The sequence below is a fragment of the Pempheris klunzingeri genome, chromosome 2 (assembly GCF_042242105.1).
Source record: "Pempheris klunzingeri isolate RE-2024b chromosome 2, fPemKlu1.hap1, whole genome shotgun sequence".
NCBI classification, from domain to species: domain Eukaryota; kingdom Metazoa; phylum Chordata; class Actinopteri; order Acropomatiformes; family Pempheridae; genus Pempheris; species Pempheris klunzingeri.
In genome coordinates, this window is record NC_092013.1 from 28,866,704 (window position 1) to 29,010,882 (window position 144,179).

At 41.6% G+C, this 144,179-nt stretch overlaps 2 protein-coding genes across 2 annotated transcripts; both read right to left on the reverse strand.

Annotated features, from left to right (window-relative positions):
• Nucleotides 1–7,429: 7,429 nt before the first annotated feature.
• epha8 (eph receptor A8) lies at nt 7,430–100,826 on the reverse strand. Its single transcript, XM_070837326.1, has 21 exons — nt 100,739–100,826; nt 75,790–75,854; nt 58,785–58,838; nt 56,576–56,719; nt 55,854–56,003; nt 52,197–52,512; nt 25,558–25,713; nt 24,919–25,338; nt 23,658–23,782; nt 21,508–21,522; nt 20,484–20,646; nt 19,060–19,192; nt 17,013–17,080; nt 16,564–16,689; nt 15,791–15,976; nt 14,443–14,504; nt 13,478–13,705; nt 10,329–10,478; nt 10,048–10,238; nt 9,002–9,160; nt 7,430–7,544 (listed from the first exon to the last, which is right to left on the reverse strand). Exons 1-21 carry the CDS (start codon nt 100,824–100,826, stop codon nt 7,430–7,432), a joined length of 3,114 nt encoding a protein of 1,037 aa, XP_070693427.1.
• Nucleotides 100,827–141,599: 40,773 nt separating this feature from the next.
• On the reverse strand, nt 141,600–142,334 carry LOC139209607 (uncharacterized). Its single transcript, XM_070839386.1, has one exon. The coding sequence runs from the start codon at nt 142,332–142,334 to the stop codon at nt 141,600–141,602; it is 735 nt and encodes a 244-aa protein (XP_070695487.1).
• Nucleotides 142,335–144,179: the final 1,845 nt, after the last annotated feature.

Sequence of the window (144,179 nt, forward strand, 5' to 3'; positions counted from 1 at the left end):
TTGTTTTTAGTCGCTTATCAATTTAACTGTAATCTTAGCTTGCAGTACCTATTGCCAAGTGTGTTTTCTTTTCTCAGTTATTCAGTGTCCTTCTCTCTGACTGCAAAGACTCAAAATATGTCCGTGTTGATGGAAATTGTTAGAACTTACAGATCTGAAGTTTGCTTCTCTGCAACGCCTGAATCCACCCTGGATGGAAACAAGTTCTTGCCTCTCCAAGCTAAAGACTATTTTGTGATATTACTAACAAGTGTTAGAACAGTGGAGCACAGAACCGACAAGTAGATTGTTGCAGTGACTTATGTCTGATGTATTTTGTAAGTTGTGCTGTTGCTGTAAGTAGGAGAGCTTTAATGAAAAGCTGATCTTCATTGGTAGAAACCTGAATTGATTACTATGAAGTTGCAAGGTCCTTGTACAGTATGCTCTATACGTTCATCACAACTAACCATCCATCTCACATTACACAGTCAATAGATCTATTGTTGATGAGATGAAATGTAATTAGTGCAGCTTTATATTTTGCCTCAGTGTAGCTTCTACATTGTGACTACCATAGCAGCAACTGCCCTTCTCAAGTCTACTAAAGAGCTTTTGATGCACGCAGGTCTTCACATCTTGTTACTGCTACATGGCATTAGTGCAACCCAAGCTACTCAGCAGGCTTCTCTTTTCTTTTTCAGCCATTTAGAAATTAGGCTAATTTCTCTGGGACTGTCAAGAGTTTACTCTCTGTGTTAAGGATTCTGTTTCTTCAGTTTTATTGATTATCTGCATTGACCGGTGTTCATTTAAATTTGAAGGCAATTAGAGCAAAATAAATACTGTACATTAACAGACAGACAGACAGACAGATAGTGATATTGATTGGAGTCAAACACATCTGATATGTAGGACGACAAACTTGACGTCACTTTAATGACTTAATGATTCACTCCTAAAAGGTGCCCTATAGTTGAACTTGTGTTTCGGCCTGAAACTGCCGGGCAAACATGTAGTGTTTATTCAGAGAGAGAAATACTGTCCAGCAGCAAAGTCCGATTAAAATCTTTATGTCAATATAATGACTTAATGCAATTCATTCTGAACAAACATGATTAATTGGACTTGTGCAGCTTTAAATCTGTTAGCACATGACAAACATTTACACAGTGATTACTTTTCCTACGTCGGCATACATACGTTATTTGGTAAACACTTATGCTGACACTTAGAGCTGCCAGCCGAATACAGTGCTGTTCAAAGCTGCTTTTCTGTGTAAAGAAAAGCTGTTGTGGCTGTGAACAACAGATTCTTCTCTTTCTTCTGTTCCACAGCATCAGAACCCAGAGCTCTCAGCACTATCTAAGTCTGAAGTTTATGAAGCTTTTGAATTTATATATTTATATCTATTATATATGGCTTATTACAGAACAGCACCATTAAGTCATGAATATACTGTATGGATAATATGATAGTGTTTGTGCAAAATGGTTAATTCCAAACATATCGTTAGATTCACTGTCCGCTGAGGCAGTCCCTTGGCTTCTCCTGTTATTCATGGTTATACCAAAAATTACTTGAATACTGACCCCTGTTCAGTATCAATATATTATGATCATCCTACTGGAATGATGGAAAGGAGGACAGGCTCAGATTGAAGTTTGAAAAATCAAGGCTGAAACAACCTCTTCCAACTTCTTCACTGACTTCACTGAGGTGTCAGTCAGTATGTTTGCATAACTCACAAGAAACCAGGTTACTCTGGGAAACATTGTGGTAATCTGGTGAAATCTAGGTAACAAAGAGCAGGTCAGTTTTCAGATCTCTCCCCTTCCTCTGACCACATTCTGAAAGAATTACTTATTTCAAGAGCATTTTACAGATGCAGTGCAGTGTGCATGTGAATGTGTGGGGATCAGAGCTGTTACACTGCCAGCGCAGTGAGAGGACAGGCTCTGTAGTTAGACAACACACCTTTTCTCACAGCAAGAATGTGTCTGAACGTATCTGTCTAATGCTGAACTGTGGAACCTCCTTTAGACTTTAGACTACTTAATGTCAGTTTCAGATTTGGTCAGACTTTAAATAATTCTTTTTTAAAAACATTGATGTATTGCTCTGTATTTTGATCTCTTCTTTCACTCTGCTGCACTGCTGTCACTACTTTCCCTGTTTGATGTCTTTGTCCTCCACATACTTACTTGCAAAAGCTTGAAACCCAGTTGTGTGTGATCGGGAAATATTCTTTCTCTTGTAGGAATCTGGCTGGGGAAAATCTGATTTCTATCCTGGTATCCCTTACCTCAATAACAGAAACCAGATTTCTTGTTTACAAGATGTTGAAGAAATCTGCAAGAAGCATACAGTAACCTAAACGCATGTAAACACAGTGGCTGCTAAGCTGACCCAGGCCTAACCCTGGAGGAGGGAATCCTCTAACTCCGTGGCACATTTCCAGAGGTAATTTATTCCCTTAAGGACGATTTTCCACCCATCATCACCAGGTTGTTTACTGCACAAAATTCAGTGCTTCCATGTTACTGCTCGTTTGTTGAAAAGGCAAGGTGGCCTCACACTGAACTAAGAGCTTTAGCTTATTCAACAGTTTGCTTTGGAATACAGAGTGAACCCTTCCTCTTATGGCGAATAAATCACATTTTGTTTAGAACAGTAGCAGGTCAATCCAATAAAATCCAGTTGGTGATGAATTTGCACATCTTTTTTCCCCATTCTGCCATAAAGTGTTCTAAAACAGTGGAGCTGAAAGATTTTGTATTTTGTCAAGAAACAAGTCCCGTCACAGCAGTGTACCAAAACTAAAACTACCTATAGCAGTAGGCAGAGTTAACAGACAAAGCAATCCTCAGGGACTGCCTCTGGCTCAGCTCTCACGGATTGTTTATTTGATGAAATATATTGGTGGAATTACAACATTGCAAGCTCTAAACATGCATTGTTCCAAGGTTGTTCACAAAGACTTCATTATGACTGTGCACAGATTTACACAGATTTGAAAGCCGGTTAATGAATTTGTATTGTTGCTCTTTTACGATAGAAGCAAACTTGACAATAAATGCTTGAGCGTTTAAATCCATCTGCATTGTCTTCAGCTCCCTCATGATGCGGACCTGCTGTGAGGCGATAAGAAACGCCAAAACCACTCTTGTCGTGATCAGCTTTGTGCTCCGTTCGCAGTGAAACGCGGGACATCCGGGGGACACGAGGACACGGACACAGCAAGGTCTCAGAGGGCCCCTGATTGCAGATACAAAGTGCTATCACCGCCACTCTCTGCGAAGTCAATCAGGGGACAGTGTAGATGGTCGTTAGCGATGGGTGGAGCTGCATCGTCATGGGGACGGGGCTGCGGCTGATAATTGGGCGTGGGACTCGGTGGCAACAAAGCAACAAGGCCTTAGTAATGAGATTAATGATGTTGTGTTAGGTCTTGTTTCACCAAGGAGAGGATTATCTCCTAACAGCCCTCCTAAGGTGAAGGAAAGGACAATTACTGAGACACAGATTCATCAGGCGCATTGTCTATTCAGGCTGAGCTCGAAATGATGTTTCAGAGCTGGGTCAGGGCTCATTCCCACAGAAAAAAAAAGCAATTTACTCAAAAACTCAGCAATGAGCATTAAGGAAGTCAAAGTCAATTGTTTTCAATCTGAGTGTTGCAGAGTGAGCGTTATGGTGCTGCAAAGCTCAGATCAACTCCTGATCAAACACCTCAGGGTGAATATAAATATGCTTCCTGTATGTGACCAACCAGACTGATTTCTTTGTCAGAGATGAGTCCTAGATGAATTTGCCTGAGCTCTGCCCTTTAAATATTCATTACAAATGATCTTCGGACCATGTGAGGTGATTGCTTAAATGATGCACCATTCCTCAAACAAATTTCTCTCCAAGGGCTGTCAGAGGCATTAAGGACGACACGCTGATGTCTTTCAGGTTTGTCCAGATGGATCCATAGAAAATCCCATGCAGGGAGGCTGCGTGCATCAGAGGGTGAACACAGTTTATTTAAGGTACTCAACTAGATTTTCTTTTGGTAAACAGACATTATTTAGTCACAGCTGACCTCTGGGCCCTGAACATATGGAGCACTAAAGTCCTAGCTTCTGTTCCACTCATTATTTTAATTATTTCGTTTTTGTTCTTCCAAACTCCGTCTTCTATTAATATTCTAGGCTAAATGCTCAGTGTTTTTTTGGCTACTTATCAGCAGAGACGCCACAAAAAGCGACATACCTATTACTCAGACACGAAGGAGCATTAGCATTGATCTGTCCACTTCACAATCCTTTGCAAAAGTTAAAAATTAACTCCCCTTCTCTAAATGAATATGAAGGTCGTTCGCTGGTATACATTTCTGGCTTTGCATGTCTGCTGTTTGATGCTCGCTAAGAAGTGGATTTATCACTTTGAGGCATCAGCCTACTGTATTAGAAAAAGTCTGAATATCACAGTTGCAGTCACACACAGACAAACGTTCCTTTATTGTGTAATTATGGACAGTTTGCACATTTATCATTAGCAACAAGGATGATTCATCGACTGTAATAAAACCTCTCAGAGTTGTATTATTTGGAAAACAAATGAATATGAATAAATAATGAAAAGTGATTAAATCCGGTTGTTTTTTTTTCTTCCTTCCAGTGACTGAACTTGCTGTATACATTATAAATCAATTCATCTAGCAAAAACATATCCTAACTTTATAAAATATGGGGTTTCAGTTCAAGTCCAGTGTCTTCAAAAGCATCCTAAAGAAAATAAAAAAAAGAAATATTTCATAACCAGTAGTGAAATGCCACTATGATACATATTCAAGAAATATCATGAGGGTCTTTTCTAATAAAAACTGACATCAATCATCTAGAGGAAAACCTACCAAGGCGCACAAGAAAAAGACATTCTCTTGATGGCACAGAGGGGGGTATAAATTAGGGCTGATTATGGGCTTTTGAGAGCATCTAGATACAAACATTCTACTTACATGTTCTTCTTCACCTTTTTGTCGACACTGAGACAAACAGTGTGTAATCACGTTTAATCAGAAGTAACACTTTATTGTACAGTCCGCGTAGCTTATTTGTGCTATATCCCCAGCATTCACACAAAAGTGTGCTCATGAATGTAGTCTGGGTTACAGAATTACTGCACTGAATGGTGTATAGGTGCTGACGCTGATCCCGAAACATCCAGTGAATCAAATAACCTTCTGTCCCATGTTGTTCATGAATGCCAAGAGAATAAGAGGGCTTTCAGGTGTAACACACCCCCACAGCAAATCTCATTACTCAGAGGATGTTGAAACGACGACTTGGTTTAAGTAGATGATCCGCCCTAATATATATCTAATTTTGGTTGAAAGCTAAAAAGATGTATAGCATATTTATATTGGGTTAATATTTAATGATTTTTAAGGGATTAATATTCAAGGGACAATTTAAGGAAATACAAAAAATGTCTTTCAGTGTTTTGCAGGTTTAGCAGTCATGGGCGTAAACTTTTGATTAAAAGTTAGAGGACCACTGTGTAATTGTAACAACTGCCTCTAGGCTTAATGAATGCAACACTGAATGCGTCGTGGGTAAAGGCAGCCGTGGACCATCATGGTCCATGTTAGCTAACTAACATTCTGCTCAGCTAATTAGCATTCTCCGTTATACCTAGCTTACACACTGCATGTTGAAGTTCGAGTTAGTATTTAGTTGTTGCTGACCACCATTCAGTAACAACCAAATGTTAACTACTATCAGTTCGGGGCATCACACATTTCAAATACATGTTTGATATATGGGCTCTTCCAAATGTGTGTCAAACATGCCACATGAAAATGTATTTCTGTGTCTGAAAGGAATCAAGGAAAAGCATGTATCCTGACACGCTTTTAGATGAATATACTGTAATAAATTAAAGAACATATTTGAAATAGATTTTTTTAGCAGTTTCAAATATATTTAAACCAGAGAAACAATAGCACTAAATGGGTCTGACAAAATAATCTTAACTCTGGGTCCAAACTTTTTCTGGAGGTTTCAACCACCTCTCATGTTCTTCACTAGCTGAAATTTGCTCAGTTGTCGTGGCGTGACTTAGGTTACTGAACCTATGGAGCTTTGGTAACATGATGACAAGTTGTCTTATGGACTAAATGGTAGTGAGTGGACCTTCGGTTAAGATGAATTTATCAAACTGCTTTTTTCTAAGATCAAAGATAAACTTGCACCCTCAAAACTGAAGTAGTTTTTCAATACACGAAGTGCTCTTAAAATATATTTGTTAGACGTTCAAACCTGATTCAAAATGCATTTTAATTTGAATGAAGAAATTTGAAAAGAGTCATAACAAGGAATCCCCAAATATAGTGAAAATGCATCAGATATTTATCACAGTATTTGAAATAGCCAATATTATTTTGTATAAATATTCAAACACGTACTGTGTGTAATTTAACTTTTTTTTTTTTTTTTAGTTTAAAGTCACAGTGAAAAAAGAAGCAAGCCACTTATCACACTAGTGAATGTTAGATATCGGATTTTCTTCTCTGGTTTTATTATGTATAGTTAGTCATTATCAATGTAATATTTCACGACAGCTAGTTCTTTAACAGACCAACATTGTGGCTCCAGTTGTGGGTGAAAGGAGATCTATGACAAAACGGCAAAGCTTCTCCAACACAGAGAGATTGTAGAATAAAGTGCACTGTAACTGAATCATACACATCTTCCAAGTACAGCAGTTGTGCGCCGCGCAGCTTCAGACTGGGCAGAGGGCTCTAGGGCTCTCCTGGGGTCATTCATCAAGGTTGGACGGTGGAGAAATGTGCCTGTTGTTGGTATTAATAGCCTGGGGTGAAATAGGTCTTCTCCACTGTGGAGATGATCTGGCAACTCAGGTGAGCTCTATCTCACTTTTCTCCACTTTTTCTGACTCGAGCGTCATTCTGGGCCTCATTCTCCTCAAGCTGTCAGTGTAGGAGAGGCAGCGAGTGTCATCAGAACATTAGAAAACACCCCCATCCCCACCCTCTATATCACTCTATGTTCTCTTAGTATTGCCAGTTAAATCATTCAGTAAATCATATTTCTTCATGGTTGATAAATTATCTGTTCTCTGTAGACAATAAAATTAAAACAATTTGTGGTAATTAAGGCAGTCTGTCCATTTATAAACAAGACATTTAAACTCAGAAAATGCAATTGGATAGGAAAAAAACCGAAAGGTTGGACTTGTCCCAAAAATGTCATGTTAACTTGCTCCATAGTTAAAACCTTTCACGTTTTGTTCTTCAATCTCTTGAGGAAAAAGTCTTGTAAAGTCTCCATATATTTTTCTTCTCCCATTTATCTGATCATTTTAAATTCCACAGAGTCCCTTTTACATCTTATAGAAACCAGGATTCCTAGATATCAGCAGAGGGAAATCTCAGTTGGAGTTATACGTGCACAGACGGCACACTCTTGTTGAGGACCTGCGCCCTCATCAGCTGAACGCTGGTCATAATCTTCTTCTGGTGGCCCATCAGTGTCACCCCAAGCCTCTGGATGTCCCTGCACAACACAAACACACCCCAAACAAAATTAGTTTTAGTGATCCGTGATGGCCTTGATTCAGTCTCAAATGTGGGAAAATACACAGAGTAATGCAACGTTTTTAACATGATTATTAAAAACACGGAGGTTTGGCAGAGCAAATAGTGAATTCTCATAATGGCCGGGGCCTTCATGGACCACAACAGAGAAGGAGCCTTTATTCAGAACAGGCTTATATTAATAATGAGCTTTTATTAGCTAGGTTGCCCACATTTCACCATAGCTACTCTGTTTTCTGATCAGCTCTTAATTTCCTGTTGATTGTTATGTGTTAAATCAACTGTTGTCTTGATAAATTCAGGATACAGTACATTTCCACAGTATTAATTCCATCAATGTAACAAAAGTCTATTTTCTACTTTGCTGATTTTTTGCCTTTTTGCATATTTTGCATTTATTGAAATGGCAATAATTAACATTTCTAGGATGACAATGGATCAAATGGCAAGCTGAAAACAAAGACTCACTCATAGTTGTGGTTCTACAGAAAATTATTACTTGAATCTGCAGCTCCCTCCAGCTTTACTGAGCTTTATAGTGAGTTTCAGCTCAGAGAAAGGGACATGGCATGCAACAAAGGTCTCCAACCAGAACTGAACTGGGGACATTGCGATTACATGGTTTGCATCCTAACAACAAGGCCACCAGTGACCAGTTTTGCAGAGACATTTCACAATCTAGTGGCTAAAAGGACATGACCCCTCTTTAATAGGCCATGTGAAATTCAGAACATTGCTGTGGGAACTGTTGTTTCACTGACATTTAGCTGACACTGATCAAGAAATCAGTTATTTAGTGAATGTGAACTCTGTGAATAATGGAGACTCAGTGTAACAAATTGGTGAGCATGACGTTACTCTGTTTTTACTTAACATGTAATCAGATATTACCCCTGATTCCTCTTACCCTGCTTGTATTAGTTGTTGACCAGCACATTATTTGGTAGTATTTAAGACTTTGCCTGTAGTTCGATATCAGCCTTTATTTGAGACACACGTCTCAATTTGCTGTAAGAGAATCAAAGCCATCCACTTGCACCCTATCAGTGAGATTTAGTCATGTAGTGTGTGGTGATAGTTTTGAAGGACGGCCTTTAAGGCCCATTCAGATGCTGACCCTTAGCTCAGACATAAAGGTTCTATGAGAGGGTTTATTGTGCTTGTGACTCAGCTCAATGGCAGAAACTCATTAAATGGATATGCAGAGGTGGGAATTAACAACGAACACAACAGTGGTCAAACTGATTTTATCTCTATTTTCTCAGATTTACTTGGAGTCTTTTTATAATGATCCAAGTGTGCGGTGATTTCTCACTCTACAAGGTCTCTAAAGAGCAGAGCCAGGCAGCTCACGACTGCCAACAGCTCACTGCCAACTCTAAGCTGTTATCACTCTCCATCAGGGTCAGTACTTACCCTTGGTTCATGCCTATGACATGTCCCAAAGTGTGGTACCCTCCTGCTGCAAAGTGGTCCTTGTAGCGGCTCATCTTTATGGTGTCCAGCCACTCGTTCACTGAGTTACAGCTACTGAAGTCGGGGATAGCCCTCTCCATCAGCGGAGGACTGCTTAAACTGCGACCAAGAGAGACAGATGGCCATAGATAGACAGAGAGAGGGGAAGATGAATGGGAAGACAAAAAGATTAGTTGGAGGGAGTCTGAAAATGAGAAAAGAGTCAAAAAGTGAGCAAGAGGCAGAGCGACCGAGGGAGAGGGGGGCTTTGAAATGCGCTAGTAGCTGAGGCAGAAAATCAATAGCAGTTAAAATGATGGAGAAGAGGTGGCTGCTGTGGTTGCAGGATGGCTGCTTTGGGTAGATTAATACAGGGAGAAATCCTTAACACTCCTCCTTCTCCTCTCCGTCTTCCTCTACCTACTACTTCTTTCAGTTCACACACAGAAGCACAGCGCCATGCATCACTGACTCCAGAGGACCTGGGATCTGAACAGAGCAATTTACACAGGTCCGGCTTCAGCCCGGGTGTCCTCTCAAACCTGCTCCCAGGCTCACCACCAGATCAATGTCAATATCACAGCTAGGCTTTTACTTAACGCACAGCGCGTCCATCAGAGATGAGCTTATCGGAAAACGAACACGACCGCTCGCTTTATCTGCCAGAGAACTTTTAGGGAAACTTGAAGCTGCAACTTTATCCCACTGTGCTTGTGTTTGATAGCAGCTGGGTGAGATTGGATTTAGTCTGCCTCCCACACCAGGACAGTTACTTAGTAGCCTAACAGTCTGTTACCATATATTGTTCAGGAGATCATCTCTTCAGCCCCTCACAGACGGTGTCTTGCTTTGATTTGCAGCTTAATCCGCTAATCACATGAACCAATATTTGATTATAGGTTTGGTGAACTGTCACGCCAAATTAAATCAAAAGACTCCTCGGCATGTGACACAATGAACCCATGTTGCTTCACTGCAAATATGGATCTATTCAGTGGCCCTCCCACCTGCAGAGTGTGTCCATAGACTTCAGGTTCTCTGGGTTGCGGATTAGCTTGTCAAGAACGGTGACTATCTGGCAAAAGCGCGGCCTCTCGTTGCGATCCTTCTGCCAGCAGTCCAGCATGAGTGTGTGTAGAGCAGCAGGGCAGCCCATAGGAGCGGGCAGCCTGTAACCCTCTTCGACAGATTTGATCACCTGCACGTGTACAGCAAGATATGCATGAGACTACAGTGTCTGCTATGAAAACACACTGAAGGTTAGTCATGGTCAACAAATAGCGCTCACATCTCTGTTGGTGAGGTTCCAGTATGGCCTCTCTCCGTAGGACATCACCTCCCACATGACCACTCCGTAGCTCCACACGTCACTGGAGGAGGAGAACTTCCTGTAGGCGATGGCCTCCGGGGCGGTCCAGCGGATTGGGATTTTCCCGCCCTGTCAGCAACATAAAGAAGTTTGACCAAGGGTTGTCAGACATTCTAAGATATGTTAAGAAGACATTTTGAGTTCAGTGAATCATACTCATGATCACAGTTTAAAGGTTAAGTTCAGCTATATACCTAGCAAAAGACCATATCCAGCAAAGAATGTATCCTACTAACAAGCCAAAGCCATATATATATATATATATATATATATATATATATATACTGTATATCCTTCCTCTGTGGTGTAGAGCTGCATTGTCTTTCAAAAAACTATTACATACACATCTGTGAGCCACACTGTCGTTACCTTTAACGCAAACACTTTAGTTTATATTGAGTCAATACAAGTGTAATAGTTCCAATCAAATGCACCATTACATTATATTTGACCCAGCTGTTTATTACTGAGCATTTTGCTTTTAACAAACAAAACTATATATTTGATAAGATTTATATTCACGGACAATAAGATGCATTGTCGGTTTAGATTTTTTTTCTTTAAGTGTTTTACAGACAAATCTAAAATACTGTATATTATTGTTTTATCAACACTGATTGAACAGCATTTAAATTTTACAGGTAGTGAAAGTGGTGATTATAACAATGTGTCCTACTAGAAGCTGTTGTCATGTTATTTTAATATATAAGCACTTAGTATCTAGCTGTAAAATATATCTACTGGAGTAAAAAGTGCACTATTACCCCCTAAAATGTAGTAACATAGAAGTAGAAAGTAACATTTATAATGGAAATAGGTTAGTAAAGTACTGCAGTGCTTTCTACCACTGAGTGAATGCACATGAAAACATAAAGTGAAATGCCGTGCTGTGGTTAAATGACTAAACAGAGCCAGTGTGGGAATGTGTTGCAGGCCAAGACAAGAATAGACTTGCAAATGTTAGCAAGTATATGAACTACTTACATTATTCTTGATATAACTGACACTTAATTAGGTTGACAAATGGATACATCACTTCTTAAACAAACAAAGCACTCCCTGTGGGTTATTTTAAACATTTGAAGGTTACTTTCAAAAAGTAGCCCATTATAGACACTTGATGTCCTGCTAAACATCCAAACCAGCATCATGACCCACTGGAATTCTCGAACCTTACATAACTTGTGAAAGCAAAACTTTCAGGGTCTTCAAACTGACTTTGGTGTCAGCTTCCATACAATAGGCAGCTCTGTTCACATTCACATCTGATTTACAGGCAGTCATGTAAACTGTATTAATCTTCAGACATGAATTCAAGATAAACTATAATGACGCTGTAGTGTCTGTAAAATCATCATCATCATCTACAACCCTTTGCCCCTTCAGAATGAGCAATGCTGCACCTAATCACCTCGCTTTCTGTAATCTGATTGCTGTGCTCCAACAGACTGTAACAGACAAATGTGTCAAATGCTGATTTCCATCTGTGTGCTGTAAGCTGATAGCATCAGACTCTAGAAGGAGCTGCCTCGGCCTTTTTTTTGTTCGGTTGAGACTTAATACATTTGTTCCCATCAGGCTGCAGGTTTAATATTGGACCACTTTCTACTGGAGCACTTACAAAGATTTTTTACTTTGTTCTTGCTTTCATGTGACTTTGATTGTATTTGTATTGCTTTGGTCCTGTTGTATTTGTCTTTCTGTTACTTTCTTGGCCAGATTTCAGTAGAATTGCCTTCTAATATAAAGGCTGTAGAAGAATAACAAATAAATTTTTCCTTTAGAAAATATGAAGACTTGTATTTGCCCAAATGTAATCTGATGACTGTAATAATACTAACATCTTTAGTTCACATTTTTGGTCCTTTTGTTATCTTTTGACATGTACTTTATATTGACGTAATCTCAGATCAGGGTTTGTGAGGTTTGAAGGACTTGCTGGTCAAGGCCATCACTATGCCAACATGTATAGAGATGCAGATTTTATACGTAAAGGATAGTTTATTCATCATAAAGAGCCCTACTCAGATGTGTAAAGTCTTTGGTGGCTCTGGAGGAGCTTTAAAAAGTCTGAATAAATTACCCTGCTGATATCATAGAGACACCATCAAAGTTAACTCAGCTTGGCTTGATTTTTCACAGAAAGCTGATGTTACAAGCTGAAGTTGTGGGGTTTGACATGGGGGTTTACCAGGGCTCCATAAATCAGGCCCAGTGCATCAGTACTGGCTCAGATACCGCCCTTATCAAGCATCGTGTTTATCGGCCAGACATCCCAGATCCACAATAACGCTGCTGTTGTTACTTATCACATCCTGCATGTGCTTCACAATATGTTTACGTTAATGCGGAGGAGGTGGTAAGGCTTTATCGTAAATATGTGCTGACAGTGCCAGCCACGGAAAGATAGAATAGAATCAACATTGATTTTCTAAAAGTACATTTGATGGACTTTTTGTTGGCAGGTCATTTCGAATCCTACATTTTAAAGTTAATCTAACAAAGTTAGATTTCATTGCACACTTGATGGAGGACAGTGGAAAAGAAAAACAAGCACTGACATTACAGTATTTTAGTAACAGGAGTTCAAACAAACACCATAAATGAGAGCATTGATATTAGTTTAACAGTTGAAGAAGAAAAAAGGCAGACCAACTATGAGCAGCAAGCTGAACTTCATGTATGGTGTGGTGAAATGTTCCTTTAAATTTAGGAAAAAATCGCTCAATGTCAAATGGGTATGGGAGAGAAAAAGTCCAATCGGTGTGGTATCATGAGAAATGTACTATGCATGCTATTGGAGCTGTCACCCACACTGTTTTATCGTTTCTTTTGAGCTCCCCAGTTTTATGGAGGTGCACTGCTGAATTGCTGAAGTGTCTCCTTACTGTCATTAATCTTATGTATAACATGAGGTTGTAACTGTAATTTTGTCATATCATTTTTGTACTATTTATTCATTCTTTTTAGGTTTGTGCATATTCTAAATAGCAGTTTGCTGCTCCCTGATACTGATCATTTCAACAACTATATGTGTGTGTGTGTGTGTGTGCTATATTTATGCTTGCCTCGATGTGAAAACTCACACTGGTGGTGTATGCAGCATCGGGGTCGTCCTCCAGTACTCGGGAAAGGCCGAAGTCAGACACCTTACACACCAGGTTGCTGTTGACCAGGATGTTGCGGGCAGCCAGGTCTCTGTGGATGTAGCCCAGGTCAGACAGGTAGGTCATACCCGCCGCGATGCCGCGCAGCAACCCGACCAGCTGGATGATGGTGAACTGGCCGTCGTGTCTCTACGGTAAGGCAGGAAAAGAAAAGGTAAAGATCAAGAAGGAGGAGACAGAGAGAGGGTTTTAAGGGCAGATCAAAAAACGTGATGGTATAGCAGCAGAGAAGATGAGCAGAGTGATAATAGATGAGATTTTAATCAAGATAAAGAAGAGAGTAAAGATAAGAGAATAAAACATGACAGAGATTTGCTTTTAAGTAATAATCCACAGTTTTTTTTTCATATAAGCAAATAGTGAAGCTGTTTGACATTGTCGATGTAATACAATGTTAAATCAACTTATATCTTCTTAAAGAAAACTTTCACGTCTGCTGCTAGAGACAACTGCTGCCTTTCTGCTGCAATGACTCTCTGATAGACAGGAAGTGATGCTGCTCTCTAAAAAAAAAAAAAACAAGTATCCCTGACAAATTCACCCAAGTTTAAGAATTACATTCTCCTTGATGTGTTGAGGAAGTTTTCCAATCTATAAGCTCATCCTGTTGAACCATTTGGAAACAAATGTGCCAAAGTTAAATCAAAGCTTTTTAAAAGTTTCTAATAAGTTAACGACTTGAAGACACAACGTTTTCAGCGGACATGGACAATGAGCAGTTACAGCCACTACAGCTTAACAAAGAAGTAACAGATCACCACACACTCATTAACAGACAAGTGGAAGAACACTTAACACTAAAGACAAAATTAGACAAAATTACTTTACTGCTTAAATACCCTTCGGCTGAAAGATTCAATACGAACCCTGAGGAAGGAGTCCAGGGAGCCATTCTCCATGTACTCTGTAATGATCATCACCGGTTTGCCTAAGGAAACAAACAGGAACCCTCAGAGCTGCATATCTACAGGACATACAGTGTACTACATGTATGTATTTACATGCATGTTGTACACTGATTAGATTTTTACTGTTTTCTGTATTTTTCACCCAAAAAAAAGTTATCTTCTCTTTTCTCCTCTCCTCTTTTATTTGAGTGAGGTTTCGAGGACTGTGTCCAACTTTTGCACTTTTAGTATGAAGTATATGTTACGAGAATAAGGTCGTAGAAGGTCATATTCATTTTTATCTGTTCTGTTGGTGTATACTGTTGTCCCACAATGCAGTGCACAAATAATACATAGTGGTTGCCATCTGAATGATGGTGAGACAGTTCCAGGTACAACTTGGACAATAACAAACATGAGTGTCAAATCTCTTGAAAGTCATTTTTCTTTCTCTGTGAAGTTTAATGGAATTTTATAGTTGCGCATATTGCTTCACTTTCTGTATACTGACTGCAAAAACAGTATAGACACGCCACATACAGCTGTTATGTGTATAGTATAGGGACACAGCATGAGACTTCTGCCACCACCACAATACAATTCAGATGAATAGCAAGTGGTCTGTGAAACTCAAAGCTTCTGAAAATGCAGGTGAAACACTCGACAGTGTTTCCGTGTTCAAAAACACTGTCTGATGTTGATCCACAGACCTCCCTTTGTTTCAGTTCCATTCTAAGAAATGTGGGAGTAGAACGTTTGAAATCATTCTCAGTGAAAAACGTGTTGAGTTTTCTAATATTAAGTATTTAAATGACCCCTTTAAAGTACATTGTTTGGGAAACAATCTTTAATGTTTCCAGAAAGCAATGAGTATGGACACATTTACACTCCTGGTATCATCTGTCTTCTAGGATTATTACCGCAGAGGAGATTCTCTTTCACCATTAGAAATGACAACAACTTATAATAGTCCCACGTGATTTAAGCTCCCTAGCAGATGTTAAGCCATTTTCCTGATCGTTTCCTGTCTTTTCATGAGCATAGAGGTGCTCAAGGAGGCCTTATTGTCTAATCTCTGCCAAAGTCCACCACAGAATAACTATGGGCTCACTTCACCATAGTGTGAATGGATAGCCTTAATTAGAACTAAAAAAACAACAACTTTTAAGTCCCAACTAAGCCTGTGACATGTATGTAACCTAAAAATGCATTTTTATCATTAGTTATTATGCTTAAGTCGTTAATATTCCAGATTTTCTGGCACGGCTATAACATTGCGGTCAATGATCCAGCTTTAAACTAATACGTGGTTTTAATGGCAGCGTACTCTGGGTTACCACTCCCTCCAGGTGGATAACGTTCGGATGGTCGAACTGGGCCATGATGGATGCCTCAGCCAGGAAGTCCCTCTTCTGCTTCTCTGAGTATCCTGCCTTCAGGGTCTTCAGGGCCACCGGGATGTCTCTTTTCCCCGGGAGTCTCATGCGTCCATAACACACCTCCCCAAACTCCCCTAAACACACACACAAGATCCCAATTGAGCACAAAATACAATCAATCTTGCACTCAACATGCACTGTGCTCTGCTGCTCCCCTAACTTCTGTTAAGCCATAATTATGAATGAGAATGTGCCTTTAGGTAATTTGCTAGGTTAGATAAGAGAAATAAATTCACTTATATCCTCTCTGTCTACATATGTGTGAAAAACAGGAATTAAGCTAGTCACCTATCAGTCTCTTTCCCGTTAACTCTTATCTTGTGTGATCGCTATTATTTGTCGCCCTCGGTTCCACATTTTATACTCCTCTGTATGTCTACAGGAGTCATATCTAGAACAGTGCATTGTGGTGCTGACACTGTGTTAGTATTCTCTTCCTGTCTGAGGAGCTTTGACTGACAGTCCCACGCAACGCTCTGATTCCGCTCTGCCATCCTCCTCTCTGCTGCACACCACAGCCCTTTACACTGGCCAATGATTTTAAGTTAGCTCAGCCAATGATTCTTACTGTGTGTGTGTGTGTGTGTGTGTGTATAAGAGACAGAGAGAGAGAGAGAGTTTTTGCTTGTGTGTGTGAGCGCACACAAGTTCATGGTTTTACCTGAACCAATGATTTTCTCTATTTTGATCCTGGAAGCTTCAATTTCTCTGGCAAACTCGTGGACTGCCTGGCAGGGGTCCTCGTATGTGTGCGGGTCGATATAAAACCTCGCGTCGGGGAATGACACTAAGATAAACAACATTAGCATTTGGTCACATATCGGAGAATGAGAGCAACATCACATCTGAGCCCCTGTCACCGGTGTGTGGAGGGAAAACCTGATGAAAGGGAAGAAATGACTCGCAGGAAGAAGCAGAGAGAGAGGGGGGGGGAATAAACAGCATGCAGGGACTAAGGCCTGTGGGCTCCAGCCCTGTAATCACTCAGAGCGTGATGAGAATTGTTTGCTCTTAGGATGAACTTTATTACATGGGGATGAAAATGCGACCTCTTCAAGAAATGCGATCTGATCTATTATTGGTAGTAATGGAGGAATGGTTCAAACATACCATGACCGTTCTGGTAATGCATCTTCTCCTCATCAGAGTCCTGGAAGGCTTTGCTGTAGCCACAGTGTCTATACAAACCACACACACAGACACGCACACAGACTATCAAACTCTAACCACAGCTCATGATTAATAAATCAATAATTGTTCATAATGAATTATTCACTTCAACAGAGCTATTTATCACTTAGTGATGCTGTTATTTATAAGGAACAACCCGTTCTCCCTGTTAATTAGGTTTTCCACTGGCAATAAGATAGAGGGAGAAGGATGTCAGGAGAAAAACAAAAAAAGAAGTGAGAGATCCATCTCTGAGATATCTGATTATGTTGTTCCCTTTTTTTGGATAATATTTTTTTCTATGGGTACGCATCCATGTCTTCAAGCTAAAGTGATTAACATCAACATCCATGTTAAGAGGGCACAATAAACACATCTCAGGAGGGCATTTAGTAGAGACAGAGCAAAAGGATTTACAGCCACGTTCCACCTGATCCTCTTCTTATCAGGCCATTAAATGGCCCATTATCAGTTGTTATCATTACCATTAGAATGAATAAAATGAGCTCTGCTCTACCTTATTAAATGGTCTCTTTTTGGTTAGATTTAGGCACCAAAACTATATGTTTTATTAAAAAATCTGATTTGGATTAGTATGCTAGCTAGGGAAGTTATGTTACTTATGTTATGTGACATGTCCTGTATGTGACACAGGACATGAACACTGCTGTGTTAGGTGAAAGTTCCTACGTGGACTTTGTTGCTCTTTATACTACAGCACCTGATTCCCACTTTTACTCTCCTCATAATTACAACAGCCACTAAATGTTGCCACCTAACCATAAATTTGAATATGGGCTGGTTCAGTTTTGGGCAATAACAGCCTCCTGAACCTACTGGTAGGTTTGGTAGGCCCCTACGAATCCATATATTTGGGACAGATGTGTGATAATAATGCCTGTTCTCTTGCCCCTAATGAGTCTACAGCTTTCAGTAGTGTGTAGCATTGGCCAAGCAATTCACATAGACTAGACTACTTGCTCACAATGAAGTAGTTCATTCTCTTCTAGTTTTCAAAATAAAATGTTGAAAATGTATACTCCACCAGTGACAGGTGAGGTAGCATGATTGATTATCTTTGAGGTTTTTGTACTTGTGCTCTATGTACTAGCTTTGTTTGGTATTGGCAGTGTAGTGGTTGGTGTTGATAGTAAGTTGGCCAGTGGCCCTCATTATTATCTCCCTCACTTTTTAAGGCTATTTGTTCAAAAGGAGCATTTCCAATTCTAAATTCCAAAATCAATGAAGACTTTCTTTTTCGATCCTCCATCTTAGCAGGATTAAATATCCAGGACATCGCTGTCATGACAACATGATTTTGCCTGGATAGCATCTCTAAATCCACCAATGTGTTTCTTCTCCAAACAGAATGGAAATTTAAAAAAAATTAACATGCATATGCAAGTATGAATTAATTAAGTGCAATGAAATTAATTACTTGGTGCAGTGCTACAGAGATGTAAGTTGAAGACATCAAAAGGGAGGAAAGGGGGGGGCTGATGGGATAAGTGGGAACGTTTGGCTTGCAAGCTACTGGACATGAATCAACATAATTAAATCCACTACGAGGTGGAAATTATGAGTTAGGAAATTAGCTAAATAAGACAGTGAGAAGACAGGGAGGGCTGAAGAGATGAGAGAAGCTGAAGCATTAGCTTTCAAAACTCCTCTCTACTTGTCGTCATTAGTACTGATAGAAAAGCATGCAGATTATTTGTGCGCTCTGGCATTTTGAACATTTCAACATGACAAGGGGTAGACTAAAGGTATTTTATCTTCTCAAACAGGCTTAAGTGATATCCTTTCCCATTGCTGGACACCACATTTAGGGTTTCTTTTGAAATTACAGCCTTGATTTCATTTTACTTGTAGCCAATACTACATGTGGAAAAAGCAGAGAGAAATACAGTACACACAGGGCTTTGATCACAAGCAACATTACACAAGAGAGACACGTTAAAGTAGTGTAAGAAAGTGTTCCACACACAGCAGCGATGGGTAGTGTGGTAAAGTGTAGCCTTGCCGTTTCCTGCAGATGATGATGGCCAGGAAGGTGACCAGGCCGGACACCAGGGCCATGCAGATCCAAATAATGGTCATGGTGTTGTAGCGCAGAGGGGCTGGAAACACACACAAATACATTGTGTTGGCCGGGGAAAAGGTGCCACCAGCAGTCTGCAGTTTACACTGACACACACACACACACACACACACACTGATGTACACACTGACACACACTGGCAAACACAGAAGGCAGGTAGAGTGTTCTTGGTCAAACAAGATAAACAAGAATTTGGAGCTTTATTAAAGAGCTTGGCATTTTCTAATTACCTCATGTTTGTCCACGGCACTGTAGGTAGGAAATACTCAGCTAATGTTGTCATCTATTTTGAGTGTTTTCACAGACTCATTTGTGAGGAAGCCTCTATCTTTAAGTACACTGTAATACACAGAAACACTTACACGGACGTGTACGATGCACTCTATCACAAAAAAACATTACAGCGCATTTGCTATCAAGGCGTCTGTTGAACAAATTAAAAACTAACTGAGGAAATTATTGGCAATTTTCTGCCACAACGGCTCTGTATAGTGTCACTGAATACACTGTAGAGGCCTAAAAACCACGTAAAGTGGCCTGGTTCCAGACCTTTCATTGATATATAAGTTTAGGTGACTTAGGCTACTCAGTGTGTTTTTTACAAAGTTCAGGACTTATTGATTACTCAGCATGTAAGCTAGGGGGATGTGAAAAGTCCTCTTGTTCTCAGAGTCTGAAAATGAATCAGTATCAAGAGGAGGAGAGTCGGGGTCCAGTGATCAGCAGAATGGAAGGAGACTATTAGTCAATGAAACAGCACTGGGACTCCAACCAGGCAGGAGGTTTAGCTCTGCAGACCTAGAGTCTCTTTGCACGCTGTCTGCCAAATCCCCTATTAGGAAAGAAAAATGTTCTAATAAAGGGTTTTTTAGTATTTCCTAACTTTTGGTGTTGTACTTGCCTCAGGTGGACAGACTTATAAAGGCTTCTACCCAAGCCCAGGACTGTGTACAGCTGTTTGAAGCTGGGATAGGCTGCAGTTTTGCTGACAGGGGTGACCCCCCCTAACAAAGAGCAGATCAATGGAACACAGGGCTGGACTGGGATGGTTATCGGCCTCACTGACACCCAAACCCCTTTAGCCCAGAACCACGCAGGTCTGGTCTGGCTTTGAGAAGCTTTCTGTGCCAAATCTTTTAACACATCAAACTGTTTCTTACTGGAATTTTTCCACTGTATTAAACAACATATAACTGCTGAAGGGTCCGTGTGACTCCAGGCAGGCAAGATGTTTTAAGCAACAACTCAGTTACACAGTATGCCTCCTTTTTGTTTCTTTATTTCCTATATACCATCACACACACACACACCTGCTTTTCCAGTCAGGATCTCCACATTCTGGCTGAAACGTCCGCAGCCGGCTGACGTTCTGGCTCGGACCTGGAAAATGTACTTGGTGCCTGGCTTCAGCCCCGACACACGGGCGCTAGTATTTTTAGACTTCAGAGTTGAGTAACTGTGCTCTTCATTGTTCTGTTAAAGAAAAAGCATCATTTTAGGATTAGGTTTGAAGCAATTGGCATGTTGGCCAGTTTACGATCTGACTGCATTGAAGAAATCATAAGCTGTGCTGCTCCGTATTAACACGTTACAGATAGTAAAAGAGTAAAGTTGTGGATCAGATGTGGATTGTTTTCACATTGTCATTTTGAAATTGTGGATTATTGGCACTTTGAGGTGAGCAACCATGTATTAATGTATTGAGTTGTATTGTACAGATTGGGTGGGAAGATGCCATACATTTGTCCACAGCGGGAGATTTTGCTGTTTGCTATTTTAGGACATTGTAGGTAATGCTGCAGATCAATGAGCAGTCCAGCTTTATGGGTTGGATGTCAATTTGATTTTTGCATCATAAGGTGAAGTAGCAAGATCCATCGGCAGGGGTTAAACTGCCATTTATTTGACCAGTTACCGGGGCTGGAGCCTGACAGAGCTGAGCTCTGCCTCCTCAATTATGTCCACAGTCGCAACTCTCACACTGTTGGCATAAGACACTGTTATGTCTCGTCGTGTTTGTTAAGTTGTCTGTGTTCACTTGCGTGTGGGCTTGTCTCTCACTTCCTGTTTTATTGTGAAAACTAAACTTGACTTGTGTGTTTCCCGTCTGTGTGATTGTCTGCCCCGCCCTGATTGTTTCCACCTGTTCCCCATTACCTGGTGTACAAATTATCTGTGTCTCCCTGCGTCCTGTGTCAGATTGTCTTGTCGAGTGTTCAAGTTGCCAATTATATCTTGTCAAGCCTTAGGAATCTATTGTATCTTGTTAAGTGTTTTGTCTTTGCTCAAGTCCGTAAGTATTGTTTGCCTGTCAGTCCTCATTAAACTGTTCACCTGTCGGAGAGACACCTGTAGACAGTAGTCTTGTTTTTGGGTTCTACCTGGTCCAGTGCCTAGCCTTGATAGACACCTGCGTTTGGGCTCTGTCCTGTGCTCTTACGTCACCCAAATAAATGTCACACCAAATATGAGCAAGCTAAAAAAGCCACCGTGGGCAGATTTGAACTTTAATCAGTAGCCGAGTCTCACTGCCATCCACGTCATTAAATGTAATCTGGAGTTTTGCAAGAGCATCAACACTGACGCTCTGTTTGATGAGGTTACTTGCCCACAGCTATTTGTAGAACATAGGCTCCTTTCCCTCCAGTGGATTAATGAGTAGATACCTGCAGCCATCACACAACAGCAAGTCTGTTCTCCATGTTGAGAGAGAGGCTGTGCACTTTTTACACACATGGCACATCACTGTTAATTGGTGTTAATTTATTGTTTTCTTTCCTTCCCTAAAACGTATCCTCTGATCCATTTAAAGGGTCACTTTCCACGAATGACAAACATTTTCTCATTTCTAACTGGTTGATAGTTTTGAGTCACTGAGTCATTTTATTTCATTATTTTGTTACAAACTATTTCTCACTATCGTTCTCATAGTATAGTTTCTCATCTAGACATCCCCACTGACTGTTAGCTCAAGAATAAAACACAGAATATAATCCCACTGCTTCTTCAAAACCACATTTTTGTATTTTTAAAAACTTCTTTCACAAACAATGCAGTGCCATTTGTGAGTTTCTTTAGATAATACCAGTATCTTGAAACGAGGTGGAAAAGGGCAGATCATGCTTGATCTTAAATTATCTTAAATGAAGACCAGCTTGTTTGTCCGTCAAACGTAACTGACAGGTAATTATCTCAGACGTACTTTGATCTGCTTCTAGCCAGGCGTGATGACAGGCTCTTTGAGGAGTGTTTGTTTATTCGTGTTTCCTCTCAGATGATAGCTTCATTTCTGATGGATCATTTGCTCATCAATGTGAACTCTCAAGATTGTTACCCTTATTTGTCATGCAAAGTTTAGTTTTTTATGTAAATAGTGATTAAAATTGGGAGGCATTTGTTGTTTGGAAAGAACGTGTTCTCTTTTTCGAAATCTTGATTAACAAGTCTACCAAGCATCATCGTCGTCCTTGCTGTCCTCACCTTGGTTTCGTCTGCCCGTTGCAGCATCTTTGGAAACTGAATTCAGAGGTATTTCATAGGTGTTGAGGTAACATAAGTTCGACAATAATTAGAGGTGCAGAGTGCATCTAAACAGCAGAGCAAGTGAATCATTCATGTGTCCTTAGAAAGGATAAGAGCCTAATTATGAAGAAGTGGTAGGTATAGACATAAGAGCCTTTTTTGTCTTCATTATCATCCTCAACCAGTGTGCTGCTGCAGTGGCCGCCACCCTCACCGTGACTCATTGTTGTTTTGTACAGTAGTATAGAAACCCTAAAAAAAAGGCACATTGCTGACTTGACCACTTGAAATCCCCCACCAGGCGTCTCGCCCCCCGAGCAAGGCCAGATTAAGACACCGGCGCAAGAGACGAGCTAATCCTTCAGCACTCCCCACACCATCCTGCTTGTTTGGCTATGAGACTGCCTGTTCCCAGGCTGTTCCCTCTGCAATTAGCTGATTTATATCATCACACACACATGCATCTCCTTGCCCAAACTCGCATGCATGTACTCATTCACACACACACACACACTCACAGCAATTAGCTCATCACGAGGCTTACGCGCCTGCCAGCCGCTTGCTGTCACTGTCACTTTTGCTAAGTTGGAATCTACACCGTCTCATCCTGCTTCTTGCACTCACTCTCTCGACCCCCATTTCCTTTCAATTAGCTGAGCTGCCAGCCGGATTTTTTCTTGGATTAAGTTATCCAGAGTCTATCCAACCGCCACTCCTCTGCATTCACAATATCTTGGCTCAGCTTAGCTGCAGCCCTTTGAAGACAATGAGCTTATGTTCTCCAGGTAGAGCAGAGACTTTGTAAGTTGTCGTCCTCTAATAAGCGCCTGTATAGTTTCATGGTAGTTGTGTTTGGAGAATAAACAGAATATGTTAAAGCCTAAAACAAATTACTTGAAATGGGTTTTGTGCTTTTTAAGTGGAGCTCTTGAGTGGCACAGATGCAGCAGTTAGTTGAATACCTTCTCATAGTACTTGATGTCGTACTCCAGGATTACTCCGTTGGGCTGGTTGGGTTCGTGCCACAGCAGAGTCACACTGTTCTGACTGGTGTTTTCCTGGCGGATCGCTAACACTTCAGAAGGGGCTGCACAAGAAAGAGGAAAAGTTACTGCTCTGCCTATTGAAGATGTGGTTCCTAAATGACGCCAACATATATTAAAGCAATAAGATTACCCTGCAGTTAAGTCCTGTTTACATTTAATGAAACACACACACGATGTGAAAGTTGGACAGAAGTGCTGCTTGCTGACAGTGGCAGCTACTCCAACTAGTCCTTATGGAAAGAAAGTGTGTGTCCAACAACCTGCTTTTCATTATCAGCACAAAATGTTGTTGAGACAGTAGAAGTCTTTCAAAGATTGGCACTTTTATTAAAAATGAAAAAGCGTGAGACAGCAGGGGGTGAAGAGAATGAATGTGATGAAGAGACAAAGCTAAGTTTATTTATTCAACAAGATTTTGCTCCCTTTCTTTTCTTTTGGATAATTTACAGTGAATGATTTAAGGTCAGATTTGAACTCAGGACATTATAGTCGCAGGGAATGAACTTGATCCATGTGAACACACCCTGTACTGTTCAATCCTTGTCCCATCTAAAGACTTTTTCCACTACAGGAACCAAACGACCCATAGCCTGGAGCTCCCCATACCCTGAACTTCTAAGAACCTGTAGGCCTGTCATGAAAAAACAGGTGTGCTGCAATGACTGCGCATTACAATAAATGCATCCTAACTGCATCAGTTTCGGTTTTGAATGTGCTTGTTGTGTGAGGGCAATGCACAGCAAGGGGGACGCATTTTGGATATCGTTTTCACTTTGTCATTTGATTAAGTTATGTATGCACTGTGCAGCCTACCGTTGGACATGGACAAATGTGTAGCAAGGTAACAAATCCTTGGATATTCTGATTTAGAATCGTATAGCATGTAAAGCATGCAGCCGGTATATCACAGCACGCACCCTTGCAGGACTTAGTTAAACACGTGTCCTGCTTTATTGATGCCATGTTGTTTCTGCAAGTAAATTGTTGATTTTCATCCTCCTGAGAGTACCTTGGAGTTAATATCACTTCATGAGCAGTGCTGCTCTTTCAAGGGAAACAAAAGCCGGATCCAGGATGGTGAATACAAATTAGGTTAAGTTGTTAAGCTCCACAGTGGAAAAGGCCTGTACTGTATGTGTCATGCACTAAGGCTGTATATCATTGTTCGGAACCCTACCTGCCTGGTTCGTTGTGATATTGACCAGGGTGTAAGGTGACGCCTCGTTGCTCAGGTGTGTCACTGCATTTGTGGCCTGGATGCGGAAGGAGTAGTTGGTATGTGCCACAAGGTTGAGCACCTTCACCCAGGGTTCCGTCAACCCAGCCTGGCGGGGAATGAATCGAACCGCTGCAGTGCCCGAACGCTCCACCATCCCTCCTCCCCCAGCCCCAATACTCGCCCCTGTCTTCCCTCCACCGGGACTTCCCGGGTAGGATGTGCAGTCCTCGCAGGGCCCTCCTTCCCCTGAGCATTTCTGACACAACACGCTGTACTGCAGGTCGCTGCGACCTCCAGTATCCAGAGGGCGATCCCACTCTAAATTCACAGATGTCCCATTGACTACAGAGATGACACTTACTGGAGCAGATGGAGGGCCTGGAGAAAAGACAGTTGGAGGTTTGAGTTCATTCACAGGTTTGATCACTGTCTAAAAAAGTAAATTGGATTTTCCAGGCACAGATAAGTTTGGCACATCATTCCATAATTGCTGTGTGTTCTGGGTGTGTGCGAGTGTGTGCACATGTCTTTGCACTATTTGGAGGTGTTCTTGCCTGTGGGATTAGGTGATCTTGTGTACCGTGTGTTTGTGCTTACGGGAGCATGGAGCTGCTGGTGGGTCATCTGCCGCTCGATAGTAGTTAGAGTCGCAGGGGCAGGAAAGGGCAGCTCTGGTCTCTGAGTGGCTGTGCTGAGGACATTTACCACACAAGCCATCGCCCGCCACCGGCTTATAGAAACCCACCTCACAGGCTGCAGAGGGAGAGAGAGAATAAATAGAGTAAATAGAGAGCTTGCAGGAAAGAGCTCTGCACTCCCATAATCACACAGACCAGGATAAAATTGAGAGAGAGTGCAGCCAGAAAGACACGAATCACACTCCTATAGCAAGCTGTGCATATCAACGTTGCTTCAACTTTTTCAAAACTGTGTCATCTCCGCCAAAGCATTCATTTTAGGACATAGCCCCCTCTTCCCCCCCTCCTCCAAATCTATGTATAATTACAGGCCTTGTAACCGTAGAGACCACAGAGCAGGGAAGATGAAAGTCAGACTTCTTTCTGCTCAGATTTGGGCTGAAAAGGCTCTGCACTGTTGATACTCCCAGTGAGACCCTCAGAATCCAGACCGTGTTTCAACCTTATTCAGCTCCTCTGATACATATTCACTTTTAACTCCGCACTGATTAATAATGGAGGGGGTTCTGATAAATATATTCTCTTTCCAAGCGGTTAATAGGCTTCTGCTATGGTAAATGGGGCAGGGGTAAACCTCACATACACTCAGAAAGCAGCAGCAGCAGACAACGGCATGCTCGCGTTTGCTCTTCCTCGCAGGGTAATTTATGCTTCCCCAGAATGCTGAGTGTTAGTTTACAGATGCAGTGTTTTTCTAACCTTTCCTTGTTAAGTTTATAGAAGGCCATTTTAGATGCTTAGACTTCAAAGGTGCTGAGAGAACCATGAAATTGGATAACCAACATGAGTGAAATTATAACAAAGCGAATAGTTAGAATGTATTCTGAATTACTGGCTGAAACATTTTTAGATGCATTTGAAAAAGAATAAAACCTTTTCATGCTTGTACCTGAAACAGAGTACACATGCAAATGTTCACTATTGCTGTGCAGAAACACACACACACACACACACACACACACACACACACACCATAAACCATGTGTGTGAAAGTGTGTGAAAATTCCTGAAAGCCCCCCCCCCCCAAAAAAAAGTTGTGTGTATTGGTGTGTCCCACCAGAGGAATCAGTGCCAGCAGTAAGACCCTGGTGTCAGTGGGAGTGGAAGGTCATCCCACATTTTGCATAAGTGATATTTGACAGGTATATGCAATCGAAACAGACATGAAAATTAAAATAAAGAAAGAAATACTATGAATGTGTAAAACACAGCATCACCTGCCTCCAAATAAATAAACATATTTCTATTAGACAACAAACTGAACATGTTTGTTGTCTGTTGTAAAAAAAAAAAAGAGAGTGATTTCTTACGATTTTAAATTAACTAAAATTATTTCAAAATAAAAAAATACTATTTATAAAATAAAATTATTTACTAAATGTAAAAGTTTTTTTTACATAAAAGTGAGCAGGTGAGCTCTGTTTTCACATGGAAGGGGTCAAGAGCACGATGTTTAATTATCTGAGACTGTGAGCAACATCAAAGGTTTTGGCACCTTTTTCGTTTTACACCTCTCCTGACTTCTTGTGGTCAAACGCTGTCACAGCTTTGCTTTGGGGTGTCACAACTGGAATCCACCAGGAGCTCACAAATATAAAATGACTCGTTTTGCATGGCAAACCATTTCTGAAAGGCAAATTCTGTTCCATATTTGATCCACTACAGTGTTTGAAGACTCTGTTTAACAATATTCAATTTATGTTTACACAGCCCCAGTATTGTTCAGGTTCCATTTCATGAGCATAAGATTTGACGTCACAAAGAGTTCAAACCAGTCATGGTTAAACTATATGCAATACAAGACTACAAAAATCAACATGGTCATGTGTCATAATCATAGACAGAGAAGCAGCGACAGGTAGAGAGAGAGAGAGACTGTGCTCCTTGTTGTCTTTGTCATATGAATGCTGTCAGTCCTGCATCAGTTAGTGGGCCTTCATGATCAATATTATAAAGGAGATATCAAGGACAAGTAAAGGCTGAAAATGACCTCAGCTGGAAAAGGGCTCTAACATAGTTGGAGCAAATGCACAGTGTGAGGACTCACACACTCACACAAACACACACACACACACACACACGCAACACAATGGTGGTTTATCAGATCTCATGAGAATAGAAAGATCTCAGAACTTCTTTGTGTCTGCTTCATTTGTTTTTGCATGGTAATGTGACTAATTTATTATATTTTCAAGCGACATCTTTGGAAACTATCCTTTTCAGTGAAGGGACTCCGTGACACCCAGGTTGGTCAAAGTTTTTAAACCAGTGCCACTTAATGGATTTTGCAGTTTGAGGATACAAATTGGAACTCTGGAAGCTCAAGAGGGCCGAGCCAGTTGGTATAAGACAAGGAGGAGCTGGGAACAGCGTGCAGCTTGCAGAAAAGGATTTACCAGCTCAGCTTCTCTCCACTGTTTACCAAGGAATCCTGTGTTGAGGCAAAAACATCTGAATTTTATTTACAGACATTGGGTTGACATGCCTACAACCCTAGAGGGACCTGCAGTGTTGGCAGTGCACAGTTTAGCTAAGACAGTTTCTAGACTCTCACACAGAAGTCCATGGGATCTGCCAAACAGTTGATCCTGACAATTGACTCTGCTTGCTTTTATTTTACTGTGCTTATATTTATTCTGGGACACCAACGGCAAGCAGGGGTCACTGCTGTACTGTATGTAAGTAACTAATGTCTTGAATGAAAACTTCCTCCATGCAACACACCTCTTAACTGGCTGTTGACAGAGTAAGTTCAGCAAAACAAACTTACATAATCTGGTCTGGCAGTGTTTGTGCACTTATTCCCCGTAGTTACCCCCACTGCAAGCCTTGTATTTACACACTATAGAAATGTGTTCTAATTTAGCAACTTAGGTCTCATATAAAGTATTTGCAGCAGATTGTGTTAATATTTTTTTTTTAATTCAGATGTATCCACCAGCTATGGAGGCTTTGCAGCCACTTTGCCACCCATTTGTTGACATTTATGTAGTTCTTTTCGCTGAGCAGCAGACATCGTAGCTGACAGAAATTCATGATATCTCTGACTTGGCATTATAACCATCCACCTAAAGTGTTCATAAACGTAGTCCGTAATTGGCTACTGCTGGTGAAATCTGAAAGTTTGCATTTCAAATGTTATGTTTTGTTTCTTTTGGCTGTTTTAACTAATTGGAAACGAGTGTAACTGAAATTCTGGTGGTGGCAGGTGTGGACGTGTTATCTCCCCTATTTGCATTTCCTTCCATAGATTGTCTAACTCTCAAGTAACTCAAGTGAGAAGGAGTTTTCGCAGTAGCTCACTGAAAAAGTTGGATTAAAAAACCCACTGTGGAAAAATAGATTGAATATTGATGCACATTGTTTAGACATGTCTGAAAATGTGTCTGGAGGGCAACTTAGAATGGCCCTTTTTTAATAATGCTTGATTTTATTCTATTTATTATTTGATGTATCTACAGAACCACATGTTAAAGCTTTAGTATAGTTTCTGTGACCAATGTAGTGTAAAATTAGAGTAAATACCATAAATCTTAAGCCACATTAAGTGCTTGGAAACGGAGCCTTTAATTGATGTGCATTACATTTCTAGGGCTGTAACATTTAAAAATGTGGAAACTATAACTGAGAATTTACCCTAATTTACCACATTACATAAACACACCCACACATGCACCTGCACAAGTGCTGATAATCTAAAACACAGAGCAGATGCTCAGATATATACATACACACACACACACACACACTATATCACTATAGATAAACAGACTGGGGGTGATAGTGCTCTTTTCTTTTACTTTCAGGGCTCCCACTGGAGCCAAAAACTATATCTATTTGCCATATTTATCCCAGACTGTTTCCTCTTCCTCCTTTTTATCCCGTTAATCCCTCCATCCCTTGATGTTTTTTGTGAAGCCCCTGAGTTGAAAAACAGGTCACGATAAACATCGGAACAGCTCGTTCATCAAGGAGAAGAGGCGGTGAGAGCTTTGAAGTCTCTGACAGATTCACCAGGAGTTCCACACACACTCACTCATACACACACATGGAAAGGTTATGATAATGCAGAACACACACAAACATACACATGAGCTGTCTGATGCAGCCACACTAACCACATGCAACATGAATTCATCAACACACAGGTGAATATTCAAAGGCAGAGAGAACGCAGTTTGTGTCAAGACCAGCTGTGGTAACCTTTCACTTCACTTCTGACATGCTGCTCATTTGATGCTCTGGATGGAGGAACAATTAAATCAGAAATAACAAAAATACAATCAGCATCATCAAAAGATAAGTAAAAAGCTCATTTATTTCCTGATATTCCAATTAGATTTCATACAATGTACTTAAAAGCTGTGTTTAGCATTTAATGTCAAATCACATTAAATGGCATTATTGTTAAGCCCTCAGTAAAAGTCATTATCACAACACTTTGTTCACTCTCACCTAAAGCACTATAACCTTCTCTGAATGCACAATATCGAGTTATGTTACTACACAAACAAGTCACTAGCAGCCAGAACTTTAAACACTGTGTTTTTGCATGTATTCCAGTGACATGTTGCAGGCGCACCTTGCTTGTAAAAGCTGCCTCTTTGTTAAGTTTGAGGATGAAGAGAAGACACAGTAATCTCAGCTCAGGACTTGGCTTTACTTTCCTGCTTTATCGTGTAAAACTGTGGAGTTTGAAAGACATGGGCATTTACAAAGGCCAGGAGGATATAATGAAATGTGCTATTGAGAAAATGGGAAATGTAGGATCTAATGTTTTTGCAGCTGGACCCATACAAAGGACTAAAGGTCAGCATATCTCTTCGCTTTTGACCATTCTTTGTTTTAAGCCTCCACCTCTGCAGGACTATATACTTAATAAATGGAGTACCCCTCCAACAAAAGGCTTTGAATAGTTTTGGATTAGGAAAAGTCGAACCTGCTTCAGCTAGAACAACTTCTTTACTAGTTTAAATGTGTGTCTACTGTACTGTGCAGCAGTATTATACGGCATATAAGCAATAAATACATTAATAAATGATGGATAGACCTCAGTAATTGTAAATATTTTACTGTATGTAAACTTGACTAAAACAAAGCTGAAGTACCAACATGGAAAAGTTAATTGGTTAACTGCAAATTTAAGTTTCTAAAGAAATGTTCACCCCTAAAGAATTATATCAATTAAGGCATTATCACCTAATCGTTTGGGCCTGTGTTGTAGAGGGGCCCTGTGCCAAAATCATGTTTTAGGACTTAGTTTATAAAGATGCACTAAAAGCATAATCAAAATGGCTTTAAGCTAAATTACACACACCTGGTGCCAGGCCATGTATTCAGTATTGGCTTTGGGTATATAATGGAGCAGTGAATAGTGGCCTAACAGCACATTTTTGCCCAACGGACCCCACTGGGTTAATCCAGCCATGGACTGAGACATCTCCAGTTAAAGGAAGTCCAGTGAGGTCTGCCTCATTTAAGAGAGTCATTTCATTTATTTGAGAGCTTGCTTGCATCTCTGTGTCGCTAACCTGAATATGGTTCAAAGTTCTTTGACAGTTGGAGAGTTTATTTGGAATTATGGCTAAAACATTAGTAAGTTCAAGGTTTTAACAAAAATGTGCATTTTCTTGAAAAAGCATTCAATAGATCAACACAGTAAATACGTTGAAAAAATGTACGACATCCATCACAAAGCTATTTTTGTTCAGTTTTACACGGCACACACTTAATTGTGCTGTATAATAATAATAATCCTTTCGATGAGCATAGAAATGTATAGGATGTGATGTGTTTTAGTGCGGCCAGTGAACAGAAAACGTGATGGAAATGGAAGGAGCTGTGGTGTGAAGAGACACATTCAGTCACACTCCTTTAGGTAAAGTGTTTACAGAATCTGTAAGTTGGTAAATGTGTGTGTCTCTGCACGTGTGTGTGTTCATGTGTGGCTGTTTGCACGTTGTCCGCCGTGTCAGTACCTGTCAATGCCGTGCACTTGCTACAGGGGAATTTGCATTACAATGAATCTTAATAGCCATGTGCGGGATTGTGTGCTGACCTTGATTTATTCCCTGTATAAGTGGGTAAATAAATACATCGGAAAAAAAGGGGGGGAGCTGCAGAAAGCACATCATCGTCCCACGCGTGAGGAGACTGAGGGAGGAGTGCGGAGGAGCGTAGTGCAACCTGGGTTGGCTGGTGAAAGCTCAAATTCAGGGCACAGTGCTGGCTCTGAACCTGCTCTGCTTCAAGGATACATTTTAGTACATCTAGAAATCGACAATAGATAAAAACAATAAATGCATTTCTTCATCAAAGGGCAATCAAGAGGTAGTCAGATCTGTGGATGAATTATATTAAAGATAACCGTCTCTGATGCCAAAATAAAGCCCACAGGCTGGAATGCAATGGGGGGGGGGGGGGGGGGGTCAGTGGATTTTAGAAGTAAGTATAAAATCTTTCATTAACTGGATACAGGTTACACTATGTTGCATCGATCAGCATATCTAAACGGATCCGTTAACAAGAGCACGTCTAAAACTTCTACACGTGCTTCATAAATATATCCAGTCCTCACGTCCTAGACCTCGCGCAGAGGCGACCTTGCATGAAAGCAAACCCATTCCAAAATCTTGTGACGAAGTTAACCACAGGCTTCTTGGCTGGTTCCCTGGGGAGCACATGAAGCCACTAACGAGCCACCGAGGCTGTCTGAGTGATGGATGAACGTGTCGGTGAGATCAGCTGTGGAAATGGGACACTCACCATCCAGATTGTCCCCTTCTCTTACATCGCTTGTCCAGATACAACAGCTGGATTGTCACTCTGCCTCAACCCACTGCACACTTTAAACGAAGGTGTGCCCCTCCAATTGGAGTGTTATGTCCAGCTGCTGGAGATAGATGACCTTGAGGATAGAACGGTTGGGGCTGGTTAAGGGTCTTCTAAGGAGGATAGATAGATGGGTTCAGCTTGTTTGTGTTGGGGTCAGAGACCTACACAGGAAGTCACTGAAACCAGTATTTTGAAGATTCTTTGCATCTAAAAGATGCAGCTGCATTATAGTTATTGTAATATATGGTGTCTGCAGTTTTATACTATAAATCTGATAGAGAGAGCTAATTGATGGGGGAGGGAATGTGTGCTGATGGTTGTTACAACGAGACAAGGCAAGATATAACTGAGATGAGAAAATGAGAATATTTTTTCTTTGTAGGATTAGGAAGCATCAGAGAAAACAACCATTCTGTGGGAACATTTATTAGACGGTAACAAGAACAAACACTGCAATAAAACCTTGAGCCAAAGTTGGCCACCACCAAAGCCCAACTGAAACACCTGAAGAGAAAACTATGAAAAAGTATTTGTTAATCTCGCTGGGTGCCTGGGTTCCCTCTGGCAATATGATCACAGCACATTTTTAATTGTGCTGTGTATTTTTTTTTTAAAGTCCAGCTGAAATCAGAAAAGTTATTTAGTAGATTTTTTCCTGCCAAGAATTGTGTTTTCCAATTTTAAATTTGATATTGTTGAAGAAGAAAGATCTCTTGTAGCCTCGTAGCCTCTGAGTGGGCATGCCTGTGCAGACGTTTGATTGACAGCTGAGCAGGCAGGGTCAGAGAGATATGAAGTGAATAAATGTGTGCTGGTAACTGTTGCCTATAAGCCACGGACAAATAGCATGCTGTCAGCAGTGGTGTTGAGGTATAAGAACCAAAAAACTTTGCAACATTGTTGGAGTTCTTAAACTTCAATATGAGCAAATGTTATAGCGTACTAGCTAATTAGCTGAGCAGTCTGCAAAATTCTGTTAGCAGGGCACTTTACATGGTGGATATTTGATTGCTTGCTCATTTAGCGAGAAATGATGCACAAAGAGTCACATGGCTACAGTTAGTACTTAGAGCCAGAGGTGAGACCAAGTCATTGTTTTGCAAGTCACAAGTAAGTCTCAAGTCTTTGCCCTCGAGTCCCAAGTCAAGTCCTGAGTCAAGACAGGCAAGTCTCAAGTTAAGTCCCAAGTCCTACCATTTGAGTTTCAAGTCCTTTCGAGTCCTTTTAACAACAGAGAAATAATATTTACACAGATCATGTATGCTACAACATCTGTATTTATTCAAACCTCTTTAAGCAAGAACATTGTTCAAACACATTTGAAAGAAACAAATGCAAATGTAATTTACACAAAAAGTGCTGCCATTTTTCTTTGTGCAGCTTCAAATGTCGAACAAAGTTGGAAGTTGTTGCGTCTCCGTCCGTAATCTTCCACCCGCATGTTTTACATACTGAGATTCGTTTTTTGTTGACCACCTCGTAGTTTTTATACCCAAACAAACTATCTTTGGTATCATTTTTGCCAACTGGCGCGCTGCTTTATCCGCTTCATTGGTTGTCCTGTAATTTGATTGGTTGGATGCTGTCGGATCAAAACAACGTGGATCTAGATTGGATGTCGTGCCGACAGCGCGCTTGCTCAGGTACACACACACACGCACACAGATATAGATATATAGCGGTCCATGTCAACATACTTTTTAATCTTTGGGTTTGGGGAAAGTAGCAAGTCTTTTCAAGTCAAAAGGGTCAAGTCCAAGTGAAGTCACGAGTTACTGATGTTAAAGTCCAAGTCGAGTTGCAAGTCTCTTTACATTTTGTCAAGTCGAGTCTAAAGTCATCAAATTCATGACTTGAGTCTGACTCAAGTCCAAGTCATGTGACTCGAGTCCACACCTCTGCTTAGAGCTGCCCTGATCTGTAATACACAGTGATTTATGCATGGACAATAAAACCTTAAAATCCTAGAATCCTAAAACTGGGAGCCAATGAAAGGAGTTCAAGATGGGAGGAATGTGTTCATACTCGCTTGTTCCTGTTAAAATACGAGGTGCTGCGCTCTGGACCAGCTGTAAGCGTGAGAGGGAGGCCTGGCTAGCATCCACACAGACGGCATTACAGCGGGAGAGTCGGCTCGAGAAAAAAGCGTGTATAACCTTTTCAAATATGTTGAATTTCATGGTACAGATACTCAAGCTGTCAGTCTTTCTGTCTGCCTGAACCACACTGATATGAGAGACGCTGAGACAAATAACAAAATATGGCGTCAGTGTCTTCAGCACTTATACATTCCTGCTTGTCCTAACCGCCCTGTTGGCCTCCCTGCTGGGTTCAAATCAATTCCATCAATGACGCCGTCACAAAGGGAACATTACCGCAGTGTTTTTCTGTGAAAAAGGCCTGGTAATTACAAATCAAACGAGACAAATACATCCCGGTTAATGAGCGTTAAACGGATGTTAATTATCCGATTGAATGGCTGTCAACATTAAACTGTGTCTGATGGAGAGAGTGGGAGGAGGTTGGGGGGCGGCGGGGGGGTGCAGGGAGAGGGTCGAGGGGAAGAGTAGCTCAAAAAAGAGGCATTCTGAAAGGCATATTAGCAGCAGATTGAGAAGATCAGACAGTGTGAAGTGCATGTGTCGGAAATGGAAGCGAGAGGGGAAATGCGTGGGCTGAGGCAGCAGGGGAGGGAAGGAATGGGGCGGGAGAGGGAGGTGGGAGGAAGGGGGAGTGGGCTAAACTTTTCTCTTTTGCCGACATTAGCAACTGCTGCGATGCGTTGAAGGGGAAATTAATCAACTGTTTTTGATTATTTATATATTTGAAAAGGACAAAGATCTGCAAAGAGGCAGGAGTCACACTGCGTTAATATTGTCACAGACAGTCTTGCCAGGCAGCTCCAGTCATAACATATCCGTCTCAGAGGGAGAGATTTTCACACACTTAACATTCAAAACAAGGTACAAGTCTTTTCTGATTCATCAAGCAGCTCACATAATGAGAGGGCGTCTACAGGAAGTAGAGACAGTGTTGCAACTTGTGTTTTGGGATGAATGTGTGTGTGTGTTTGAGCAAAGTTTGGTCTAATAAGAACTCCTCACAGGTTAATAAAAATTCCTCTCAGGACTGAAGGATGCACATCACCAAGACAAAATACAATACAACAGATGGACTATACCCAGAGCTGAGCACGGCTCAGTCACAAACAATCTCAATCCAAACTGTTTGGCAACAGCTTAAATGGTCTGATTAACCTATGATACCTGGAATTGTGATCAGCAGTTTTGTGAAATTAGACAAGTTTTTCACTGCCTCAGGCCTTTTGTTTGTTGAGGTCAAAAGGATAAATGAGTTTCATTTTCTTGCTTTTGCACAGGGCTTCACCATCACAGTTGGAAAGATAATGGACCCTATTTAAACAATCTTTCGCGCATGGTTGAAAGTGCAAGGAGCAAGTGTGTTTAGGGCGTGTCCAGCTCCAATTTTGCTAGTTAAACGGTGCATAACAGTGCATAACGGACTAAACGGTTGTTCAGTCTCTTAAATAATTATGGGTGCATTTTGGACATGATTGACATGAATTAGTCTCATCTCCCATTCCCTTGAAAAGCAATGTGCGCCTGCATTGCTTTTTAAATGGCAGATTGTGCGAAGCGGAGGAGCCAACGATTGCTCATTACACATGCCAGGACACGTGTTGGGAACTTGCCTGTGTAGGTGCATCTAACCCAGTTTTGTTGGTCAACCTGCTGCCAGATGATAGCAATGCACCGCAAATATGCCTGTCCACGCCTCATTTTAATGCCAACACGCCCATGGGCGCACAGATGGGCATAAGTACATTTGCTACACATCATGTGCGCTGGGCATGAAAGTGACAACTCACTTTTAAGATGTGTAAGACAGGGCCCAGTATCTCACCTCATAGAGCAGCTAAAGGGCTCAATCCAGAAGGCTAATCTGCAGTCAAACAGATTCTTTGATACCAAAGGGAAATTCTACTTTGGTAAAGCTTTGGTTTTTCTTTTCTTCACATTACCCATGTACGTTCAGAGACAGGCAATCACAGTATATGTCCTGGGAATATCATATCTACTGTGATAGTACAGTAGAAAACTAGTCCTAATTATCTCCACTGAGGAGGCTATGTTTTCGGTGCCATTTGTGTAAAAGGATTATGGAAAAAAATATTGGCCCGATTTCCACCAAACTTGGTGGAAGCGTGTTGCACGGGCCAAGGATGATCCCTGAAATTGTGGAGCTTTGGGAGAGTCTTCACTCTCCAAGTGTCCTTCTAGTTTCTGTTTAAAATGGCCAACAAAAAATGTAGAATGTTGCAAGCCTTATGCTATAAAAGCAAGAGACTGCTCACAGAGTATTAAAGTCCCGGGCCCTCTCAAACATTGCTCTGGCCCAGCGGTACAAGCTATCAACAGATACCAAAGTGCGGCATTGCCAACTTCAATCCTGGCAAATTTGAATGAACATAAACAGATGAAGTGCAGCATTTCCAAGATGCGCATTTGACTACATTAGAAATGAGAGCCAATTAAATGTTTAACTGACATTTTATCAGACAGCATTAGAGCATACTCTGCTTTTAAGAAATGACAGACCATAGAACTATTTCACGTTTACGTGCTGTAATTTGTCTTCCTTTTATTTATGCAAGCAATCAACTGACGATGATGGAAGAGCCTTCAAACAATGTCGCAACTGGTCCCCTTAGTTTAAATGCCAACATCATTACAATTCATGACACACACACACACACACACACACACATACATTCAACCATCCACATCCATACAAACTCTGCTCCCTTCAGTGGAGGCCTGGAAGAGGGAGAAGTAAATGACAGCGCCCTGTGTGCACATCAGTTTAACTCAACAAGAAGTCAGGGCAGAAAATCATTTGAAGAAGTCCCGCAGTCCCTTCAGACGGAGGCTGCCAGCTTCTCAGTGATCTGCTATCATGTTGCCTGTCTCTTTACTGTCAGCACTAATAGCTCTTAGACACTGGACTGGGACATGGGTGGCTACTGCAGGCCAAGGGTGGCACACACTCAATCAATAATTTACTCAGCGGCTCTCGGCCTTTTGTGTGTGTGTGTTTTCATTCCTGAATTAAGCATTCATATGGGCTGCACATAAGAGGATTTGTTTGTGAAAGTGTGTCTTTGTGTAGCTGGTAACACGGGCATGCAAGCGTGTGGGTGTGTGAGTGTGTGTCAGCAAAGTTGCATTGTGTACTGATGTGTAGCCCTTTGCACCTGCTGTGGAGATAGGGCTTCGGCCAATCACAACAAAGATTGGAGGGAAGTTTGAGTGACACAACAGTGCTGTGTCTGGCTGAGATATGATTCACTCTGTTATCGCTCTCTCTCTCTCTCTCTCTCTCTCTCTCTCTCTGTCTCTGTCTGTCTGTCCCCCCCCCCCACACACACACACACACACACTCAGTCATGATGGCTTAACAGAATTAAAATGTTTAATACTACCATACTTTATAACCACTGTTCCTTTCCTCTTTCCTTTCCTCCTATCATCTGCTCTGCCCTTTTATCATTGCCTCATCCCGTCTTTCCTTCTCTCCTGTCCTATCATTTACTGCTCTTCTCTTTTTCCTGTCCCCACCTCTTCTCCTCTCTTTTCTTACCCTCTCCTTTCCCCTCCTCTCCTCTTTCCTTGCCTCATCTTCTCTGCTCTCATTCCTTTATACCCTTCCTCATCTTCTTTGTTCTTTGCCATCCACCTGTCCTTTCCTCATCTGCTCTCTTCGTATCATTACTTTTGTTCCTTCCTCTCCTTTTTCCTTTCCTGTCTTCATCCTTTTCTCCTCTCCTCTATTCTTCTCTCCTCACTGACCGATCAAAACCCTTGGTCATCCACCAACAAGGACCAACCCAACAAGCTCAAAAAGACTAATTAGTCTTGGCACAGCAACAACAAATCCCTCAGCACTGATGCTCACTCCCTCTAACAAACAGATGTACACCCACATATTATCACACACACACACACACATTTGCGCATTAACACACACGTTCCCAATGCCCCGTTTCCTAGTGCACAGCGTGTGGCTGCAGCAGCTGTCAGAGCTGTTGTTTTGTGCTTTAGTAAAGTTTGTGTTCCATCAGTATAGTTGATGTCACTCTCCTGTAATAAATGCATTGCGTGTGTTTGTGTGTGCACAGTATGAACATGATGAGTATTCATCAGCTTGTACGGAAACCTTCCGGTGTTATCATGAAAAATGTCCTAATTCAGCTTATTAAGACATTTCAATTATCCACTCGCCATGCCCTGCCACTCATTGTGCTTTTATCTCACGTACTAAGGGATAATTGCAGTTTATTGCACATTGAGTTTTATTGTTGTGGTTCTGATTGTCATTTGCATCGCTTATCATAATATTGTATAGTACAAAGTAATAACATATTCAGTACTAACAATCAAGGTCTACCATTGGCAGGATCGCCATGAAAATAAGGGCTGTGGCCTGAGTAGGTCAAACGTGTTAGGCTTCCTGTATCCCACACTTCCGAAGAAACAGTGACACTTGTGAGGTTTGGGTTTGACTCTTGTTAGCTAGCTAGTTAGCTTTCATCAAAACTGAATTTACTTTTTTTTTTTTTTCATGTTAGCCATTTGGCCTGACGTCGTATTCATGCTAACTGATTTTTGTGAGGGAGGTAGGTTTTGTTTTGTCTTAACGAATCAAAGTGTCATTTTCAGTCAGCTCAGAAGCTGCGGTACTCTGGATTCAAAGAGCAGTAGGTGTTGCATTTTTCACTTTGCACACATCTTAACCCTGCTTCTTGTCATTTTTTCTGTCACCATTTTTCATGAATGTAGCAAGCTATGTAAGGGGGTGAGGTCCCCATCTTTAATCCTGACTACAAACCTCTAATTGGCCGAAAGCCTCTCTAACCAGCAGAAACAGCCATGAATGGCCACAACTCCAAAAGTGAGACAGAGAGCTGAAAACAGGCTGGCATCTAGCAGCAACAGTAATAAGAGCAAAGCACACATAGGTAAAGTAGCTAAAGTGATGACGATGGACTAATGATTCTGTGCATTAACGTTACTTCAGTTTAAAATCGTCTCTTTCAAGGTAATCATAGCAGAAACAGCCTGTAAAGTTATATTCTCCTGTCTGATCACAGTTTTCCTTTGACAGCAAATGTTCTGTGGCCCAGCTCTAGTCTCTGGCCCAGTTGGCAAGCACTGACGTAAATCTGAAGCTGAAACTGACGATGCCTGAAATGGGTGTTATTGATGAACAGTTTGGTTAACAATTTTTCAGTTTGTCTTTGTTTTCTTTTCCAAATAGTTTTTCTCTGATCCTCAGAAGAAAAAAAAAAACCCTCTTCAACCTTTTTGCTCATTAGACTGCGTGCGTTTATTTCTCTGCCAGATTTCTCTCTAGCGAAGTAGAGACGTTCCCAGATCTCAGCAGTTACTTTGCTGAGTCCAGTGTTATCACAACCAACAGAAATGTCGGCCAAAACTACAAAAACAAAACAAAAACAAAACCAGACAGTTATTGTAATAAAATATAATTATCCTTTAACAGAAATAAACATGACCTCTCTGAGAGTTCAAATGACAAAGATAAAAATCTCTGGTGAAATGGTGAAGTGAGTTTGTGTCACTCAGTGTGTGTGTGGATGTGAATCTGTGTGTGTGCTCACACCGGGCAGCCTTCCCACCCTGAGGCTGTGAGTGTGGGTGTGTTTCTGGAGCCTCGGTGTCATTTTCCTCCAAACAGTAACAATGTTGTTGATCAGCACTTGTTTACAAACCGCCAGGAGGATGGAACTAATTTGATCACTTCGTATTCTCCCGTCTCTCCCCCTCTGGAGACCGTTTCAATTTGAGCTCCTTATACGTTCTCAATAGCAGGCCGCCACAAGTTGATTCTGACAGCAATTATGAATATCGTGTTCCACTCAAGTGGTCATGAGCCGGAGAATAATGAAGTTCTCACCAAATCATCTGTTCCCCAAATCACTTAACTGCATCTTCATTAGGAACTTTTCAGCCTGGAGGAAATCATAGTGGGACTCGCCTGAAAGATGTAGCAGCTCAACGGTGCCAAAGAATTAGATTTATTGGTTTAATTTCACCATAAACTCTGTTACTAAAATGACATGAATTATAAATACAGCTGCCTGTGCAGGATGTTTCATAATGGTTTGCAGGTACTAATAGTTTTTACATTGAAATCAGTGTAGATTGATAGTAGATATTCTCTTCCAAAATTGATTTGCCCATTTGAGAGCTGAGACATGACACAGCATTTGACCGGTCAGGACGGAGAAGCTGACAGCACCTTCTCCTGTTTCCACTTTACAGTTCAACTGGCACTTCCACTCTTTCAGTGGTGCAACTGCAGCTGACGCTTCAACACATCACATTACATTTCAGCGCTTCTTAGCTCTTACACCTCACCTGACACCTCAAGTCCCTGTAATGCTAACGCTTGCACTGAAACTGCAACAGCTTGAAGTGCTACGACTTTATGACTGTAACTTCCATTCGACTCATCTGACATGTAAACAATTAACCTCTTAGACGTTTTAATCTGTGTACAGTGTTTGTATGTGCAATTCTTAGCATGAGCAAGCGCGCTTAAATGTTCCTAATATATATGTACAGTAAATACACGTCTCAATTTCCAAGGAGCCAGGCGATCTATAAATTGCCCGTTTTGTCTGACCAACAGTCCACTTTCACTCCTTTTCAGTTTCCAGTCTAATAAGACAGAAAAGCAGCAAATGCAAAGTGAATGTTTTGCATTTTTCCGTGAAAATTTTCTATAATTAATAGTTTATTGAAATAGTTGTCTCTTAACTGTCTGTCAATTGACTTATTGATCAATTCACTTTTATTATATTCTGGATATATTATTTCAGTAGCCTATATACATACAAAAAAAAAAAGATTGAATAAAATTTGCAGAAAAAAGAAATATATTTTTGGCTGTTTTCAGAAGGATATTACATATGTTCTGGGGTGGAGATTCATTAGTATCCAATAATTAATAATCAGTAACCAAACAGTATCCAGTAATTAAGGAAGCCATTATCCTGGTCTGACCCCACAGCTCCACAGTTGGGTGTCAACTGTTTCCACCTGCTCAGTCCTGAGGGACCCAGAGCCAATGAGGGTGCTTCACCCTGTCAGAGATGGCCATGCACAGCTCTGTCTCTGGACTATTAATGACCTGTGTGTGTGTGTGTGTGTGTGTGTGTGTGTGTGTGTGTGTGTGTGTGTGTGTCTCCACCTCTGCATATGTGTGTCATATGTTTAAAGTGGCAGCAGAGAGGAGGAATGTGCTGACAAGCTGGAGAAAGGACAAAGCCCTCAGTGTGTGTGTGTGTGTGTGTGTGTGTGTGTGTGTTTGATGACATAAATATATAATAGAGGAATATTAAATCCTGCTCGTCGCCTGCTGCTGTCTTCCTCTGATACTCCTCTACGGCGCCACGCTGAGAGATAACGATCACATTATGTGATGACTCTTATTTTACTTTGTTTCATAATCTCCGTCTCTCCGTCTTTGTATTTTTGATTCTTTCATTTCACTCCTTTTTTTTCTCCTCACCTCTCCCTTTATCCGTGCTGCTTGTCTGTCTGACTCCCAGCCTTTTTCATTCACCCTTTAAGCCTCCCTCCTCCTTTGGCTGACTGACAGAGAGGACAGAGGCTCGAAGCAATCCCACAATCCCTCAGTGATTGGAGAAGCCAATAACTGTATTCTGCTTAAGACAGATGTGACGAATTACCAGACACACACACACACACACACACACACACACACACACACACACACACACACACACACACACACACACAGCCACTTTAAGGCTAAAACTGAATGACAGGAACTTCCCTCTTTTCTCAGGTCAGCAGAATTTCATTAGGATCTCAGGAATGTTATTTAAACAGTGTGTCTTAACCCTTTAACGCCAAGTGTATCATATTTTATACGGGAGTTTTTAAGACCTCTACATCATCAGTATGATTTTTATATGTTTTATAGGTTTTTGATAAACAGACCGTGAGCAATAAATGGCTCAAAAATTCTGGATGTAGCAAAAATGATACAAATTAAATTTTTTTAAACCTAAAAAAGATGTTTTTGTTGTTTTTTTGTAATTTGTCAGAAGGTTCAATAAACACTCCAGTTTCAAAAAATTAGAATTTTCTGGCAATTATTTCATGGTTCAGGCATTAAAGGGTTAAATCAATGTTTCCAATGAAATTATAAATAAAATTTCACAACCAGTTTTTGCTTTGTTTGTTACAAAATGTAAAATGTTTTTTCTATCTTAATACATGACGCTGGAACACAACAGCTCGCTGCATTGGACATCAGTTTGAACATTCTACAGGATTTTGCTTTTCTTTCCTGTTTCCATGTCAAATAAAAAAATATATATACTCTCACTAATGTGGAAATTTCAGCTTCATGGCCCACTGCCATCCAGAAATACCAGAATCCAGATTTTTTTTTTTTTTATAGTTCAGTCATAGTACTTTGGAGCATACGACAATCATTTCAGATTCAAATGTTATCACACACTTGAAATAACCTCTCTTTTGTACATTTGGCTCTGACTGACATAGCAATTTCTTAAGTCTCATTATTTGCTCCGGTCATGATTATATCTTTACAAAGGGATCCAACATATCTGAAAGCCATAATAATCTATGATGATAAACATGTTGAACTGCCACATAGGCTATTGTAGGCATTATAAAATAGACAGAAGCCTGTACAGGAGGTTGGATCAGATCAGTCCAGTGACAGTCTGCCTTGAAATTACTTTATTCTAATAGTATTGTTATGAATGATAGATAGATTCATTACTTTTGCCTGACACCTTTTTGGTCTTCTAAAACCTGTCAAATCGTTGTGCTTAAATATAAAGCTCATAATAATTGTAAATTCTGTAGGTATATAGGTAATGCACTAGTTTCAAATTTTATATTTAAGATAAGAAAATGAATACATTTATATTATATTATATCATGTTTATTATCCATCCATCCATCCATCCATTTTCAACCGCTTATCCGGGGTCGGGTCGCGGGGGCAGCAGTTTTAGCAGAGATGCCCAAACTTCCCGGGCCCCAGACACCTCCTCCAGCTCATCCGGTGGGACCCCGAGGCGTTCCCAGGCCAGCCGAGAGACATAGTCCCTCCAGCGTGTCCTGGGTCTTCCCCGGGGCCTCCTTCCGGTGGGACATGCCCGGAAAACCTCCCCAGGGAGGCGTCCAGGAGGCATCCGAAACAGATGCCCGAGCCACCTCAGCTGGCTCCTCTCGATGTGGAGGAGCAGTGGCTCTACTCCGAGCCCCTCCCGGATGGTCGAACTCCTCACCCTATCTCTAAGGGTGAGTCCGGCCACCCTGCGGAGGAAACTCATTTCGGCCGCTTGTATCCGAGATCTTGTTCTTTCGGTCATGACCCAAAGTTCATGACCATAGGTGAGGGTAGGAACGTAGATCGACCGGTAAATCGAGAGCTTTGCCTTTTGGCTCAGCTCCCTCTTCACCACGACGGACCGATACAGCGACCGCATTACTGCAGACGCTGCACCGATCCGCCTGTCGATCTCACGCTCCATCCTTCCCCCACTCGTGAACAAGACCCCGAGATACTTGAACTCCTCCACTTGAGGCAAGGACTCTCCACCGACCCGGAGATGGCAAACCACCTTTTTCCGGTCGAGAACCATGGCCTCGGACTTGGAGGTGCTGATTCTCATCCCAGCCGTTTCGCACTCGGCTGCAAACCGCCCCAGTGCACACTGGAGGTCCCGGCCTGACGAAGCCAACATGACAACATCATCCGCAAAAAGCAGAGATGCTATCATGCGGTCCCCAAACCGGACCCCCTCCGGCCCCTGGCTGCGCCTAGAAATTCTGTCCATAAAAATAATGAACAGAACCGGTGACAAAGGGCAGCCCTGCCGGAGTCCAACATGCACCGGGAACAGGTCTGACTTACTGCCGGCAATGCGAACCAGACTCCTACTCCGGTCGTACAGGGACCGGACAGCCCTTAGCAAAGGGCCCCGGACCCCATACTCCCGAAGCACCCCCCACAAGATGCCACGAGGGACACGGTCGAATGCCTTCTCCAAGTCCACAAAGCACATGTGGACAGGTTGGGCAAACTCCCATGAACCCTCGAGCACCCGATGGAGAGTGTGGAGCTGGTCCAGTGTTCCGCGACCAGGACGGAACCCGCATTGTTCCTCCTGAATCCGAGGTTCGACTATCGGCCGTATCCTCCTCTCCAGTACCCTGGAATAAACTTTCCCGGGGAGGCTGAGGAGTGTGATCCCCCTATAGTTGGAACACATCCTCCGGTCCCCCTTCTTAAAAAGAGGGACCACCACCCCGGTCTGCCACTCCAGAGGCACTGTCCCCGACCGCCAGGCGATGTTACAGAGACGTGTCAACCAAGACAGTCCCTGTACATCCAGAGACTTGAGGTATTCAGGGCGGATCTCGTCCACCCCTGGTGCCTTGCCACCGAGGAGCTTTCTGACCACCTCGGCGACTTCGGCTTGGGTGATGAACGAGTCCACTTCTGAATCCCCAGCCTCTGCCTCCTCAATGGAAGACCTGGCGGTGGGATTGAGGAGATCCTCGAAGTATTCCTTCCACCGCCCGACGACATCCCCAGTCGAGGTCAACAGCCCCCCACCCTCACTGTAAACAGTGTTGGTGGGGTACTGCTTCCCCCTCCTGAGGCGCCGGACGGTTTGCCAGAATTTCCTCGAGGCCGACCGGTAGTCCTCCTCCATGGCCTCCCCGAACTCCTCCCAGGCCCGAGTTTTTGCCTCCACAACCGCCCGGGCTGCAGCACGCTTGGCCTGCCGGTACCTGTCAGCTGCCTCAGGAGTCCCACGAGCCAATAAGGCCCGGTAGGACTCCTTCTTCAGCTTGACGGCATCCCTTACTTCCAGTGTCCACCACCGGGTTCGGGGATTGCCGCCACGACAGGCACCAGAGACCTTACGGCCACAGCTCCGAGCGGCCGCGCCGACAATGGAGGTGGAGAACATGGTCCACTCGGACTCAATATCTCCAACCTCCCCCGGGATCTGTGAGAAGCTCTCCCGGAGGTGGGAGTTGAAAACCGCGGCGACAGCGGGTTCCGCCAGACGTTCCCAACAGACCCTCACGATACGCTTGGGCCTGCCGAGTCTCTCCGGCTTCCTCCCCTGCCAGCGGATCCAACTCACCACCAGGTGGTGATCAGTTGACAGCTCAGCCCCTCTCTTCACCCGAGTGTCCAGAACACACGGACGGAGGTCAGATGACACGACAACGAAGTCGATCATCGACCTCCGGCCTAGGACGTCCTGGTGCCACGTGCACCGATGGACGCCCTTGTGCTCGAACATGGTGTTCGTTATGGACAGTCTGTGACTAGCACAGAAGTCCAACAACAGAACACCACTCGGGTTCAGATCGGGGAGGCCGTTCCTCCCAATCACGCCTCTCCAGGTCTCACTGTCGCTGCCCACGTGGGCGTTGAAGTCCCCCAGTAGAACAATGGAGTCCCCAGTCGGCGCACCATCCAGCACCCCTCCCAGGGACTCCAAGAAGGCCGGGTACTCTGCACTGCTGTTCGGCCCATAGGCCGAGACCACAGTGAGAGACCTGTCCCCGACCCGAAGGCGCAGGGACGCGACCCTCTCGTTCACCGGGGTAAACTCCAACACATGGCGGCTGAGCTGTGGGGCTATAAGCAAGCCCACACCAGCCCGCCGCCGCACACCGCGGGCAACACCAGAGAAATGGAGAGTCCAGCCCCTCTCGAGGAGCTGGGTTCCAGAGCCCAAGCTGTGAGTGGAGGTGAGCCCGACTATATCTAGCCGGTACCTCTCAACCTCCCGCACAAGCTCCGGCTCCTTCCCCCCCAGCGAGGTGACATTCCATGTCCCTACAGCTAGAGGCTGTCTCCGAGGCCCAGGTCGTCGGGGCACTCCGCCTCGACCGCCACCCGTGCCACATAGCACCCGACCCCTACGGCTCCCTCTGCGGGTGGTGGGCCCACAGGAGGTCGGACCCACGTCATCTATTCGGGCTGGGCCCGGCCGGGCCCCGTGGGCAAAGGCCCGGCCACCAGGCGCTCGCATGCGAGCCCCAGCCCCGGGCCTGGCTCCAGGGGGGGGCCCCGGCTGCGCCATACCGGACGACGTCACGGTCCTTCGTTGTCTTCTCTTCATAGGGGTTTTTGAACTGCTCTTAGTCTGGCCCGTCACCTAGGACCTGTACATGTTTATTATATTATAGTATATTATATTATAGTATAGTATTGTATAGTATATTATATCATGTTAATTATATTATAGTATAGTATAGTATATAATATTATAGTATATTATATTATATTATAGTATAGTATAGTATAGTATAGTATATAATATTATAGTATATTATAGTATATTATATCATGTTAATTATATTATATTATATTATATTAGTTCAATGACACAGTGTTTTTTTTTTCAAAAGTAAATTAACCGTTTCTTTCCGTATTCACTAATAAGATTCTTCCTAATTTCTCCACAGTTTATGAAAGTATGTGGTTAGATTGTTAAACAACAAACCCGCTGAGGTTTTTCATTCAATACGAATTCATGTTGTGCAGTTAAACACTGTTTAAACCAATTCTAAGTTCATTTTAAAGGCCATGAAAACCCTCTGATACCAGTGATGTGTCTGACACTCAAGTTTGTCAACGTTAAAACAACTGTAGTTACCTTTGTATTGTGTATTTTGTACTTTGTATTTGGTGTTTTGTCTCAGCTGTTTTGCACTGGTTTTAGCTCTGTTTGAAAAAAATGCGATGTCATGTATTTCTATGTATTTAACAACATAACTGTATAAATTGTCATGACTGCCAGGGGGGTGGTATGCTCACGTTGTCAATCAAATATGATCAAACCAGAGCCACATAATCCTGATGGAGCAGATTTGCTCAGTTTTTACACAAAATAACTGTGGGCATTTTTTAATTATTAATTTTAATTGTTACTCTGTTAGATATTCTAATTACAGAGACACATTTACACATAAAATTTGAAATGATTTTGAAAGTTTGTCTTGATGTGAAAGTTTCCAGGAGCTTTAAATTCTACCACACAAAACATCCGAACTGTGGAGGGACGATTCAAAAGCACTTCGAGGGGAAATAAAATGGGAAAACTGCCAGTTGTTTTAGATGTAACAGTTCCAGCAACTGTGTTGATTTCTATTGTAGTAGCTGGATTATGTTGTTTCCGACAAACTCAACCGTGAATCACATGATATCAGAGGCACAGAGTACGAGGACAGGCTGTGGTCCATTGACTGAGCAGACAGGAGCAGAAGACTGAGCTAACCCACATGTGTGAGCACGCAGCAACTCCTCTCTCCTCTGTGTCCGTGTGTGTGTGTGTGTGTGTGTGTGTGTGGGGGGGGGGGGGGGGTGGGACAAGCTTGGATGGGCCGGCTGAGCTGAGTAGATGTGACCAGCCTAAGTGTGTGTGTCTCATATCAGTGTGTCCTCGATCGCTCTCACTGTATGGGGCACTTTAGTCCATTCTTTACTGGCACCCGCGAGGCACGCACACACACAGACATACACACACATGCAATACACATCAGCACACGTGTACGCACGGCTACACACACACACAGACTCAGTGTTTTGATGTAAACTCAAGTGGACGAGCGGGTCCAGTCAACCACTCCGCCAGTCTTTCTCTCTCTATCCTCTTCTCTTTTTTCCTTCATCTTTCATTGCTTCCTTCAATGTGACACTTTTAACGGCATGTCACGCAATCCTGTGCTCAAGCACACACATGCACACACACACACACACACACACACACACACACACACACACACCATGTCGTGCTCTGAGCCAAAGCTCTGCACCTTTGTCAGGGGAGAACCACTTAAGCACGCTCATATACACACACATATTCACGCACATTCATGTCTGATTTTTACTCTCTCTGCACACACACACTTACAAGCATTCCCCACTTAACTCCATCTTCCTTTCACCATCTCGTGCCCTCCCCTCCTCTCTGCGTCTTGTCTCGTCTCGTGTGTGCGTGACTGTGGCTGGCTTTGGCGAGGGTGAATTAGCACGGCGACCCAGTTTGGTGCCAGAACAGACAAGACGTCAGCGGAGGATGCATTGAAGAACTCTTTTTTTTACTTCCATCCCCTGAAAATCCACTTTCTGCTCCAACTGCCATGATGTAATGGTAAATAAAATACAGGGTAAATACCTTTAGCTGAGGATTATCATAAAGTAAATGAGTTCTGTTGCAGATGCTTTTTTACTTAGAAAGATCATATCTGTATAACCTCAGATGATTTACATCATTGTCTTACATTCAAATTAGCCTTAAAACTTGGATAAAATCAGTTCCATAAACAAAGAGTGACTTGAGGTGAGTTTTTTCTTCCACCCTGTTCTCTGCTTTCTTTGTGGGCTCTGTTTTGCATTTCTGTGCTGATGCTAATTGCCTGCAACTAATTATAGAAAGTCTTCAAGTGGCTCTCTGAGCTGGACACACACACATATAAAGACACACACACACACACGCACACACACTCTATTTCCTACGCTTTTAAACACATTTTGACAAGGAGCTCTCACTGCGTTGAACCAAGAGGGTGTTTGTTGCTGGCCTAAGATTGGTAACAGAGATTTGTGTGTGTGTGTGTGTGTGTAGGTGCTGGTGGGACAAGGAGGAGGAGGGGGGATGCAAGTGAACCGGTGTTGCGTGTCTCATTCGGCTCGTTTAGCTGACAAACTGCTTTTAGCGTTTAATTATCCATCGCTCTGTGATTAATAGGTTTTAATTACTGTAACCCGTGGCAACCTGAAATATGCACAGGTCTCCACATGAGGTCGGCCTATCAAAACCCCATGAAACAATCAAAAACGACAAAAACAAACAGAACGTGGTTTGAAAAAAGAAAAACAAGAGAGGGTCGAGGATCTTTGCATCTCAAAATTCTCACTTATTATTCACCATTGCTGGCTGAATGGAGGAGGAAGTTCTGCTCAGACAGACACTATTTTCTCACCTTCTGAGAAAGTATTAGACCTCAGACAGGCATTTGACCAGACCTTGAACTTCTTCACTTAATATATTTTTTTACATGATCCACAGCCAGAGCTTCAAACAGACTTTTTGATTCACTAGAAAGGTTAGAATTTTTCCAAACTTGTGTTGCTTCGAAGGCTTTTAACATTTTAGAGATATTTCTGCTGATGCTCTGAGGAAACTTTTAGATGGTTAGATAAATGAGTAACTCTGATGTTTGCATGATGTTTTGGGGAAAATTATTTTTCTAAGAAAGAAAGAGTTTGGCAGAGTTGATAGAAATTCACCAATCGAGCAAAAATGAACCAGTATTTTCCAGCATCTTCTGTAGAATAAATTTTTTTCTGTTTGGTTGCATTCACACCTGTAGTTCACTTCACTTGGTCTAAACTAAAGAAAGAGTCTTTGCTGTCCTTTGCCCCTGAATTGTAAGTATTCACGCTACAATCATTCTACAAAAAAACCAAGAGGTGTAAATATTCATGTAAACTTCAATTCATCATTTCCACCTCCATTAAATTCACAACCTTCAGTTGTAAAAGAAAATGATGAAATATGGCCCATTACACACTAACAGCTTTTATTTAGTCTCGGTTTAATGGGTTTTTTTATCGTTGTTTGAAGGTGGAGTTCAAATACATATGACATTTTATTATTTCATTATTTGAGGGACATGATGGAAATACGATGACAATTTGCGGGCAGCTAAAGTTATATGTATGAGGAGTAAACGGCAGTGGAAAACAAGTTAATGCAGAAAACCCAGCTGACCACACAATTTTAATAACTGGTGGAAGAAACCTGAATCCAGATATTAAAACAGATATTTCTATGACGTAAACAGACACAGACAGGAGCCTGGCGTTGTGTTAACTACTTAACAGTGCCATTTTAGCAGGTCTCTCTTTGAAATGAGATCATCTCAAAATACTTTCCAGTTACGTTAAATCTTCAGTGTTATGTGATCCCTGAGGAGCGATCTCATTTTGACAACATTAAATAAAAGTTATGAGTATTCATAAGATGAGGAGACACATTATGTTGAGCTGATTATGGATATGATTCAGAGTGGGGAGTGCTTTTTAAGGGGGTTTGGGGTATTTCATACCTCTCTAAAAATGTGGGGAGAGAAAGCTGGGCAATGACTCACAGAGCACAAACTGATGTTGTGGTTGATGGTCAGCTTATTAAACCTCTCGGCCCCCAGGGTTTCCTGATTATGTGCCGTTTAATGATTCTGTCGCTGCCAATTAGTCTCATTAGGAATATTTCAAACGTGTTTGATATTGATGACTCAAATCAGGACCGCCGACATCATAAAAACATGAAACTGTACGTAAATAGCGACTTCCAAGTGCTGCGAGTGAGACAGTAGCTACAACTTCATAATTCACTTCATCTGGTTTTAGTGCCGAGCCGCAGCTCACTCTGTCCACAATCCTCCTGCTCTCTTGGGAGAGTTTACAGTTTGTTTTACCCTCATCTCTCCATCCACCGCCGCGTCCTAATTCAACGTTTTTCCTTGCAGTGGAGATTAGCAAGGCAAGCTCTAATAATTAATAATTCACATTCCTTAATTACCCAACTAGACAGGCTGAGAATCTTCATCTCTGTATAAAACATCCTGTGGTCAGTTTTCCAACAAATATCATGGAGTTATCTTGTGGAGTGAAAATTCACATTTAAAAGGATTGTGTGTCATTGTATATGTATAAAAAAGAGATTTAGACTTGCCTTGTCGTCAAAAACATTTGATTTGGAACAATAATGATCACTTTTGAATCTGTTGTTCATACTGTAAATATGGAGAAGCAGTAATTGCACATTACTGCCTTTTTTAACTATATCTCTACACTTGCTTTATACATGCAATTTTTAAGACTTGCATATCAACGTTTTCTGATTGTGTATATTCATATTTTATCTTTTGTATGTTATTGGGATGTGGTTTTTCATATAAGCCATTACAGGCTTCTACTACACTCTCATTTTATATTTCTTTCATGTTTGTTTCTGTTTGTGTGAGATAATCAAAAATAAGAGGGAAAAAAAGACACCCAATGAGAACAGGTCTGTCCACAGCTTTGCTCGAGGACTGCAACTGGACATTAGCTGTTAGGAATAATAACATATAGTGAGGGGGAGTGAGGGGGAGTGAGGGTACGGTGATAGAGACTGTTTGGTCACTTTTAATGAGGAACAAGGACTGGGACCCAAACACAACACACTTCAGTTTTAACTTAGGATGATATATCAGGGAAAATCTAAAAACTGACTACATCTTGGTTACTAAATGATTGTGCAAAATGACTTGACTTCAAAGATTTGTCTTCAAGCATAAGCCACATATATTATCACACATGCCTGCGATTGGTCTTCTTTGTGTTCCCACTACAAACAAGCTCCTGCAGAATTTGCTTGTGTTGATGTGGTTCTTTGGTCTGCACCAATTAGAGTGACCGTTTTCACACCAGCCCACATGAACCGAACCAAAGCAGAGCTTGTCTGAACGGCACCAGACAGGTTAGGTGTGAAAGGACCCCGGGTTGACTTACCCACACAAGAGTCTCTGTGTTCTTCAAACCCAGCGGAGCACACACACCTCCCAATGGGCACCAGCCACTCCCCCTCAGCACTGCAGTACATCTTGGGTGTGTCCCTCTCCTCTGCATGATCCACACATTGACCTCTGACTTCCACCAGAGAGGACGAGTCGGCGCCCGTCACCACATCAGTGAACACCGCCAGGTTACGGCTGACACCCACGCAGCGCTTGTAGTACACCCGCACTGAGGTGAGGGCGATGCAGGCACCAATGTCCTGGAAGGCCAGGTAGAAGCCTCGTTTGGTCAGGGGGCCCACACCTCGCACCTGGAGAAGAGGAGGGTCAGACACACTTCAGGTCAGAATGAGATATATCACTAAGCCCTTTTTATGGAACACTGGCTAACCCTGACCTCAACCCAAGGGCCAACATGCATGAATGAGGCTTCATTTGATCTCACTCTCTTTACTGTAGATGGAACAGCATCATGCTAGATGTGGCAACAAGGTGTCCAAAAAATATAGAACAGAGCCTTTTTAACAATCCTGTTAATCCTGTTAATTCTCTCATGATCCCTAAGATTTATCTTGTGACACGTTCCCACCTCGCAGCCACTGCACTTGTGCCCAGTTGAAGAAAAACAACAAAATACCTGTCTGCTGAACAGGAAAAAGAATATTAGAGAAAAACTTCCATTCAAATCTTAAATAAGTCCTCCATCAAATGTAACCATCAAAAAGTCAGATAATCTTAACAAGTCCTCAAACAACAGAATAGGGAACCAGTGCCCTCATGCATGTTTTGTCATTTAACTTCACTTTATTATGATCAGTGACCGCAGTGACTTTAGAAATGTCATACTCCACACAGCTGTGAAACCTCAGTGTATTTTACTAGACTCACTAGCCAACTTACTAAAGGTTCGAACAGCAGAGGCTCCTGAACAAAACAGACAGGACATTGTGAACACAGCCTGAATTTAGGCTTGGACTGGTGTTTGGTGTTGTGCGTTGGCAGCAGTTATCAATCAGCTGCTCTGCTCTCAGCACCAACCTGGAAACATAGATGTCTTCACATATTGGTGTGTATGTTTTTTTTTTATCATATCACCTTCGACTATCTTAAAAAAAATTATTGAAAATTGAAAATTCATTGTGGAAGCTTCTGAAAATATAAGGGTGGCATTTTTGCAGGTAGTTGGTCTTTTAACATCTAATATGGTCACTAGTGGGTGTAGGAATGAGTCTAGTTATTGATTGACTTCTTAACACCTACCTGTAATGAGTTAATACACATTACAGTTTATCTACTGTCCATCAATAAATATATATTTATGGCATATTGTTAACTCACAATAGCTCCCTGTGATCCTCTCTATTTTCTCTGTCCTGTCATTTTGTTCACCATTGTGCACCATTTTGTTCAACAAAAAGTCACCGAAGAGGGAAAATAACATCACACTTCATCAGAACCACACTCTCAGAAGAGTGCTCTAATGTACAAAACGCACAGATCTAGTGTTTTTCCATGCTTTTAAAGGAGCAGTCTCACATGCTGAAACAACATTACCGCTGCCCAATTAGTAACTTTGCTCACAAACTGACTTAATGAGTTGAATCGATTTTTCACCGCTACCAAGCTCTGGATACATCAACACTGTGTGCTAATTAGAAAACAGTTTATGAGCTATAAGGATGTTTTTGTTGCTATTTCATGTACATGCCAGGAATTAAACATATGTTCTGTAAACACAACCAATTGTCATTAAAGTTTCCTCAGGCTTTTTCTTTTCAAGCACATGTGCAAACCTTTGCCACTGTATGGTTTCAGCTCTTATGATGGACTGTCATATGTGTTCAATTCAATGTTCTCAAATAACACAGTAGAAGAGATATTGGTTGACAAATGAAAAAATAAGATAATATGACTTTGAATATCTAATCCGTCAGAAGCTGAATTAAGTTAGATAGATAGATAATTGATTGATCGGCGGTTGGTTGGTCCAGGGGGAGGGGCTTAACATTTATAAGCCTCTGGCCACCAAAGCTCACGAGGAGTCAGTGTGAGGGCGGCTGTACACCAGACAGGGGACAGCTACTTTTTTTTTTTTTTGGTCTTTCTGTTTCTGCTATGGACGTCTGACTTTCTGTTTTCCTCACTGTTTTTTGTAAATAAAGCACCTCAATAACTTTTGCAACTCAAGCCATCTTTTTTATTAGACAGCTGACCCACCGATTTTTGTAACAGTAGGGAAGTTGGGGATCTATGACAATTTCAAAAATGCCACCCTTATCCTGTAAAAACCAGCCTTAAAACATACATAACAACAATAAATCATGTCTTATTTCTTCAAAGGCAACATATAGCATCAGCCAGTTTGCAATTTATTAGGCAAAACAAACAAAATACTTGAACTAGATTCTAGTTAACTAACTTCTAGTTACTAGAAGTTCTACAGGTGCTGGTCATATAATTAGAATATCATGAAAAAGTTGATTTATTTCAGTAAATCCAGTCAAAAAGTGAAATTTGTATATTATATTCATTCATTACACACAGACTGATATATTTCAAGTGTTTATTTCTTTTAATTTTGATGATTATAACTGACAACTAATGAAAAACCCAAATTCAGTATCTCAGAAAATTAGAATATTACTTCTAAAAAAAAGATTTCTAGAAATGTTGGCCATGAAAAGTATGAGCGTGTACAGCACTCAATACTCCCGTTGGAAAATGAAATCTGCATCTCCATAAAGTTGGTCAGCAGCAGGAAGCATGAAGTGCTCTAAAACTTTAACATTTAAACATTTAAAGGCCTTTGCAGGTGTTTTGAGTTAATTATTTTGAACCTTTCCACAATATTCAAATTTTCTGAGATACTGAATTTGGGTTTTTCATTAGTTGTCAGTTATAATCATCAAAATGAAAAGAAATAAACACTTGAAATATATCAGTCTGTGTGTAATGAATGAATATAATATACAAATTTCTAATTATTATATTCTTTTTTTAATTATGATATTCTAATTATATGACCAGCACCTGTATAGCTGAACTAATAAATAAAGCTTTGAAGACAACAGCCACTGCGACGCAGTATAACTGACTTTTTTAAAGTATTATCTGAACGCTCACCCTTTGACACTATAGTAGGAACAAAAGAGGAAAAGATTAAAGTAAAGGGTTGATGGCAAAACTGTACAAAACCACAACCTAATTTAAGCTTTTTGTGTCTCCTATGGATAACTCAGGATTATTGTGCAACAAATTTAGAAGTGTACAATGAATTACATCGTGTCTTTCATATCTTCTTATCTATTGTAACAATGTAAAGTATCAATAAATGAGTTGCTGCACTATCCAGTATCAAATTTGAGGCTGCTGTCAATATCAAAGTATTTCCCATGATTCTGAACTGAGCCCTGCTGTTTCTTTTTTTTAACAGATCTGCAAAAGCAAGCACAAAACAGTCTGAGTGACGAGAGTGGAAGAGGCTCTCTGGGGCAGAGGATGTTTCCAACTTGAACTCCTGTGGAGGTGTACGTGCTAAGAATTGGAGTAAACTCACAATGCAATGTGAGATATTGCTTCAAAGACCGTGGCCTGCCATTTATGTGTTGTTTCTGTCAGTATTTGTGCTGCTGTTTAATGTTGTTGCTCATACCTCAGTGTTGAGCTTAAGCCTGCGGACCCCCAGGTCCACCCCTGTGAAGCTCTCATCAGCAGCGATGGTGTCAATCTTAATGAACTGGTTCTCCCGTATGGCCGAGCCCACCGCCCTGTCAGACTCATAGTAGTACAGGTTGAAGGTTTCCTGTAGAACAAACGAGGTGTGAGAGCTCTATGTGGTGTGTGTGTGACTGGTGGAAAGTTAATTCATCGCAATGGTACAGAAAATTACACTCAAAGCTGCACAAGAAAAGGGATTTCTTTTCAACTTCTAAAACTGTTTTTTGGTCACTTCAAATCTATTTTCCATAAAAGGTCTCTTGGGTCTATATTTAGTCATAAATGAACTCTCAGCCCGGCCCTACAGCTGCCAGGGGTTCTCATTTTCTCAGCTTTTGGATGGTGATAATTATTTCTGCCTAATACATGCATTGCATGGCTTTGCTGAAGTGCTGAATTATTAGCATGCATGCCCCAGAGCTATCTACCAGACACACATTCTTTAGTCCCATTGCTCTTTTCACATATTCGATAAATTGAGCAGTACATCAAACTCCCTAAAAGTTACAAAAGTCCTTTAAAGGAAAAATTTTAGCTGCCTAATTATGTTTAAAGGTCATCAGAACTTTCACTAGACTTCATCTCAGGTTATGATTTTTTTAATACAATCTGTATACACCAACAGACTATAAGAACTCCTCTCTGTGTGGGTGCTACCTTGCAGGTGCCCAGTACACCGGGCATGCTGTTGCAGTCTCGCAGTGTGAACTTGACCTCGATGTAGATCCTCCTCGCTCCCTCTCGAGGGAGCCAGCTCGTCCTCAGCCAGTTGTTCTGGCTGGGGCTCATCACGTTACAGACCTGAATCACAGTGTAATAATCAACAGCAGCACACATTTGTTTTGAAGAGCTGAGCAACTGGTGGTAGCACTTCACAGCAGCTAATATACACTACTCACAAAAAGTTAGGGATATTTGACTTTCAGGTGAAATATATGGAAAATGTAAAAAGTGAATGCTACAGTGATATTATATCATGAAAGTAGGGCATTTAAGTAGAAGCATGCAATGGTCATTTCTTCATCTTAAACAATTTATTTGAAGAAAATCTAACAACAGTGGTAGGTATACCACAACAAAACATGTTCAGTGTCTCAATAAATTGGGACGTGGCCAAAGGACGTCCACTCCTCTCCTTTCTGTGACTCTTCCAGTCTCTGTATCACTGTTCCAACCTCCTGATGACACTCTGTGACCCTCTAAGCTCAGTGAACACCTCCGTCTGAGGACTTCCTGTTTGAAGCCTCCAGTGTTGAGGTGCTGCTGATCAACTGTTAGGTGTCGTCTTGGTCTCATGATGTCAGAATGTGAACAGCAGGATGAGGAGGACTGTTTAAATACCAATTCTAACTGAAGCAGGAAATGTATTGGTGGATTCATGGATCAAACCTGTTGTGAATGTTGCTGTTAAGCTTCTTGTTAGAGAACAGCAGCTGGTGCAGAAAGTACTGAGACACTGAACAGTTGGACATGTGCATTCAAAGGTTTAGAGAAGGTCACATTAAGTTCACCTGGAAAGGTTAGAATGCATTTTAGGTTCATCCTGAGATTTCACCTGAAAGCTGAATATCCCTAACTTTTAGTGAGTAGTGTATCTTCAGACGAAGAATCCTAGGCTGATGTGAAGATGAGCCTGCACTCAATAGACTGATAGAAATTTTACTGGCAAATCACAAAGCATTTCCTGGTTTATACCATAAAGCAATCTAACATATTTCTAACCAAACTTGGTCCAGTGTGACAGAATGTAAAACACGCTGACAACTCAATCAGCATTTGGATGCTCAGTTTACTGAAATCATAGTATCATCATATCTCACATTTTACCTGGACCTGCTGACGGTGGAACGCTCTACATATATAACACTAGTTTACCATTTTAGGAATAGACACGTGACATTCTCTGGTCATCCATCTGGATGGCTGCATATTCACAAGGCTGGCTGTTGTCAAGGTCGTGCCTATCACTGATCGCACTGAGGTCACATCCGCTGTATTTTTACTAAGAATTTACTGCTCTTTAGAAGCTTGGCTCTTACAATTTAAAAAACCACTTTTTTTTTAAAGACTAAAACCATATAGACCTAAATCATAAAGTTAATCAAGTATTAGTAGTAATTTCCCCCTGGGGATTATTAAAGGGATTCTGATTCTGATTATTGGAGAAAGCTTTGAATCTGTGTATGTATGTATATATGTGTGTGTGTGTATATATATATATATATATATATATATATATATATATATATCATGGTAAACAAACTTTTCAGAGACTTTCGTGTACCTCCTCAAAATATCCTGAAGGCCCGGTAGCGGGACTTGTACTCGCGCCCAAAGTATTTCTAAAATCCTGGCTGCTACGCTGGCTACTGTATGTGATATAATTACACTTGGAAAGAGAACAGCAAAAATGAGTGCCTGCACACCAGTACTGAATCCCAGGAACTGAGATTGGATTTCTTGCCAAAAACAGTCCTTGCATACCGCAGACATGGGGCATTTTTAGCACGTGTGTTCCTATGAGCTGCAGACTGAAACAAAACCATCTCGAAGCCACAGTCATTATAAGAACTGAAGTGCAACGTTTACTAAAGTAATTACTAAATAAAGTTGTCTCAACTTTTGTCCACCAACAGGAATCGTTGTATAATTTTCATTTTCATTATTTAATGAAAAGTATAATATAATCTAAGAAACAAAAGAATAACTGGTGATTAATCATCCACAGTTTGTGTTTCAAAGTAATTTAATTTATGAAAAAAAAGTTTCACTGGGACCAAAGTGATATATTCCACTGAAGTGCTAACAATAATTACTGTAATTCTAATAAAAAATTCAGCTCATGCAAAGTGAGGTCATAACACACCTGGTACGTGTGGATAGGGCTGAAGTACTCGTCCATCTCATTAATGGCATCCCACTGTGCAGAAAGAAAGAGAGAAAGAGAGGAACATTCTTGGGTCAGTCACATGTTCACACATGTTTTTCAGATTCATCAGCTGCTGTCTATATTTCCCCCATGATCGTATGTGCCTACGCATCTCCCCAACCACACCAGAAGGTTATTATTGGCTTCAAATGAAACATGTGATGACGCTCGTCACTCAGGCAGCAATCCTGCAGGTGCATGGTATTCTATATTCTATATATAATCTCCCTGAAGACAAACACCATAGCTCATGTTTCCAGATGATTGGTGGTAATTTCAAACCTCATTGTGTACATGTCTGAGTTGGAGTGATGCACACAAGAAAACAAACTAATAAAAATCCACGTACTTTTTTTTATATACTTTGTCTGAAAGCTTCATTTCAAAATCTCAGTATACTGTGTTGTGTGCAGTAAACTTGGGTCAGTGCTGGTGTATGATGCGTGCAATCATGTGTTCTACATTTGAGCATGTTGGCACTTAATGTAATTCCAACACAACACATATTACTTTAATGAGATGCCCCTCGGGTATCTGATTAGATTAACATTGTTTACTGAATGCCACTTGCAGCCAATAGGAGAGCCGTGAGGAGGAACAACAAGTAAACTGTGGTGCTATTTCTAAATGTGTTGATGTGCATTACACCTCCCTGAACCTACCACTGTACACTCAGCACCAGGAGGAAACTCACTCACAGGTAGCAGCCTGTTCCTCTTCTCCTCAGAGTGCATTGTGGGGAAATATAACCTGTACCCAAAGACTTCATCTTCCACATTTCATATAGTAAGAAGCACAGGAGTTTGCAGTGTAGGGCAAGGTGATTGAGGATAATCTTCTTTCCATGTACAGATCTCAGTGCCACTCAACATGCCACTCAGTCTATTTTTTCTGTTCACAAAGAGGACAGTCGTAGACAAGGCATTTACATATGCATGCATTTGCATTTCATTTTGCAAATATATACTCGAAATTATATAGTGAGTTGTCACTATAACTGACAGGTCCTGGATAAACAGTCAAATCAGACAATCTGACTGTTGTTAATGAGACTTGATGAGTGCATGAGCAATCTGGATACATCCATGCTAAATTTAGTTACAACCTTCTTACTAGTCTTTGTAAGGGTCAAAACCTTTTTGGAGGATCTTCTTGACTCTGGCCAACGGGCGTTCCAACAGACTGTTTCTGCGTTTGTTCACAAACAAGTGTTTGAAACGATTTCTCTTCAGGTTTTTAGCCATGGTAGCTGCCCCAGACAAACATCTCTACAACTAGTGGTTGGGTTGACATGAACATTTTCACAGACGTTCACAGTCACCAGACAAAGAATCCTGGTGATCCCCTGACTTTTCCTCCAGTGCCACCATTAGGTTTATATTTGTGGTTTTGAGTAAAGGGTCTCATCATAGGCTGCCATGAATTTTGTTTTATACATTCATATTCTCCACAAGATTAACTGTAAGTACTTTGGTGAAAGAATTTTTTCTCATCTAGTTCCATCATCTGGTCAAATTTTTAAATATTTAACGAATACAAAATGAACATATTAACTATATCTAATAGTCACAAGGGACAACAATATCCGAAAAAGACACGGTTGCAATCCATTCTTTTAAATTTGCTTGTTTTACTCCTCAACAGCTTTCTGCCAGATGGAAACACTTTACACTTCTACTTATCATTGTCAATGCAAATCCAGCTGAACAGTTCTGTGGTACATTAGAAGAAGTCCACCACAGTTCAGTCGTAGAGGAAATAAATTATGTTCTGTCAACTGGTTTAGTCATGGTAACATAGAAACTCCATTGCTGGTGTCAAAAGTTTGTCAAACAGCTTAACGGAAACTGTGGGGGTTCAATGGGATTTTGAGAGCAGATTTCTTCCCTCTCTATTCCTGCTGAAACAAGATATTTGCAGGTGACATGAAGCAAGTAAAGCAAGTTCACTAATAATGAGAAGAAAACAATAGGACTTCTGTTAAGGTTTTCATGCAGGATACTGGCTCAACATGGGTGAGTGTGTAAACATGGCCATTTCCTGCAGGTCCTTACCAAACCCTTATTTTTTTCTGCCAGTGTTCAGTCTGAGCACGATACTGGATATTTTGCAAACAAAAAAATCTTCAAAATCCAAGAGGAATTGCAGTAAGAGCATCTTTAGCTTTGGTGGAGTGTAATGGAACATGTAGGTGGGGAACATTTTGAGAGGGATTTGATCAAATTGTCAGAGGATTTAATTGGATCACTTAAAGGTGGGCATAGATTTCACATAAAGATCTGATTTACATGGCTCAGATTTACTTGTCACAGTCTTCTACTGAGCCTGTGAAAATTGTAGTGTATAGTTTCTTCTGTAACTCTGGACAAGCTTTCTTGAGGCTAACAGTGACAGCTAACAGTGATCAATCAATCAATCAACCAATCAATCAATCTTTATTTATATAGCTCCAGTTCATAACAGCATTATCTCAAGACTCTTTCCATAAAGAGCAGCTCAGACCAAACTCTTTAATTAGAGAGAGACCCAACGATTCAGGAATTCAACATTAAGGATTCAAGAATCCCCACATGAGCAGCATCAGATAATTATATTATATTGAGCAACAGTGGAGGAAGAACTCCCCTTTAACAGGAAGAAACCTCAAACAGAACCAGGTTTCAGGGGGGCTTTCTGTTGGGGTCCATGTTGGGTGGAGGTTGGACAGAGAGAGAGAGAGAGAGAAAACGTGATGAATATGACTAATTTTTATAAACTGGGAGGAGGATCTGAAGATGTAGGGATTTACCAGCTAAAGGGGATCTACTGAAAGATAGCTAGCATTACAAGACATGCAGGGTCCAGTCCCTTATGAAGTTAGACCAATACCAAGGCCTAAAAGTCAGGATACCTCAACCTGTGCTATTTCAATGTCGACCACTTTTTTTTCACCTGTCTCTATAAATCACTTTAAGAAAAGGAAGAAGCCATTCATTTGTGTTTCAAATGTTGAGGGGGGTGAATAGGTGGGGGAGGGACAGCAGCATTTTCTCTCAGGCCCCCAAAACAGTAAATGCAGCCCTGTGTGTTAATGTAAAGCAGGGCAGTGCAGGAGAATGGTGCTGTCTTTCTGGATTAGAAAAAACAATAATGAAAAAGAAATATCTCAGTGAATGTCAACAGTGCCAAGGCTCACTCAGTGCCAAAATATATGACTTCCTCCTCCTCCACCAAAAGAAAAGCAATTCTCCCAATCTCCCTTCTTCAGATGAGCTGCAGCGAGGAGTACAGGTTAAGGTGTGCAGGTATGGAACATTGGTATTCATCAAATACTCTCTAGAATCACGGTCACAATACATTTCAGCCTTAGACAATATACTGCATTGATTATGTTGTAAATGCAAGCATAGCCAATTTGTGTGCATGTATTAATATAGACATGCATGCATGTTACCCATGATCCTCCTGGGCTGCGGATCCTCGCGAGTGTTGGAGTAATTGAAAGGGAAAGTGTCAACCCGGGTAAGCTTTGGAACTGACCTGAACTCGGCCGCAGATAAGACAAGCTTCGCATGGAAACCCCCCGCAACTGTGCTCTTCAGCCTCGACTCCCCCTGACCCCCCCTCGCTCCCCCAACACACACACTCCCCAAGGCGCCACCAGCCAAAAACCACTAGGATAATTAAGATGTAGGAAGTCTCACCCATCTCCCTCTTCCCTCCTTTCCTCACCCTCTCATCTTTATCAGCTAAATTGAAACCGTCCTTGAACTTGTGAGGACCTTAGCTAATTAGTGGGGTGTATAACCTCTCTATCGCCCTCATTATTCCCGTCTTACCATCACTGCACTCTCAACCCCTACTTTTTTTTTCTTGGGAAATCTTAGATTCTTCCCTCCTTGTAATTTTTTCCAGGAATGAAAATCACAGCAGCTAGAAGCAGATTGTCAGGAGGTTGTTCAGCACGCAAGGGGGAGACGAGATTGGATGAGATTGGTTGTTGTTTAGTCGTGAGAATAATGGAACTCTTTTCTGCTCATCTGCAGCAGACAGCCAGGGAGAAGAAGCAGAAGAAGAAAAGTCAGAGCGATTCAGCAGGGCGTGTTTATGTTCTGAGAGAGTTCTCTATTGTGACGACAACAGAAACATAGCACTTCACAGAGTGACAACTGACTATGCAGTGTGGGTTTACGTGTTTGTCAGACAGAGAGAGAGAGAGACAGGGAATTTAATTGGCTGTAAACTGCACATCTGTTTCCTGTCAACTAATCAGATCTCTCATCAGGAGAAATCAAACATGGCAGATAGAAAGCAAAAACTGTCTCCTGTACACAGCAAATCCAATACAAATAGACAGCAGGTACGTAAAAGTGTATGAAAATAAAAAGTCTATCAATCTATACCAAGTAAATGTCTAAAGATACATTTGCCACACACTGAGTGTTTCAATCATCTTTAGGTGCTGCACTGTCTCTGCTGAGTTTAATATTCAGTTTAATTTTGGCTTAAGTCCACTAAAATGAAACGCATGGCAACTGTTCCACAATACATCACACTTTATTCTCTAAACAGGGTGGTTGTTCCTGGTTTCTATATGTATGGTCTTGCAATCAGTCAATTGAATTATTAATCGTACACAACATACCTGTGTCCAAACCGCTGTCAGAGTGATGCCAAATGACACCGCTAAAATCAACATGACAATATCGGCAGCCACATTTTTCCAGTATCAGCATGCATCACAATATATCAAGACAAAGTGTGTTCCACTGTTATGCATTACAAACAGTCAGACTCTTTCAACAATTTAATAACTGTGTTAGTTATCACATTTTTGGAATTATTAAAGGTCACCTGTGAAGTTAACATATACTTTCATTGTTCCTTGATCATTAACAAATATGTTGAAGAAATTTCCATTCCCATGAACAATGTGCAAAACAGATTTTTCTGAATATTTGAAACCCTACATTGCCTACATCCATGTTTTTGTTCCTGGCTTGTGCATGTACTATTCTTCACTGCTTTTTGCTGCAGCATTGTTACACATCTTGCTGTGTTATTTCACCAGTTGTCAGCAGAAAAGCAGGAAACTGTCAACAGGAATGTAGCTCATCAGTGGTCATGCACTTAAATGTGTATCCTTGTGCTAACAGGACAAGATACAAACGAAACAGGGAGGGATCCACTTATCAAAAATCAGCCATCAAAAATCCCCAAATAATATGTATTATATTAATGAAAGCATGTTGGTCATATTTGTAACTGCTGATCTGACACTACTGCAGAGAGGACGTCACCTGCCCGTACCTCTAAAACTGTTCCAAATCACTGTCGAAACATAAGTCTGTTTTATGACGTGACAACGCTGCGGTGAAGGTTTGGTTATGTTTAGGAAAACATCTTGGTTTGGGTTGTAATGCTCCCTGCGTTATGATTAGGGGAGTTTTATTGTCATGGTTGCTATAATAAACACCACAGTTAGGGAATGACCGTGGACATGGGTAGAAGAATGTTCCCCACATTTTCCAATAGTACCACTCAGGTTGAACTTCAACGACATTCACCAATAAAAATGATAAAGATGCAGGGTGCCCCACCCTCTCAGGTCAGATGTCAGTCAAGCACAGACTGTACACACCCATACAGGCTGAGAGGACGTCTAATCAAACGGGCCGTCTGCTGTCTTCATCACATACTCTTCAGTCACTGTTGTAAAAGTCAGCATAAAGTGGTACCACAGGAAACAGGGGGGGGCAGGCAGGAAAGAGCCGATGATGAGCTCAGTGTTGAACCAGTGTGCTAATCTGAACCTGTGATGCTGTGACTCATCTGTACCTCAGCCCGCTGATCCCCCAGAATAGCCCAAGTGAACTGATACTATGACTGATATCCTCTCTATCCTCATAACACAAACTACAAACAAAGCTGTAAATCCAGCCTGTTGATAGTTTCCTCTCATTCACTGCTAATTGTGTTTCCAGTCGCAACGTTCTGGGGTCATACGGTCAAGCGGCTCAGCCTCGTCCGACTCTTTTTGGCAATTAATACACGTCTGATCCGCGTTCCTCGATTTCTCTGATTCTCCACGCTCCCTTTCTCTCTTTAATCTCAATCTCTTTTGTTTTATTCAGCCCATTTAGTGTTTCCACTTAGACAAAGAAGTTGCCATCGGAGTTGCCGGAAGATCAGAGCAGCTGTTGTTCAGCAGAATGAAAGTGTTTTTTTTGTTGTTTTAATGCAGTCGCCTTTAAAGCTTGCATCTAAATCTTGGGGGCTACTCTCGACTAGGCTGAGGCCCTCTAGCATGAAATCAATTTCAGTCTATTCATAACATATGATATGAAAGAGAGTGGATGCCAAACAAGATGAAAGAGAGAATGAAAGATTGATTAACACATATAGAGAGAAAACTGGTTGAAAAGAGGGATGATTACGTGCTGCTGGTTCGTAGGACAATAGAACGGGAGTCGCCTGTTTAAGGATCTATTCATCATTGTTGTTTCTGAGAAAGCTGAAGGCAGCTGCAGGTAGAAAACAGAGATTCTTGCAGGGAATCTGATGTGCTGGTGGAGAATATTTCCTGCTTAACTTTCACATCCTATACACATTACATTTCTAATAAGATTTGCCCTAAGGCCTTCCAGACCTCACAAACAAACAATTGACCAACTTTTTGATGAAAACACACACAAAAAAAGACTCAGAAGTGACATTGTGCTTGTTATTAATGACCTTCCATCATCATTTACAATTTTGATAACCTAAGAATTACATACTATAGACACATCCAATGCTGAAAACACTGGAATACTGTCTATACTTAAACTTCATTACAATTTCAACTGCTATTGTGAAAGGCAAATCAGAATTTCCAACAGTAATTGAAAATGATGTGTGAGTGACAGTCTGGGGTGAAGAGTTTATACTAATAAGGCAGCATGTTATTAGCTTATGCACATTTTTATGATATATAGGGATGGGTGGGGCATGAGTGTGTGTGGAACTGGCTAATTAATGTTTTTAATGATTGATTTTTATATTGAAAAGACTAATAAATGTAAGAAAAAACAACACATCTCTTAGGCTGCGATATTGTTTAAGAAATAATGTGATGAATATTCTGCTAAGATTAAAAAAAAGTTTTCTTCTGAAATAACTTAAAATAAACTACAAAAATACAGGTGTGTAATGAGTAAGAATAGTTAAACGTGTCTCCAAGAAATTATGTTTTTGTGGGACTAAATCATCCTTGAAACCACTAAATGGGTTTTCCTAATTAAAGTTAAAAGAAGTATGTTTCTTACTGAAGTGACGTGAAATGACATAACGTAAGTTAGTTAAAATAACTCAACGCTGACTTTTGGGAAGTAAATCGATGTTTCGTGTGAAAGTCCTGTGTTTCTTCATTGTTTGTTCCTGCACATAAGATGACTTACCGTCTCTGCAAAGACTAAGTCAGTAGAGACTAAACGGTGTGAAATGAGCAAAACGTGCATTATGATAAGACTTTTTCTATGTTTAACAAAATGAATGAATGAATGAATGAATGAAAGTGTTTCCCTAACATGCTATAACATCATAAATCACGAACCATAAAAGTGGTAACATGGTTTTAGTTGCCTTGAGCAGGTGAGATGAAGGTTCTGGAGATACATTCAATATGTGGTGACTCTACATATACTGTCAGTAATATGTTTCCCTATTATGTTTATAATAAACAGATTTCCAACAGCATTACCTTTCTCTCAGCATGTGTTTTCTGTTGCAGTAGTACTTCCCTACTATTAAGCTGTGACCTTCACTGTCCTGGATTTGTCCTCTAATCAAACCAACAAATCTGATATATTAATTACACTTGAAGTCACAGCCTTTCACGTCATTTTAACTTTGGTCTTGAGTGGCAAATTACAAAATTCTTTACATTAATTATATTATAATTTTCTATTTTCTTCTCACCAATTTTTGTAAATAGAAAACTGTATGTATACATCACACAATGTGTGTACTGTAATATGTAATAACAGTAAATAAAAGACACTCTTTGTCATTGCATGATTACATTTGTTCATGGACGGATTTCACACTGAAGCGGCACAGTAGTGAAGCTAATTATTAAATGTAATGAGGCTCATTTCCAAAATAAATCTGAATTATTATATTGTTATAGATGTGTTTTTATCTAGTGATGTGACAAATTACAAAAAGTTGGACACCAGAATTAATTTGTGATGGTTTGGTGCTCAGTGAAATTTGCTCAGTTGTCATGGAGATGGATTTGTTGTCATTTGAGCTCACCAGCTGATGATGTCCATGTGATATGATTGAAAGCCTTGAAAAAAGTTAGTAAGTGGGCCTAAAGGTGCTCTGGGTGAAATCATTAAGTCATGGCCATCTATGATTAAAGTTACCCTGGTAGCTTGTCTCCATGACAACTGAGCAAACTCCTTTGATGAACACAGTGTCTAACAGTTGAAAGCTCTGGTGACAGTAGTAAGTGGACCTAGAGGATAACTCATTTTATACGGAAATGTATAATTATTATTCCGTTACTTTAACTCCGCGTATAAAACATATTCATAGATTATTTTATATATAAGTAGTCATCAGTCTGATCTGTCATCAGCACCTGGCAGACTTCAGCTTGTAATGATAAGACTACAGGATAATTCATGTGTGTGGAATCTGTTACTGCCACTATCTCCCACTGTCTCTCTCTCTTGCATTAAAGTGTGCAGATTCTGCAGACAACACAGTTTTAGAGGCGTCAAAAGAAAGACAAGACAAAGCCGAACACTGGTGTCTTTTTTGAAAGATCCAATTTCAGATTAGCGAGCTTCTTTAGAACTCATAGACAGAGAGAGAATGATGGTTGGGGAGGGATAGAAAGAGGATGATGAAGATAGAGTTGGTGGGGTGTGATGGTTGTGAGTGTGTGTGTGTGTGTGTGTGTGTGTGTTTGCTGGTGGCATTTCCAGGCTTAATGCTGGGTTCTATGTGAAGTAACAGGTCTGCATATTAACTCTGTGGAAATATCAGGCTCTGCCCAACACCTTTCTGCCTCTCATACTATCAGCCACACAACCAGAACAGACTTAATAACTTTGCTTCTGTGTGTGTGTGTGTGTATGTGTGTGTGTCTGTCTGTCTGTGTGCTCTTCGACAGCGATAACCTTTCTGGAATAGGAGTGTTAATTGCACTGGTCTGGGATCAGTGGGGGAGACGGTGTAATTGCTATCTATTCTGAGATGAATATTTTTACAGGACAGAGAGTGTGTGTGTGTGTGTCTGCATGTGTGTGTGTGTGTGTGAAAGTGTGTCCAAAAAAATATATCCCTAACAAGAGGAATAAAAAGAATAATTTTTTTGGCACTTAAATCAAATGTATATAAAAGGGAAGTCTATATGTGCGTGTGTGTGTGTGTGTGTGTGTGTGTGTGTGTGTGTGTGTGTGTGTGTGTGTGTGTGTGTGTGTGTTTGTGTGTGGGATTGGTATCATCATAGAGGTTTTTTTGCCACATATCCGCTGTGGTAGCGTTTACAACAGAGAGTAACATCAGCGTCTGCTCCTGGCCTCTGTTCACCTCTCTTGTCCTCCAGTGCTGTCAGCTGGGAGCACGGTGGAAATGTCCTATTCGATTTTGGTTTCAGATATTTTTATTTTTGTCACATTATCCGCCTGTTTCACCAGGGGATGATGGCGACAGAGATACATGTATTTAGAACATGTGCTTGAACCAGCCTCTTCAGCATCAACAGACTGTTGCAACAGCTGAACATTTGACCAATGAAGTCTGATGGCAAAATGGGGTGTTAAGTCAGCTATAACTGCAACTTTCTTTTGTTGCTCTGTTGCTACTGAAGCTCAAACTCAGTTCAAAAGTTATGATTTTCTGTAACACACAACTGATGGGACTGACATTATCATGTCATAAAACTATAGTGACCGTGTTTTTAAAAAAAAACCAACTACTGCTGTGGAGCTGTGAAAGAAGACCCCTCTATACAAATAATAATTCAGGTTGACGATAAATGAGGTAGCAGTCTACTGTAATGGGTAAAAGAGAAACAAAGAAAACTCTTACTGCATTACTGTCAATGTAGGTGTGAATGTCTAACTGTGTTGGAGTGACGCCCTGTCCACACTGTCCGGGCTCTCACCTGCTGTGAGATGGGACAGGCTCCAGCCTGCCCCGCCCCTGGATTAGTGGGTAGAGAAAATACCCAGACTGATGTAGTAACTAACCTCTATGGTTCAGACCTTTTTTCCTATTATGGCATAACTCTATGTTCAAGCAAAGCCACATGGGAGGTAACACACACTGCAATGGGTGCAACAGCCTACAGGACACTACAAGATGATGCCACACTTGAGGCCCCTTTCAGATCATTTCATTCCAAACAGATCATCCCTGCTGCCTAGTAAAGCCGACAGCAGAATAGTGGTGTCTGTCGAACCCCGGTGAGGCTGAGGTGGTCTGTCTGTCTCAAATCTCTCACTCAGACACCTGAGCAGTTTCCCCTCTGACGACTGCAGGGCTGATCAGGAAATCCAAACCTGCTGCAGTTTCCTTTGGGGAAGCTCTGGCATAAGACAGGCCATCTGCAGAGTAATGCTACCATCTACCAACCTGCCTGCATTAGTGTGTGTGTGTGTGTGCCTGCTGTACACACTCCTCTGCTCTGCTTCTCTTACAGACATCACATCGAGCTCCTCCAGTGATCCAGTGCCTGCAGCACATCCGTGCCTTCACCTGCCGTCTTTATTAAGTGAGATAGTTCCAAAGAGCAGCTGCAGAGATGTATTAGCACCACCGTCAGCCAGCAGCAGCTGTGCTGTGTCGGCCATGCCGCTGCCTCATGGGAGCATGTGCGGCCAATTACACCGCAGCGGACGGTCATCAGGAGGGCAGCAGAGGAAGTTCAAGAACTAGCTGAAGGTGTGTTAAAGAAGTGTGTAATCAGACCTCGGGGGCGGTGCTGCTGATAGAAGCAAAAAGGCACCCAGAGAGGTGACACACAGGTTAGAGGTTAGTTACCAAGTTATCATGTATGACAATGTATTATTATTCTTATTATATTATTATTATCTATACATTTTTATTATAGATTCAATTAACTCTTTACAATCACTAAAGCGATCAATAAGCAGTTAGAAAAGTAATAAAGTAATATTTGTTTTCCTTTTCAGGCTACTTTCTAGCAAAGTGAAATATTAAAGTTACGTCAAAGACACTGTTCTGTATGTAAGGAAGTGCCTCGTTGTGTTGTGTTGTGTTTCATTGTTGTTTTATTGCTTTGTTACCAACTGTTAAATGACTTTTTTCTGTCACCCTCAAAACTTTAAATTGCCTCTTCTACTCTTCACAAAATCTGAATTAGACAGTTTCTTTTCCTGTGAAATAGAAATGATAAGAAAAAACAATCAGCAGCGATGGTCAGTGTTCTCTACAACCTTGCTGGATAAAGTCAAAGCAGAGTAAAAGCAGAGAAAACATCTAGACCAGCTCATTTATCATGTAAACTGACAAGATAATTACTAAAGTGAACAAATAATTTATAACTGGGGTGTTATGGTGCGACAAGGTGGTCGAGGGCTGCTATTTTGGATTCAGATAAAATGTAATTTGAAAATATCAACGAGAATTCACACCAGGTGTGAAACCTTAAAATATAATTAGATCTTATATATTTGCCATCCATCTGTAGTGTAGTTCACCTGCAGGTCAGAGACTGATCTGTTCAGCCGTCAGATAAAATGTCTCTTTAAGAACCAGCAGTGGAAGGTACTGTCAGATGGCACAGATAGTAATATGCAAAAAAATGTGTGTGTGTGTGTGTGTGTGTGTATGTATGTGAGTGTGTCTGTGAGAGAGAGAGAGAGCGAGAGAGAGACACAGAGCGAGAGAGAGCGAGAGGAAGTGAAAGTAACAGGGAGTTGCAGATATAGTTAGTAATGGCAACAGACTGTGTGGGCTTTTGACACTTCAGCTCATCACTTGCTCATCCATATCATGGTTTCCATGGCCCACGTTAATCATCTCTCACGCACGCACACACATACACACAGTGTACTGTCAGCTGTATCGATTGTGAGGTGGCCGGTGGATGAACCTGTCATGGCCAACATAGATCGGACTGGAGGATAATGAAGTCTTCCTGCCCTATCTGACAAGCTCTGAGGGAGAGAGAGAGAGAGAGAGAGAGAGAGAGACAGAAAGTAAGAGAGAGAAAAACAGAGAAAGATGCTCCTGGGACAGCCCACGGGCGTCCTAACCATTGCCTGCATAAATTGGATGGAAAGAAGCCCCTTGAGTCGAAGACGTGATCTGTCATGATGCCATCTAAACGAGACTCGCATAGAGGGAGAGGTCAGGGTGCTAATAAAGACCTAACCCATACACACACACACACACACACACACACGCACACACACACACACACACACACACACACACACCATTGATTGAGCAGTGAACGCAAGCTGACAATCCTCAGCTATTTTCCTGGAAACATTTCAATCTGGCTGTAACATTGCTATAAAAATTCTGTTTCTTTTGTCCCCGTCTCGTCATCCCTTTACCTTCACCCATCCATCTTTTGAGGAGTACAAGCTCACAGCTTGCCGACGTCTTGTCCTTTTCCTCTCATGTCGGTGTTGTTCAGTGATTTACTGCCTTGCTTGTTAAAGAATAAAACTGGTGATGTTCTATTTTGTTTGACAACAAAATTAACCCAACAGCTGTTTCTCTTTACTTTCTGACATCGCCACCATGTCTTCGACTCTCAGCCTGGAGCCAATATGTAAATCTTTAAAAATGATTCATATATTAGAAAAGGTGAAATAATTTCACAAACCAGCTAGGTCTCCAGGAAGCTGTTTTTAGCAATTATTACTCAAATAGGAAGAAATGGTCGATTTCTTCTGGACTATTTTCAGGATTAATTTTACTGAGTTATTCACAGCAGCAGAACACAGAGGTTTGATATGAAATGGCCTCATTAAGTTGTTATGGCGGAAATGTTGAACAGCTGTCTATTTAAACATCAAAAAGCTACATTGGCATTCATTTGGTGTCGTGACTCTGTCCATCCGGTTCAATATTAACTCCCATCTTACCAAAATACATCTGGCTCTTTAGCTGCTAAATTCTTCACTATGTTCACTGGCTAGTTGCTAATATTGTCTGTCTTCTGTTTTGTGCTGTGCAGTGGATTTATTTGAGCTCTTTTGCTAAAAACAGCTGCCTGGAAATGAGGTTGCTGGGAGCACAGGCGCTGTATTAAAGCTTAAAAAACATTTTTCTAACCAAAACAATGAGCTGAAAGACACTAAAAGACCAGAAGGCTGCAATTATTACACTCTTTCATATTTCACATGGTCATGTGACCAATTTTTATCATCAAAATGTTAATTAGTGTAGCTTTAAAGATACCATACAGTATCCCTAAATGCAAAAGGAATCCATCTGGCAAGTTATACAATAAAAAAAGTAAAATAATAGTAGAATGAAAATAAACAGCTGCCTGAACTGCAGAGAGGAAATGTCTGTCCCCGACCCCATCTCTCTCTCTGAGAATGACTTCACATTCAAGAAACTACACAGTGACAATTTTAATCCATCTTCCTCCAGTGTGGACTTGACACTTACTCCTCTTGTATTCCCTGTGGGCAACCTCTCTATCTATTTTTCCTCCTCGCTCCCTCTCACCTTTGCCTTACTCGTTCGCTCACAGGGACATGTGCGTCCCCTCCTGAACATCGTTTCATTGTAAAAATAGCATTATTGAACCTGCAGGATGATAACAGAGCAAAGTTTAATGTATTTGTTATGTAACAGCACATTTCACATGATGTCACAGTATCCAAACTTTTACCTCCTTTGTGGATCAAAGACCGTACATACACAAGTCTCTCTCTGCACCAAGCGATAACAGCCATGTGTGACATAATCATCAGGCAACAGAAATCTTTTCCTTCCCAAGCAGTTGTATTTTCTCAACCTAAGACCATCAAAGAGCTGCTGCTGCTGCCCGGAGCACAGGGCAGCTGAAAAACTGATGCTGCTAGCATGGCACATCCATAACACTGTAAATTGTCAGGATGGCAAAAAATGACCTTATATGTGTACTGTACGTGTGAATGTGTGTGTACAAGAGTGAGAGTGTGAGAGAGTTTGAAACTGTCAAAACAGCCATTTATCAAAAAGCCCATGAGGTCTCAGCAATGTTTTTCTCCCTTTCTCACACACACACACACACAAATATATAATGGCGTATAAGGGCCATTATAAGTAAGCAAAAAAAAAAATGACAAAGCCGGAGGGGGGTAATGAATATGTTCATAGGCAACTGTTTGGTAGTACAATTTGGCATAACTACCTCTATGATGATCCAGCAAGGAAATACTGTCCATGGAAACACAAGAAGGGAATGTTGTACTCCAAAGACAGATACCTCCCCAGGTACATCAAGGAAGCCTCATTTATTTTGGCAGACTCAGTCTGCTGTGCCACATATTAGCTTCAGCGGAACTTTACAATCTGTTTTTACACAGAACAAAGACCGAGAATATTTAGTCAATGGGGTGTTTTCACAGCCAGTTTAGAGAGGAAAGTGATGACAGTGGCAATGTCCTCTGACAGTGTGTGAATGGCATGTGATTATTGTATTGAAACAAACGAAGTGAAAATGTTGTTGTGTTATTCCTATTTGTTTAGGTTTCTTTTTTAGTTGAAGTCTACAGTAAATCTATCGTTTGGTGAAAACACTGAAAATGGTTTCTTTAGCAGTGCGGACCATCAGCCATCGGCACTTCTCTGGTTTGAGTCAGCGTAGCTAAAAAACTGAGAGCAGACGCAGGCCCACAGCAAATAAAGAGCTGCTGCCGGTCTGATAGCTTTGCTAAGGAATCATTTTGAATGCATCATTATCAAGTTGAGAACATACCCAAGCTTCAGTGGCACTTTGCTGCTCTGAGTAAATCAAACCTCCCGACTGGACGACAGCAGCTCCTTTTGTGTGGCGACTTGTTCACACTGTACAAGCCGAGCTATATCTAACAAGCGCTGTGTACTCACATACATTTACTGTCAAACGATTCACTATCGCTGTCAGTGGTCACAATGTAAGCAGTCTTAATTCTGCGTATGAGCAGCAGTGTATTACTGAGTGAGGTGTACACTCATCTGTATACTGACTGTTTGATCTCAACATGGCAGATGTAGCGAATGCTGAAAATACTGCTGATCCCAGGCAGCTTGCAGACTCTTCAGAGCCATTCGGACAGTTACTTGCATTTTCTCTCAAGGCCATATTTGACATAATCTTATATAAAACTGCTTTTAATGTCTGACATAAAAGTGTTTTGTACTTTGCAATTAATTTACTGAATAAATCATTTGCCCTCAATGCACCATACAGAATATTTGCAGTGCTTCTCGGACTGTTGAGAGATCAAGGATGCAATGACATTTGTTCAACTCTTTTTAAATCATATGGAATTTAATTTGGAGTTATGGTTTTCAGAAAACTTTTTAGAAGCCACAATCTAAATCTCTGACCGTATGTGAATTCATACACATAATCTTTATGAAAGGAACTTATGGTAAGGATGTTTTTCTGAGGATCATATTCAACTATTTTATTATTGGAATGTGATCCTCTCAGTCTGGTAACTCATACACCACATTTTACAATTAATTTAAAAAGTTACAGGTACAGTGCGTGGAGAAGTGGTTCTGAAAAGTGGGTGCCATTGAAAGACAAGAGCCTCATCATTCTTCTGTAGATTTATAGAACACAACTTAAGAATCAGCACAAATCTGTCCCTGAGAACAAAACATCATGCAGCTCGTTTCACCTTCCTCTGATTTTTGATAGAAGATGCATAACTTATGTAATCTGACCATAATGCCATAACACTCCGACTCCAACTCTGTATCCATTCAATCAAACACTTCAGTTAGGGGTGAATATTCCTGGCATATTGAACCAATTAAATGAAATACCATGGGCTGAGTTTATGTAATCTTGATGTTATAACACAGGCCTGTCTGGATGGAGGAGATTCACTTTTCACGCCGATTTTACACAGAAGGAGTCATTTTGCCCAAAACTCTAATCCAATTCTTCCAGTTCTTTACTCAGGACTTGAAAGACAATCCATCTGTTCCTCCTGGCCGACGTTCAATCACACCACCTTCTGTTGTGTGGGCCGGAGGTGAGTTAAATGTTTCTACCACTTCACTGACAGCCGGGGGAGTCGGGGACACGGTGGCATCTCGCTGCTATAAAGATCACGGCTGGAGTCCTAATTCATCACCCCAGGCATCATCATGTGGCATTACAATATGCTAATGTAGCGACGCCATGCCCTTGCTGTCACCTCGATCTCTCTTTCATCTTTCTCCCACCTCCCTCCACCTCCTTCTCCTCTTCTTCCCCTTGAGGGCTAGGCTCCCCCCTTCTGTGACTTGCACCTTTCTGTTGATATGTGGAGATGGGGGTGGGGGGGGCTGGAGGGGCTGAAAGTGATGTCGCAGCTGATGTTGGAATTAGGTGAGCATTGCATGTAGTTGTCTGACTGCAGCCGACGAACAGGTAATTAGCCTGTGGTGGCAGCGTAACAACCGGATCTCATTTAATAAGCACAGCCTCTCCTTCAACTGGAAAATCACTGCCTCACATGCCTTCAGACGCGATAAAAATAGGAAAACCTGTGCAACAGGTGACGCTTTGTGGTGGAAATTTGTGCTGTTGGGTTTTCACAGAGATGGAGTACAGTAACGATTATCCAGCCAACAAAGATTTTGACGAGACGTTGATGCAAGGCAGATTTGACATCTGTAGTTTTCGTCATTGACGCTTCAAGAGTTGCATTTGTTTAAAAGAATTTTAAAGCTGTTTAGATGTGTATTTGTCCTCTGCTGCTATGTGAACAGTTGGACATTTAGTTCTTACCCCATGTGACGGATACGTTAGCCAGCCCCAGTCTCCTGTGATCGTCGTCGTGTCCAGCAGATTCACTGCAGAGAGAAAGAGCAAAACAACAACAGAGGTGGTAAGTGATGGACTTTCAATGATTGTTGACAATCCATCCTGTCCTTCGTCACCTTCCTCTGGCGCCCAACAGTGTCTCACACATACACACATACACCTGTCTGACAGGTGAGACTGATGAGGCGGGACGGTCATCACCGCAACTCTGAGCCGGGTGTCACAGCACGCAATGTCACCTTGACCTCGGAGCCCTCGGAGTTGGGACCTGAGTGGTCCAGGCTCAGAATAGAACTGAAGCTAAATGTTTACTGTTAAAATGTGCAGCACGAAAACAGTACAGAATCTCAGCGGCAGTCACTGTAAAATATCCTGTGAAAAACCGCTCAACACAAATACATTTCAATACATTTCAAGGCAGGTACAAAAGAACATGCTATAATATATAGAATTAAGAACTAGTGATTGAAAAAATATAAATCCATCCATTGTCTATACCGCTTATCCTGGGCCCTATCACAGGGCACATAGAGACAAACATTCACGCTCACACCTACAGGCAATTTAGAGTCACCAGTTAACCTAACGTGCATGTCTTTGGACCGTGGGAGGAAGCCGAAGTACCTGGAGCCAACCTGCCAACCTGCCAGCAGGTGAGGCAGCAGTGGGAACGTGTCTGTGTTCCCTCAGCTCAATGTTCTCACAGCTCAATGTTCCCTCAGCTCTATGTTCAATTAGTACACAAATAAAATCAACAAACAAAAGATGTGGGGCTAGACCATACTATCTGGGGAGGGAGAACAGAGTAGTACGTAGGGAAGATAAATTGTCACAAAATATGCGAGCAAATTATGCATACATCTCCACCATACACAAAACTATTTGTACCAGATCCAAACTGTTACACGCAATAGACACACATGCAGGGTAGCTACTCTGATACTCCGTCCCCCAGCCAGCACGGTACGTAGTCTAATAACACTGAGGAGAAATCAGTGGTAGGCTTTGTCTTTCCTTTCTAGGCTGGAGCACTGTTACCTCGTCCAGACATGCAGATGACTGGAAACTTATTTCTTGGTTGATGTGCCTCAAGCAATCATTCGATGCTTCACCCCGTCACCAAACATGAAACATCCAATCATGCGCCAAACAAAGGCTGGCCTCAGCTGCTCCCCCGGGTGTGTCTCAGACCTGGAAGAAAGGCCCAGCTGAGCTTCCCACCCCTTTTGATAAGCTCTGCCCCTTGATTGAGTCCTAGTGGTAGACTTCCTGTCACCTTCCCTTCCACACTGGTTAAATTATAATAAGCCTTATTAAACTGAGCTTATCATTGAAATGAAGCTTTTAGGGTAAACAAAGATACTGACCACATGTTTCAGCTGTCAATAATTATTTGGCCCAGGACTGTACAGACCATGTATGTATAAAAACAAGCTGGATACAGTAGCTTGACAAAGTGGCCAAACACTTCTAGGTCCATCATGTGATGGATCTAACTCCTGTGCCCTGTTGTGGCTCTTTTTGTATAGATTTACATTGTGAAAGAAAAGCCTATAAATCAGCATTTAATTCGGCCTGTTATTATTCCCAGGGGGCGTCAGATGTCGATGCTTTGCCACCCTCTTTGGCACCATTTAAGGTCTGGAGGTGTTCTTCCTGCATCAATGTAAGATGCTGAAATGCAATGTAGGGTACAACAGTGATCAAAGTCCACATATGGAAGTGGAGGGGTGGTTGGATGGCAAGCACACTTGACATTGACCCAGGAACCCATTCATGTCCCGTGTGAAGAGTAAGACATCTTTTTTATTAAATCTAACCAATAACTCAATCAAACAATCACGCAATACTTTAAGAAGGTTTCAGAGTCTGTTTATTGTATTGCTTTTGTTAAGGACAAAGGTCTGGTATGCCTGAAGCAATATTAGACCATCAGAGGCATCAGTATTTGACAAACTGGGAAAGAGACCCGTTTGGAAAAAAAGTCCAACTTTTCTTGGTCTAACTGATCATATTTTGCTAATTGACCACTGGCTGGTGGGCTAGAATGGATTTTCGTCTCTTTACACCTACTTCACACTTCTTTTCATTGACTTTCTTGCTGCATCTAAAATTCACTTCACATTCTGTCTGAACACAGACGGAGCTGAGTAGCAGGGTATTACAAGAAAGAGAGATGGACACATTAGGAATAAGTGGATGACGAACTTTGTGAGCTACTAATTCTACCCACTGGCAGAGTCCATATTTTCCACTGGAGCAGGTGTGTGTGTGTGTGTGTGTGTGTGTGTGTACGTGTCTCTTCCCTTCAACACTTCCAGCTAAAGTGATCTCTGCCCTAGGGCTGCTTGTCAAGCAGCCAAGTGATGCTCCTCACATTAGAATGAGTTTAACAAAACACTTCACACTTCTTAGCTTTATGTCTCTCATCCTTCATCTTTCTGTCTGACACTTGCTCTCTTCGTGTTTCTCCTGCATGTCAAAGCTACAATATGCACCATTTGCCTTGAAGCAGGAAGTGAACTGCGTGGCCTGGCCCCCTCCCCCTCAGCTGGCCAAGTTCATGTCCGGATAATTTTAACTCACTTTAACACCAATGGATTTTCAGATACACACTCAGAAATGATCCAGGATCAGTGTGGTTACTTAGAGAATGTTCCAAACTGAAATATTTGACATGAGATTGATTGAATATGCATTGTTTAGCTGATGTGTCTGGGTCCAGTGGCAAAAAGGCACATTTCATTTTTTTTCCTTTTCTTTTTACTAGATAAAGTTCTAATGACTGAAAAGATAAAGAAAATAACTAAACCTACAAAAATCTAACTTTGCTGAAACAAGAACAGGCCACACAGTTTAACTGACAGGTAACCTCTGGCATCTGCAGAAAATATCACAGCAATGAGAACATGACACACTTCAATAGGTGTTCTCACTTCTGCCTGATTAGACCTTCTCTCTGGTTTGTGATGGCACACTGTGCCTGACTGACATCTAACTCTGGAACTAGCTTTTATTGCACCTGTTCAGGTGGGACAACAAACATTTGTGATTCTTTGAAAGCTGGATTGATACATTCCACCCACCACAAAGCAGAGGGAGCAGAAGATAGAAAACTCTGCCATATTATTGTTGGGCACCAGTTACCACTCCGCCATAGACTGTTTATAAAGATGAACGACATCTCCCCAAAAGTGAAGCCAAAACACCTTGATTGTCCCCTGGTGGCCGGCTGCTGTCCAGGTCTCTATGTCAGTGGATGGGACATGAGACAAACCAAAAATGTGGTTTTAATTAGCTATTTGATGCAATAAAATGGGGTGTTACATCATGTTTGAGAGCTGTGATTGACAGCTGCTCTGAGTTGCAGAGGCACCTGCAGTGGGAATGTTGAGAGGACATGTAATGAATTGTTCTGCAGTGCTCACCTGTATACTGGATATTTTGGCTATATAGTCTTTCGTCTCCACCAACTCCTGAGAAGAATATGTAGTGGTATCAACTCTGCAGGCAATTAAACCAGTTGAAATTTCAGCCTGAACCAAAGTAGTGGACTGACCACTGCTGAATTGGCTGATAACTCAATGTTAAAACGTAAAATAAGAATTAATGGAGCTTTATGTTTGGTGAGTTTACAAACTCCCACTTGTGGGCTGACAGTGCTTTAACAAACTCTGTCTAAAGAAAATGATTTTGCACATCACTTTATCCAATTGTCCAATTATCAGGATGCAGCCATTCAGCTGATAATAATGAACATAAATTGAAAGAATACTAAATTGAAATTGAAAGACAGTAAAGCGCCCGTAGGATGCTTTTGTTTGACCCAAAAAGTGTACAGAAGCAAATCCAAAGTGATGAGTGGTCCAGCGCACTACGTTCATTTAGTGCTTCTCTACTTTAGTGGACAAATGACTTTACAATTTGCCTCTCCATTACTGAGCAGCACCTAGTTGCTGTTGGTTTGGACAGAGTTTTGTGTTTTGCTCAGAAGTGTCAATTTTTCACTTCCTTCGGGTCAAGAAGTGTTTGCACCCACAATTCATGGAAGAAAAGAGGCAGAGTCTGAAGCCTAGTAATGGCGATGGAGCACTCTTGTCTGCTGACGCTCCACTTAAGGATTCAGGCTAAAAGGACAGGAGTATTTTTCCATAAAAATCTTGCCAAGTGGAGCCTAATTTCTCTGTGCGAAGACTGCTGGTTCCCACACAAACATACACACACACACACAAACACTCACGTGTTGCAATTAGCTGGCGTGTCACTCCTCCTAATTTGAGCACTGGGCCGCTGAGGAGGGCAGTGGGTCAGAACACATAGACAGATGGCAGTGCCACCAGCCTCTCATCCCTCCATCCATCCCTCCCTGATCTACCAGCCTTCTCTCTGCCTCTCCGTCCCTCAGGGCGCCAACATCCCGCCGTCTCGTATTGATGATGCGATGGCCCCTTGCACTCTAGCCAAGGTCACAAATGGATGCCGCCAATTACACTCCTCTGAGTGCTCTTCATCAGCCCACCAAAGTGACATAATGAAAGCAGCGTACTGGTGCAAGTGGATTTAATAATTCTTCAATGCACTGAGGGAATTCTGCTCTGCTATACTGTTATTATTAAAGGATGAAAAAAAGGATAAATATCTCCTCCCTCAGTCCGAAAATATGTGAGGCGGTGTGTTATCGCCACACCAGACCGTGTAAAGATGCACAGCCATTCCCTGTGGTATTCATTTAATTTCCTCTCAAATAAGAAATCCCTCTGTCTTTGAAGGTGGTGGGAGTCATTTATCTAATTTGCTCGAGCTGTCTGAATTATGACTTGTATACAAGCGATAGGGTTTAGTGGCATGTCTGGTGCTTTGCTTTAATGTGACAGGAACTGTGTGAACAGAACAAAGGACAGGCAGTAATTAGCACTTTGTTTTTTCCTCCGCCGCACTTCTTCTCATCTTACATGCAGGAAAACAGACATGGAGCCCAATTCTCTCCCGCTGTCTCTCGCTCCCTTCACAGACAGGTGTTTGATTGTGTTGTTGTAATGTTGACTTTCTCAACCTCATTTTCAGATTTTGTCTAGACGAGGGAGCTAAAATGAGCACCACAATTGTCGTCACAAGACAGATTGACCATGCCAGCTTGATAAGAACTAGCTTTTGAGTCAGAGGGTCCTGTAGCTCCAGTAGAAAATTCTGCAGCAGTGAAGTGGTTAAAGCCTTTGTTTGGCAGTGGAGGCAGGTGGAAGGACCAAGTGCTTCTCCTTAAGGAGTCCGGGCTTGAAATTGAGTTTGTTCCTGTTTCACAGCGTTCTGTTCATAACAGAAACACAAACCACCAATACCAGCCCTCCACACGTCCCCACACCACCTCCACCAATTTCTCTCTCGCCCTCTCTACCCCGTACTCCTCCAAATCTTGGAGAGCGCCAAATGAAAAAGCTGTCCGCTGACTCGAGAGCTTGCTTTTGCTCGCTCAGAGACATGCCACATATTTCCCAGGGCGGTGGTCAACTCTCCTCCCCCATTACTTTTCCCTCTCCATCCTGCGACTCAATCTAACCATTAGGTTAGCGGGTGTGTAGACGCCTGCGGCCTGGCATTCATGTCGCGGGCATGTATCAAATCAGCTACGCCCGCCAATGCTGTTGAAATGAAGCACACACACAAACACACTCTACCTGTCCCTATCAGTGGTCATGGCAGGCTGAAAGAGGGAGTGTATGTGTCTGAAGTCAACTTCGAAGAATTATTGGCTGTCTTGGAGGAAGTGGAGTTTGCCTGCAGCGCCTGGGGTGGCTCCACACAGCCGACAACAACAATGTTGCCTTTAAAAACGCACACACATGCACACACACACACACACACACGGGGGGGGGGGGGGACTGTAGAATAAGGCAGAACAGAGCAGATGCTCAAAACCTCATTTCCACCCCAAAAGATATGGCCATACATTTCAAAGAGAAGGTGCAGCCATTATTCTACACAGTGTGTCCAAACACACATAACAACACACCCACACACACATATAGTAGTATATATACATATATACACACAGATAAAAGACAACGTGCAACCGCAATGAAAAATGTGCATTGTACCGCTTTTAGCAAAAGAGTGACAACATGCGTTTGGCAAATGTAAACCCTCACAAACATGTGCACACACACACACACACACACACACACAGACATAGATGGCACAGCTCCTGGGCCAGACAGAGACTATGACAGCTGTGTAATTATCTCATCAACACCTCCCTTCTCTAACAAGCCTCTCCTTCTCTTCTCTGTCTTCTTGCTGCCTGTAAAGCTCTTCAGCACCGCCACCAGAGGAGATGATAAAAGCCCTCACAAGAGATGAGAAGAGCTCCACCAAAACCCTCTCACGCTCCCTCTCTCTCTCTCTCTCTCACTCTGTTTTCACACACGTATGCTCATACATTTTGTGTTTTGCGTTTGCTCCACAGTCCTAATGCCAATTCCCCACTCTCCAATTATGAGTGCAAGTCCACCTCTCAAAAAAAAAAAAAACACTCAGCCTTTGTTCATTCAAGGCGGCAACAAACCAATACAAAATGACTTGAAATAATTGTTTTCATCACCCCCCCACCCCACCCCTTCTCACAGATGCAAATGTATTTTTCACAGTTTTTTTTCAACAGTAATGCTGATGACAACTAGTGATAGGTTCGGCGAAGTGTGGTGAACTAAATTAGACACATGAAATGAAAGGTGGAACAGAATTACAGTAAGGGTGTTCAATGACTCCTTTGATTCGCAAATTGTTAATTTGGTGGCTGTGAGCAAACGGGGGGGAAAGAGCACTAAGGGAGTGGATTATTGCTGCACACAAGGACACTTAACTACACAAACATGGTGGGTGCTTAAAGCAAGTCCCTGCAAATGTTTTCAGGTGGAAACTATAGAATAAAAAAGGCAACACCATGATTCTTCGGGCATGATTGGGCTGCATTATGAAGTTTGAAAAGTATAATTTATATTTTGGATAATAAGGATGTCACTTACTGTGCAATGCATTTTTAATAAGATTAATTCATCATGACTTTACAAAGAACACATCAAGAGCTGCAGCCAGGATTTAAGAAATACAGTACTTAAGAGTCCACATTCTCCCTGCAGAATTCAACCAATCCACCTAAGGATTTTTTGACCAGCTACCAACAGAACTCTGTACTGTTGTACATAATTTCACATTATTTTTTCATTTAACTGTTCATTTTGCAGGTATTTGGTCATAAACGAAAGCACTGGAAAATTAAAAATGTGACCTGCTGGTGGCGCAAGATGGAGAGTGAGAGCATCGCCAAAATGAAGAATGAAATCTCCTCCCCGTGTCATTCAAATCCCCAGATTCCCTGACGTATTACAGAGGAAATAACCTTTGTGCCATCTGTGGCAGATAAGGCAATGATAACACATCTTTAGACAGAGATGCAGACAGTAGAGTTATGCTCCTACATTTCTTATGAATTAACCACCTCTTGTCCCTTTAAGATCATTGCCACAATTTTATTTCAATTTTTACAAACACACATTTACCCGCATCATACGCACTTCACAACACACACACACACACACACACACACACACACACACATATATATATTCCTTTAACTTCAACTTAACTTCTCTACATTCTTTTTTCTCTATATTTCTCTGCACGGTGGTCTTGGTCCTGCAAAAAACATGTACTTCATCATCAACTTTTCATGAGGTAAGAAAAAATTTTTTCAGCTTGTGCAGTTTCAGATAATCCAGTGGATTTTTCAATTTAATTCAGCCAAAGACATAGGCGAATTTTCTCAGACCATAAATAAACACACTGGACACTGACTCTGCACATGAATTCATTATTTTGCCATCATAATAATTCTCCTGATATTATGATAGGAACATAATGAATCCTTTACTTGTTTATTTATCTAAAAGCAGTATTAAGTATTGTACACTGCATTCAAAAAACCCTGGAATTAGCCTACAAAATAGTCATCAACATAGAATGCAAACCCCCTTCCAGGTTCCTAAAACACTCCCATTCATAGAGACAGACAGAGGACATGACCTCAGGGTCAATAATGGTAGCTACAGCCCTGCACTGTACAACCTGTATTTTATGTGAAACGTCTCAGATCTTCATTTGGATGGAGCTGTGCTCACACCATGTTTCTCACACAAGCTGTCAGTAGCTTGACAAGCTGTAAGTAGCTCATCAGTGAAAACAGTTTCTAAACAGACTTTTGGAAAGTTTACTCAGCCAGCAATTCATTTCATTTTACAGAGCAGGGGACAGAATTGTTTCTGGATGACAAATGGGCTGTAAATAAACCACAACACATGGGAGCTAAACTCCGAGCTGGGATCGCACCCAGTACACAACATATTAGTGCTGCTGCAACGGCTTTCTCAAAACCTGACATGTGTCACTACATATTCTGCCAGCCTTCCTTCTCTTATGTACTCTTACATTATGTTAATAAGTCTTTCTTGTACAGCATACTAGAACATACTGTACACATTATAATATCACTGTCGGCTGATAGAAGAACACATTTTTTGTAGAGAATTTAGGACCTGAAGACATTCAAGCTGAACTGTTTATGAACACATTTACTGACCCTTTGGTACTAACACGTAAACGACAAATACATTAATGAATACACCAATGGATGTCTATATGCTTGCTTACGTTGCATTACATTATACATCACAACTACAGTATAGTATATTGCAAATCATTTGAATTAATAAAGAGTTATTGCTTGTAAATGCTAAATAAGGGGAGTTGAACTAAAGTGTTAGTTTAGTTCAACAATTAAAGTGTCTGGAAAACTTTACTGTAACCAAGTGGCAACATTCTTCTCAAAAATATAACCTCATTGTCAGTTTGCTAAACAAAAAACAGAGTTAAACTGACTCAAACAGCCGATGCTTGTTTGAAACAAACTTCAGTAAAGTAGCACAGTGTTTTAGTGGTGTTTCTCCTGCTGCTGCTTTTCTCTGTCACAGATCACTACCTTCTCATCAGTGATGAGCAATCAGTGTCACATACAGTGTGTGTGTGTGTGTGTGAGAGAGAGAGAGAGCTGCTCTGGGACATTCACTCACAATGACCCACCTCTTCTCATCACTTATCTCAGTACGACAATACAGAAAATGGAAGAGACGATCGATAAGAGCAAAGATGCGGGTTACAGACACACACAGATGTTCTTTATGACTCCTGGCAAAAGAAAAATCATTTACAGAAAAATTCCTCAGCTCATGATCATCGTAACAAGACATCAAGTCCGTTGTAGTTTAACAAGAAAGCAAAGACAACAAAGATATGGTGACAGAGTCCTTGACATTGTAGAGAGGCAGCTCATTACGCGTTGCTGAGGGTGTGGGCAGGAAATGAATGTTTGATATTCATGAAAGCATCAAGAATGTCCATTTTTTCTGCAAAAACTAAACATGTTTAATGACTTTTGTTGCTACATCCCTTCTCATAATAGACTCTACACAAATGGTGGTGGGCCCTCCCCCCACGAACAGTTTAATATCTGCCAGAAGCACCTGGAAACCAATACTTTTTGGCTAGAGTTGGCTGACAGATTATCATGTTTGTTGTTTGTGGGGGGCACTTGCACTGCCCCTCCACCAATATAGACTGAACTGCAGGGGACAGGTGACTGCTGCTCGCTTCGTCTTTTGTATATGTTGAAATCACTCGAGCAGTGTTTACCTGTGGCTTGAGACTGAGAAGATGAGTTTGCTGCAAACGTGGCTGGATGTCAGACTGTCCAACTCACATCATTATAGCTCAAAACATCTTGGAATGAGCTCGAAAAGAGTCATTTCAAGAAATCTGGCTAAGCTCTATTTGGATGTTTTACACACGTGCCCTTTGTATCAAGTAAAAGTAACTGAAGAAAAAGTTTCTTATTAAGACGAGTAACGCTTTTTTCTTGAAATGGAAAACTTCTTCAGCAGAGAATCCAATCATACTAAAAACAAGACCAACTGCATTTCCAAAGCTAATATTGTTACACTTGGTTAGAGCTGCAGGTTTTGCAGTGTTCTAATCAAAGTCTAGTTTCAATGTTACTTTAGCCACTGTTATCATTGGTAAGACCGTGTATCGGCTAATGCTACACTTGCTGCTTATTGACATAAGTTATATAATAAGTGCTGTCAGTGGTAACATCTTTTCATCTTCGCTGTTACTGTTGACGCTCGTTCTTTTCTTTCTTTCTTGCTGTGTGCTCTTAGTGTTTGTTGCAGCAGTGGCCTATTTTCCCCACAGGGATCATTAAAACTTCATCTTGTTACCTCTACACCTACACTAACCTTCTTCCCTCCTCCTCCTCGTCTGTTCTTTCTCCAAACTCTCCCTGAAGTTTTTATCCCTAGAGGCCCTTCTTCTCTCCCCGTGTCTCCATTGTGGTGTAAGCATTTTGTCCTTGGTGCAGAGAAAGCAGTACAGACGGATGGAGGGAGCAGACTGCTGAGAGACTTGTTATGACACTCTGATGCAGATGTCCCCCAAAAACACTTTGTTTCCAACTTTTCATCTTTTCCCACTGAACTCTCCTTTCTTTGTGTGGTGAGTGCAAGGAATGAGATTTCAGAAGTTTAAAGTGGTAAACAGAGCCATCAGCTGTAACCAGCTAGAAGCACGTACACACACACACACACACACACACACACAGAGGAGGACATTTATCTTATACATTTGGTGATGTTGCCACTGTCAATGAACACTGAAGTTTTGACATCAAATCGATGACTAAATAAATGAATGAAGGTCTTGAATGTTGAATGACTCTCATTCACATCTATGGATACTTCAGGTTTCACCAATTAGCCTAACCTGTGAGGCGACAGAGCTAAACACTGCACCACCTTGTCGCCTAATGATTAATCAGAAGGTAACAGCAATGTCTAATGTCTAACAGAGGACACAAAAACATGCAGGAAATGAAAACCCTTTATATAGAGAGCAGAATAAACCCACTGGCATTTCATTACATTTTTTGCAATCACAATGTGTTTTTCTTTTTGTCTTTCTTTTGCAACAGCAGACTGAAAATGGTGACTTTAGAACATTTTTTGTTTTCATCCTGCCAAATGTCAGTGGTTTGATTTAAACAACCTTTTTGGTGCTTTGAAACAGTAAGATGATCCAATATTTTACAAAAAAAAGCTCAAAGCATGATACAAATTTGTGTTTCAGAACCTCTTAGACACCATTAATCATTTCATGACCCCTCATATTTATCTTGTGACCCCGTGAGGGGGCCCAACCCCTACATTAGGAACCGCTGGACTAAACTATCTAATGGTATATTAGGTTGGTAAAGCTAGCTCCACCTGAACCATACACATTATTCAAAGGAGACATTCTTCTGCAGAACCACTGCTTTTCTTTCCACTACACTTAGAGTATTCTAAACAGTCTGTTTATATTGGAAGTAGGAGTTTGACTGGACTTGTCATGGCAAATTATTGCACTGCTGCATTGTTCATTTTAGTACAGTAAAGGATCTGAGCACTTCCTACATCACTGATTTTGACAAACAGCCACAAAGATGGGAAAAATATCAGCAAAGTGTGCGAGGATATGACTGAACAAGTTTGAGTGTTTGCCAGGCAGGTGAAAAAGCTCCTCTACAGAAATACCAATAACACAAACGTAGTAATGGAACATTTACTGTGACTGACCCGGCACTGGAAATGAAGAATTCAAAAATGCATGTAACACTGTCCAGTTGCTATAGGATAATGCTAGAAATCAAGTCTTTAATGGAACTATAAGTAAAAAAACACCCTTGAGGAATGTGCTGGCCAGAGGACTCGGGCCCTCGCAGACAGAGAACAGGGATTGAGAGCTTGATTTGTTAGGTGTACTAAAGTGTTTCCAGCTTCATTCTTGAATAATTAGACTCTGTCACATGCATGATGTGTGATATTCTTTAATGAAATTGTTACCCGATTCATACATTTTTCATTTGTTGATTTTTGCCTGATTGATGCTTTAGGAGACAACAGACATAGTGCTGAATTCTAATAAGTTTGGGTTTGCTGATTTGTATGAATGTCAACTTAAAGTGGGAAGAATTTCATGACAAAATACAGATTTTTATTTAATGATTTTGTTGTAGATGTTTGTTGATGCCCATGTGTCTCTTAGTGCTAAACAGTCATGACATGAAATCTTTTTTTTCAGTCAGGCAGGAGCTCACACTACACCCGCTGCATCACCAAAACTCTACATGGCTAAGCAAGATACACAGAAATTCAGAAATTGTACTTACATTGCAACAAGCATACACATATCTGCTGTTTCTGTAACCTACAAGTATTTTTACACAGAAGACACAACAACACACATCATAATCACTGCCAGAGCATCCAAAATTGTTATGGAAATGAAGCATGGAAGTGTGCACCATGCAACTTTTTCCATAATATCAGCACAAAATGCACTAGAGACAGCGCTTTTTCTATAAAAAAAAAAAAAAAAGAACTATAAAAAAACCCACAATATACTGCAAAAACGCCACAGTTTAGCCCTTTCCAAAATCACAAGATGAGGTCAGGAAGAGTGGGCAGTGGAGTGTCTGCTCTTCTCCTGGAGTGGTGGTAAAATGATTCGGTTTACATTGGCCAGCACATCCCGACACAATCCCTCATATCTTATTTTAGCAGGTGCTCCCAGGCTGGAGCATGGGACCCCTTTGTATTTCCCTGCAAGGCATCATGTTTGCTGCATGATGGAGGGTGGAGGATGCTCAGGGCCAGCGAGGCTCATCCTTTCCCAGGGGACAGGAGTGAATAGCAGGCTATACTGCTGCCCAGGCCTGCCTGGCTCCCCAAGGGAAAACATCCAGAGAGGTATAGACGTAGCGGAGCAGAAGCATACAGAGCTATTTATAGAGCAGGTAAAGAGGAGAGGTGAGGAAAGAATGAGAGGGGGAGTGAGAGAGAAAAGGGGAGATGAAGACAAGAAGAGGAGAAACGGAGGAGTCTGAGAGCAGATGACAGAGTGTGATTTCTGTAGCCGATAGCTTCCACAGAGATCTGGGTTGATGTTGTCTGCAACACCTGCTGAACAGAACAGAGCCTCCGACTTTTCGCGGGACTGCTGGTGCTAAAGCTAACAAAGTATGCCTCAACTTATTGATTTATGTTAGAGGGTTCATGCAGAGGTTAGCTGTGCTGAACTGAGAAGAAGCGAGATAGAGCAGAGAGAATAGTTGAGTCAAGACGACAGTGATATTTTATCAATACTGACTCGACTTGCAGCCCAGAGATCTGTGATGTTTCTATACAAGGCCAGTTCTAGCTCTGGCTTCCTCTTTAATAAATAAAATTATTTTTATTCTTTATTTATTTTCCCCCACGCTGGCTGATGCATCCACAGGCCCCACCGTCAGCTCGTTTCAGCCCTCGTGCAGCACGCATGTCTCTATTTCACAGTGATGCCCTTTAATCATTTTCATCATTTCAGTGAGCTGACATTTTACATAAAGAGCTCTTATCATCCCTGGTCTACGCTTAATGATGAATGGTGATAATTACTGTCAGTCAGTGCGTCTAACGTGCCATGGTCACGCCACTGTTTGTGTTCTGAAGCGTGTGCATGAGCGTGTGAGAGAGAAGAGTCTGTATTATAGCTGGATAACATAATAAAGTAGAGCACATGTTGTACCATACATGGCTCCTTTTAATGAAAAATCTCAAGTTACACATAAAATATGACTTTTTGTTAATTAAAAAAGTAGGATCTAACCTTCAGGACATGAAATGATACGTGGCTAACAAACATTTGCAACAAGGCTGCAAGAGAAAACGAACCTAAATACAATTATATGACTTTACAGAGGCTATTACAGACTGTTTACGCACTAATCACCTTGACTTGGCCCAGTCTATCCTATCGAGCCCAGAACAACATGCTACCTGCTGCAAATCACACTGATTTTGACCTGCATTTGGTCTTTGTTCTGTATTTAGTCCATCGTCACCTGTTTAGCCACTTCATGCAGTCTTTCTAACACTGTTGCAACTAGCCTTGTAACATGAATAAAAATAAAACCATTAAGAGTTTGAGGGATCATGAGAGATTCTTCAGAGGAGAACGTATCTGTTATAATTCACAAACACGTGGCCTGCATAAGATTTAGTGAGTAAACCCGTGAACACTCATTAAAGTTCCAGTTGTGTATTAATCCATGGCAACTTAATGGGTCTTTTTTAAATATGAAATGTATCTAGAAAAACAAGAAATGTAATTCTAATTAACTAAACAGACCGTAGATGGTGAAGACACATTATTCACATTGTTTGTTTTTAGTCCCATTTGTTCACTTGTTATCTGTTTGTTAGTTAGAAAGATATCTCAAGGGCAACAAGGACAAACATGCTACAACGGCCCAAATCATTTCCATCAGGAAAAAAATACTGCAGCTTGAAATATAATGCCTTTTTTGTGTTATGCTTCATAATCTAGACTAGAATAATTTACATGTTAGGTAATATATATATAATATCATACTGCTAATCTTTTAGTCACATTCCTATTGTTAGTGCTATAGTCACTGCTAGTGCGTTGGTTGCTGTTTGTGTTGTCTCTCTCTCTCTCTCTCTCTCTCTCTCTCTCTCTCTGTCCAAACTCCACCCAACATGGACCCCTACAGAAGCCGCCCACATTGATCCTGGGTCTGTTTGAGGTTTCTTCCCGTTAAAGGGGAGTTCTTCCTCCACTGTTGCTCAATATAACATCTGATGCTGCTCATGTGGGGATTCTTGAATCCTTTGGCGCTATATAAATAAAGATTGATTGATTGATTGATTGAGGTAACCTTCCATAAGCTAAAACTAAATGTTAGCATGAAGCACCCAGCCAGTAATCCCCAGGGGATAACATATGATGCTCATGATTCATTAGTGTTCTCTCATCACCAAGTCTCAATGTACCAAGTGTTGACATGCATGTGTGTGACTTTTTCCTTCCATTCTCCTGTCTGTGTATCATATGTGTGCAACCCAGTCAGGGAAAGGTCCTGATGCTGTTCGCCTGACTGAGCGCTGCCACGCAGCCACCAGCTGTTGACACCAGCGATGACACCGCAACACGACGTACTGACTCTCCATGTTATTAGCAAAGACTGAAATAAAGCAGTCTGAGGATAAAAACTTCCACAAGAAGAACAGAGGTGCATGAGTCAGTATCAAAGCCTTAATTCTAACACACCACATGATGACATGCTGCTGTATTAATGTGTTTGTTTTCCCCACAGAATGACGTGTCGGGGTGTAAAGTTGCAGAGCAGAGCTAACTCAAGCTTTTCCTCCTCTGTCAGTCCCGGCCTCGCAGGGATACACAAGCTTTGTTGTTAATCTAGTCTGAGTGTGAGTAGATGGTTGAATTTAGATTCATGCATTTAAAAGGGACGGGTAAGAACAAGAAGACAGAAGACGTCAGAGAACAGAGGAGAATAAAGGAGTGTTTGGACTCCCTGCTTTGGCTCCGTCCGTGCCTCAGCCGCCGCTGAGTCGTTCCATTAAACATCACTTGGAGGGTTTTCTGTAAGATCTTCAGCAAGATTTTAGTTCACTTCTTCTTTTCGGGCTTGACTATTGCAGTTTGGGTGATTGGGTGAAGTCATTTTCTGGCACCTTTCCTGAACCAACCATGAGGTTTACTTAATTTTACGGGACCTCAAATATGTATGACTGCCCTGACTGATGTTAGCCATTCACACAGTGATATAATTGTGAAGTAACAGTGATAAAAGGGAATAGATAAAGAGGAGAAAGAGAAAACAATATCTTTATAAGTATTAATAGATAAAATAAATGACTTGCAGGTGGCACATTGGCTTGGCAGTCTAGTAGATTGTGCTGTAAATGCAAAAATTACAGTTTCTCCCTCTTCAACAGCCAACTTTTTCTAACCTTTGTGAGTTATTTGACTGTAAGACACTATATAACAAAAGGATCTAGAAATACTCCTCCTGTCTTGCACTGTGCTCTGGATGTGTCTGAGGGTAATGATGAATTTGCTGCAAAACGGTGACGGGACACTGTAAAAGTCAGGAGGTCAGGACGGGCAAAGGTTCATGTTAGGCTTCATTTACCACACAAACACTTCTGTCCTCCAAACAATAGGAGGATGTTTTAACTCTACCTTGTTTTTTTTTTTTACACTAAATGCTGCGGTTACTTCAGCAGGAGGTAACTCACAGGGCTAGGTGCTGATGCAAGACACTGAAATAGACTTTTACAAACCTTTTGCCAAAATACCCTTCATTTGATTTCTTCATTTTCTCCTCTTCTCCTTCTCTTTCTTCCCTATCTGTGTCTATAAGTTAGACATTATAAACGCTTCCATTACCTTTAGTCTAATGCTTCATATATACCAGACATTAATATCATCTCCACACAGATAACTTGGTTAGATGGAGTGTTTGTTTGAGTGTGTGTGTGTGTGTGTGTGAGCAAGCACACAAATACATACGTGTGTGTTTGCGTGCATCTGTTTGGATTGTGAGTACATGTGTCTCTGGATTTTCATCAGATGAGAAATGAGTTATGTGGCTCACCCCCTCCCTCGCCACATATTAATTACATCAGGCCTGTGATATATGAACAGATTACTGGGTGTAAAACGTATTATTTCCTTGTGGAAACAGGCCTCAGGAGAGATCCATCAGGCTGCATCACGGTCAGTTTGGGGCTCACTACATCATACGTGAGCATCCAGCTTTCCTGCCACAGTCTGGGGGAATATATCCTCCTGCATATGTAAATTCAAGACAGTCCTTGCCAGAGAAATGACAGCGTTGGTTTTTCAAATGTCTAAAACAGCTTGTGAATAGTTTTACCTGACAAGGTAAACACTAGACTGTTGTCTCTCAGAGCAGAAGGAGAATGAGCATCAGTCATGTTCACTAGTTGAATACTCTGTAGTTTTTAGTTGACTCACTGTTTCATTTTGTTTGTCCAGTTTGTGGTACTGTTGGCACAATGGCTTATTTTTCTTTTCATTTCCTAAGATTCTTTTCAGCCAGTCGTTTTAAAGACGTAATCCAAAGGTGACCTGACTGAGACATGCAGGAAAAAACAAAAGCTTCTCCTGGCTCCTCAGACTTTTAACCTGTAGGTGTCCTTTTTGTGATAAAGCCATTCAAATGTTTTGTCTTAAAATAGTGTAACTGTAACACAAGTAGGGAAGAGACATAAAGTCAGCGAACTAACTACGTGCTGTCAGTCAGACCAAGTAGGCTGCAGCAGCAAAAGCCCTACTTGAGTAGTGAGTGAGGCTTCGTTTTATTACTTATGAGTTTAACTTTTCATTTAGGAAAGAGGACTGTGTTACTTCTCTGTTGCATAGTCTTGTTTTAAAGTTATCTCTCAGCAGGGGTCAGAGGATAAGTGAAGTAGAAACTGGGTCTTTCACTACATGCTAGCTTACACAACATTAGCACCGAAACTGCAAAAACACTCTAGACTGGTCACTAAGACCAAAAGACCACTGTGCACATCATTTCTCCCATCAACCATAAATGTTGGTTTAATTGAATCATGACCAGTGTTTTTGCAATGCTCAACATGGACCCCTACAGAAGCCGCCCACATTGAGCCTGGGTCTGTTCGAGGTTTCTTCCTGTTAAAGGGGAGTTCTTCCTCCACTGTTGCTCAATATAATATCTGATGCTGCTCATGTGGGGATTCTTGAATCCTTAATGTTGAATTCCTGAATCGTTGGGTCTCTCTCTGATGAAAGAGTTTGGTCTAGACCTGCTCTTTATGGAAAGCGTCTTGAGATAACGCTGTTATAAATTGGCGCTATATAAATAAAGATTGATTGATTGATTGATTGATTAAGTAATTTCAACCGTCTAACCCAAATCAAACGCCAGCGACAGGTGGCAGGTCAGAAAACAACCACGTGAACCTGTTTTGTACATTCTTTAGGCCTTCACAAGGGGTAGAAGGGTCAGATAACAAGATGCTGAAGTGGGTAGTTCTACAAAGCAGTGACAACAACCTGTCGTTTAGTTTAGGAGGACTTGTTGATGAATAGACACACCACACTCCCAGCTTGGTGCTGTTGGAGCCGCTGTGACTCGGAGGAAACACTCCTCACAAAGTGAGCTGAGCACAAACTCTGAGTTTGACCTTATTAGCTGGATGGTTCTTTGTTGCTGCAGCTATTGGAACAGGTTGGCAGGTTTGCCAGCGTTTATCAGAGCATATTAGACCTTCGCTGGGCTTCTATTAAACTTAATGAACATTTAAATCCTTTAATGGATTGAAAGGAATTGAGAGCAGCAAATTATCAGCTAGACGCTCTCCGCTGGTGTTGATAAAGACACCGCCGATGGAAGTTGAAGAGACGCATTTAAGACGGCAGCCTCCCCCTCTTTCTTTCTCTTCTTCTCACTTTGTTCTCTCCCCATGACCATCACACACACTTTCTTTCTCTCCTTCTCTCTCTCTCTCTTTGCCCATGTATCCCTCTATCACAGCCTCTCTTTTCTTTCTAACACGCTGTGTTCCTCTGTCTGTCTATAATAGAGGAGAGGAGGCTGGCACTGCAGAGCCAGATCTCCGTCATTCATCAGTCCCCATGAAGGGAACTTCATAGAGATCTCTCTCTAGGAGGGATGTGCTAACACAACCACAACACCAGCCCATTACAGAGCTGTCAAGCATTGCCTACAACCTTCTCTCCCCGTCTCTCACTCTTTTGCTTTATCCTCAGCCATCCCAGTGAGGGATACTCTACCCCACACGCTAGCAGAGCGGAGAAACATAAATTACCGAATGATATAGCTACAATCAAAGAGCATAGCAGCACCGGCCCAGAGGCTGCTGAACTCTGGACAGGCCAGCATCAGGTCCTGTTAATGGGTGCAAAAGGCTCAAGAGAAGCCCATGCTTTTTGAGGCCTTGCATGCTTCTAGCTGCAGCTCAGGAGGACTGGCAGACCTGGCTGTATTGATCTGGTAGCTCCTATATTCCTGCCGACAGCTGGCTAACAAGGCTGATGTCTCAATAAAGACCTTGGGGAGAAAAGGGGGAGCAGCCGGCTCGCCGGCAACAACCTGTGTTAAGACAAACCAGCAGGCAGAGGGAGGGAAAGGTTCACGCCCTCTCTGGTTCTTTAATGCGCTTCTCGAACACAGCACACACAGCCCCCCACAGGATGACACAGGAAACTGTTTCTATTGAGCTACAACGGAGGAGGTCAGGAGCCGAGGAAAAATATCATTTCAGCAATTACTGACATGACTGCAGAGGCGTCTGTTCTTATGGCCTTTAAAGTGATAAAAAGAAGAAACTTTCATTCATTTTCTGGCACAGTGGCGTTAATCAACCTTACATTTGATCAACCATTTCATAGTTTCAAGGTGAAATCATCAGTAATTGATACAGAGCACATCCTTCTGATAGCACTGAACACAAGCCCCTGCAGAGTTCTCCTAGAGCCTACCACATCTTCTAATGCTCTATCTATTATTGACCGGCAACAGACGCCTCTAAGTGATCGAGCAAAACAAAAGAAGCTAGCGTGCATGTGGGAGAAACATCCAAATCTATTTTTCATGCGTGAGACTTTAGGATACAGTTTGGCCTCTCTATGTGGTGAGCAGGTGGAACCAGGCAGTTCCACAAGTCAATAAAAGGTGTTAGGAACTGAAACATCAAGCCATGAAGCCATGAAGGAAAACATCTCTCTTTGCTAGCGAGCTTGCTGGAGTGTCCTTGAGCAAGAGAATAAGGACTACACACCTCAGCAAATTCAACACATATTACAATAGCTTAAATATTTTTTTTCTCTGTAATGTGCTGCAGAAAGATCTCCCCCCCCAAGCTATTAATTACAGCGTGACACATTCTTGTGCATTTTTCTCTCATGTGATGTTACTAAACATGCGGCAGGTACTCTATTGACTGAAGAGAGATCAATACAAACAGCAGTGTCTCAGCCGACTGCAAGAGTGATCAAAATCAAAAGCCTCAGTGTTTTTTTTTCACAGAAAGAAACGTGTCTTTGTCTTTTGTTGCACAAAGAGAAAAATTGCAGTTTCCAGCACTCTGGCTCGTTTCAACTTTTCCCTCTTCATTTCCTGTTCCATGCTTCGATTTTGTTGCCTCTAAATTACATGTTTAAATCTTAAGATAATGAAAAAAAAAACTATTCATCCTTCCCTGCCTCTGTGTCTCTTTCCTCGTTGGTCCTTCTGCAGCAGAGGTATGTGGTAATAATCATCCACCTACAGTTTGCTCATTAGCAGCGAGTCCTGCTCTCTGCATGAGTCTTTTCATGTTCCTCAGTACTAACAACAACCTGAAGGAACGCTCTCTATCCTCACTGGGAATGCGGCAGCGTGAAACAGTTTGCAGGAGTTGAATCAGGGACTGGTGCTCGCAGACAGGAGGGGCTGCTCAGGAGAACCACCACCTCCGTACAGGCAAATGATTCGGGACGCACACATTCACAACAAATGTGGGAGTTGCTGGATACGGCAAGGTTGGGCTTCATTTCTTGCTCCCCATGTGTTTTTGGCCTAAAGCTTCTTTTTTTAAAGGCTGATTGAAATTCTGATAACCTGTATTTTGTGCCCTGAAAGACTCAGGGATTCCCCTGGTTTCTATGAAAACATTATTTCTGCACCATGTAAATCCTCTTCCTGTTGCACTGGATAATGCATTATGAAATAAACAATAATGTGACTAAATAAAATCAACGTATTGATGTGTGTGAATGAACTTAAATGATTAGAAGTGGAGACCCAAGCAAGACATCGTAAAATGAATACTTTTTACATGGTTAAATGTTCCAAATACTATTAGTATATTACTATGATGAACCATGACTGTGAAATAATTCCACACGTTTTTACAACCAAGCTCATTAGCATGATTTACTATTTCAACTACTTATTCAATTTCTTTTCTTTCTTTTTTTTTTTGTCTGATTAAGCAAAGAGACAATCAGAGAAGCGGTTCTGTCCTCTTTGTGTTGCATGTCAGACTTTGTGATGATAGGTGCGACACCAGGACCAGGAAAAATACCATTGGAAAAAAAACCCAGACTTGTGAGATAAATGCTGCAATGAAATGAAAATGACCTGAAATAACATTTCATAACATTTCATCATAAACTAACGACATTTAAAAAAATCATTGTCGTTTCATTGTTATATTTTTCATACATAATGTGTCTTTTATCATGTCATTTTTTGTTTTATTAGTCGTATTTATCTATTTAATTCTGAACATGTTGAGTCTCCATACTACCAATGTTAATGATCGGGGAAAAAAGACACTTAACCAACTCCATAATTCACTTATTATTTAATTAATAGGAGGCTAAATAGTTTGGTGATTGTCATATGTTAGCTCACCCTCTCAAAGGAACTCTTTAAAAATCATAATTGTACAATTTTAGTACAAGTTTTTTCCTGAGTGACAACATCCTTATTGACACACACTTTTATCGACACAGTTTTTTCACAAAATTTGGTAGGATTTTTATTTATTTATCGATTTACTAAATCAAAGATATGTTTCACCATGAAATTGCCTTTATTATTTGCCAATGATGCTAAAATGTGTGCTCCAAACTTACATAATGAAAGGAAAGCTTATCAGATTATAAGGTGCTAAACTCCGTCCTGCAAATGAAATGTGTGGATAAGCTGAGCTGAGGAGGCTTTACCTTCCTCCACTACATCCCTGCTGGTCTCTTAATGATTCCAGCCCCTTCTTTTTTTTTTTTCTGTTTCTCGATAGAAAAAAAAGCAATCTGATTCTGTAATAATTACTGTGTCTCTCAGGCACACAATAGATTCACTGCTTGCATCACTGCAAGATTCAATATTTCATGTCCTCTATTTAAGGAATATGCAAACACGTTATGAGATTTCAAAATATTAAGAGTAGCTTTCCTTTTGTCTCATTCCTCCACCTTTGCATACCTACATACATGCACATGTATGCACACACACAGACACACACACACACTCCAATGCAAATAAATGACAGGGTTTGAAGAAGACTTGAGAGATGATCGATGATCGGTGATCGACAGCATCACATATGTACAATTTGAAACTTCATTGTGTCAGTTTGAGTGGTAGTGGCACATGTAGTCGGCCTCACAGGTTGAATGTGGCTGCAAACATGAACAATGAGCAAAAACAAAATGGCCGGCCATGGCTCCTGCTCGTACATCAAATATACGTCCAAAAATCAGTCACGACGTCTGTCCTCTTGAGCGTTCAGTGTGTGAGTAGCAGGGCGTGTGTGTGTGTGTGTGTGTGTGTGTGTGTGTGTGTTGTTAAGTGGAGCTCTGCATGGTTTGTGTGAGCAGTTACCTGTTCTTCCACCAATTTAATTTCCAGCTCTTCACACATTCCAAAGGTTATCTCTACCATGTACATGTAATATTTGTAATTGCCCTCGAGTCAGACCGCAGCCGAACCAAAGCAAAGAAGAGGAATTTAATTTTTCGGCACTATCATTTTTAAACGCAATCAGTTATCATTTAGACATCAACTATTTGCTAGGGCTTAATTACAAATTTGCCCCTAATCACTTCCAAAGTAGAATGAAAGCAATGGTTACTCTTTTGCAGAACGTTGAAAATTGATTTGTTTTTTCTTGCGTTTATTTAGATTAATTAGTTTGCAGAATTAGAGCAAAATCTAATTTTTGGGGAAACGTTATATTCACAACTCTCCGGTGACTTTTTCATGGAGCGAGAACGTCTTTCTAGGATAAATCACAGTGAATAGAAATCGGTTGATTCATTCACATTGATTAAAATGTTAAATAACAGCAAGGCCAACAGTGATCTGAGTTTCTCCAAGCTCTCATCTCATGACGGGAAAAATAAAAGAGTTTAGTTGAGGCTCAGAAAACCATTCAAAATCTTTGCAGAATCCTTTGTTTAGCGCCCTTCAACCTAAAATAACAATCAGGCTCTTCAAAGAGCTCCACAAAACAGTTTCTGAATATATTCTGTGAAGGTTTGTATACTTACAATTAGTAGGATAATATATTGACGTTTTCACAGAACATTATAATTTGGTTTTAGTGTAACATGATATTCTTATTGCTATTTTAGGGCGATAGCAAACTCTGGAACACTGAATTTTCTTCATTTTAGGAAACTATCGAGACTCAAAATGACCAGATTTAAAACCGTAGGGTCATTATGGCATCTAATTGGTTTAGATATATAACGTTAACATCCCAACTTATTCCACCTGACAAACTTTGTTTCGTGCCATATTCCTCTCTGTCTCTATACTGTCAAATATTGATTGATGGTAAATTAAAAAAAAAAAACAGAAAGAAAGAAAAGGTAAAAGCCCACTAAATATTGGAAGAAAATTGGACGAGTTGCTGTCCATTTGCTTGTTTCATAGTGGATCACTTAGGTTTAAACTGTGCTTCACAAAGACCTGTACCTTCAGACCTGGACACAGACAGTCCAGGAATGCTCTGTGTTGACCTTAAATCGAACTTTTAAACTCAGTAAGCGACAGGACAAAAATGAAGTGAGTATTACGCTTTGTTTTTCTAATTACTGAGTCATTTATCAGAAAAAGGCAGCGGTCAGTACAGGAGAGAATCTGAATGGCAGAGACACAAGAGAGGGACACAACTTGACGTCGAAGACAATAAGTGAAATTACGGTCCACACAGGAGCAGCTGAGACGAGAGGGAAGTAAAATGGGACATGCTAGTATGTATGATGGTACTGGTGGGGCGTTAATGTTTCAGTCACTGAGTCACACACGAGGACGTCTCGTGTGGACTGACCGTCTGTCTGCATGGCGGCCCTCACTTCCTGCTCTGTCTGACCTGAGGCGGCCCGACTCTCCCATCCCGACTTTACACAGCTTAGCACAGGATAAGTGGCTGCCCTCACCTCTCCACTGCTGAGGTGATCCCACCTGAACCAAAGCACTGATCTCTCTCTTTTTTCCCCTCTTATCTCTTCTTCTTCTTCTGCTGCTGCTTTTTTTCCCTGCAGTGGTAAGCTGAATGTTGCCGTCAGGGCGAAGAGGGCCCTAACAGTCGAATCGCTGCTGTCACTCAGCCTCCTGAGACCAGACCTATGTCAAGAACCCTGTCTCACACACACACACACACACACACACACACACACACACACACACATACATACACCCAGACATAAAGAAAGAAAGGCGACGGGGGACTTTGTGGTGTGTGTGTGTGGCATTAGTTGAACAAGTGACAACAACAGTTTTCCGTCTCGTGGTGGAAAGATGAAGGACAGGAGGGTGGAAGTAAACAAACCCAGGCTGGGCTTAAGGGAGCAAAGAAAACACACACACACACACACAAACATACATACACATCATTTAAGAAGCTCAGACGGAAATACACAAGTGAGGATGATAAAGACGTTCGTATAAGATGGAAACAGCATAGACACACATGCGCTCACACACACTTTCACGTCACTGCCTAACCCCACAGCAGACACATGCGCTGTTACTGCAGCTGACACGCAACACGAGCAAATAAGAGCAATGTCAAAACGAGTTCACACACACACACACACACACACACACGCAGACATCACCCAGATTTCCTTGAGTTGTTGTGCAAAGCAAACTTTGATGTCATGCCCCGGGTTATGACTAACAAGCACACCATCTAAGTGTGTCTGTGTGTGAGTGTGTGTGTGTGTGAGTACATTTGTTGACATGTGTGTGTCATGCTGGGTCGCTTTGGCTCGTTGTCAGTGTGTCTTCCACATATATGTTAAGTTCATCCGTGCTGTCAGAGAATATGCATTGTTTAACTCCCTCTATTCAAATGAGTGCACACACACACACACACACACACACACACACTCTTACCTTCATTGCTGGCAGTTCCTGCGGTGCCCAGAGCCTGTAGTGATATAGTCCATAGCAGCATCGCAGCCAGCCCCGGATCTGAAGCCATGGTGTTCTCCCTCACACCCCGCCAGTCTCCCTCTGCCTTTCTCTCCCTCTCTCCCCTCTTACTCCCTCGCCCTCACTCTCACTCTCCCTCGCTGCCTCTCTCTCCTCTCCTTCTTCTTCTGAGTCCCAGGGTTGAAGCAAGAGCGAGAGCCGGCGCTGAGGAGAGTGTGAGTGTGAGTGTGAGTGTGTGTGTGTGAGGAGTGTGTGTGAGTGTGAGGGCTGCGAGCTCATTGGGTTGGAGTTAGAGCCTGCCTCTGTGGCTCTCCTCAGTCTGCCGGCTCCCTCACACACACACATACATACATACATACACTTTCAGCAGGCAGCCAGAGGGGGGGAGGGACGAGTGCGTCTGTCAGAGTCTCACCAGCCAATTAGAGCACGGGATCGGCAAACATTGCACATTAAATGCTCTCTCCGTTGCCACACCCTCCTGTCCTACCTGCCTGGCCAACTCTCACTTTCTGTTTATCTTTGGGTCACGGGCTGGCACACTGCATCTCTCTCTCTCTCTCTCTCTCTCTCTCTCTCTCTCCATTATTTACCCTAATTTGTCATTGGCTCCCTTATCCCGCACACACTCTCACCTACCCAGTGGCAAATATCTGACTGATTGGATGAACTGAAAACAACATCATGTCTGCGAGGCTCAAGGACAATGATCAGTTATCGATCTCCTGTATTGTATTCATAAAGCTATTATGGGCAGTATGTCCAGTGCAGCAGAGCATGTCCTCCCATGGTTATGTGTGTGTGTGTGTGTGTGTGTGTGTGTGTGTGTGTGTGTGTGTGTGTGTGTCTGTTAGTCCAGGACTATGATCATGTATTGAATCATCTGATGGTGGGGAACTGTGCACATGTGCCAGATCACAGCACCTGTCCTGATCAATTGGTTCTTCACTCTGGTGCAATATGAAACACACACACACACACACACACACACACACACACACACACACACACACACACACACACCTCAAAGTGACCTGAGCTGTGTTGAAGTGAAATCATTGCACATAATTTATAAAGCTGATAGGACAAGATTTTTAATCAGTGCTATCCATAAACTGATGCAAAGCTAATAAGAGTGCACAGTTTGACAAAACTATCTCGCCTCAAGGTCCATCTAGTAGTTCTAGTTCTAGTTTGTTCTCCTGATAATAATCATGTGATGTGATGTGAAAAATGAACTCTGACACAAAACAATGATATAGTAATACTAGTATAGTAATATACAACCAGTATAGTAATATTAGTCATTTTTCTGCTTGATAATATTAGTATCTTTGTTCTTAGCTTGTATCATTACTAGCAACTACCGCTGCTGCTGCTGCTCCTGCTCCTACTGCACTATGCACAATAGGCTACTAATTGTATTATAATAATAATATTCATACTAATAATCCGATTTTTTTAATTATGATATTTTATCCTGCTACTGCTGCTGTCATTACAACTATTAATATGAGTCATAATATTATTAATAATATACTTTGTTTGTGCCAATACTCCTACTGTTACTATCAGCGTACAAAAGAATAATGTGCTTTTTAATAATACATGAAAATAGTGTTTTTGGTTTTAGTCGCCACTACTACTACAATGAGAAAAATACAATTATTACTACTAACAATAATAATAACAATAATAATAATAAAGATATTGCCATCAATTCTGATATTAGTTCTAATAATTCTAGTAATAATTCTAATAGTAATAATGATAACTAAATAAATCAAAAATAACAATATAGTGGTATTTGAGCTCGGGTTTTAAAAGAAAATAATGGCTAAATTTATTAACTAATATGAAAGGTGTTATGAATAAATAATGATTAGTGTTACTGTGAGTTTTTTGCCTTTTCAGGATTTACAGTTCATTTGCTGCCACACCCCTGTGCACCAGCCGCTCTGTCAGGTCGTACCTGTGGTCTTATGCGTACTGGGTTGTGTCACAGCCCAGCTCAGAGGTCTGCCAGCACTGCTGCCGTGCTGAGTTCCCAAACTGGACCGTGCGCCCTGTAACCCCCGGGACATGGCAGCACAACGCTGTCACCACTCGGCTGCCATCACGACAAGTCTGCTGCTGCTGCTGAACGCATCACTGCCGGGACAGCCTGATTTGCCTTGCGCACACACACAAAACAAGAAGAAGAAGGGTTCTGCTCATCTTACAAAATATTTAATACTAGAAGAGAGGAATGTTCCTGAATAATGAGTTTGAGCATACATGCAGCTGGCCTGCTAAGTGAAGGGGATGGACGGTTAGTTTAAGTGTCCAGGCCAAATTGAGGCTGCGCTCTGCCTGCCAAACCCCTTCCTCCGCCCCCTCAGGCCTGGAGACACAGGGGTTTCTGTGTGAGTTTATAATGCTTCCTCCACAGCATGTATAGGGGAGCCTTGTGCCTACGTGCAATGTCTTGATAAAGCACGGAGCAACTAAGACACACATAAACACAGAGAAGTGCAGCAGGTTACGCATCATGTCTGGCCAGACGTTGTTATTGTCTGTAGCCTTTTTGTCCCTGATCTGCAGTGTGTGTTCATGTGTGAGGCTCCGTTGCTTTACCACTAGGCTGCACTGTCAGTCTGCCTGTCTAATAGGCTGCACGCCTGTGAGGACAACAACACTGTCATCTTCACCCTGGCGCTCCAGTCTTTCAAGTGCAGAGGGGAGAATGCTCTCTGAACCCCGAAACACAACACGCAAAAAAACCACTGATTCCTGTCAATGTGTCTGATGTAAATGCATGCACGGAGGGATCTGCAGAAGGAAGGGATGCTTTTTAAGGAGCACGCTGAACCAAGAGATCAAACTCAGAGAAATTAAATCTGTATTCCTCTTATTACTTGGATAACATGAAGAATATTAGAACTACAAGCATTTAGCTTGGAGCTACGCACCATAACATATAGGTACAAAATGTTTCATCTGTGTTTTTAAACAGAACAAACAGTATGGTATTGAACCAGAAAATAGATCTGTATCCCAAGAAAAATCACACTTGCTCCTGTCTCACTCACCTATCGCACCTCTGGTAATTGATTTTCTATGCAGAGACACATCAGTGTGACATCTCAGTTTAGGCAGCAGTGTAAAGTCTTCTCTCACTTCTGCCAAAGCAAGGTGGTAGAAAATTTCCACATTGAAAATAAAATGTCCAAGAGTGTGTGAATAATAACTCGGAGGCACAGGTATTACAGGAATAATGTGACTCAGAATATGAACATGAATATAAATGTGAACACAAAGAGGAGTAATACTAACATTGTAGGGTCATTTTGTCCTTTTACCATAATTGAACCTACACACACACACACACACACACACACACACACACACAGAGGCAAGCTCATTAAAATGGCTCCCCATAGCTTTCTGCTCTCACAGCGAGTCTTTAGAAAGCCTTGTTGTTGTATACACTATATGCTTCCGCCATTATGAGAAAACTTACTAATGACTCTATCACCGCTGCAACAAAGTGGGGTTTCCCAGTATGTGTGTGTGTGTGTGTGTGTGTGTGTGTGTGTGTGTGTGTGTGTGCACATAAGACCACCTTGTGACAGGAATCTAAATAAGTCCACCTGGATTTACCCAGGGGGTCCGTGGGCAGCAGTTGGCATTAAAACCTTAAGGTGTGTGTCTGTATACATGACTATATGTGTGTGTGTGTGTATGTGTGTGAGTGAGCAGATGGTGGGGGTCAGTGCGTGCCTACTGTTGTGGGGCTTGTTGGTGTGTGTTGGCTAAATATAGCTCAGCAGTGACAGAGCTGCTCGGAGCACAGTCGCTGACTCTGTCCTCGCTCTCACTTTAATTCTTTGATCAGTTCAGCTCCGCTCATTTCACCTCAGTGTAATCGAGTCACTTCAAAGCAAGTGAATTCATTTCAGGTAAATTAATTTCAACTATAAACTAACTAACCACAGAATGACACTGGAAGATGTCAGTGGTATCATCATCAATAAAAATTATTGTATGTAAATATTTGATATATATAATATAAAACTTCTTCCTCTAACTTATTTAATGACAGTTTTCCAGTGAAGTACATATTCAATAGTGGCAGGGCAATGTATTTACAACTGTATTTCTCAACTGCAGAGAGTCAAGCTTTTATTCCAAACACATTTGACAAACCTTTATATACAAAAATTGTTTGTAGTATAAGAATATTTTATTATATTTTATCTTTTTTCTCGTTTGGTCCTGTTAGTGTTTGCTGTTGATGCTATTTATTATGAATGCAAACTCAATACTTCCTCCACATTTAACTGTTTATAAGATTAAAGGTACCTTGCCTTAAGATAAAGTAAGGTCACTCTTTTTGTTGTTGTTTCTTCATTCATTCATTAATATGAGATGTTTTACTTTTAATGTAAAATGTTTGTTAGAACAACATGACTGTGATCGAAACAATGGCAAATTAGAAGTGAAATTTGTTACTGAGGCTGTTGTTTAACACTGACTTTTAAATGACAGCGTGTGTGTTACAGGCACAGGTATCTTACAGGGCTGTTGGGAGCTGGCTGAGCGGACCAGGTCATGAGGGTCTTCAGTAGCGCCTTGCAGTCCTGCACCCCCTGGGTCAGTCCGCCCTTCTCTGCTGCGATTGGTGCTTCCTGCTCCCCCTGATCAATGACGTCACCAGCTTTTGTACACAGAGGACCTCACGTAGTTCCTTTCTTGTATAGCTCACTAGGTTAAAGGGTGGCTGCCACCATTGTGTTTTTGTTTTAATAGTAAAAGGTATTTTAGAGTAGATTAGAGATTTTGTTTCATCTTCATGTTCAGTGTTTTTCAAGCAGGACGGCTGTGATCCTCAGTTATTAGTAGCAAAATAGTTGTAATGGTTTTTGGTTTTTATTACTTTGTTGATTTTGGCGCCATCCACTGCCCTCCTCCGTCACATGCTTGGCTGCTGCCACTTCATTCCTTTGTTTAATTTGTTTGCATTATCCTTTTGACCACTTGTAATGATAAATGGCGATTCTACGTCTGACAACACCAGCTATCTATGTTCCTTCCTCACCCTAGACCTACAGGGACGAAACAGTATGTATTATACATAGGACTGAAGAGGAGATGGATTAACTCACTTCTTCTTTGCTGAGTTTTTAATTTCATAAAATGAACATCCTTGAAACCCAGTATTTCTCGCACAGATGTATCACATTAAAAGTTCTCCCCTGGCTTAACAGCCGACTAACTGGTGAGTGAAAACAGCATTTTAAAAAGACAAACTCAGAGCATGAGATGAAATTAGTGCTGTGCAAAAGTAAATTACGCTGAATTTACAATGTGAGCCACTAGGTATTATGAGGTTTGACCATATTATGTGAATTCCAGCTCTTATTACATACAGTACAGGGCTAAAGGAGGTGTAAGTTACTTCTCCAAAAGAGTGGGAGAGCCAAGTTGAGATGGATCCTCCCTGTGCCTGCACAAATGTAACCAGTCAGTGTTTGCAATCACAAAGTCAGTCAGCCAAATCAGTTAAGATTCTCCTCTAAGTTTCCTCTCATCTGGATGGCGTGTGATCACACTCAGCACCAGAGAGACTCTTTTACTCCACCGTCCACTCCAATGTCCTGGCAAACTCGGCTTCTTAAAGTGACTCTTTTCAGCCTTCCTCTTCCTCCCTCTTTGGCGACAGCACCAGAAAAACAATGGGGATCTGAAACTGCAAAGACCTTTATACATTTTCTCATCTGTTTTGCTTGTCATGCCCCAATTCTCTGCACTCCCTTCCAACACAGGGGTCAGGGAACTGTTATCAGGGTGCTGCAGCTTACACAGCTCAGGGTCAGAGGTGCTGCACTTAACAGGTAACTTCACAGAGATGGGCTTTGTGACTATGGTTGAGTCATGACAAGCTGCAAAGAATGAGAGTAAAATATACAAGAAATGATAGGACTTGAAGCAAAAATAGTTCGATCAGATAGATGGTGGATTATATATCATTATAACAAGTTTTTACTTTGCCAAAATTCAGGATAATCATTCAAAAGCTATGTCAAAAAATGAAGGCAAAGTCATAAGTCAAAACTCTACAAAGACCTACAGAGTCTGTGAGCACCTTTTACTAGTCTGCTCATCTAACTGTTTGAATACAGGTACAGTATGTCACTGTGGATATAAAGTGGAGCGTTATATGCTTTAAGCCACTGACATCTCCAGAAGACTCAGCTGGAACATGTGATCTAATGCCACTACTCGCTTCATAGCCGTGTTACAAAACAGTGCTTGAATTACAGTTAAAGCTGCATCTATCTAATTAACATAGACACCTGGGGGGGGCTGTCCAACACATATACATATGTCATTCTACATAACATGTGCGTGCACGTTTCCAACTCTCAGATATATAAACACTGTCATAAATAGTGGACAGTGACTCTACCCACTAGCAGCACATGCGTTAAAACATCTACCCACACAGACGAAGTTAACATAGAAAACAGTGGGTGGTCATGGGGTGTCACAGTATATGAGCAAAGGGGAGGCAGAGTGGAGCACTCTTCGTTTGTTTTGTTTTCAGGAGAGATCCACTCCATCCCACCGGCCTGTCTTTGGATTCAACACATGCTTATTTTCTAACTGTCACATTTAACAGATTTATTTTTGCCACAAATAGCAAATAGGCCACTTCCTCCACTGACAGTACAGAAAATACACAATAACTTTTTCAACAGTGTGTATGTGTGCTGTATTTGAGTGTGTAACTTACTCATTTACCAGAAATTTCCAGTGATTTCTATCATTTTCCTCCTCTTTGCTTTTGTCACAGAACAGAATAAAGAGGGAGCATAGCTACGACTTGGGATAACCAAGATTCTCTAGTTCAAGCATTCATACCTTGGATCAGACTTCAGTGTGTTCAGTGATGTTTACAGCTGCAGACTTGTGTTCTGTACTACAGTTGGGGGTGTGCACACGCAGATATGTTCCACATGTGCACACACAGAAAATATGATGACGACCCCCTGACAGAACTTCTTACAGACTTCGGTGGATCACATGTAAGCCATGACTTGATCTAAGAGAGATGTCTCCAGTGTTTTTGTTGCCTGTTTGCCTGTCTGTATTCTTCCATTGACTTCATTCATTCATTCGGCCAATAACTATTGGGAAGGTGCTTTGGGGGTCACTTGGAAATGTTGGCTGCTGTACATTTCCCTCTGTTTTTGTCTCCGTTTCAACTGCCTCCCAACTGGAGTTGCACTTGCTTGTTGTGCAGGTCTGCACAGGACATGGTTGACATTGGAAGGTGTGCACGTCAGCTCCTCTGTGACCTTTCATCACCCACATCACACTTCTTTGTGTGGACATTTATGTGCATCTTTGGAAAAGCATAACTCCAGTTTAACACACATTATGAGGCCACTGCTTTGTGCGGTCACTGCCCACTCACTTAGGCTTAGTGGTCTTAGCAATACTTGTCAAGCAAAACACAAGCTCACAAAAAACAAAGTGTTCATGGAAGTGAGAAAAATCAATACAAATTTGGGTAATCCAATTAAATACTCAATTAAGGTGTACTGTATTAACCTCTTAAAACTCCACTGGCCCACCAGGGGTAGGGGTAGGGTTGGGTTTAATGAAGCCTCATACATCGCTTGAATGTTAAGATCTGAGTTTAAAAGTTACTAGACTCTGAAACTAATGTTCTCCACCCGTCCCACAGACAGTGGCCCCTCAGGACTACAAGAAGCCCAAACTGTGCTTCCAACAGACTCCAGAAATGACCATATAGAGAGGTGTTGAGAAATTCTTTTACCAGCTTTCAGGAAACGTTAATGCTAATCATGATATTCGTTGTAATGAATTGTTGGATCTCTATCTTCAAAATCTGACCATGTAACCATAACATCTATAAGAGTATTCAATCTCCTGTCTGAGCAGTCTGGAGCAAATAGAGCCTAACTGTAAGCTGTCAAAACTGTCAGTCTAGCCAGCCTTGACACAGCTAAAATGCATTTACACATCTGTAGTGAAATCAGTTCCTCTCTCAGACAAAACTGCAGACGTCTCACAGTGTGATCAGTATGTTGTGCTTTGAATAATGAGCGCTAATGATTCAGTCTAATTTACCAGTATATGTCACTGATTGCTGCTTTACTGAATGTTTTTCAGTGCTTTCTTTTCTGCTAACCCTAAGTCCATGAATTTGAGGCTCTGCTGCTGCTGGCTTCCACAAATTACAGTTTGAATATGTGGCATGCTTGCATTACTTGTGTCCACAGCCAAAAATACCAGTAATTTAATCTCATCAAAAATTAGACATGTCAAAGTCAGGACTGTGCTCTTGGTGTTGATGATGACACGAATCAAGCATCTCCTCGTTAACCAAAAGCAAGGTGTTAACATTCTTATCTATAGTATATTCTTTTCCAAATTATTTTCCCTTTTCTCATCATTATTTGTGATGGTTTTCAACTATTCCTAACACAGATTTCGCCCTGAAGCATTTATATCGCTGACGCTAATAACAGTATAAATCCTTGTGTCATCTATCCAACACAGAAATAAACTGTTCATGTACATGCAGAAATAGAAGAAACCTCAGGTTCAATTCTCAATAAAAGTGTTTCTTTTTGTTTGTTTGTTTTTGTCAAAATGAATATTTGCTCAAGTAGATCGCCTCAGCCAGCAGCCACAAAACAGACTGCAATAGCTGCAAGGTGATCCTCTCAGGTAACTGCGTCTGATCAAAGTGCATCCACTAAATGTGCTAGTTTTTGTGACTGACAGGTTCAGATTGTTGTTCTAAGTGTCTGACAGCATTATGGAAAGGATCCCTGATAGACCTGCAAGATCCTTTTGGTTTAACCACAAACAGCTGTTATATTACTGTCTTCAAAGCAACTAGACTCCATTGACAAAAGCAGTAATTTTACCCTGCAGAACACCGGAGTAGCTGATCCACTGCTGCCTCCATCGGTTTGTTTGTTTGTGTTATTGTGTGTTCTGTGAGCTAAAATTACTGTTTTTTTAAGGAGCCTGGTGGCTTTGAAGAGACAGACATAACAGATGTTTCTGGTAAAACAAAAAGAATCTCACAGGTCTAACCCTCACCTGGCTCAGTCAAGATACTCGACCTAATTAGATACCAAAATATGTTAAGATTGGGCCCAGGTTTAAATATACTGGAATAGCCCTTTAGCTTACCATAAAAATGAAATCTTACAACCTGTAAAGTATATTTTTAAGTGTGGCATTTTCTTGGCTTCATTCGCATGTGTCAAACCGTAATAGGATTATTATCATCCCTTGTGGCCGCAGGGCAGAAAACACCCACTGCAACTACACTGCGGTGATTCTCTGACATCAATCTTTAGACTATCACTGACCCAGTATTTCACTGATTAGGTGTCTGTATCAGCTGGAATGGTCCAGGATGTCACAAGTCCTTGAAATACATATATAAATGAATATATCTATATATTGAGGTGTACTGAGTAGTTTACAATAACGTGGACAATCTGTGTTCCTGATTTTTTTTTTTTTTTTTTTTAGAGGAGCCAAGAGCAGCAGGGACCGTGAGAGGGGTCTTAACCAGGAACAACATCAATAATGAGGTCAATCTGTGTGTATGTGAGAGTGAACATGAGAAACTGCGTTTTTGTGTACATGTCTGTGTGTGTACGTGTGTGTGTGCGTCTGAGAAAAATAGAGTGTGTGTACAAGAGAGAGGGGGGGATTTGAGGGGTCAGTGTTGTTGTTGTGCTAATACAATTTAGTCCTAATTAGCAGGCTGCCTCTAAGCCTCAAGCGTCCTCTAACACCATTTCCTTACAATCAGTTTCGATGAAAACAAGAATTAGCCCCGAAACTACAGCATGATGACCCAAAGTCTCTGTTGTTGTGCTTTTTTTGGGTTGTTTTTTCCTGTTTATGTTCTTCATGAACATGACATTTCAGCACAAGACTAACATCCCAAAAGACAAATAGCCAAAAGTGATGAGTTGTCTTGTATCTTGTCTCCGAGAAAGCTTGTCTTGACTTGTTTGGAAACCCCGAGAGTTGACAGACTGACAGTGACTGCTCCACTGAGACCTTGTCAGACATTGTGTATGTGTGTGTGTGTGTGTGTGTGCATATGCATGTGTGTGTGTATGTATATATGTGTGTGTATGTGCGCATGAGTGTGTCCTCCTATATTTGTGCTAGTGAGGGTCACAGAGTGCCTGTGTGACACGTGGCTTGTTGTATCTTAAATCAGGAAAAAGAAAAATGATGGAGACAGAAATAGATTTGGGACTACTGAGCCAAAATAAAAACTGGTGAAATGTGTCTTAAAAATGTATCTCAGCAAAAGGCTCCAGTCACAGTTAATAAGACAAGGCATGATGGGTGAAAGTTTTCCAATCAGAACTCAAATTGACATGGTAAATACAGACACAGAGCTCTTTTTGCACCGTTATTATAAAGGAATAGTTCATATTTTGAAATGTGGTTGTATGAGGTACTTACCCATACGGGGAACCATCTCTTTCTTCGCTCTCTTCAAAGCTGCCAGACTCCATTGACAAAAACAACAGGTTTACTAAGCAGAATACAGGAGTTTGTGGTCTACCACTTCCCTGATCAACAAACTAACAAATTAATTCATTAAAACCCCAAAGTCAGACAATAACGCAAATAATCTAACAAACTGCTAAAAACAGTTACTGCAAGCAACTCACATACAAACTATGACATTTTACATTTCATTTTCTTTGTATGGATGTCTGGATGCAGTTTTACTAGCTTAACATAAAGACTGGAAGCAGGTAAGGACAGCTAGCCTGGATCTGTCAAAAACTGATAAAAATATTTGCTCTTACCCCCCCGTCATCACCTGACTGATCCTCTCTCACATTAAATCCTCCATCCCTGCCCATCTAAACCAACATCAGTTTGCTTATCGAGAAAACAGATTGACGGAGGATGTGATCTCAACAGCTCTCCACACAGCCCTTACACACCTGGGCCTAAAGAACACGAACGTAAAGATGCTGTTCGTGGACTTTAGCTCAGCATTCAATATAACAATCCCTCTCAAACCCGTTAAAAACCTGAGCAACTTGGGCTTGGGCAGTTCACTGTGCTCTTGGATACTGGACTCCCTGAGGAAGAGACCACAACATGTCAGGACGGGAGACCACATCCCATCTGGAACTCTCTTAAAACACTTTGAGTGGTTGGAAAGACTAGAAAGGTGCTATTCAAGTCCAACTCATCTACAATTTATTAACTCTTCACCAGATAGTGACTGAGCATATTTTCAAAACTTGTGCATTAACTGCCCGTTGTTTTGGCAACGCCTTCATCATATCCTCCTTCCTAATCAGCTTCTGTCTCCTCATTTCCCTCATCTCTAAGTGTGTTGCTTGTCTTCTGAGGTGCAGCCATGCCTCACCTGTTCAGCAGACAGGGTGGCGCTGCACACCTGTTCTCTCTCACCTCATCGGCCTTGTGACCCGGCTGCCAGCCTCCACAGCTGCATTGCGTTGGCTAATTAGTCTCTCTGTCCAGAGGGGACGTGCACAATGTGACCGAGCTGTTCGTGTGACACTTTGGTCAGATGAGAAGAGTGATGGGCAGTGCTCATTTGTGCAGAACCTTTGAATTAACCTTCTTTGGTGACTGATCAAATGTTTGTGTATGTTGGGTTTTCTTTGTAACTTTAGATATTCAAACTCATTTCCACTCTACTGTTGGTAGTTGCACTCACATTTACCTAGTACACAAGCCTCAATCTAAATGTTGCGCATATTTTAGTCTAATTTCCACAAAATCGACAAAAGACAACGCAAATGTTTGTGTTTCCATCCACTGCTGTTTCGTGAAAATTAAGAGTTGGTTCATCAAGATAAAAAGTAGGTGGGTGCCATTAAACCACTGCACAAGGGGAGGGAGCAATTAAATTAATTACATTTTACCCTTATACCTTTTCAAGTGTGTCATTAGCTATTTGCCAAGTCTGTTTCAATTGCACTTTGTTGCGTTTTGCTTCCATAGATCCACCAACTTTTCCACCTCAGCCAAGCATAGACAGTGTTCCACTCACTACTTTGAGCACAATTTGAAAGTGTGTGGAAAAACAGACGAGGACACACTTTTTGTTTAAGCCTCTTTCAAATTTAGCCACAATTTAATTTGAGATGTTACTGTGATTTATTCTTTCATTTTCAGATTCAGATTTCAAATTTTCAGATGAAACGGTATCCTCCTCTTATTGAATGAGGCGTCTTGAAAAGTCGTTCTGCCACCCTTTCTCTTGCATACATACATTTTCTACGTACTGTTGTATATACATACTGAGGTGATGAAATGTTAAGACAGAATGTGTCAAGTTTAATTGTTAAAGGGGAACGCCACAGATTTTACACATTAAAGTCTGTTTCCAGCTGTTGGGGAGTTCTCATGCATTTGTTAAAAGCCTTTAGTGTTTCCAGAGGAGGAGACTCCAAGTTTGAAAATGAAAAAAATTTGGGATTGTGAATCTGGAAAAAAAGGACCCATTTACTCAAATCTGTAGAGTTCAGTGAAGCTAGTCAAGTTGTGCAGTATTGTAGACGACAAGGAAGACGAATGTATGGAATAATAAAGACGATATCTCTGGTTCGGCTGCATCGATCCATCCATTTTTAAAAGAAAGATGTTACATACTTGTATTTTGGTTGTCTTAGAATATGTTTACATGCTGTTATTATTAGAATACGGCTTATTTTCCTCGTACTGTGCGTACTGCTCTCTCCAGCCTCTTTCTGGAAGCTCTGTTTCAGCTCCTGTCTCTTCAAATTATGTTGTTTTATTTCGTTTATTCTGGTCTCGTGTCTATGTTGTCTTGTGACTTCCTGTTGTGTAGTTTGTGTTACCCTTTCGTTTGTTAGCTTCCCGTCTGTGTGATTGTCTGCCCCGCCCTGATTGTTTCCACCTGTGTTCACTTACCTTGAGTGTGTATATTGTTGCGGCCCTGGAGCCTCTTGCCTCCCGTCTGTGTTGTTGGGAGGAGCTGTGGCATTAAGCCAGCTGGGATCACCTGGCCAGTGTTCCTACGCTACTTAAGGCTGCCTGCCTGCATACCTGTGTGTCAGTCACATCGCCCTGCACCACTTATCTACTGCAGTCACTCACCCTCATACACCATTGATACTGATTTACCTGCCTCATTGTATGTTTGGGTTGTAAGCTACTTCGATGAATTTAAGTTGATAATTGTCAAACTTGAGTGCATCTCCCCTCCTTTGGTGCAGCTTGCAAGATGGTTGCAACGATATATAGTTTCTAATGAGAACTTTTCATTAAATCATCTTTAACTCCTCTGGGTTGAGTCAAACATTTGGGTTCATGCCTCAGAGTCCAGTTGTGACTTAAGCAGAGTTTTGGAGTCTCTGTGAGGACATTTGTGTCACATTTCCACCCAAATTACTGTGAACACACGTATGATGTCACGTCGCCCTGATGTGATACTGCCTGTAAATGCAGCAGTAAAATGTAGTGCTGTGAAACACTGTGAATGTAATAATATATGTCCCAGTGTTTGCCTCTTATGTATTAACATTACATTTGACTCACAGAGCTAACCATCTGTTTTTCATAAAAACTATTACTCAGTGAGCTTTAAAAAACTCATTTAATCACACTCACTGCTTTTGTGAAGGTATTTGTCCCTTTAGCCACCCCCTACCCAACCAGTATTACTATTAACAGAAGTGATTTGTTGCTATGGAAGCAGTGTGTTCTGCTGCGCACAATAACTTACCGTTTTACCCAGTATTGTTTTAATTTTTTTGGTTGAATTGGTTCCTGTCTGCAGCGTACCCGTGGATGCACAAACAACCATGAAGAAAACTTAAAAAGGTGAAGATTTGTCTGACAAGCCATCTGTGGCCAGATGCATTAAATTCTTTGTAAATTCTCAAGTAAAACTGAGTAGCCCACGCACAAAGACAGAAATGAGCATACGAATTCTCTTTCTCAGACTTCATACAGTATATTAATCATAATCACTGTGGCCTCACTTCTACTGCCACACAATCGTTTGTAAATCCAAACTTGTTCACCTCTCCACCACTAATTAGATCTGTCTTTGAAAGGAACAGCGAGAGGAAACAGCAATTTCACCGTCTGTGCGACATCTGCAACGTTCCTCAACAGCTGTCATTAAGCACAACTGTTGCTCACAGCTGCGTTTTAAAGCAACCATACCACTAATTCATCACATGCACATGTAAACCACCATTGCAGTGATATCACATCATTGTTAAATGTCAGAAAGCTGCTAAATTATTCATTCATAGAGCTCATATTGAAACAGACTTTACAAAGTACCTGACAAGTCAGGATCAAAGGAAAAGATCATTAGCAGGGAAATAATGGCTCGTCTGTCAATAAAAAGTGAATAATAAATGATTTAAATTAAATATATAAATGTGTCTTTGCAAAATAATGACACAGTTGGTGACACTGGCAAACAACCTAAACAATGTTTTAGTGAAAGGTTACATCGCTCACCTTACATTTCATGCCCACCTCATTTCATCCACAGCCAGAATGTCTCTATAACTACCAGTTCATGTGTGGGGAAAAGGTGTACGCATTGTTTTTACATGCAAGCACCTTAAATTCATCTGGTGGGTTATAATGATCATCATGTTTCTTTGATTTCTAACTTGATTTAAGTACATATGTATGGGGTACACGTTGGAGATAATGATATCCTCTAATCTAAAATATGTCTAAAGATATGTACAATTTTGACACAAATAGTGGTAATTTAGGGTTTTTAAACGAAATGTCATTTACGGGTATGAGAGGGAAAAATGAATCACAACTTGGAGAACATGTTATAGATTCTCTCTACAACATTCAGAACATTAATGCAGCAGCAATGAACAATTTCTATGTAAAGATGCAGTGGAGTGATGGTGTCCTGAGCATGGGGTGAAGTCTCACTGTCTCTGTGGTTCTCTGGTCTTTGGTTTGGTACCTGGTCCAGCAACATGTGTGCATGTTCGTGCAAGTGCGAGTTCAAACCGTTCAGCTGAAGGTGACCTTCCTCCACTGAAGACATGTCTTCAGCTAAATGGGTCTCAGCTGCCTCGACTCGAGCCGCCCCAGCTGTGTGCCTTGTCCCTCGGGCTGCTCTGCCCCAGGCTTCTCTGCATCTACATCCTCTTCCTCCATCTCCCTCGGCCCCGTGGTGTCAATATTCCAAATGATCATAGGTGAAGTGAGAGCCAAGATGTGTGACCTCTTGCTTGCCTAGTGTACTTATCTCCTCACTTAATATTGTTCACACGGGAGTGATTTTACTCCGATTTTTACCTCATTGGTAACTGTTTGTGTCACACACATTGTTTTGGTCTTGGTGTGACTATGGGTGGTCCTGAATCTTGTATACAGAGCCTATAAATCTTTTCCACTGTGCAGCAGATGCAATTTTTCACCCAGATGTTTTAGAAGAAGCTTTGAGGAAGTGTTGTTAAAAAGTTTTTTTTTTTTTTCAAAGGTGGCCAGGTTTTTATTTCAGAAAATCGGATGCTCGACTCTTTGACTCAAATGTAACGGTGAACACATTTGAATCACAGACAGGAGCTTGTGGACCAAATAGAAATATAAACCATCTGGCAATTTACTAACCTTTGGTTTTATCTACTGTGTTGTAAAGTAAGTGGAGAAATGTCTTTGTAACACACTGCACATAGTATCTGGAAACACGCAAGTGGTTGGGAAGCTTTAATTATTCACATCTCTGCAGAGGCAATATTATACTGAATGTTATCACGGCAAATGGATCTGATGGCCAGAGCTACAAAATTGAAACCCGGCAGTTGTAAACAGCAGTTTACTTTTAAACCTGTATCTTTGTTCCTGTGGTGACAGAATAATGACTGACCCTCCGCGCTGCCTCAGGAAAATAATCTCACCTGCGTTGGCTCACCTTAACGAGTGAATGTGACAAGGTGACACGGGACTAACTGGAAAACTGGTGCACAATCTCTCCACTGAAGTGCTTGTTCTAGTGCTTTCTTTATCCCTGTTCTATCTCTTTTTGTGCCCTTGTTCTCTGTAAATCACATTGTGACAAACTTGTTAGTTAAAAGACCTCTATAAATAAAACTGACCTACACAGTACAAAGATACAGGGTCACATAGCGTGAAGAACTGGAGAAAAAACACTTTCTGACAGGGAATTATGCTTACACTGTATGGAAATGCATTAGTGCTGGCAGCGGTAGCCGTGTTGAAAAGAAGCTGGCAGCGTACTGGCCTTGTAGTTAGAGAAATTGCGAGACTTGTAGAAGTCACTGGTACAATTATCGCAAAGGTCAGTATGTGTCAACCTCTCTTCTGACCCATTAACAGAGTTGGTCAGGATCAGAGAATTGCAGAAATAAAGTGTCCTTTTTTTGTTACAGAGCACAGATTATAATGAGGTAAGACACTTTTTTCCCTCTTTAATTCAGCTTACAGTGCACCAGTGGGTGCCAGGACACCAAATGCAATCCTGTTTTTTTTTCATTGACATTTTTATTTGTACCATTTTGCCTTTTTTTTAAACTTCTTCCTCCGTGGTTACATTTTTAAAATGAATACAACAGATTGCCCCCCATGTTTATTTTGTATTGAACTATTTCACATTTTAAAGTGGATTAAAGATGACAAACTTTGCATTCGAGTACAAACTTTGCTCCACCAGACGTCACGTCAGTCAGTATAAAGCAGTGACACTGAGCTGATTGTGTCACAGCGTGGGAGCAGCTGCCATCACAAGTGACTGTTATGCACGTCTCTGGCTATTCGTGACACACCGATCATTAATTCACCTCATGGACCTGTGTCTTAATCATTGCTCCAGTTAAATGCACATTTTCTTTTGTTTTGTTGCAATCATTACCATTGAAGATTTGAGGTCACCTTTTAACATGGGAATCAATGGCATGTGGCCTGGTGTTTACATGCACCAACACATTTAATTGGAACAGCTGTGTGAGATGCAAAAGTGATGCACAAACTCATGTGTTATTTCGTATTTTCGTACCGACTAGGTCCAGTTCAGCTTGGAAGCCTCCATTTTTTGGAAGCGGGGGAAAAGTAGGTCCCTGTGCACTTATGTCAACACGAAGGTCCTGCCCAGAAAGAACACAGCCAGGAAGTAAACAGATTAAATCATTTACATGGTATAATTTTTCTTTTGATTTGTTTATCAGAAGGTTTAAACTTCCTCTTTACAACTACTTGAAATACCAACTGATTTGGGTCTGTTTATTCTGACTGAGTTGGATTTATGAAGCATTTTTACTCTGTTTTGGCTTATAATTGACATAATAAGCTCCATGTAAACACAGTCAATGTTAAATGTCAGAGAGGTTAACAATCACTTCAGTCAGTTTATAGCACCAATATTGAAAAGGATTTTGCAAAGTGCTTCACATCGAAGGACAAAATAAAAAGATGATTAAAACAGGGAAATAATGTGATTCCTCCAATACAAAGAAAAAATATTAAATAGATGCAGAAGTTTAATTAAGTTTCAAATTACAATATTGACATTGCTGTGATGTGTAGACATACACATCTGACTCCTGTTTGTACTTGACACGTCTCCCCCTCAAATATTTCATTTTTCAGGCCTTCACCTTTTTATAGTTTAAGGTTGATTCATTCACTGAAAAACCTCTCAACATTTACTATCCACTGTGCTTTTACTATCAAGCAGCCAAAACTCGAGTTGGTCAAAATGTTAATTTGCTCGTCTCAGTTGCCTTCAGATATTTCCGTGCTCTCACAATATTTAAGCTGAACAAGCAGTAACGAGTGTTCTGCTGACTTTTTTGCCTCTCAGGCAGCATAAAAGCTGCTCAACTTTCTTCACTTAGGTTTATGGGGCTGTATGCAACTTGTGAGGAAGCCTGCAGACTCTACTCAGGGCTGAAAAAAGTCAGTAGCTGCTGCATTTTCTGGTAAAATATTTAGCAGGTTTTGGTTACAGATTCATTTAAAAATGAGTCTGGCGGTTTTTATCTAGGGATATTTATAATCGTCCGCAAGATCGATCATGCTGTAAAAGACAGAGCTCTCAGTTGTACAGATCACAACGTAAATGTCATTGTTCATGTAACAACAATATTTATCAAATATAGGGCTAGTAGTGATTAACATTGTGGTTCATCATTTTGTTGCAGCAGAAGGCTTATGTACAGCCAATGAGGGAATTTCCTATGGGGGGCATAGGAAGCATGTCGAAGCGTCCTTGGGCAAGACACTGAATCCCAACTTGTTCCTGCATGGCTTCAGTGTGTGAAAGAACAATCCCATCCAGCTTAGATTCCTCCTGTATGAATGATGTGTGACTGAGGATGTGATGTAAAAGCGTTTTACAGACCATTTACCTTATGGAAGAATGTTGTTCATCCCTCCGGCAGCGCTCAGACATCCTTGCTTTCCTGCTCTGCTTTTTCCACTACTTTTCTCTTAAATTGTAGTTCCTCTGTTCATCTGTCATAAAGCACACCACTTCACATGAGCCAGCTGACTTTTCCCTGAGAGCCTATATGATATCATTGCAATCAGCAATAACTGGGAGCAAAACAAACACTGTTTATAGGAAAATCTCTCACTATAATTAAAGACCCATTTATTTAATCTGTTTAATGCTACTGAGGGAATCCTTGTCATCGAGGAGGAACGTAATGATGATTAGAGCCTTTATGACCGCCCATCTGATGTGACTGCAGGCACCTCCTCCTGTCATCTCCAAACACATCTCGGCTCATTTACACTTCTAAAGGAAGCCTACCTGCCTTAAGGAGGTACTACTTGTGTGTGTATAGGTGAGTATAGGCATGCCGGTGTGAGGATAATTAAAGGAAGCTATGTTGCTGCACCCTTGAGGTTCATTTTACAAGCTGGAAACAGTTATGTCAATTCATTTCTCTGAGCTTTATGATTCTCCGTGCACCGATTTTCATTTAAGGCATAGAATCGATATGGGACAAATTTTGCAGGTGATAAACTGTGACGGCCAGGCTGTGTGTGTGTGTGTGTGTGTGTGTGTGTGTGTGTGTGACCTATCAGCACGGAGGCAATGGGAAAACACACACATACACACACACACCCGGTCCTGTGCTTGAATAAAGGAGGACAAAAACAGATCTTCAGGTGCTGTGCAACTCGCTGCAGAGATAACAGGGTCGTCCTCTCAGTGCTCATCGGTGTGTCTGAGGATGTCTTTATCCATGACAGACTCTCTCAGAGGGGGCTGTTCATAAATATATATAAAAATGAGTGAGGAATAGTGAGAGGAAGAGGAGGAGGAGAGTGAAGGGAGGTAAACAAGGACTGTCATCAAACAGCTCGAGAGCTCTTTGTCACTTTGAGAAAGAGAGCAAATAGCTTCTGCAGAGAGAGGATGGACGTGTGTGTTTGTGTCAGCATCTCTGCATTAGCTCTGTGTGTGTGTGTGTGTGTGTGTGTGCGTCTTTGTGTTTATGATTGAAAATTATGGAAGGAATTGTGTGAAGCTGTAGGAGGTTACTGGGACTGTTGCATCATGGGAAGTAGGGTCAAATAGAGTTCAATGTTGAGTGAGTTGACCCAGAAGCATTGTCAGTGTAACACACACACACACACACACACACACACAGGATAATGGCTGAGTCCAAAATTTTGCATCTTGGGGGAATAATGCCCATGGTGCCTTAAAGCACTGTTTAAAACCTTTAAACACACACACACACACACACACACACACACACTCACAAACAACCACTACACACATACAGTTGAAGAGCTTATCTCGTCTGAATGTAGGCTATTCATTTGTTTGCCAAGAGTGGAGATAAAGCGGAGGCACAAAGAACACCAGACACTGTAAATCCATTTATGTGTGAGAGAAAGTGTGTGTGTGTGTGTGTGTGTGTGTGCGTGTATTACTGGTTACTGCCCATCTCGCTTGGTGAAGTTACAAAGTGAAGCTAATTCAGACAGCTCCTCGCTGCTCAATGTCAGTCCTTCAACTGAATGGCACACATGAAGCGGCCGTGTATTTGTATTCAGAGCGCTTATCGCTGTGCTGATTTGGAATCACTGAGCAGCTTCTTTTGATCAGTTTGTTAATGCGAAGGCAAATGCGAACTGAATCAGGACTCTTGTTCTTGTATATGTAATAAAAGCCAAGCATGACTGCCAAAAGATTTCTGGTTTCACAGCTGACTTCTTATTTCACTGTTTGTGTAATTCTGTCTCATCTTAGATGTAGATGAACAGAATTACACACTCAGTGCATCTCTCAGCTAGCTTTCAATACAAAAGTATCATATCTTAGATCCCAGAGCTAATGTGTGTAAGGTCACTGCCGCCCGTCTGCTCACTGGCAAGACCCACAGTGGCCGGAGACGCTGCTGTGGAGATGAATAAATAATGATTTGCCAAAAAATAGCTTCAAACCATGTAACTACCTCTAGTACAACAATGTCTAATGTGTTCTAATGTATTGTACTGCCGTTCTGTTGCTCTCATTAATTTACCCTGAAAGGATTCCTGAAAGGGTTGCCATTAACTTTAGGGTTTTCATGGTCCCCAGAAAAAGAATCTATTGTGGTCCTCTGATGTTTCATGTAGTGCTTTCAGCACTTGAGTTCATGACGGGATACCTAAGGCTATATTACACAATGCTACTGACTAAAGCCTTAGTCTTTTATTTATAACTTCTGGCCAAAAGCAGCAGCGCAGGTCACATTGCAGCTGAGCAGGGGGCAAAGCAGAAATCCTTATTTGATGTCACATGGTGTGTGATGCCTTTTGATTGGCATAAATTGTGTTTCTTTGTTACTTTATGCCCAGCAAGCTTTCCTTTCCAATAACAAAATAAAACTGTGAGTGGCATGTCTAGGTTCTGATGGCTGTCCAGGAGCATCCTTGATCAGGATATTGATATATTACCATTCACACTCATATGAACATGTTCTACTGCCAAGGTTGCTAACATCGGCACAAGAGCCCACTAAAGAAGGGTAATAGCCGAGGCTGAGAACCTGCGGCCTGAGAGGTCCAAAGATGAACAATGTGATATAACTAGAATTGTTTTGTACCATTAGTGGTAACAATGTAGGATGTTATCATTCTATTTTTCATCCATCCAACATTTTTGCATGTTATGAGCATTCAAGTCTTACAATGTGGTCTCAATAGACCCCATGTAAACAGGACAGGTCTGTTTCAGCTCAGCCAAATGACCAAACTGGTCAGAACATTAAAGTCTTTGCACCTGTAAGCAAGTCAATACTCAAGTCAACAGTGAAGGCCTGTGGCATCATCAGCCTGATTTTCAAATGAAACCAAAAGCTTGAAATTAGCAACATACCTCTGTCTTTTTCTGGATTATCCCCACTCTTCTCTGTATCCTCATCAGGTCAGTATCTCACAGGCTGAATTGGGGATTTCACTGTGGGATCAGACAATGCGGTGCGTTTTCTTTTTCAGCAAATGTGGTGATCTTCAATTGGTGATATAATGGTACCTGTCCTCTGTTGGCCCCCTGTCCTAGTGGGTGTCAGGGAGGAGCGTGCCCATAAACCCTTCTACTATGAAGTTAAAAACTAAGAGGCAGAAATGAAGCATGCGCTCACCTCAGCTGCAGGATTTAATCTGACATTTCCCTCAAACAGGAAACATGTTCAACAACTTCAGGGGGACTGTCCAGAACTACTCATCGGATTCAGTACTTTGCAGTCACTTCATCTTCGGGTACAAGGATGATACCTTGAATGGGGTTTTACGCTCCTCCCAAATGCTACACACCACTTTCTGACCTGTTTTAGGTATTACAGTGCCATAGTAACAAGTACAGCACAAAGCACAATGAAATTGACATTTTGTAAATTTTCGATGTAAAGAAAATGTAGTTTAGCACCCTTCCACCACTTCTATCTGTTGCTCCCATGACATCCACCCATGACGTAAAAATAAATCAACTTTAGATGTTCTTTGTTTTTCAGCGGCTTGGTTTGAAATGTATATGTTGCCCCTGCTGGGCTGCAGAGAGTGAAGGACGGCAGTTATCTCAGCCATATTTCTATGTGGCCGTACTTAAATTAAACTCACAGCATGGAGAATTGCCTTGTTAAAATAGGCTTTACTTTCATTAAGCTTTAACAGACAAAGCAACAACAACCACTGGTACCAGGCATGTGGCTGAATCCTTAATCAGCCCTCAAAGTGTGTGTGTGGCTTTGAAAGATAGTTTGGCGAATCAGGTGAGAAATTTCAAATTGCATATTGTCTAACACTTCAAAGGTCAAGTTATGCATAACCATGATAATGCACACTCATAAGTAATGGCCATGTTACATGGTCATTATCCACAGTTTTTCACCAATTGTTTTGGTGACAGACTGTCTCAAATGGTAATGAGGCTAAAAAACATCCACACGTATTTCAAATTATCCTTATAAGCAGCTGTTTACTTCTCATAAGAAATGAAACACATATCAGATGGAGCAGCATTTTATTCAGAGTGACCAAAAAGACATTTTGTAAAGACACAATCATTTTCTGGTTTGTCATCTTTTTTTTTTTTTAAATCACAACTTTAAGAAGTTGCTCAACACTGAATAACACAATTTTGAGTTCTGAGATCTGAATCACACACTATCAGCTGATTATGGGTTTGTAATTTGTGAGGACACTGAGAGATTGAAATTGTGCAAATGAGGGAAATAACATCACTGCGTGTTCCATGAAGTGAAGGTTAATGGCGGTGTAGTTACATGTAGAGTTCAGGGAGGCTCGCACTCATGCAAACATTCAAAAAGTGCCAGAAGCAGCTGCATGAAAACATCTCTCTTCCTACTCTGTGCAGAAACGCTGACTGTCTCACCTCTGCACACCTGGCTGATAACTGTTTCAGGTGGGCATCCTCGGATCATTGCTTTTGAGGTTTTACAATGACTGTCCGACATTTTTGTAAATTTTGGAAAGTTACTTACATTTTTACTGTGGAGGCAAAGGGTAGTCATGTGTTTTAGGGTTTTGATGCAGTTTATTTAACCTCTGAAGGGGCCACGTTCAAGCAAAAACAGCCAAAGCTGCTACGGCTGTGACAGTCCTGTAGTCCACTTCCTGTGCAGGTTACGCTTGCTTTTAGGAAATGGGTGTGAAGTCCATCAGTAGGTTACAGCTGAACCGGCTGCTCTTCAGCTATAAAAGTAAGTTAGTCAGTCTCTCTGGGCATTTGATTTGTAGTTTGTTCATGACCCAACATTCCTTACTCATGCGCTCAACACACCCCTGATGTTATGGATTTACATATTTTATATTGTCTTTGGTTGTCTTATCTTAAGTTAGCTTGCTATCCTTTGTTAAAAGTCTTCATTGGCTTTCCTCAAACCAGGCTGTGTCATTTTGTCAGAATATTAAGTTTAATCTCAACCCCCTGATTTGTTTTCTCCCCAGAGTTGCCTTGATACTCAGTTGTAAGAAACAGCCAGCTAATCAGACGAAAAACTATTGCAGCAAGATAACAATTATCTTTGTAGGTTTAATCAAGGCCAAGAGCATCTCAGACAAGGTCCCACATGTACGTGCTACTGTGGTGTGTCATGTGTGTGTGTGTGTGTGTGAATGTGTATATATATGTGTGTGTGTGTGTGTGTGTGTGATCAGGAACAGTAGAGTAATGTTCCCCGGCACACAGCTGCTAAATGACAACAAAAGGCCTGTCACTGTGATTAATGACGAGGGAAGTGTCCCTGCCTGCTTCCTGTGTGCACTACTGTAGCAGCCGCTCTGAATGGAGCCGCGTGCACTCGCAGGCAGGCGTGCATGTGCATCTCTGTTGGTCCCTTTCTGTCTAATTCCACCAGTTTACTACCTCTACTTATCTCCGACCTTGCACACTCTTACCGGCTTTTCTTCGCTCCTGTAGGGTTTGCTCAACCAGCCTGATGTGTTTTTGGCTCAGGAGAGGAAACAAGAGGAGAGGAGTAAAAGGAGGAAGACACTGTGGCATCACCGGAGAAAAGACAGAGGTCTAGCCAGAACACACTGTCACAACATGACATGTTCACCAAGGTGCTTTAAAGACGGCGGGGTTCTGACTTCTTGCCATGAAGTTGTTTTCCTGCCTATCTCCATGTTGGCAAGGGCGGGCTGCTCTTTTGTTTGCTTGTTTTTGAGGTGAGAGAGAGAAGGCGAGTCAGAGAGGGAGAGAGTCTATTGATTAACGTTTCTGATTCTCCCATCGGGGAGCAAGCACCGGCCCCAGCTGGGGTAAAATCACATCAGCCATGGGTGCTAAATTGATGGCTCAACACTATGGAAAATCCATAGTTTAAGGTTTATGCCAGCAATTGGGATGCACCACACAGCGGCACACCACATGAAGCTGAGAAGAATACAGAGAATACAAGTGTAGTGCTGCAGCTGTCTGAACCCTGAATGCCACTAGATTGGATCTCCGTGTTTAACTTAGATTGAAAGTTCATTTGCTGTTATGGTCTAGGTTTTTAATTTTACTTTAGCATAATTCAGGATTGTTACAACTTGAGATCTAAAATCCCTTACACATTTATACACACACACCAATGTTGCTTTAATCTCTGATTGTTTCATGTTCATATTAACTTATTAGCTGTGAACATTAAATCATGCGGGCTGAGAGGCAACTCCTTCCTTGGACAGTTTTGGTGATGTCATCCTGCATCAGCAGCACTACATGGAAATCAAATCTGACAGCTTGACTGACAGCATGTCATGTTGCACTGTTATGTTCTCTGGTGTCACAAACAGCTCACAAACTAATAATTGGTTCTGACTGTTATAAGTCATGCATCATAAGTAATGAGAGAAAGCTAGAAACAGAACAAACAGAGGTGTGTTGTTAGATTACAGGTGAATAGTTACTCTAATGTCACTGCATTTTACTCATGTTCTAGTGAGGAGCCACTAACATACATGGAGCAGGCAGTGGAGGATGAAGTATTTAGATGCTTTACTTAAGTCAATAAAGTAGGTATGCATGGTCCACCCACACAGGCACTTTCATTTTGCCTAATTAGTGCTGTGCTTCCTGTGCCTACATTGGACTAAAGGTCTAATCAGACAGGGTGATTGGAAACACCAGTGTGGGTGTGCGGAGCCTTTAGTTTGTAACTGGTATGCAGGTGGATATGTAAAGTAGCAGAAAATGGAAATACCCAAGTATAAGAATGTAAAATTGTGCTCAAGTTTAGCACTTGAGTAGATGTACTTAGTTACTTTGTACCAGTGTGAAAAGGACACAAGCACATCTCAGTTCACGCCTCTGTTTAAACTAAACTCATATTCCCAGCATGTGTGTTACCATGGTAACCAAATGATCTTTCATAAATAGTAAGTAGCTTATGAGATTGTTTTCTTGGGAGATGGATTTCATAGTAGTTTACTGCGTTACTGTGTCTGAGAATCCAGTGAAAGCCAAACAATAAAATCTGACAGGGCAGGACAGCAGTGTTTTCTTACTTTGTATGTACTTGTGCATGTGAAGATAGTTTTCACCATGTTGTGATCATATGGGCTCCTTTTTGTACCATCTGGGCCGTTTCCATGGCAGTTTCTCTGTATATTATCCTGCTTATTACTCGGCTCTGCACTGAAGAAATCAACACTTTGACATGAAATGAAAAATCTTTTTTTTGCTTCCGCTTGCAGCACTGCGTTCACAGCAACAGTCTGTCACACAGAAATATAAGACCATAGAATTAAGTAATTGACCGATCAGAATCTGATTTTGATAAGTCATCCCCACTTTATCCACATTATCATGCGTCCACAGTGTGTGGCAGAACCACAGTAAGTAGGACAAAGTTGAAGCAGGAAGTCTGTCTGTTTGGGAAGTCATTTTACTGTGTAACTCCCAAATGATTGTCCCTTTCTTGGTGGGTGTGTTTATAATCTGCCTGATTGTCTGAATGCTTGTGTTTTTTGCCCTGTCAGACTTTGTTTTATTTCCACTGCTAGATGTCTGTAAACCACTTGTTATTATCACTGTGTTCAGTGTTACACATAGATTATTGTCATTGAAGAAATGATTTCAGTGCAATGATAACAGTAATTAGTTGTATGACTCTACTTCTAATTACTCAGCCTAGATTCATTAATGGTGCCTTGTAACAACTCTAAAAGCTCCATACCCACCAGTTACATCATGTTTGTTCGACACATGCAGGCACAGAAAAGGAGACGTTGGCTTCGAGGTACTTACTCACCACAACAGCTATCTCAGTACTTGTGACAGCGAACAGCAGCGCTGCAGAGGTCCTGTCTTCATAATGAAACACCGGGGCTCACACACCCTTCAGCTCTGAGTGAAACCAGCTTACTAGCAGCTTGCTAAAAGAGGTCCATTTAGTTTAGTCAGTTTTCATTTAGGTTTTTCTCATTTGGAAATACGGCTTTTAATGAAAGCAGGATTTATCACTCCCTGTTTTCACTTTTGGCCACACTGAAAATAAACCCCTCTGAATGTACTGAGCACGCCTTAACCAGAGGACAGAGAGAACACAGCTTCATAGATAAAGTGAAATTCCTGAAGAGACACACTTGACAGTGCTCTTGAATGGAGGACTGCATGGCGGCGGCGGCGGCCGTTGGCAGGCATGCTAACGAGGCCGCGGCGCTGCTCGACGTCCTCTGGCTCTGAGCTGTAAAAGTGTCCTCTCCCGGAATGCTGGAGACAACCACAGGGGAAGTGAACTGTCTCATATTGTCCCAGATGGACTCATTATCCGAATAATGAATCTCTCTTGCGTGCACACACACACACACACACACACATGTGCACTGTCTTCCGTTTTCTCTTTCCCTCCCTGGTACACACACTCCGTCTCTCCGTTGTCTCTCTCGTGAGCGCATCAAACAAAAGACGGGTGAGAAAAAAAGGACGGCGAGACAGATGAGAGGCAAGTTTTTCCTTGACACGCTTCTCTCCTCCTGATTACAGATGGTGGGGATTCTCTCCACCAGGTTGATTGCAGTTTGCTCCCTTTGAAAACCACAACCATGGTCAACTTCACAGACACAAACGACCGGTTAAAAAAACGGCCTCAGATTTTAAATTCAGCGAGGGCCAGTTTCTCCTTCTTTATGCAAATTAGCTCAATTATAGATTAGATTTTTACTGAACACTTTGCTGCCACTCGGCAGTCAGTGTTTGGCCAGTGTATCACCGCTGGCCACAGACTTTCACTTGGCAGAGGCGCCTTTGGACAGCGTGTTCTCGAGATTCAAAGAACACACACACCTAGACATCCTGTACACTCACTCTCACACACACACACACACACACACACACACACACACACTTACTCTAAGCAAATGATCCATGCAGGGGGGCAGCAGTACGGCTGCACATAATGGCCGCTGTTGTTGTGATTGTTGACAGCTTGGCTGCTGTCAAAAAAGGCTGTGTGTGTGTGTGTGTGTGTGTGTGTGTGTGTGTGTGTCTTAATGTTTATGTGTGTTATTGTGTGGAGCAGAAAAGAGCATGCTGATCGACACAACAGCGCCTCAGTCCCTCTGTTGGCCCTCGCAAACACCAGGGACTCTGAGCACAATTAAAACAAGCCAGCTGCAATTATTAGCCGCCTCTCCTCCTCCTCCTCCTCCTCCTCTTCTTCACAGTTCCTCCCCTCCCTCTCCTTTTCCTTTTAAAACACAGAGATAAAGCCGAGCCTCCAATGACCACAATCTTGGGCCTCGCTACTTTCCCAAATGGAAACATAGCAGACGGAAGAAAGGGAGGGAGGGACTAATCTAAAGAAAAAACTAAAGACATCACATTTGGAGCAAAGCAAAATAGGGAGTGTGTTTCAGTAAGTTTGTGTAGTGTCTGTTTCTAAAGGTACGTGCACAGCTTATGTATGTGAGTGTGTGGGCGTTCATGCGTTAGCCTCATATGCAGTGGTGGAAGTAGTATTCAGTGAGTAAAATAAGGAATGTAAAAATAGTCCATCATTGAGTCCGACAGAAATGCTTAGCGGTAAAATGAGAAACTTTGATATAGTTTACTGTCGATAAAGACAGGAAGTATCACAGATACTTCAGAAGCTTATCACCTGAAGCATTACCGTCCAGGAAAGTATGCATATTTAAAGCACTTACACTCTCAAGCACTAGCAAGTGACCGTCCCCCCAAACAGTGATTGTCCAATTATAACTTAGCGACCGCAGCTAGGCACAGCACGCCTGTCAAGCTTTGGATTTTTCAACGTGCTGGAGCGGTGTGCACGGGGCTGTAATAAGCAGAATACTCCGTATCTTCAGAGTTTGGAGAGTCACATTTTTTCAAATCCAAAAGCAAAATATTATAATGACTGACTGACTTTATCTATAATCTTATCTATATATAAACTGTCGCTGCAAACATTAGCAGTGACCCACAGTGTTGCTTGTCCATTGACGCTTTTCTATCTGTTCTAACATTTTTCCTCGTTATTGCTGGACTAAAACATCGGGCTCACTGCTGCTACTCTATTAGTCTTGCATTCTGAATGTATCAGCTGCTCGTCAGGTTACTGATGTTTTGCCCGGAACATGAAACTTTAGCCAAACTGTTTTAGTACGTGTATGTAGTATGTGTGTAGCCCTCAAAACCATGTTTAAGATCCTGTTACAGGATTCTAATTTCATAAGGGGTTAGGCAGAGACATTTAAACGTCAGCTGGAGCTTTCTACCAGTTAACGTCAAATAAACTGGGATCAAATGTCCCAACAACAGCTGTCACATGAACCAACAAAATCAACAGTTTCCAGTTAGAAATTAGATGTCGACCAATTCTTTTTAATGATTGTTTGATTTTATTGATTGAAATTAAGTTTTTTTTTTTCTTGTTCTGAATCTACTATAAGGGAATTTTAAAGGTAAAGAGCCGTTTAACACAAGGTGAAAATATATTGTTTGCTGATCTCCAGTGGTTTAATATTTCATCTTGCTGCAGTGATGCATAAGTTCACTCCAGCGCATCAGTGCAGCAGACACCACTGCAGGCTGTGGCAACAGGTGTTCCTCTTTAAAGGAAGCTTAAAGCTCAAAAGAAATTCCAGTTTTAGTTTTTTATCGATGAGCAGTGATGATCTATATGAAAAATGATCGTGACGTTTCTGCCACATTGCACAGCCTCGTATTCCATTACATGTCCTGCATTCCAAACTTTACTAAAAGAGCAAAAACATTATGTGCAAAGAAAAACATACTTTACTATAATAAAGTACTCATTATGCAGAATACCCTCCTCCAGACCTTCCCAATACTTTATGTACATTATTGTATTGTTATCACTGATGCATTCATGTGTAAGGAGCATTTTAAAGTTGTAGTTGCTCCTAATGGAGCCAATTCTAACTAGTGCATGAACTCCCACTTCATTCTTTGTGTGTTTCTATGCGTCAGCGACCAGGCCAGGGTGTACCCCCTCCTCTGGCCCAATGTCAGCTGGAATTGTCTCCAGCCCCCCCGTGACCCTCTGAGGATATTAACTGTGTATATTAACTGTAGCTGTTAAATAAATGTGGTAGACGGTCAATCATAGTGGAGTATAAATATAAAGTGGCAGTTAATGGAGGTATTTAAGTGAAGTACCTCAAAATTGTACTTAGGTGCCTTCCATTATAGCTCATATGTACAAGCATGGGCGTGTGTGTGCGTGTGTGTGTGTGTGTGTGTGTGTGTGTGTGTGTGTGTGTGTGTGTGTGTCTGATTTCCACAGGGTTTGCTTTGAGGGTGGGTGTTCCTAATCTTAGCTGGGGCCTTCAGCTCTGTCGATCTCATACTGTTTAGGAGAGGCTTATCTAGAACTCCAGCTTAGATATAACACAGGCACACTTCACACACACACACACACACACACACACACACACACACACACACACACACGGCCCTACACCTACAGTTCCCACCACGACTCTGCAAAGACAGAAGAAGAAGCAGACAGTGAAAGGAGGCAGGGCACCGATGCATGGCCAGGCACAGATGTCATGAAAGAAATGAAGTGAGATTCCAGACATAAGGCTTTGAAAAAAGCAGCAAAAGGAACAGCGGGGGTGAAGTCAAACCCCCACGGAGCAGCCCCAACTCCCTGCTCTCCCCTATTGACCCCCCCCTCTCCCTCCTTTCTCTGCCTTTCGCCCTCCTCTTGCTCCGTTCTCTCCTCTCTTTGACATGCTGTGTCTCCGTCCTAGCCTCACCCAGCTTAACCCTGTCTTCTTCCCCAGCCTCCTTCTCGCTCTCGGTCCTCCCCCTTCATCCGCTCCTCGACCCGTCCCTCACCCTCTCCAGCTTTTATTTTTTCTTCTCTTCTCTTACTGTCACCCTGGAAAGCATTCAAGATGGCTTATGCTATGCTGTCTGGCTGTCTTTGCTCACTAATGCAAGTGTTCAGCGGATTAAAGGGAGAATGTGTTGACTGCGCCATAAACCATTTCCATGGCTCTTGATCACAGAGTGGAGCTGACTCCTGACTACAGAGGCTGACAAAAAAAACAAAAAAATATGACAACCTCATTACCAATTCAGCCAGTATTGATGAAATAATTATAGACATACAAATATACACGCCCTAAATATACCCTGGTTCCTGTCCTGGCTCAGGGATTGAGCCTAGTTCATTAGTTCAGCTTACATAAGTATGCTAACGAGGCACTGGTTTTATTGGCCTCATTATACTGCAGGGAATTGGCCTCATGAAACAGGGGGTTATGTAAGAGAGGAGAGGACCCGAGTTTAACATCTGCCCCTTGGTGGCACTGAGCCCATCAGACAGCCATCACCAGCACTGGGCTGTCTTTACACTGACAGAGAGACAGCAAGTGACACGAAGAGAGAGAGACAGATCCTTGGCCAAATCCACGTTTGGCAGGTCCTTTTGTGGGAGGGTGTATGAGTGTCTATGTGTGTTTGTGCGATTTGTTTGTGTCTTCCCTTTTTGTGCCTGCCTCTTTGCCAAAGCTGAAATTTCATGGCTGGGGACTATCGGAGGTGATTCTGAGTGCAAAGCTGAATTATTTCTTTTTGTGTCTGATATAAGCGCCTTGGGATGTGTGTGTGTGTGTGTGTGTCTGTGTTTCAGTCAGAGTATTTCATGTGTTTGCACACTCTGCAGCTCTCTCCTGAAAAATTTTGTCAGGCGTTTGTTCTCATTCCAGCATATCAATGAACATAAAGGAGTGTGCGCTTTGAAACAGAGCTATCATTTCTGTGCATGTGGGCCTAAAAGCCGTATGGTCTGATCCCTTGCCTCGACCAGGCGAGTTGAATTAGCGACATGCTAAGAGCTGCTACCTTTTGTACTGTGATAGTGATTATCATCAGACCCGTTGAATAACTCTGGATAATGGAGAGATTTGTTTAAATAAGTGTAAATGACTTTGACTCCAGCATTTGCGAGCTGAGTTTCATCAGAAACTTGCCCTGCAGCTGGGAACGTAATTACCAGCTGAGATGAAACCGCGGCGCATTTGTCTCCACATGTGATTTGCAATAAAGCTATGTTCACACATTTCTAACAAGCTGAGGTCATATTGATCTTTATGGGGTTATTCAACACATGAGCCCACAACAGACCTGAGCATAAATATTGGTTCACATCCACTCCACAATCAAGTCTGGAAGGAAGCACTAACTGAACACACCATTTTGCTGGCAAGAGCTCACAAAAAGCTGACAAACATACATATAACATATTATCACCTTATGAGATTGTCCTACCTGAGGTGTAAGCAAGCCTACTTGTGCAGGGGCCTGTTGCAATAATTGGTCTTTACCAAGCCTGGTCCTAACTGCTAACTTAGTCTTTGTTAAGACAAGTCTTTAGAATGGACTTTAAGTCAGTTACACCAAACTTAAGCCTGGTCTGAACTACGTCTGGTCTCACTGATGTGTGTTCATGTGAATGCCCACTCCACCATGGCTGTTGCCCAGCAGCATGCTTTGGTAGGGCACATTGTTAACAATCCCCTGTTGTCTTGATAATTTGTCGCTCATAATTTCTCATTTGCAACAACAATATGGAGAATTAGAGGAAAAGAAAAGGAAATGTCATGGACACTGAAATACAAGAATGAATAAAGCTGTGGGCTACAGCCAGCGTAAGACGATACTGACTGCCAAGCGGCCAACTGTTATATCTAATAAGAAAAGCATTAACAGGAGGCAATTATTTAAAAGGAAAAAGTGAAGTGATTATAATCCTAAAATGGGTGTATATCTTGGTCAGCTCTGTTCGTGCGGTAAATTGTCCTGATCAACATGTTAGCACCGTGGACGCTCAATTTCTTCCTCCTTCTGCTGCCTTCGGTCCAGCGGCCCACGGCGCTGTCCGTGGTGCTGATCAGGACAGATCGGCAGGATTATAACCATTAATTTTTTTGTTTACTTTATTCATAGCCTCTCTCTTTTGAACTTTATTCAGATTTATACTGCATTCTTAGTCATGTATATCCATGTTGGCACATTTGCTTGCTTATTTAGCTTAAACTTCCAGCGACGCTCTGTGAACGGCCTGACAGTCGGGGGATTTGTGGACACAAGTGACAACGTTGCCAGTTTAATAAAATAAACTGCAAGTCCAGTGACAGCTCGAATTGAAATAGTTCTCTCATGCAGAATCGGAATCTCTTGATCAGCTACTAATGTTACAGGAGCGTTCTGGACCCAAATGTAGCACACAGTACATCAAAGCAATGAAAACTCAAATATTACTGAGAGGAGGGTAAAACAAAAGAAGGACTGTGACACATCATTGTGAATTAGTTTCTTGTCTATAGGGTTGTAATTTGTCTCTCCTGTCTATATGCCTGCTCCTTTTAAAGTCTGTATATGAGGCGTGTCATTTTCAAGTTGTGCTTTTACAATAGAAAATAGATTTTGACTTTACGCCTCCTCCTGTAACCTTTAGGTTGGTAGACTTGGAATGCCATGTTACAGCAGACTTAGCTTAGCTTAAGACCAGGTTTAAGCCTTAAATACCACATTGGCAATTGTTTTGAGTCATATTTCTGGCCTCAAGATGAAATTAAGTCCAAACCTGACACCCCATTCAGCTCTGCTCAGGTCTCCACCAACTCACCCCTACTTCCAGTCTCTCTGCTAAAGTAACTGCCTCCTAGCTTTAGTTGTGTAGTGGGCACACATGTGATCTAACTTAAACAGCAAGCTCATAAACCAGCGTCACTTTCTTTATTTCAGCCACCTGGGGACAGGACTCAACAACAAGCTGAAAGTCACCCTTTCACCTGTTTTGTCTGTATAGGCAGCGAACAATTAGCTGGTAGGCAGATTTAAAAAAAAGTTAAAGAATAGACTGTATATAACAAGCGGAGGTATTCAATGTGAGCTCACAGATCAGTCTGTGGATTTCTGTTTTGAATATTCGAGTTTGGCATTTTGTCTGTCACCATCTTGGTTTTTGGAACCAGATTGAGTTGAAACTTGTGACTGAGACCATAAATTAATTGGGAAAATGTATATTCAGGTAATAAAACAAGTGAGAAGTAGAATAGCAGCGACAGAATGCAGGCTTTAGACACTTCAGCACTGGCTTCACTTTTCAGACCAGGAAGCTACATCCACTTCTTTATACAGTCTGTGGTTAGAAAGTTTGGTTAAAAGCTCTGTAGGACTACAGACTCTTATCACATGAGCCTCCACATTTATCACATAACTTGATTCAGTATAACAAATCATCAAATATTGATTAGAGGAAATTTGACATGTTACAGGTTTTGCTGGGGACTACCTGACTTGTATGAAAATTATTTTAAACAAGTATCGTGTGTCAAACTGCAGCATATCCCGGTTTGATAGTAACTGACACCAGAGTTCATGTATGAGAGTGGAGCAGCAGTTTCTGTTCCCCTTTCAAAGCTTTTTGTAACATTTCCGCTCTCAGCCGTTCCACATTTTCTAGTTACTGCTCCACAGTCACAAACCCCCTGCTCTTTTCTCCACAGCAATGGGGTAAAAGCTGCCTGTCAGATGCATTATATGATGTAAAGAGAAATTTAGAGCCAGAATGAATGAATAGATGATGCAAAGACGCAAACATGAATGATTCATTATACTGTGGGTGACTTAGAAAACTGTTAACAGTGAAAAATCAGCAGCTGTCTTATGAATCTTTTTCCTTAATGTTGTTAGACAGGAGCCAGAAGAAGGAAGCATAGAGGAAAATAAAAAAAATAACACTAAGGTTATTTGCAGTATTTTTGACACACAGACACGTCCAAACATAGAGCTAGTGGACGATGTTACCCTCTTAATAAGAAGGTCTGCACTGTCAGTTGGATGTCATTATCTGGTTGGAGACAAAACACACTGAATGCAAATACACACACACACACTTACATTTGCACAGTTGAATAGATGAAAGTTAATTTCAACCTAACTGCAGTTTGGAATAATGTCTTTGAGTGAGAGTGATCACAGAATCTCTGATTTTCAAAGAAAACTGATTTTTAATATTTTTTGTGGATACGTTAAGCTGATTGTGTCAAACAATCAGTTATACCTGGCTAGTTGTGAATGTGTAGTACAAAAGTGATATCCACAGTACTGTGCAAAGATTTTAGGCAGGTGTGAAGAAATGTTGTAAAGTAAGAACGCTTTCAAAAATGTGCATCAATTCTTCCAGGTACACTTGAACACAGTTTTAGAGGGAACTCACATCTCGGAGAACTAACCACGGATCTTCTGTGGATGTAGATGTCTCTTCATGTATCCCAGACAGACTGGATGATGTTGAGATCAGGGCTCTGTGGGGGCCACACCATCTCTAAAGATAATTCCTAATGACATTGGCTGTATGTTTGGGGTCGTTGTCCTGCTGCACAATACATTTGGGGCCAATCAGGCACCTCCATGGATGGTGTTGCATGATGGATAAGTATCTGCCCCGCTGTTCTCAGTCTGAACATGATGAATTGTTGTCTTCCACAACCTCATTTTGGTAGCAGACTTTGGCTGTTCCTCCCCCAGTTTTAAGCCTCCTACAGCTGTTTCAGTTAGTGTTTCATTCATCATTAGCACTTGTTTCGTATAACTGGTTAATCAGACACCTGATCCTACAAAATCAAACTTTGATTTGATTTTGATTTTTCTTCTGTTCGCTCACGTTGCATTTTGTAAATCGACAGATATAAACAATTACATTTTAGATTTTTGAAAGCATTCTTACTTTAAAGCACACCTGCCTAAGACTTTTGCACAGATTTGTACTGGCATAGTAAAGGAGCTGTCCCTAAATGCCCCAGGTCCTCCCATACTTAAATGGCCACTGCCTTTTTAAGCTGTTTCAAATGTACAAATAATACCTTTCTTTTGTTCAGTGAGAAGTAGTTGCAGCTAAACACCTCAGGTCTGGTATTTGCTGACAGGTACAATATGGCAGAGCTCTGGGGAACTGCCTCTTATTACAGAATAACAGTGACCTTTAAAACGTCCCATCAGGCACCCTGGGTGTTCTTGGTAGAACATCTGTTAGTGTAGCTCCACCACCAGCATCACAACTCAGTGTCCCGCTCTGCTCAGTTCAGTTCTGCTCTAAAAAGCTCACACAACTTTCTTCAGGAAACTGCAGGATTTTGCATAATACATAGCATGACAGGGGCCATACTCTTCTTTACTGTCTGCTGGACTTGGGGGATTGCATCTGCTGGAGGAGGGGCTCAGCAATCAAAAACTCTACCATTTCCAAATAGATATTTTTGTCCACAGCTGATAAGCTTGATATTTCAGTATCTGGTGTACATCTCTACAGAATGCAGCCAGTTTGTTTACAGTGTAAAATTGGGATTATGGACCATGAGACTTTCGCCCCACTGGCCTCGCTGTGACTCTGTCCGCGTACAGGGCTGAACAAAAACAGGCTTTGTCCCAGAAACGCAATTTGGAACGGTGCTGTCAGGCTTCCCCCCTTTGGCCACTGTGAGAAAGATCAAAACAACTGCACTGAAGCTTAGTGTCAAATGCTGCAAGAAGTTTCTACTCCAAATATGCAAAAATGCTGTGTTATGGAAAGTTCTGAAATTTCTGTGTCACACAGTTGGCTACTTTGGTCAACAAAGAAAGATCATTCCACTTTATTACAAATTGGGTCTTTTTCTACTCAGAATCATCACATGCAAGCCAGATGTCACACGTGTAGTTTGGAAGCATGAAAGAAACCCTTTGGTGCCTTACATTTCTGACAGTTACTGAGTGCTCACTTTGTTGGCCTTTCAATAAAATGATAGAATATGCAAGCCCTCTGTTTTAACTCCTTTTTTCAGTTTTAAATCCTTGCAAGCGCATGCTCACTCGTGGACATGTTATTACCATGGTAGCCAGATGATCTATAATTGTTCATATATATATATATATATATATATATATATATATATATATATATATATATACATACACATACATATTTTATTTTATAAGAAAAAGCTATCATATAATTAATTGCTAATTGCTAATTTCCAAATACTTTTGGCAGAATCACATGTTTGAATTAAAGCACCCGTACCAAGCGCCACAGTGGGAGGGGGGATGGCCCTGGGGGAGAGGAGAGAGAGCCCACATCCTTACAGAAACCTGGCTTCATCCCAACACCCCGTACCAATGCACTGCTGCCAACGGGCTACCAGACACAGGTAAAAATGTAAGAAAATCCTTTTTAAAACAAGACTTCAGTCGTGTCAACTATTCCATTTTTTATTTTTATTTTAACCAGTTATCATAACCAATAGAACTAATGGCAGAAATGAGGCCCAAATTGGTTGCAATAATCCAGAATTATCCCTCAATAATTTGAACCCTCGACTGTTTCACTCCCTTCTACATGTCATAGCTTAGCATGTCAAATGTATTTATTATTTTCAGAATAAGTTAGACTAGTTAGAAATGCCTTCAATGTTCTCATACAGATTTTAATCTTTAAAAATAACTGAGGTTCAGATCATCCAAATCTTGAATGGACATTGCTGTTTCCAAAAGAAGAATTTCTAAATTAATTAAATTAAAATTAATTAAATGTTGCATGTATTGATCTAGCTATCTGTCTATCTAGAAATGTGTGTACAATGTTGTTCAAATGAATCTGTGAATTATCTCAGAAATATGAATCTGTGCAGTTTGTGTCAGTCTGGTTCCAGGAGTAATTTTCCCCACCCACTAGTTTTTCAGTTGCTTAAACTGCAGCTCAGGCTGCCCTGAGCAGCAATTGATGAGGAGGTTTTTTTGACTCAGTATGGAGGCTAACATGGTGAGCCCAGCTTAGGCCAAAGACTTTAGATGAGATAAAGATCTTTTAGGACGTCACAAAAGTTGCAGCAGTGCTAGCTGGCTTGTCTCAGCTCAGTTGGCCCGATGGCGGTGCCTGTGACTTGTCAAGTTGCTTGTGGCTGGCAAAACGTCAGTTTGCCAAAATGGCAGAGTTTTGGACAGTAAAAAAAACTCCTCTAAAGGAAGGAATTGAAGAAAGAAATTGACAAAAGAGAGGAGATCTCCTGTCTCAAGTACATGGCATACATTTGCATAAGCCCCCTGGGTATTCTGTTGGACAGCTCCAAATTCTCGACCCTTCTTCACCGTTTCATCAATACTAGAAACGCAACTATAGCTTACTATAGTTATAACTCACTATCCCCATCCTCAAGATGCTACATATATATTGAGCTACAAAAAAGAAGAATGAAAGTACGGAGGGCCGTTGCTATGGAAACGATTCTCCATCTCGTCCATGCATTGGTGTAAACGCGAAGGTTTCAGAATGTTGTAGACTGGCAAGTTGCAAGTGGTTGCAACACTGAACTCGTCTCATAGTGAATCTTTGGTCTGAACTGGGCTTTAAGTGTCAGTGAGATGTGACAGAGGACAGCCAATCATCAAAGTCTTTCTGACTAGACAGCTGTTGGGAGGATAAGATGGAAGCTGCTCAAAAAGTTGTGGATGACTTTATTTACCTTTGTATTCACTTACATGAAACTTTCTCATGTTTACCTTGTAGTTAATTTTTCCCTCGTAAAAGACGTTTCTAAATAAGTTTCAGCCTGTTTCCCTTCTGTCATGCAACTTCTTGAGGAGTCAACCACCATCACAGGCTGTCCTGGAAGTCATTTTGGCAGCTGAACAATCACCATTCTTCCTCTTTTGTAGCCCACAAACTATATTTCTAACACTAGCCGAGCTGTTTTTCCCTCTGTGTTCTCCAGGACTCGCAATTATCGATCAAATCAAAAAAGCTGAAATGCCAGCAGGGAATACACACTCCAGCAGGCAGATTTATCAAAGGTTGGCTGTTAATGAAGTCACACCAGGCAGACAGAGCGAAAAAATGTCAAAGTGACATGCAGGGATTTCAACTGAAAGACTGGAAATCTGGTAAATGAATTGATGCCCTTGTGATTTGCTTTGATAATTGTTTTAATGTCACCACAATCCTACTTTGGGAAAATGCTTACTGAACATTCACACCATGCTTTGTTCAGTATGTTTCATTGTTGTAGAAATTTCCGTGCAGACTGAAAGCAAGTGTTCGTGATTCAGTGGGTTTGATGAAAAGACCAAAAGACCTTGTCAGATCAGGACAGCCTCTGGCAGAGTTTCCTGTCTAGCGCTGGTGGACTGGTAAGAGTATTTTCAGCCTCCCAGTCACGGAATTTGGATGACTTTTACTTTCTACTGCGATCCTGTGATGGAGCATGTCCCCTGCATAGCACAACAGTCAGCATGTGTGCTTTACCGCTTTGTGATTTTGTGTGTTATTTCTGTGCTGTGCTATGTATGCATATACTATGTCTGTGTGGGTGGGTGTGGGTGGGTGTGTTTCTATGTGTGTATAGTGGTAGCGTGAGCAGGAGTGTATGTTTTCAGTGCTTCCGTGACTTGCCAGGAAGCCCCCCTGCTGTGCTGCTGAGTGCCTCCCCTTCAGACGCATTAAAATAAGATGAGTGTGTGTCTATGTGTGAGTGTGCAGCTATGTGTGTGTGTATGTGTTTGTGTGCATGTATGAGTGTGTGTGTGTGTGTGTGTGTGAAGTAGAGGAGATAGTAAAAGAACAGAGAGTTAAAGGAGAGATTAAAGGATTGAAAACACACAAATCATGAGGCAATCTGTGTGTGTGCACCGTCACACTGCAGACATGCAAACGTGCCTTTGTATGCTCATGTGTGTGTGTGTGTGTGTGTGTGTGTGTGTGTGAGAGTGTGCAGGAATGTGTGCATGAGTGTGTAGGAATGTGTGTGTTGGACTCCCTGTGGGCCATTAAACTAAGATGAGTGCCATGTTGGATAGGAGAGAGGGAGAGATAGAGGAGGATGAGGGAGGAGGAGGAGGAGATGTGTACATGGTGGGTAATTGGCTCTTAAGTGCAGCACGCGTCTTTACCCAAGAGCCTGTGCTCTCCGCTCCTCTCATGGCTGCTGTTTGTCGGGCTGCAAACTCCGTCCACTTATCTCCTCAGCCAGCAATCACTACAACCTTAAACACACACACTCTTTATCACTGACTTACATGTTTTCTTCTATTCAGTCTGGCTCTCCATTCTCAGTCCTACCTCCTCGTCCTTTTCTCAAACACACACACACACACACACACATACACAGACAGACAGACACACACAGACATACAGACTCACCAGGAAGAGCAGCACAATGCAGCAAATCATACTTTCATACTATAGGCCTACAATAAATATATATTGATGTTTGGATTTTGTACCTTTATCTTTAGTCGTCACTTATCCCACCTCATCTTAACATTTTGCATTAATTATGTTTATAAAAAGCATCAAGTTCATTTTAATCTTTGTTTTTCACTTTGTTTATTAAAGGACCTCCCACTGGTTTTACGCATGGGGAGTACCATGTACAGTCAGTTGTATGATGTCTGCTGTGGCTCTGAAGGAGCTTTTTAAAGATTAAGGAAATAACCCCGAGAGATACCACAAATTCATTATGGAAAGACTGCAAACTGAGGTTGTGGAGTCTGAAAGATGTGGGTGTTGCTAGAAGGGTCTTAAGAATAGACAATATTAAGTGGCACTAGAAATTGCAGTGTGAATGTTCTCTGCTGCCACCGCCATAATGCTCCGCTCCTGTCATGTTTAAATGTTGTTCTAATGTTGCCCTGTTCCTTTCACGCTGCTCTGCTGTGAGGAGAGGCCTGTACCGTGAGATTCCAGAGATTCACACATCTCTGAAAATGTAGGTTTTACTCAAACCGGTCCAGTCACAGCCATAAAGTGCAGACCAGTGGACATAAGAGGGTCTTCTGAACACGTAGATGTAAGCGAAGGCCTCTATCTTGTGAAATGAGCGCTTGCTAGCAGGTAAAAGAAGTTTTTCTCTCTCCCTCCCTCCTCTGTCATTTTAACATGGCAGGCAATGAGCCGTTCGGTCGGTGCTCCCGTCACTCCGAGGCTTGTGGGACGCGTTGCGTACGTTTCTGGTCCTCCACGCTCTAGCGATTACGTGACTGATGTAACGCAATTGGAAATTCCGACGATTCTCCCCATTCACCTCCATGGACTCATAACGCACCACGAGCAAAAATTTCATATTGAATATTATGAAAACTATGAATGCTATGAATGAGAAAAGTCATAGCACTCGATTCCCGATTGAGCTGCACATTTAGCAGTTTGAATGACGTTGATACCTTGAACGGTGTGAATGCTCTGGAGCTCTGGAGCATTCACACCGAATGCTATCCAGAGCATTCATCATTCATCATTCATCATTAGTTAGTGTGAATGCTCTGGAGCATTCACACAAGTCTGTTTTGTTCAGCCTGGAGAGCTTTTTCCTCTGTCTTCAGGGCTTTATATTGGTCGTTCATGGTTTTCCGTCCCAGGAGCCGACTGGAAATCGTCTCAACTTCTTGTTTCAAATTATCATTTTGCAGGGTCAAACTCTCGATGCTGTACCTCTTCTCCCTGCACTTGACGCCCCAAATCTTTTGACTGTCGTACTCTTTGTAGACCTCCTGGAGTTCTTGTCGCAGTGCATTGTTTAGCTTTGTCATGGTCTCTATTGACTCTTTCATTTCCTCATTCCTTTCCTGCGAAGCCCTTTCACGTTGGAGCTCTTCACAAATATTCTGTATATTTTGTCTCAGCTCATCATTTATCACCGCTTTCTCTGCCTTCAGCACATTGTAGGTTTCATCCAAAGCTTTTATATTTTGGTTCTTCTCCTTGAGCCTTTGGATCTCCTCTTGCAAGACATGGTTTTGGAGCCTCGTGGCAGCCGCTGCCTCCTTCATTGTGCTGCACATTTCCTCCAAAGCAGCTTCATCATGAAGCCTTTTACGAAGACCCTCTATTTCTTGCCACAGCGCCTCATTTTGCTTCCTTGCGGCTTTGTGCTCTGCTTTGATATTATCATACCTGTCATTTAAGGCTTTGCCAGTGAAGTTGTTCTTCAGCTTCTGAATTTTTTGTCTCAAAGTGTCGTTGTTTCGCTCAATGGCGTCTGTGGCCACTTTGATAGCATCACACATTACATCTAAACTTGTTTTATTATGGACATTTTCACAGCGCGCCCCTATGTCCACATTCATTGCATTATTTTGGTCAGTAATATCTGTTTGTTCTGGGATGAAGGTCACACTCTCATTTTCCAAGGACTCCTCAGAAGAGACCATCTGATTGTTGCAACTCATTTCTGTTCTCTTTCTTAGTCTCTGTTTGGCCGTATGGACAGTGTATCAGTGTTGCACAGATACTAACCACCAGAGCAGAGGGAAGTCAGTGCTGCACACAGAGCGTAGGTGAGAGTGTGCTCATCCTATCTCTGCAGTCCAGGGTCTCATTCTAAAATGTTGATGACATCAAAGGAACATCAGAGGAACTCAGTTCAATTCAGTTTGAAAAACAACAATGTGTGTGTGTGTGTGTGTGTGTGTGTGTGTCTGTGTCTGCGTGTGTGTGTGTGCGTGTGCGTGTGTGTGCGTGTGTGTGTGTCTGCGTGTGTGTGTGTGTGTGTGTCTGTGTCTGTGTCTGTGCGTGTGTGTGTGCGTGTGTCTGTGTCTGTGTGCATGTGCATGTGTGTGCGTGTGTGTGTGTCTGTGTGTGTGTGTGTGTGTGTGTGTCTGTGTCTGTCTGTGTGTGTGTGTGTCTGTGTCTGTGTGCGTGTGCGTGTGTCTGTGTGTGTGTGTGTGTGTCTGTGTGTGTGTGTGTGTGTGTGTGTGTGTGTGTGTGTGTGTGTGCGTGTGCGTGTGCATGTGTGTGCGTGTGTGTGTGTCTGTGTCTGTGTGTGTGTGTCTGTGTCTGTGTGTGCGTGTGTGCGTGTGCATGTGTCTGTGTGTGTGTGTGTGTGTCTGTGTGTGTGTGTGTGTGTGTGTGTGCGTGTGTCTGTGTCTGTGTGTGTGTGTGTGTGCGTGTGTGTGTGTGTGGTTGTGGTATGTTGGTACATATTGGACAGCAGTGAGATGTGCCTGTTTCAGAGCTCATTGAGCTCGTTGAGTCAAAGATTCTCCACAGAGCTGACTTAGTCTCTTATGTCATTGACTGTTTTGCGTTTTAGGAGGACGTGCGTCTCTATGTGAGCCTCAGCTGTCCAACAGTCACATGTCAGACTTTGGCAGCCATGATGTTTTGGTTGTTACTTTATGAAAGTGTAACATCCCTTTAAGGACCTCTCTGTGTCTCTGTATGTTTTAGCCCATTATCATACCATCAGTTTCCGACTTGTTAGACTTCCACACCATTAGTTTTTGGCTTCCCAGATGGCAAATGTATGTCGCCCTGGTTATTCCTCGTTTGATTCTGTGACAAAAAAGCACAGGAATTAGAATCCCTCTTTTAAGCATAAGCTCAAGTCTTAGATTTGAGAGTTTCCCTGAACACATAAACAAGATTCTCAAAACTGATAGATTAAGTCTCAATCAAGATCAAGTTCCTTAAAGCTGTTTTTCAAAGTATGAACCGAAATGAACTGAAACCTTTATTGGCTGCCTGGAAGATATGATAACAATCTCCTGTTGCAAAATAGCTGGAGTGATAGAAACTTAGCCTCACTTACCATTAATCCACAGATATGCAAAGCATGCATAGTTCTGCGATTTGCGAGGCATGAAGATAATTTCCCTCCATTGACAGACTGTAAATATGCTGTACATGTACTCAGAATAAATGCAAAGAAAACCACATAACCAGCAACTTCTCACAAAATTCTCATACCACAAACCTGTGTGTGTACTACACAGCAACAATATGACCTGTTTATAGACACTTTGTTGTCCAGCACTCGTCTCTATACAAAGCTGTATGTTTAACCCTTGTATGGTGTTCGGGTCTGAGGGACCCGTTTTCATTTTTTTATCAAGAGGAAAATGATACGATTA

Coding starts and splice junctions, on each gene's coding strand:
- epha8 (XM_070837326.1), bottom strand. CDS start 100,826: ATGGCTTCAGATCCGGGGCTGGCTGCGATGCTGCTATGGACTATATCA. Junction 56,720..58,784: donor GCCCTATCCACACGTACCAG/GTGTGTTATGAC, acceptor ACTGTGATTCAG/GTCTGTAACGTGATGAGCCC. Junction 25,339..25,557: donor ACCAGCAGCTCCATGCTCCC/GTAAGCACAAAC, acceptor TCTTTTCTCCAG/GCCCTCCATCTGCTCCAGTA.
- LOC139209607 (XM_070839386.1), bottom strand. CDS start 142,334: ATGTGTGATGCTATCAAAGTGGCCACAGACGCCATTGAGCGAAACAAC.